Here is a 144179-nt window from a genome sequence, read left to right on the forward strand (position 1 = left end):
CCTCATCCTCATCCTCATCTGAGGATGCTATGCGCTGAGCCACTGAAGGGATAATTACTAGTCCTAGCTCCTTTATGGCTACCCCGGATCAGGCGTATTCCTCAGATGTTCACTTTCAACTAAAGTTTGAGGTAGCCGAATCCTAAAGATGCTTAACTGGGTCTAAAGGTCTGGACTATCTCTCCCTAGAGACAGAGAAGGAGGACCAGGCAGGTAGGGCAGGAATCCCCAGAGTGCATCTTGCTCGCTAACCGGTTCACAGTTCTGGAAACTGGTGGGGGCGATGGTTCCTCTGGGGAGAGCAGCCAGAGTCAAGGCCACAGCACCACGGGTGGCTCAGCTGCACAGAGGGGAGGAAGAAGTGTGGAAGAACAATAGTGATAGGGGATTCATTGGTTAGGGGAACAGATAGGTGTTTCTGTGGACGCAGTCGTGATTCCAGGATGGTATGTTGCCTCCCTGGTGCTGAAGGGATAATTACTAGTCCTAGTCCCTTTAGGGTTTACCCCGGATCAGGCATATTCCTCAGACGCTCACTTTCAACTAAAGCTTGAGGTAGCCGAATCCTAAAGACGCTTAATTGGGTCTAAAGGTCCGGACTATCTCTTCCTAAAGGAAAGGATCAACGTGAAAATGTTACCGTCCTCCAGATAGCACTTTTAATAAGTTTAGCTCGACTGTAACGTTCCGGACATTATGAGGGTCCAGAAAAATCTCCCAGAATTCTGCAACTCCTCACCAAAGAGTGTACAGAGATTGAGTTTGTGAGTTTGATACAAAAGTATTATGTGAGACAATTCTAAAAGTATATAAATTTATTAAAGAACTGACATGCATTTTATAGTTGGTGAGTCAATCGCAATATTAACTGTTCCAAAAAGAGAAAGCTTTACAATCTTATTATCAGAGATCCTTACTCTCAAATCTTAACTTCACTACAGTTTTATAGTTCTAAAAGTTTATTCAGGATATCCACCAAAATCAAATACAGTACCTTTAATCCCCGAGGTTCAAAGAGTTGGATACTTACAGAGCTGCCTCTGAAGTCAAGAATCGCTTTGCCCCTTCAAAGCGAGTCTACTATCCCATTTGAGAGTTCAATATTTATACATTTTTCCAGTGGCAATTCCTTTAAGGTTTTCTGCTGATCTAAGCTAATTATCTCTAGTCATTTTTCTGCTGCCCCTGCAATTCCCACAGTCACCTCAGCTGGCAGCACTACAGAACCATGTCTCTCCTCTAGGTGTTCTAAGTTTATCATAAAAAGTGGTGTAACAGCAGGTTTGTTTTACTTGATGTCGTTTATACAAAGGCAGATGTTTGTGCTTCTTTACGAAGTGTAAATTAGAACACCTTGTACAGGGTGAACTATTGTCTTGTTCCCAAAGGTTCAGACTGTCAGGAGCCTTTAAACTTCTGTTTCAATAAGGTTATTGATTCAGTGTCAACAACTATCTTATCTCAATAGCCAGAATGCTATCACAGCTTTTTCATAGTTAGGTTTCTAGATTTCCAGACCCAGTTTGTCATGTTTCATAGAATGGTGTATTTTTCTGAATAGGTTATATGGCTTATTCCTTCACAACTTGTCCCTCAGGTAGCTGCAAGCCACAATGCTGTGCGAGTTGTGAAGTGCACGGTAGACCACAACGATTCTGGAGAAGCTGGCTGCTGAGAACTGCAGGCTCCACCTGATCTATCAAGGCATCTGAATCGCATGTTCAGCAAGCCAATGGTTTGCTCGGTAATGGGTCTGGTTGAAATGTGGCTGGAATTGTAGCGCTACTCAGCTTCGTTGGATGGCCACCTGAGCGGCATCATTAGCCACGTCTTCAGGGGATATCCCTTGTCTCCAAGTAGCCATCCACAAAGTTGGCCTGGCGGACTGAAGAGCGGAGGCACACTAGATTGCCGCAGGATGAAGGAGTCATGGCAACTGCCAGGGTACTTGGCGCAAACATGCAAAATGTCCTTCTTGTGGTTACACACCAGCTGCACGTTGAGGGAGTGGAAGCCCTTGCGATTGAAAAAAGAGCTGGATTGTGATGGGGTGCCTTAAGGGCCACATGTGTGCAGTCTACGACGCCCTGCACCCTTGGTAAGCCTGCCATATTTGCAAATCCAACTGCACACATGGTTATACTTGCTTGATCCTTGGAGAAGTTGATGTAATTGTGCGCCTTTGCAAAGTGGGCATCGTTTACCTGCGTGATGCAAATGTGTGCGGCTGACTGGTAGATGCCTCTGCTGTCTGCAGTTGATCCCTGGAATGAGCCTGAAGCAAAAAAATTGCGTGCGGTGTTGACTTTTACAGCCACTGGTAAGGGGTGTCCACCCGCTCCTCTAGGTTCCAGGTCTTGGTGCAGCATTGCGCAGATGTCAGTGACTACCTCTCGCGAAAGTCTCAGTCTCCTTTGGCACTGCTGGTCAGTCATGTTGAGGTGGCTCATCCTCTGTCTGTAAGCCCTGTTTTGGGGGTATCTCCTGCAGCGATCTGCTTCCCTGCGCTGGCGCCTTCTGGCCTGTGCAGCTTCAGGTGGGTGAGCAGCAGGTTGGTGCTCCTGTTGTTACTGCTACTGTTGGTGCTGCTGTTGTTCCAGGTTCTGCTGCTGCCACGGCTGGTCTTCGTCCGAATCTGAGGTCCAAGAGGAAAGGAAATAAATGATATCCATGCTGCTGGTATGTACCTGAGTTGAGGAAGCACTCAGTCAAGGTGGCGAGAGGGTTTTCCCAGGAGGTCACAGTGGAGATGGATCTCAGCTTCACCACTTCCAGCATCAGTAAACCTGCAAAAGGTTCTCCAAGACCTGAAAAAAGAAAGTTCTGCCACCTGCAAATGATCCTTGTTGGAAACTCCGTTTTTATGGTGGAGCTGCAGCTGTTAGGAAGGAAACCACTTGTGAACCCGACAGGATTACCTGGCGTGTTGCAGGAGAGACATGCAGCATGCTGGAAATGAGGCAAACTTTGAAAGGCCTCTCAAAATGGGATTAGAGAGGTCATTAAGTAGCAGTTAATTGCCTTAAGGGCTTATCCCGCCGCTTGGAGGCGGGACCGAAACGGAACCTGCAAGTCCGCATTTGGGAAAGTTGCGCAGAGGCAGGTTGAAGGCGGGATCGGAACCCGCCGCCATTTTTTGCAACTTTCCCACCTCACCCGCCTTCAAACCCACCTCCTCGGGGGCTGGCAAGATCCAGCCTTTGGTTAGAGAGAGCCATGTTTCTGTTTGTGATTGCTATCTAGCTACCCTTGTTGGAAGTGTGCACATGTGGTTGTTGAGTGAGGACAGAATCATGGCCAGCCTTCATGTCCCCTGCTATTAAACAGCCTACTGATACTGTCAAGGCTCAAACATGAATAACACCTACCTGTACAAAGTATAAATCGGCGCCTATGAAACCGTCCCCCAACGACCTCAGCAGACTGGGGCTCACACCTGGCAACACCTTGGGGAGGGGAAAAAATGAAGGAAAAAGAGAGAAATTCACACATACATATAAATTACCAATTATATTTTTATCATTGCTGTAAAATTGTCACATTTCTGGTAAAAGTATTTATATTACTAAATAATTCACTTCCTCTATTGCATGATTCAATATTTTATTTTGTTTTGAGTGAACATTCTTGATGAAAAATTGAGTTGCGCCCCCTTTGGGGTGCTAACTTCGCCGGGGCACTAAAAGTAGCAACCCCGCAACCGAAATTGAGGCACTGCGAGGGAATATCGCGCTGCGGTATTGCAGGCCTTCCACCCCTTCTTAAAGAGGAGGGGCCTTGTGCAGCTGGGCCCCCAGGGATCGAGAGTGCCAGCAGAAGAGCCCAGCACTCAAGAAAAGTGCAGGGCTCACAGAGCGCAGCCGGCACCCCGCGGATCCGGAGGCCGTGGAAGGCAGCAGAGGCAGGTGCTGGCAGATGGCCAGCAACAAAAATGGTCGCCCAGCACCTCACCTTTAAATAGCGCTGCCCTGGCTGCAGGTAGGCCTCCCTGACCCCGTCGGACATAGCGTCCGACGGTAAGTCAGGGGGCGCTACCAAAGATCGCAGCTGTGGCGCGAGCGTGTCGCTGCGCAGGGTGATGACATCATTGCTGGCAGCGCTGCACCGTGGGGCACTAGTGGTTAGCGCCGCCGTTAATCTCCAGTTGAATTTTGCGGGAGGCGTTGGCGGCACCGCGCCTGGGCGCTAGTTGCTTTGCGCCCCGGGATGTGCAAAGCAACTGAATTTTTCCCCCTCTGACTATATCCGACGAGGTCAGGGGGGTGCCTACCTGCGACCGGGGAGGCGCTGTTTAAAGGCAATGTGCGGGGTGGCCATTTTTTTGCTGGCCGCCTGCCAGCACCTGCCTGCGCTTCCATCCCCGTGTAAGATTTCGCAATAATTTTGAAATTTCCTACAGTTCTGAAGATTAATTTTGATTAAAGAATACCTGGGTAATACCTTTAAAAATCCAGGGGGATCAAAATAGCCATCAGACCGCATGGCAGAAGACAAAGGGCTTGAAAGAGCAGCCTGGGTCTGTGGAAAAGGTTCCAATCTTCCAATCAAAGGGGAGTTCCCACCTCCCTGCAGAGACAATCGATGTGTTTACAGAAACTGCTACACAAAGGAGTAACCACTTGAGACTGCAGTTTCAGTTGACCACAGGACAATGGCTTTGTTTACACTAGCCTCCAAAGCTGTTGACTCAGCAATCACAGAAAGACATGTTTTTTCAAACCAAGACAACGCCATTCAAACCCATCATTGATGAATGGAAATACATTCAAAGCCAATCACAGACAATTGAAGAGACATTTAAACTGAGAAAAGGAACAGTTCAAAATGAATGGGTGATTCATCCAAACTCATTACTGGACAATGGGGCAGTTGGATCCCTTTTGTTTAAGCCCAGAAACATCCGGATCTGGGTGGGCTCCAAAAGGGGGTATAAAAGATAGCTTCCCAGAAGCTCTCTCTCTGGCCTCACCTCCGTGTCCTTCCACAGCGTGGGAGCTTGCCTGAAGAGGTGAAACACCAGCAGTTTACTTTTAAAACACTGGGGTGTTTTTTTACTTCGGGGCAGTGAAGATCTAAGTTCACAGGGCACAGAGCAGGCATTTCCAGTGGTGAGCATATATTTTTCTGGCCTTCCACAAGGCAACTTAGGATAGGTATAGGGATGGGAGTAAAGTGGGAATTTTGTTAAGAACTGTGAATTTAGTCGATCTTCCCTCTTTGTGTCCGTTTCTCCTCCCCTATTTAAGTAAGACGGTGTTGCACTGAGCAGAGGAAGTGCTTCAGTTGGACACTGAGTTCTGTATTTAAAACTGTATTAAAAGGGGTGTTGCATCAAGCTGAAGTGCTGTGGTGAACACTGTGTAGCTGTTTTAAAGTACAGTATTTAAAACTATTAAAAGGGAGTGTTGCACCAAGCAGAGAAGTGCTGTGATGAACGCTGTGTTTCGATATTAAAGTATTGTATTTAACGGAGTGTTGCGCTAAGCAGAGAAGTACTTCAGTGAACACTGTACAGCTGTATTAAAGTGCGGTTTTTAAGTAAAAGCCACTAGGCTAAGGTGCTGTAGTGAGCAAAGAGTTTTTAAGTAAGAAGTGCTGGATTTAAAATAAAGGAATGTTGCACTGAGCAGGGAGTGCTCTAGTGGACACTGAGTGTGCTGCATTAATCTATATATATAAAATTGCTCTTCTGTCTGTCCTTCCGTCTGTCTGTCTGTCTGTCTGTCTGTCCGCTATACACTCAAAAGTTATAGAGCGTACCTACATGTGCGTTACATCAAAAGAAAGCTTACGATTCCGGAACGGTCATAAGCGTATTTACTTTTTGGTGAGTCAAAAATTGTGCCAACGGTATCCAAAAAACATTCAGAATTCCACTCATTATCTGCTCATTAGTATTGAGTGATGTGAAGGTTGACCAATCGTACAGTCGATCGACACATCGGTTGAACAATCGCTGCGTCATGGGGGCGGGTTCATTGCGTGTGCGGGCGGGCCATGCTGCAGTTGAGTGACATGACGATTGACCAATCCTACAGTTCAGTGACCTGATGGTTGACCAATCGGTGTGTGTGTGGGCGGGCCTAATCATTTTGAACTGAGCTGAGTGTCAGCCATCTTGATTCCTAACTATTCATTTCTTTTTCCCATCGGGGTTTTATCTTTTAAAAAAAAATACAAACATTTCGGCCATTTCCTCCACACTTGCATTCGAAATCAACTTTTAAATTAAAAAAAAAACCCAGGGAGCGCTTTCCGACAAAGACGTCGCGGTTTTCATTCGGAGGCAGATGGGGGGAGAACGCTGAATGGATTTTTCCCCGCTTTAATTACCGACTTTTAAAAATTTTACTTCAATTTTTTCCTAAAAATATAAATAAACTCTCTGTTCATAGCTCCTTATTTCTCTCGGGGTTTTATCTTTTTAAAAAAAAAACATTTCGGCTCCTTCGCCTCATGTCGCCTAGCAACAGTAACCAGGGAAGCTTCAGTCCAACGTGACAAGGAACAACTACAACTACAACTACCAGCATGCTGTGTGCGTGCTGCACATGCACATTCAGGGTGTAACTGGGCGTGCTCCGACTCACTTGCTCCCTCCCTCCAGTCCCAGGTGGCGTCTCAAGCCTGAGACACAGAGCGCGGTAGCGCAGGCCCAGCCGCAATTGGCAGTCTTCAAGCCGGCTCGGGGGGAGCGGGCCTCGGGAGGGCGGGGCTTGGGGGGGGCCCGGTGCTCGGGAGGGCGGGAGGGCAAGGGGCAGGGCTCGGGAGGGCGGGAAGGGGGGGAAGGGTTACCCCGGCAACCGGGCCCGGCCATCTCTCGCAGCCTCAAGCCGGCTCATGCCCGTTCCCGGGGCTTGGCTCCATTTGCGGCCGCGGGCCACTTGCCCTCTCTCTCTCCTTTCCTCTGTCTCTCTCTCCTCCCCCCTCCCCCCTCCCATTCCCGCACTCCCCCCTCCCTCTCCCCCTCCTCTCCCCCTCCCCTCTCTCCTCTACCCCCTCCCCTCTCCCCTCTCCCCCTCTCTCTCCACCCCTCTCTCTCTCCGCTCTCTCTCCCCCCGCCTCACCCTCTCTCTCTCCCCTCCCTCCCCCTCTCTCTCTCCCCCTCTCTCCCCCTCTCTCTCTCCCCCCTCCCTCCCCCTCTCTCTCCCCCCTCCCTCCCCCTCTCTCTCTCCCCCCTCCCTCCCCCATCGCTCTCCCCCTCCCTTCCCCTCTCTCTCTCCCCCCTCCCTCCCCCTCTCTGCCTCCCCCTCTCTCTCTGCCCCTTCTCTCTCTGCCCCCTCCCTCCCCCTCTTTCTCTGCCCCCTCCCTCCCCCTCTTTCTCTCCCCCTCCCTCCCCCTCTCTCTCTCCCCCTCCCTCCCCTCTGTCTCTCCCCCCTCCCTCCCCTCTCTCTCTCCCCCCTCCCTCCCCCTCTCTCTCTTCCCCCTCCCTCCCCCTCTCTCCCCCCTCCCTCCCCCCCTCTCTCTCCCCCCTCCCGCCCCCTCTCTCTCTCCCTCCTCCCACTCCCTCTCTCTCTCCCCCTCCCTCCCCCCTCTCTCTCCCCCTCCGTCCCTCCCCTCTCTCTCTCCCCCCTCCCTCCCCCTCTCTCTCTCCCCTCCCTCCCCCTTTCTCTCCCCTCCCTCCCCCCTCTCTCTCCCCCCTCCGTCCCTCTCTCTCTCTCCCCCATCTCTCTCCCTCCTCTCTCTCTCCCCACTCTCTCTCTCCCCCCCTCTCTCTCTCCCCCCTCTCTCTCTCTCCCCCCAGTCTCTCTCTCTCTCTCTCTTCCCCCCAGTCGCTCTCTCTCTTCCCCCCAGTCGCTCTCTCTCTCTCTCTTCCAACAACAACATGCCCTCAAAAAACCCTCGGCACTGCCGGGCACTTCAGCTAGTTATTAATCTATATATATAATAAAGCGGTCGATCTGTATGTCATTCCGTCTGTCTGTCTGTCTGTCTGTCTGTATTGTATAAACTCTAAAGTTATAGAGCGTACCTACATCTGTGTTACATCGAAAGAAAGCTTACAATTCCAGAACCATCATAAGCGTATTTACGTTTCGGCCAGACAAAAATTGCGCCCACAGTATCCAAAAAGCTTTCAATATTCCGCTCATTATCCGCTCATTAGCATCGAGTGACGTCGAGGTCGACCAATCGTACGGTCAAGCGACCTGACGTTCGGCCAATCGCTGCGTGGTGGGAGCGGGTTCCTGGCACGTGCCGGCGGGCCCTCCTACAGTCGAATGATGGGACGATTGACCAATCCTACGCTTCGGTGACCTGACGGTCCACCAATCGGTGCGTGTGTGGGCGGGCCTTATCGTTCTGAACCGAGGTGAGTCACTGCCATCTTGATTCCAAACTTTTCATTTCTTTTTCCCGCTTTCTGCGTGTTTCTTTTCAAATCTACATTTCCAGCAAAAAAAAAGTTGCTTTTAAAAGACAAATTGTTTTAAAAAAAATTTAATTAATTTGTAAATCTTTTGTCTAACCTTTATAATTTTCCTACCTTTCACCGTTTTTCCAGGCCTCAAAGCCTGGGCATCTGTTGACCAGCCATGCACGAGCTAGGCGCCTCCCGTCGCGATCGACAAAAGGCCAGCGAACGCCGCCATCTTTGTGAAGGCTGGAGGGGGCGGGCCTGAGCCGAGCGTCGCCACCGCCGCCATCTTAGTAAAGGCGGGCGGGGCGGGAGTCAGCGTTTGCGTCATCTTCCGCCTGAAGCGCGACTTGAGTCCGGCCGGGCCTCACGTGGTAGGTTGCGCGGCGACGTCTCTCTGGTCTTGAAGCCGGCTCGGGTGGGGGGTGGGGCTCGGGAAGGCGGAGCTCGGGAGAGCGGGAGGGCGGGGCTCCGGAGAGCGGGAGGGCGGGGCTCAGGAGGGCGGGGCTCCGGAGAGCGGGAGGGCGGGGCTCTGAAGAGTGGGTGGGCGGGGCTCGGGAGGCCAGTGCTCGGGAGGGCGGGGTTCGGGCTGAGCCATGTCAGTGCGTGGGGCGGCACGGAGCTCCGCGGAGCCATCAGGTCTGCTAGCTCCCCCCCTCCCTTTCTCCCCCCACACCACCCCTCCCTTCCCCTCTCCCCTTCCTCCCCCCTCCCCTCCCCCCTCTCCCCCCTTCCCCTCCTCCCTTTCCCCCCTCCCCTCCCCCCTCTCCCCCCACACCCCCCTCCCTCCACACACCCCCCTCCCGTCCCCCCCATTCCCCCTCCCCTCCCCCCCATTCCCCCCTCCCCCTCCCCTCCCCCCTCCCCTCCCCCTCCCCCTATTCCCCCCCTCCCCCTCCCCCCCTCCCCCTCCCCCATTCCCCCTCCCCTCCCCCTTCCCCCCTCCCCCTCCCCTCCCCCCGCCCCCTTCCCCCCTCCCCTCCCCTCCTTCCCCCTCCCCTCCCCCCTCCCCTCCCCCTTCCCCCTCCCCCTCCCCCACCCCTCCCCCACCCTCCCCCCACCCTCCCCCCATCCTCCCCCCCACCCTCCCCCCGTCACTCTCTCTCTTCCCCCAGTCGTTCTCTCTCTTCCCCCCAGTCGCTCGCTCTCTCTCTCTCTTGCCCCCAGTCGCTCTCTCTCTCTCTCTCCCCCCCAGTCGCTCGCTCCCTCTCTCCCCCCAAGTCGCTCGCTCTCTCACTCTTCCCCCCAGTCGCTCGCTCTCTCTCTCTCTCTTCCCCCCAGTCGCTCTCTCTCTCTTCCAACAACAACATTCCCTCAAAAATCCCCTCGGCACCGCCGGGCACTTCAGCTAGTATATATATATAGGATTGTGGTGTCTGTCTGTCCGGGCATCACTCAAAAGTTATAGCGCGTACCTACACATATGTTATATCAAAAGTAAGCTTATGATTAGAGGAGTGTCATAGGCATATTTACTTTTTGGTCAGGCAAAAATTGTTCGGACAGTATACAAAAAACTTTCAAAAAACAGACAAAATCCGCTCATTAGCGGTTGACCAACCATTCCGCTCATTAGCGTTGAGTGACATGATGGTTGACCAATCCTACGGGGGGAGTGTGCTGCGTCACGGGGGGCATTTCATGGTGTGTGTGGGCAGGGCCTAATCCTTCAAACTGCCGTTAGTGCGGGAACGGGAAAAGCAAGCTGCGGCCATTGTTAGTTTGGGCGTGTTGCTAACTCTGCCTCTGTCCGACCATGGGCCCCAGTCACACCCTCACCCTCATCCTCCTCCTTCTCTCCGCTTTCTCCCCTCTCTCCTGTCACCCCGGCCTCTCCGCTCTGCAGGATGTCACTGCTGAGCTCTTCGGGCCTCCGTCCCGGGGCACCATGGCCGCTTTTGGAGTAGCCTGGGTAGGACTGATTTACAGGTGAGGAGGGTGTTTGTTGTTTACGTTGGACGGCGGCCGGAGCTGGAGCTCAGCTCAAGTGACTCGGGCCGGGTCTCAGGCGCTACGCCACCCATGGGGGCTCCGGGGCGGCGGGCCGCAGCACGAGCTCAGCTGGGGTGACTCAGGCCGGGCCTCTTCCTCTCTTCTCTATCTCCTTCCCTCACTCTCTCTCCTTCCCTCTCTGTCTCTCTCTCCTTCCCTCTCTGTCTCTGTCTCTCTCTCCTTCCCTCTCTCTCTCTCTCTCTCCTTCCCTCTCTGTCTCTCTCCTTCCCTCTCGCTCTCTGTCTCTCTCTCCTTCCCTCTCTCTCTCTCTCTCACAGAATCACAGAACCACAGAAACCCCACAGTGCAGATAGAGGCCATTTCGGCCCATCGAGCCTGCACCGACACATATCCCACCCGATCCCCGTAACCCCTACACCAACACATATCCCACCCTATCCCCATAACCCCACGTATTTAATCCCCCTAACACTAAGGGTCAATTTATCATAGCCAATCAACCTAACCCGCACATCTTTGGACTGTGGGAGGAAACCGGAGCACCCGGAGGAAACCCGGAGGAAACGCACGCAAACTCTCCTTGCCTGCCTCTCTCTCTCTCTCCTTCCCCGCAATGTCAATCAACAAGGCACAGGGGCAGACTTTGCACCGGCACCGCCGGGCACTCCAGCTAGTTTAATATAAAGGAGTGTTGCACTGAGCAGGGAGCGCTTTAGAGGACACTGAGGGTATTGTGTTAAGCAAAAGTGTTGTACCAGGCATAAGAGCTATATCGATTATTTTAAGTTGTTTCTTTCTTTTGCTTTCTATAAATACTGCTCTGTTTTGCACCCAAACCATGAGTCATGTTGTTTTCTGTCCACATCGCTACCGAATAAGTCCGGCGGTCAGAACTCAGGAATAGGGGAGCGCTTCAAAACCGCAAGGAGGTCCCTGGAGCAGCTCAGAGGCTTCTGAATGGCCAGAGACAAATAACCCCAACCCCGTTATTTATTCCTACACCCGGCCTCCTGAACCGCCCCGCCCCCCCGTGGAATGACGGCTGCGCTCCAAGAGCCCGGCACTTCTCTTGAGTGCTGGGCTCTTTTGCCGGCACTCCCGATCCCCGGGGGCCCATCTTGGCCCTGGGTTGCGCTGCACAAGGCCCCTCCCCTTTAAGAAGGTGTGGAAAGCCTGCAATACCGTGGCACGTAACGCCACGATATTCCCTCGCAGCGCCCCAAGTGGGATGCGGGGTGCTTCCACTCAATTTCCATCGCGGGCGCGTTAATTTTTCCGGGACACTAAAAGTTAGGGTGCTACTCAACTTTTAGCTCTTAGTATTTCCTATTAGTTTCTGGTGATTGTCTGCAGATTATCACTCAATAAATTGATACTGATTACGTTACAATAAAAGAATCCTTCAGTGAGCTAATCAGTGTATCTACATTGCCCATCGATGTCCATGACATCTGTACTGCCAAAAAGAACAGAGCAAGAATGAAAAGACAACCACCCTGTAAATAATCATATTTTATGATTTGTGTTTTGCTCTTGTGGATTAGAATGTCATAGAACCATAGATGTTAATAACACAAAACAGGCCATTGTCGAGAGCGGTGAGAGCGGAGGTTCAGTGAGTATTTAAACTCACTTTTGCAGGCTTTTTTTCACAGGCCATTGTCGGGAGCAGTGAGAGCGGAGGTTCAGTGAATATTTAAACTCACTTTCGCGAGCTTTTTTTCACAGGCCATTGTCGGGACCGGTGAGAGCGGAAGTTCAGTGAGTATTTAAACTCACTTTTGCGGGCTCTTTTTCACAGGCCATTGTCAGGAGCAGTGAGAGCGGAGGTTCAGTGAATATTTAAACTCACTTTCGCGAGCTTTTTTTCACAGGCCATTGTCGGGACCGGTGAGAGCGGAAGTTCAGTGAGTATTTAAACTCAGTTTTGTGGGCTCTTTTTCACAGGCCATTGTCAGGAGCAGTGAGAGCGGAGGTTCAGTGAATATTTAAACTCACTTTTGTGGGCTTTTTTTCACAGTCCATTGTCGGGACCGGTGAGAGCGGAAGTTCAGTGAGTATTTAAACTCACTTTTGCGGGCTCTTTTTCACAGGCCATTGTCAGGAGCAGTGAGAGCGGAGGTTCAGTGAATATTTAAACACACTTTTGCGGGCTCTTTATCACAGGCCATTGTCAGGAGCAGTGAGAGCGGAGGTTCAGTGAGTATTTAAACTCACTTTCACGGGCTTTTTTTCACAGGCCAGTGTCGGGAGTGGTGAGAGCGGAGGTTCAGTGAGTATTTAAACTGACATTCACGGGCTTTTTCTCACAGGCCGTCGTCGGGAGCGGGGAGAGCGGAGGTTCAGTGAGTATTTAAACTCACTTTCATGGGCTTTTTTTCACAGGCCATTGTCGGGAGCAGTGAGAGCGGAGGTTCAGTGAGTATTTAAACTCAGTTTTGCGGGATTTTTTACAGAGGCCATTGTCGGGAGCGGTGAGAGCGGAGGTTCAGTGAGTATTTAAACTCACTTCCGCGGGCTTTTTACAGAGGTCATTGCCGGGAGCGGTGAGAGCAGAGTTTCAGTGAGTATTTAAACTCACTTTCATGGGCTTTTTTTCACAGGCTTACCAATCTCGCAGACCGGCGGTGGCATTCCAGAGCCACATCAAGATTCAAAATGTGACGCGGGCAGGAGGAAGCAGCTGATTGGGTGAGTAACTATACTACTCTATAGTTTGACAGTTAAGGTTCATAGTTCATAAAGTTTAGAAGGTTTTAATTTTGCGGTTATAGTTTCTAGGGTCTCTGTTGTGTGGCGGGGAGTGCTAGGAAACAAGGGCCCTTGAGTATATCATTTAATTGTAGTATAATTGGTGGTATTGATTTAATTTAAATTAATTAAAGGTAAGTCATGGCAGCAAAGCTCGGCCCTGTGGCATGCTCCTCCTGCACTATGTGGGAAATCAGGGACATTTCATGTGTCCCTGATGACCATGTGTGCGGGAAGTGTATCCAGCTGCAGCTACTTGCAGACCGCATTGCGGCACTGGAGCTGCGAATGGATACATACTGGAGCATTCATGATGTTAAGGATGTCGTGGATATCACATTTAATCAGTTGGTCACACCGCAGGTAAAGGCTGCACAGGCAGGAAGGGAACGGGTGACCGCCAGGCAGAGTAGTAGGCACAGGCAGGTAGTGCAGGACTCCTGTGGCCATCCCCCTCTCAAACAGATATACCGCTTTGGATATTGTTGGGGAGGATGGCTTATCGGGGGATGGCAGCAGCAACCAACTTCCTGGCACCATGGGTGGTTCTGCTGCACAGGACGGGAGGAAAAAGAACGGGAGAGCTATAGTGATAGGGGATTCTATTGTAAGGGGAATAGATAGGCGTTTCTGCGGCTGCAAATGAGACTCCAGGATGGTATGTTGCCTCCCTGGTGCAAGGGTCAAGGATGTCTTGGAGCAGCTGCAGGGCATTCTGCAGGGGGAGGGTGAACAGCCAGTTGTCGTGGTGCATATAGATAACAATGATATAGGTAAAAAATGGGATGAGATCCTAAAAGCTATATATAGGGAGTTAGGAGGCAAATTAAAAAATAGGACCTCAAAGGTAGTAATCTCAGGATTGCTACCAGTGCCACATGCTAGTCAGAGTATGAATAGAAGGATATTTCAGATGAATACGTGGTTAGAAGAATGGTGCAAGGGGGAGGGATTCAAATTCCTGGGACAATGGAACCGGTTCTGGGAGAGGTGGGACCAGTACAAACTGGATGGTTTGCACCTGGGCAGGATGGGGACCAATGTCCTAGGGGGAGTCTTTGCTAGTGCTGTTGGGGAGGGTTTAAACTAAAATGGCAGGGGGTTGGGAACCTGTGCAGGGAGACAAAGGAAAGGGAAGCAAGGATAGAAGCAAAAGACAGGAAGGAGAAAAGCAAAAGTGGAAGTCAGAGAAATCAAGGGTGTAAATCAAACATGGCCGCAGTTAACAATAATTCTAAAAGGTCTAAGAGTGTTAAAAAAAAAGCCTGTAGGCTTTGTGTCTTAATGCGAAGAGCATTCGTAATAAGGTGGATGAATTAGCTGCACAAATGGATGTAAACGGATATGATATAATTGGGATTACGGAGACATGGCTCCAGGGTGACCAAGGCTGGGAATTCAACATCCAGGTGTATTCAATATTCAGGAAGGACAGGCAAAAATGAAAAGGCGGTGGGGTAGCATTGCTGGTTAAAGAGGAGATTAACACAATTGTAAGGAATGATATTAGCTCTGATGATGTGGAAACTGTATGGGTAGAGCTGAGAAATACCAAGGGGCAGAAAATGTTAGTGAGAGTTGTATACAGACCCCCAAACAGTAATGCTGAGGTTGGGGATGGCATTAAAAGGGAAATTAGAGAAGCGTGCAATAAGGGCACTGCAGTTATCATGGGTGACTTTAATCTACATATACATTGGTCTAACCAAATTAGTAACAATACTGTGGAAGAGGAATTACTAGAGTGTATACGGGATGGTTTCCTGGACCAATATGTCGAGGAACCAACTGGCGATCAGGCCATCTTAGACTGGGTATTATGTAATGAGAAAGGATTAATTAGCAATCTTGTTGTGCGAGGCCCCTTGGGGAGGAACGATCATAATATGATAGAATTCTTCATTAAGATGGAGAGTGAAGTAGTTGATTCAGAGACTTGGGTCCTGAATTTAAATAAAGGAAACTACGATGGCATGAGGCGCGAGTTGACATTGGGGAATGTTACTTAAAGGGATGATGGTGAATAGGCAAAGGCAAACTTTTAAAGATTGCATGGATGAACTACAGAATTTGTTCATCCCTGTTTGGCATAAGAATAAAACAAAAAAGGTGACTCAACATTGGCTAACAAGGGAAATTAGGGATAGCATAAGATCCAAGGAGAGGACATATCAATTGGCCAGAAAAAGCAGCAAACCTGAGGATTGGGAGCAGTTTAGGATTCAGCAAAGGAGGATAAAGGGATTAATTAAGAGGGGGAAAATAGTGTATGAGAGTAAGCTTTCAGGGTTCATAAAAACTGACTGTAAAAGCTTCTATAGATATGTGAAGAGAAAAAGATTGGTAAAGTCAAGCATAGGTTCCTAGCAGTCAGAATCAGGGGAATTTATAATGGGGAACAAAGACATGGCAGGCCAATTAAATACATACTTTGGTTCTGTCTTCACAAAGGAGGACACAGATAAACGCCCAAAGATGTCGGGGAACTTAGGGTCTAATGAGAGGGAGAAACTGAATTAAATCAGTATTTGTAGGGAAATGGTGTTCGGGAAATTGATGGGATTGAAGGCCGATAAATCCCCCGGGCCTGATAATCTACATCCTAGGGTACTTAAGGAAGTGGCCCTAGAAATAGTAGATGCATTGCTTGTCATCTTCCAAAATTCTATAGACTCTGGAACAGTTCCCATGGATTGGAGGGTAGCTAATGTAGCCCCACTATTTAAAAAAGGTGGTAGAGAAAAAACAGGGAATTATAGACCGGTAAGCCTGACATCGGTAGCAGGGAAAATGCTAGAGTCCATTATAAAAGATGTAATAGCAGAGCACTTGGAAAACAGTGACAGGATCGGACAAAGTCAACATGGATTTACAAAAGCTAAATCATGCTTGACTAATCTACTGAAATTTTTTGAGGATGTAACTGGTAGAATAGATAAGGTAGAACCAGTGGATGTGGTGTATTTGGACTTTCAGAAGGCTTTCGATAAGGTCCCGCATAAGAGACTAGCGTGCAAAGTAAAAGCACATGGGATTGGGGGTAAGGTACTGATTAGAATAGAAAACTGGCTGGCAGACAGGAAGCAAAGAGTTGGAATAAACGGGTCTTTTTCCGAATGGAAGGCAGTGACTAGCAGGGTACCGCAGGGATCGGTGCTAGGACACCAGCTATTCACAATACATATTAACTAGCTGGGGGGGCCCGGCATTGCCAGGGCAGTTTACAGGGTGGCACGGTGCACGGCCGCCCGCTGCCGCTCCCCCGCTCTGTGTCTCGGGCCGAGCGGTTGTGAGGACCGGCCCGAGTGACCCCAACTCACCTCCCGCTCTGGCGGGCCGATGCAGCTGCCCCACTCGCTGTTGAGGAAAAGCAGGGGAAAAAATGGTGGCGACGTTTTGGGAGGCTGCAGGATTAGGTCCCGCCTGTGATGCACTGATTGGTCAACCATCACATCACTGAACAGTAGGATTGGTCAACCATCACGTCACTCAACGCTAATGAGCGGTAGGATTGGTCAACCGCTAATGAGCGGATTTTTGAACATTTTTTGTATACTGTCCGAACAAATTTTGTCTGACCAACGTATGACACTCCCCTAATCATAACCTTTCTTTTGATATAACATATGTGTAGGTACGCTCTATAACTTTTGAGTGTATAGCGGACAGACAGACATACAGACAGACATACAGACATACAGACAGACATACAGACAGACATACAGACGGACGGATCCTTTTATACATATAGATGATCTAGACGAGGGAACTAGATTTAATATCTCCAAGTTTGCAGACGACACAAAGATGGGTGGGCGTGTGTGCTGTGAGGAGGATTCAGAGAAACTCCAGTATGATTTGGACAGGTTTGGCAATTGGGCAGATGCATGGCAGATGCAGTATAATGTGGATAAATGCGAGGTTATCCACTTTGGTGTCAAAAACAGGAAGGCAGATTATTATCTGAATGGCAATAGATTGGGAAAAGGGGAAGTGCCACGAGACCTGGGTGTCCTTGTGCACCAGTCGCTGAAGGTAAGCATGCAGGTGCAGCAGGCGATTAAGAAGGCAAATGGTATGCTGGCCTTCATAGCGAGAGGATTCGAGTACAGGAACAAGGATGTCTTGCTGCAGTTGTATAGGGCCTTGGTGAGACCACACCTTGACTATTGTGTGCAGTTTTGGTCACCTTATCTGAGGAATGATGTTCTTGCCATGGAGACAGTGCAGCGAAGATTCACCAGACTGATACCTGGGATGGCAGCAATGACGTATGAAGAGAGATTGGGTCGATTAGGCTAATATTCGCTAGAATTTAGAAGAATGAGAGGGGATCTGATTGAAACTTAGAAAATTCTAACAGGACTAGACAGACTAGATGCAGGAAGGCTGTTCCTGATGGCGGGGGAGTCCAGAACCAGGGGTCACAGTCTAAGGATAAGGGTAAGCCATTTAGGACTGAAATGAGGAGGAATTTCTTCACCCAGAGACTGGTGAACCTATGGGATTCTCTACCACAGAAGACAGTTGAGGCGAATTCATTAAATATATTCAAGATGGAGTTGGATATATTTCTTAAGGCTAAAGGGATCAAGGGATATGGGGAGATAGCAGGGACAGGGTGCTGAATTTGGATGATCAGCCATGATCGCATTGAATGGCGGAGCAGGCTCGAGGGGCCGAATGGCCTACTCCTGCTCCTAGCTTCTATGTTTCTATGTAAAAAGAGGCCAATCAGCCTATCGTGTCTGTGCCAGCTCTTTGCTGGAGCAATGTAAAACTAACCCCATTGCCCTGCTTTCTACTCATAGCCCTGTATCTTCCGCTGCTTCAAATATTTTTGGCATTTTCCCTGAAAAGATACAGTGGTCTCTGCCTCAACCGCTCCCAGTGGCAAACTTTCCATGATCCCAACAATCATCTGTAAATAAATTTCTGCTCACCTCTCTCCACATTCTCTCTTGACAATTTTAAATTCATGGCATCTCGTCACTGACTCCTAGCCAGAAGAAGCATCTTTCTTTGTTCACTCCATCAAATTAATGTCCTTTCTATAACGCGATACATAAAACTGCACACAGCCTAACCAATATTTTCTAAATTTATCATTACTTATTTAACTTTCTACTCTTTGCCTCCCATTATAAAACTTAATATGTCGTTGGTCCTTTTTATGGTTTCATCTACCAGTACTGGCACTTTCAGGGAATTACGTATTTGAACTCCGAGGTCTCTGTTCAGCCATAGCTTTCAGTGTCTTTCCATTGAGTATATAACTAAAAATGAGGTGCCAACCTGGGGAAGCTGTAACACAGGACTACATGCATGCTAAACAGTGGAAGCAGCATACTATAGACAGGGCTAAGCGATCCCACAATCAAAGGATCAGATCAAAGCTCTGCAGTCCTGCCATATCCAGTCGTGAATGATGGTGGATCATTAAACAACTAATGGGAGGAGGAGGCTCCATGAATATCCCCATCCTCAATGATGGTGGAGCCCAGCACGTGAGTGCAAAAGACAAGGCTGAAGCATTTGCAACCATCTTCAGCCAGAAGTGCCAAGTGGATGATCCATATCAGCCTCCTCCTGAAGACCCCACCGTCGCAGAAGCCAGTCTTCAGCCAATTCTATTCACTCCACGTGTTATCAAGAAAGGGCTGAGTGCACTGGATACAGCAAAAGCTGTGGGCCCCGACAACATCCCGGTTGTCGTGCTGAAGACTTGTGCTCCAGAACTAGCCGCGCCTCTAGCCAAGCTGTTCGAGTACAGCTACAACACTGGCATCTATCTGACAATGTGGAAAACTGTCCAGGTATGTCCTCTCCACAAAAAGCTGGACAAACCCAATCCGGCCAATTGCTGCCCCATCAGTCTACTCTCAATCATCAGCAAAGTGATGGAAGGTGTCGTCGACAGTGCTATCAAGCGGCACTTACTCACTAATAACCTGCTCACTGATGTCCAGTTTGGATTTGCCAGGACCACTCGGCTCCAGATCTCATTACAGCCTTGGTCCAAACATGGAGAAAGGAGCTCAATTTCAGAGGTGAGGTGAGAGTGACTGCCCTTGACATCATGGCAGCATTTGACCGAGTGAATCCTAGTAAAACTGAAGTCAATGGGAATTGGGGTGGAAAACTCTCCACTGGCTGGAGTCATACCTAGCACAAAGGAAGATGGTTGTGGTGGTTGGAGGTCAATCATCACAGCCCCAGGACATCGCTGCAGGAGTTCCTCAGGGCAGTGTCCGAGGCCCAACCATCTTCAGATCTTCATCAATGACCTTCCCTCCAACATAAGGTCAGAAATGGGGATGTTCGCTGATGACTGCACATAGAGTCATAGAGACATAGGCCTAGAAATTGGGTATAGCCCCGCTTGAGGCGTTAGAACTGGCGATGCGCTAAGTTTATAGCCAGACGAGAGCTATCCGCGCCTGGCGCGATATTGGGTTGCATCGCCCCCAAAGGGGATTGAGGCGCTAAATCAGCCGTTGCACGGTGCTCTTAAGGCGCAAAAGGTCAGGCGCTACTCAATTTCGACGCGGACGGGCGCAGCGCAGATTAACTCAATTACGGCAAAGCACGAGACCTGCAGGCGCCGGCTGGCTCTTAAAGGGGTGGGTCAGTCAGACTGAGCTTCAACACCCAACGCCCTGTAGGCCTCAGATTCGGCGCTCGCCCTTGTCTGGCGGTACAAAGTTGTTCATTATGGAGAAGGTTAGGCAGAGAGCAGAGCACGTCAGCACTGAGGCTCTGGACCAATTGGTGGCTGCAGTTGAACACCGTCAACAGGTCCTGTATCCGGATAATGGCAAGAGGCCAAATCAGAAGGCTTATCGACGATCTTGGAGGGAGGTTGCTGTGAGGGTCAACTCCAGCAGCATGGCGACCAGGACCCCTGTTCAGTGCAGGAAGAAATTCAACGACCTCACACGGATCGTTAGGGTGAGTGATGGTTTACCAAACTTGTGCTTCCCTCCATCTGCAGCTGACTTCGGGCACCCTGCTGCAATGATGCGCCACTGGCCATCTGTCGGTTTGCACCCATGGCCCTTTCTGGGCAGACACATGGACAGATGTCTCAAGGCCTCATGTAAGGGCTCTTGCACAATAGGGGGCATGCGATGATGTCTCAAGGCCTCATGGAACAGAACCTCCCCTTCTTTCCCCTGCAGTCCAAGATGGCGCAGATTAGAAAAGAACAGCGTCGAACCGGTGGCGGACCTGCACAAGTGGTCACTCTCACGGATCTGGAGGAGAGAGTGCACCAGATACTTGGAGGACGTCTGTCTGGTCCAGTGACCACTTGCTTCTGCCGACCCCATTACCGACAGCGAGGGTAAGACTCTCACCTTTTCCACCTGTTGCCTTCCACTTGGTCCCCCCGCCAGCATGCATCCTCAGTGTGCAGCCATGTCAGAGCCATGCCGCAATCTGGCATGCCTTTCAGCAAACCTGTCCTTTTGCTAAAGCCACTCTTCCACCTCCCACTTTCAGATGAAGCAGCACCAACTCGGGCTCAACGCGCTGAAGCTGCCAGTGCCAGTGCCACCGGAGGCGAGGACCAGGAGGAATCCGGACCAGCCGTTGCAGAATCCGGGGAGCTGAGACATCTGCAGACTGAGGATAGTAGTCCCCTGGAGGGGAGGGGGGTGGCTCTGAGGATGAACCAGTTGCCGGACCAAGCGGCATGGAGCAACGCAGGGGGGATAGGCAAGTTCGGCCACCGTCTCCCCGCAGGGCAAGGCAGGTCGTCATGACTGCTGCACAGAGTGCAGATGAGGTCCGTCGCCTGGCAGAGATGAGCAAACAGGCCCGGGTCAGACACACGGAGCTGATGGCTGCAGTGGAGAAGATGCTTGAGTCAATAGATTCATTGGCTAGGAGTATGTTGGACTTCGGGGCAACAATGGAGAGGACTCTGCAGGGCTTTGGCGCAACAATGGAGAGGTCTCTCCAGGTGTTCAGGGAAACAATGGACAGGTCTATCCAGGGCTTTGGGGCCACAATGGACAGGACTATCCAGGGCTTCGGCCCAACAATGGAGAGGACTGTCCACGGCTTTGAGTCGGCAATGGAAAGGACTGTTCAGGGCTTCGGACAATCCCTGGAAAGGTCTGTGCAGGGCTTGTCCGAGGCAGTGGAGCGGTCGGCTCCTGCCTTGTCCGAAGCCATGGGAAGAACTGTCCAGGCCTTCTCCGAAGCACTGGCACCTGGCACACAGGTCCTCACTGTTGCCACGCATTCACTTGCTGGGCTCCTCCACAGCCAGATTGACGCAACGCGATGCCTCACTGCAGCCACCCTCTCTGCATCAGATAGGATCACCCCGGGCCCTTCCACTCCCGTACAAGGCCAGGAATCCGTGGAGCCTGTGATTGTGGCGGATGAGCCGAGCCGCTCCCCTCAGATAGCCAGTGTGTCGTCCGACCATGGTGCAGGTGTCCTCTCTCGTCAGGAGACCATTGCACATGCCAGCGCTGGGACGCCTGCATTGCAGCTGCCACCACCTGCAGCCCACACTGCTTCCAGCCATGCTCAAAGCAAGCATCCTGCGTCCGCACCCTCCAAGCCCAGAGGTCGGCCAGGCCGTACCTCAGGGGCTTCTGCGCTTCCAGACAGTCGGCAAGCGTCCCCCAGCCTTGAGGCCGCCACTGGGGTGCAATTACGTAGGAGCAGCAGGGAGGGAAGGGGCCGGGCGCGAACGAGAAGTCGTTCTCCCTCAAGGGGCCAGTTGTGGAGGGAGGTGCTGAGACGTTTGTTTGTCGAAATTCAAGGACACCCTCACCTGCTGTTATAGGTGCAGATTTTTGTTGAGTTTTGCTGCTTTGCCGAACAGGTCACATTTATTTTGGAAGTTATCGTTTCTGCTCACTTTACGTTGTTTAGCTGCAATGAAAGACTTTTGTGTCAATAAACAGAAGTTTAAATGTTGCTTGGTGCATGTGACTACTTTCAGTGATGTTGGCATGCAGAGGCCCTCAAACATCCAATGTGCGCATGAGGTAAGACTCTCATCATTCCGCCACAGGGGTGTCGAGACGAGTCCAGAGGAGCCTCTGACGAATGGACCTTCCACTTTCAGCAGCCCTTCCATCTTCCTCCTCCTCCTCCGCCTGCTCTTCCTCCTCCTCCTCCTCCTCCTCCTCATACTCCTCCTCCTCCGCCTGCTTGTGCAGGGTCCGAGGGAAGGTAATGAATGGATGCGTTCGCCTATAAAGGGCATCTGTCACTTGCCAGATGCAACAGCGGACTGCAGCCTGAGCGACAGTCGCATTGTCCCCAATGGCTGACTGAAAGGATCCGTTGGCATAAAAATGGAGGCCTTCAGTCAGTGTAGCCATCATGGACAGAGAGGTTCTGCAGCGTTCACACGGCTGCAGATCCTGACCAAGCAGGTGGCACAGATCAGTAACAATGTCCCTCCAGATTCGGAGCCTTCGCCAGCACTGCTCCTCCAACATGTCAAGGCTTGTCACCTGCTGCCCAAAGACCCTCGCAGCCTCCCGTCGGATTGGCCAACCTCCATTGCCCCTCCTCCTTCTGGCCAATCCCAGCACTCTCTCCCGTCGTCTCTCTACCCCTTCACAGTGTTGGGCGATGAGGCCATCGCCCTCCAAACAAGCTCCCATTCCGATGCCAGTTGGTCAAAAGGCTTTTAGGTGTAGTGCTGCAAGTGCTTCGGACAGGGTTGAAGGTCCCAAGTAAAGCTCAAATCCCAGAACTCCACTCCACATTAGCTCGTCAACTCTCTCTAGCAGCGATCGCAATGAGCAGGCCAAGTGGCAGAAGATTCTGCACCAGAGCTGTCCCCTTTAAATAGCGCTGCCCTACTCCGAGAAGGGCCTGTTAGCCCTCCCTCGAACTGTCACTAATAGCGCTGGGCGCTAAGGCTCCGGGCGCCACCCAATATGCGCTCAGGCGCTCCTAAAAGGTGTTGCACACTGAAATGACGTCATGAGCTGTTTGCGCTCACGGGCGTGCGCAAACACTTAGCGCAGGCGCTAAATGTATAGTCAATTTCTGAGTCGGCGCTATCCTCATAGCGTTCGCCCCAACATAGGGCTTCGCCCCAATTCTAGCTCTCTTTAGGCGCTCAGCGCCGGCGCTACCAACCCAATTTCTAGGCCATAAAGTTATACAGCACAGAAAGAGGCCCTTCGGCCCATCGTGCCCATGCCGGCCATCAAGCCCTGTCTATACTAATTCCATTTTCCAGCACTTGGTCCATTGCCTTGTATGTTATTGCGTTTCAAGTGCTCATCTAAATGCTTCTTGAATGTTGTGAAGGTTCCTGCCTCTACCACCCTTTCAGGCAGTGAGTTCCAGATTACAACCACCCTCTGGGTGAAAAAGTTTTTCCTTAAATCCCCTCTAAACCTCCTGCCCCTTACTTTGAAACTATGCCCCCTGGCTATTGACCCCTCTACTAAGGGGAAAAGTTCCTCTCTATCTACCCTATCTATGCCCCTCATAATTTTGAACACCTCAATCAGGTCCCCCCTCAGCCTTCTCTGCTCTAAGGAAAACAACCTCAGCCTATCCAGTCTCTCTTCATAGCTGAAGCGCTCCAGCCCAGGTAACATCCTGGTGAATCTCCTCTGCACCCTCTCCAATGCAATCACATCCCTCCTATACTGTGGCGATCAGAACTGCACACAGTATTCCAGCTGTGGCCTAACTAGCATTTTGTACAGCTCCATCATAACCTCCCTGCTCTTATATTCTATGCCTCGGCTAATGAAGGCAAGTATCCCATATGCCTTCTTAACCACCTTATCTACCTGTCCTGCTGCCATCAGGGATCTATGTACATGCACACCAAGGTCCTATGATCCTTTGTCCTTCCTAGGATCCTATCATTCATTGTGTATTCCCTTGCCTTGTTAGTCCTCCCAAAATGTATCATCTCACACTTTTCAGGGTTAAATTCCATTTGCCACTGTTCTGCCCATCTAACCATCCCGTCTATATCGTCCTATAGCCTGAGACTTCCCTCCTCGCTATTTACCACTCCACCAATTTTCGTGTCATCTGCGAACTTACTGATCATACCTCCTACATTCATATCTAAATCATTAATGTACACTACAAACAGCAAAGGACCCAGCACCGATCCCTGCATTACACCACTGGACACAGGCTTCCAGTCACAAAAATAACCTTCGACCATCACCCTCTACCTCCTGCCACTAAGCCAATTTTGGATCCAATGTGCCAAATTGCCCTGGGTCCCATGGGCTCTTACCTTCTTGACCAGTGTTCAGTGCCATTCACAACTCCTCAGATAATGAAGCAGTCCACACCCGCATGCAACAAGACGTGGACGACGTTCATGATTGGGCTGATAAGTGGCAGGTCAGAGGCTAGGTATTCTGCGGTGAGTGTTTCACCTCCTGATCCCCCAGAGCCTTCCACCATCTACAAGGCACAAATAAGGAGTGTGATGGAATACTATCCACTTGCCTGGATGAGTGCAGCTCCAACAACACTCAAGAAGCTCGACACCATCCAGGACAAAGCAACCCGCATGATTGGCACCCACCACCTTAAACATTCACTCCCTCCACCACCGGTGCACCGTGGCTGCAGTGTGTACCATCTACAAGATGCACTGCAGCAACTCGCCAAGGCTTCTTCAGCAGCACCTCCCAAACCCGCGACCTCTTCCACTTAGAAGGACAAGGGCAGCAGGCGCATGGGGACACCACCACCTCCAAGTTCCCCTCCAAGTCACACACTATCCTGACTTGGAAATATATTGCTGATCCTTCTTTGTCGCTGGGTCAAAATCCTGGAACTCCCTCCCTTACAGCACCATGGCAGTACCTTCACCACATGGACTGCAGTGGTTCAAGACGGTGGCTCACCACCATCTTCTCAAGGGCAATTAAGGATGGGCAATAAATGCTGGCCTTGCCAGCGACACCCACATCCCATAAACAAATAAAAAAAAATATTCCCTTTCTTTGTCTTTTTTCCCAAAATATATAATCTCACACTTACCCACATTAAATTGTATCTGCCACCAATGTTCCCTCTAATTTATTTGGACCATGCAGCCCTTTTAATGGGCTGCGGGCCCATTCAAAATGTTTCATTTCAAAGTTTTTCCGTTTAAAGCCGGTGAGCTGGCCACGCGGGAGTTCCAGAGTGCTGTGCCGCCACGCAGCCGCACAGCTTAAAGGGGACATTGTCTGCCACTTCCACAATTCTGTCTCTCTTCCTGAGTCTTTTACAGTTCTCCTCACTGTTTGACAAACCCCTACTTTTGTGTTTTCGCCAACTTTTGAGATTCTGTTCTCTATACCTTAGTCCAAATCATCTAGATATACCAAGGCCAAAAATGCACCCTGAGGTATATCTCTTCCAGCCTTCCTCTGATTCAAGTAACATGTATTTACTCTTTGTTTCCTGCCCAACAACCAACTTTCTATCCATGCCACTACATTTCTTCGTATAACCTACACCTGAATTTTTCTAACAAGCCTTATGAGACACCTTATCGAACACATTTTAAAAATTCATATGCAGCAACAACAACAACTTGCATTTAAATAGTGCATTTAACACAGTAAAACGTCACAAGCTGCTTCACAGAAGCGTTATAAAACAAAATTTGACGCCAAGCCACATAAGGAGATATTAGGACAGATGAGAGGTGTGTTTTAAGGAATGTCTTAAAGGAGGAGAGAGGAGTAGAAAGGCAGCGAGGTTTGTGGAGAGAATTCCAGAGCTTAGAGGCTTGGTAGCTGAAGGCACGACCGCCAATGGTGGAGCGATTAAAATCGGGGATGTGCAAGAGGCCAGAACTGGAGGAGTGCAGAGACCTTGGAGGGTTGTAGAGCTTGATGAGATTACAGAGATATGGAGGGGTGAGGCGGTGGAGGGAATTGAAAACAAGGATGAGAATTTTAAAATCGAGGCATTGCCAGACCAGGAGCCAATGTAGGTCACCGAACTCAGGGGTGATGGGTGAATGGGACTTGGTGCGAGTTAGAATACGGGAAGCAGAGTTTTGTATGAGTTCAAGTTTATGGAGAGTAGAAGATGTGAGGCTGACCAGGAGAGCATTTATATAGTCAAATCCAGCGGTAACAAGGGCACAGGTGAGGGTTTCAGCAGCAAATGAGCTGAGGCAGGGCCGGAGTTGGGTGACGTTATGGAGTTGTAAGCAGACAGTTTTGGTGATGGAGCGGATATGTGGTCGGAAGCTCATCTTGGGGTCAAATACACCACCAAGGTTGATAATGGTCTGGTTCAGTCTCAGACGGTTGCCCGGGCGAGGGATGGAGTCAGTGGCTAGGGAACAATGTTTGTTGTGGGAACCGAAAACAATGGCTTCGGTCTTCCCAATATTTAGTTGGCGGAAATTTCTGCTCATCCAGTACTGGATGTTGGACAAGCAGTCTGACAAATCAGAGATAGTGGAGAGATAGTGGTGAAGTGGAGCTGCATGCCATCAGTGATGTGTGGAACCTGAAGTTGTATTTTCGGATGATGTTGCCGAGCTCAGCATGTAGCTGAGAAATAGGAGGGGGCCAAGGATAGGTCCTTGGGGGACTCCAGAGGTAACGATGCGGGAGCGGAAAGCGAACCACAATTACAGGTGATTCTCTGGCTAAGACTGGATAGATGAGAATGGAACCAGGTGAGAGGAGTCCCACCCAGCTAGATGATGGAGGAGAGGCATTGGAGGTGGATGATGTGGTTAACTGTGACAAACCGTGTCGTCAGGTTGAGAAGGATGAGGATGGTCACAGCCACATAGGATGTCTTTTGTGAATTTGATAAGGGCCCTTTCAGTACTGTGGCAGGGGCAGAAACCTGATTGGAGGGATTCAAAGATGGAGTTGCGGGAAAGATGGGCATAGATTTGGGAGGTGTCAACAAGTTCAAGGGCTTTGGAAAGGAAACAGAGGTTGGAGATGGGTCGGCAGTTTGCAAGGACAGAGGGGTCAATCGTGGTTTTTTTGAGGAGTTGGGTGAAGACAGCAGATTGGAAGAGGAGGGGGACAGTACCTGAGGAGAGAGAACTGTTAACAATATCAGCTAATGTGGAGGTCAGAAAGGGAAGTTGTGTGGTCAGCAATTTGATGGGAATATGCTCAAGGGAGCAGGCAGTGGGCCTCATGGACAAGATGAGCTTAGAGAGGGCTTGCGGTTGATAGGAGAGAAATTAGAAAAATGCGACTTCAAGGCTAGGGCGGGGGAAATCTTAGGGGAAGTTTGACTTGGTGGGATAGGTGAAGGGAGGGAAGTGGCAGAGGCCGTTGAACGGGTGGCCTCAATCTTAGTGACAAAGAAGTCTATGAGCTCCTCGCATTTGTTGCTGAAGGAGAGGGTGGAGGAGGCAAGGGAGAGGGGTTTAAGAAGACAGTTAGTAGTGGAGAAGAGAAAATATAGACATTTATTGCATTCCCTTTAACTATCCAAACATATCAAAAAACTCAAATTTTAAAATATAACTTGCATTTTGTAGTGTATGTACCTTTAAGGGGAGAACTACTTTTTACAGCTCCTGTATACTGTAGTACCGGCAGTGAACACACCTGTATATAAACCCTGAGTAGGGATCTGTACGTTTAGTTTTAGAGTAACCCTCATCCAGTAAATACCTGTTGATTGTTCCCTGCAGTCTCGTGTCTAGTTATTGAAGGACACACAACATCAAAATACACGGATCTAACATTGACGATGAGGCAGATTCGAACCTACCTGCAATTCTGCATTACCTCCCAGGGATTTGCTCCTGGAGAACAGTGGAAGAAAGTTGAGGCCAGAAGCACAGGCATCGACCACGAGCAACCGCCCAGTCATCCAGCGGAGATTTGAGCATCGCAGGGGAGGCTGTTGAGAGCTGGGCTTGGTTCTCCAGTCACGGTGGTCCAGCGAAATGGGCTGGCAACAGGTACGGTGCGGACCCTTCCCGGACAGCGGCGGCTAGAGCCGACCAGCGGCACAGAAAAGGCCGAGCAGCGTCGACGGGAGAAGAGAGTAGGTAGAGCGCACAGGGTGCAGCCGGTGTTCAGGACTGAGCGGCATCAACGGGAGAAGAGAGAGGGTAGAGCGCACAGGGCGCAGCCGGTGTTCAGGACCGAACGGCGTCGATGGGAGAAGAGAGAGAGGCGTGAAGGAAAACGCGCAGAGCGCAGCCGGTGTTCAAGGGACGAGCAGCGTCAGCGGGGAAGAAAGGGAAATGCGCAGAGCGCAGCCGGTGTTTAAGGGCCGAGCAGCCGCAGCAGAGAAGAAGGGAGGGCATGGGAAACACCATTTTGAGCCGCAGCGGAGAAGAAGGGAGAGCGCGGGAAAACGCCATTTTGAGCCGCAAGAAGAAGGGAAAGCGCGGGAAAACGCCATTTTGAGCCAGTCTAACCACACCCAGGGATGCCGAAGAGTGGCAGTATCACAGCTTTCGACAATGAAGTCGAAGATTGGACGACATATGTCGAACGCACAGAAGTGTACTGCAAGGCGAATGAAGTGCCAGATGAGAGGAAAGCGCTGGTATTGTTGAATTCCATGGGTGCAAAAGCGTATGGCTTACTGCGAAACCTAGTAACCCCAGAGAAGCCAGTGGAAAAGGATTTTGGAAACATAGTGTCAATCCTACAGAACCACTTAAACCCCACACCGCTGCTGATAGCAGAAAGATTTAAGTTTCACAAAAGGAACCAGCATAAAGATGAAAGTAATGCTGAGTATTTAACGGAACTGCTCAAGCTATCGAAACACTGCCAGTTTGGAACGGGACCAGCAGATACTTTAAGGGACAAGTTTGTGAGTGGGCTTCAAAGCGAAGGAACCCAGAAACGGCTTCTATCAGAAAAGGATCTTACGCTGGACAAGGCTTTCAGCATGGCCGTATCACATGAAGCAGCCGCACGGGGCGCTGCAGAGATACAACGGAGACCGCAAGAATATGGCACAAATGAAATGTCATACGGAAGAGTGAAGTGCTATCGCTGCGGCAGAACAACACACGACTATAATGATTTCTGGTTTAAGGACAAAGTGTGCAGACAGTGTGGAAAAGTAGGACACATAGCAAGAGTCTGCAGGTCGGGAAAGAAAACCAGCAGCAAGAAATCTCCACAGGAGAAGTACAAGAAGGTACATAAGGTGACGGAGAGTAGTTCAGACGAACAGAAAAGTGCTACAGACTCCGGAAGCAAGGAGCTGGGTTGTCTGAAACTACATAAGGTGATCCAAATGGAGGATCACCAAACTATCTGGGTCACGCTCAAGATAGCTGGAGTCCAAGTGAAAATGGAATTGGACACAGGATCAGCCCTAACAGTCATAAACCGAAGGGACTACAAGCAGCTATTCTCACATATACCCTTGAGAGATACAGAGATTGCCTTGAAGACGTACACGGGGCAAAAAGTCTACCCCAAAGGAAAAATAAGGGTGAACGTTGTATATAACGGTAAGGAAACACCAAAAATGGACCTATATGTATTGCCAGATGGAGGCCCACTACTACTAGGACGTGAATGGATCCGGAAGATACAGCTAGATTGGCATTCCATACGAGCACTGACTGTAGATGCCAAAAAGGATGACGACGCCACACCTGGACAACTGTCAAAAATGCTAACTGATGCACAAGAAGTGTTCCAGGAGGGACTTGGAACACTAAAAGGCATAACAGCGACGATCAAAATAGAGGAAAATGCAAGCCCAAAGTTTTTTAAGGCCAGACCGGTGCCTTATGCGATCCGCCCAGCCATCGAAGCAGAGCTGGAAGGTTTGGAACGTTCAGGAGTACTGTCCAAAGTGGACTGGAGTGAGTGGGCCACACCCATCGTTCCTGTAATGAAGAGGTCGTTAAGTAATACGCCTGGGGAACCAAAGAAAGTTCGCATCTGTGGGGAGTTTAAGGTGACAGTGAACCCAGTCCTTCACACGGTACAATATCCGCTTCCGCGGATTGAAGATATTTTCACCTCGCTATCTGGAGGGAAACGCTTCACTAAGATTGATCTGGCCCAGGCCGACCTGCAAATGGAGGTAGAAGAAGCCTCGAAACAGTACCTCACGATCAACACTCATAAAGGTCTCTACCAATACAACCGGCTGGAGTTCGGGGTAGCATCAGCTCCGGCTATTTGGCAAAGGGCAATGGATCAAGTCCTGCAAGGGATTCCAGGGACCCAGTGTTATTTGGACGACATCCTGGTCACGGGCGAAAATGACATTGCTCACCTTGCCAACCTGGAGCAGGTGCTCACTAGATTGAAGGAATATGGGCTCCGAGCAAATCGCCACAAATGCGAGTTTTTCCAGAAGCAGATCTCGTATTGTGGCCACGTTATTGATGAAGAGGGGTTACATAAGTCCCATGGAAAGATTGAAGCAGTAGTCAAGGCTCCAGCAACGGAAAATGTGTCACAACTGAGGTCGTTCCTCGGGCTGGTGAACTATTACCATAAGTTCTTGCCGAAGTTGTCTACAGTACTACACCCACTGAACACCCTACTGCAAACGAGGGTACCATGGAAGTGGAATGACGAATGTAAACGAGCTTTCCAGAAGTGCAAAGAATTGATCACATCAAAAGAGGTGCTGGCTCATTTCAACCCAGCACTACCAATTCGGTTGGCGTGTGATGCATCACCCTGTGGCATTGGAGCGGTGCTGTCGCACAAGTTCTTGGACGGCTCGGAGAGGCCGGTAGCCTTTGCGTCTCGGTCACTAACCTCAGCCGAGCATAACTATGCCCAGATTGACAGGGAGGCCCTCAACCTAGTGTGGGGAGTGAAAAAGTTCAACCACTATCTGCACGGGCAGAAGATCACCTTGCTGACTGACCACCAACCACTTGTCTCCATCTTTAATCCAAAGAAGGGCGTGCCGGTGATGACTGCGCAACGGCTACAAAGATGGTCCCTTTTTCTAGGGGCGAACCAATATGAAATCAAGCATAAGGGCACGAAACAGCATGGAAATGCTGATGGGCTATCATGCCTGCCACTGCCTACTGTGGAGGAAGCACCAGCAGTGGACCCTGTCGAAATATTTTATTTGACTATAATTCAACGCTTGCCAGTAACTAACGCTGATATAGAGAAGGAGACCCGAAATGACCCGACACTGTCTCGGGTATATGACTTGATGGTGAAGGGATGGCCAACACATGGCGACTCACTGTTGCCAGCATGCTCATCCAGAAGAGAACAGCTGTCAGTATGCCAGGGGACCTTGATGTGTGGATCCCGAGTGGTAATTCCACCCAAGTTAAGGGAGAGAGTGCTAAATGAGCTTCACGAAGGCCATCTGGGAGGGGTGAAAATGAAAAGCCTTGCTAGGGCTTATGTGTGGTGGCCGGGGATCGATCAGCACATTGAGGACCTGACAAAGAGCTGTTCAGGATGCCAGAAGGTCCAAAATGCACCACCACAGGCCCCTCTACACCCATGGGAGTGGCCCTCATCTCCATGGCAAAGGGTGCATATTGATTTTGCTGGTCCATTCATGGAACTCAATGTTTCTAATAGCCGTGGATGCGCACTCGAAATGGCCTGAGGTGATCAAAATGTCGTCCACCACCACGGAGAAAACTATTGCAGTCCTATGGACCATATTTGCCAGGAATGGCTTGCCAGAGCAGATTTGCTCTGATAACGGACCACAGTTTGTGTCCAAAGAGTTTCAAAGATTCATGAAAAGGAATGGGGTAAGGCATTACACATCCGCCCCGTATCATCCAGCCACAAATGGATTGGCTGAGAGGTTCGTACAAACCTTTAAGAAAGCAGTAAGGGCCATGTGCGATGACGACATTCCACTGCAGCATAAGGTGGACAATTTCCTGTTAGCCTACAGAAATGCGACATATGCAGTCACCAACCAGACCCCGGCCATGATGTTCTTTAACCGAAGGTTGAGATCTCGTCTGGATTTTCTCAGACCAAATGTACGAAGAGATGTTGAGAATCAGCAATTCCAGCACATCAATGAGAAGCCGACAAGGAGCTTCAATGTAGGGCAACCAGTCTTGGACCGCGACTACCGAACAGAGAAATGGCAACCAGGAACGATATGCACACGGCAGGGGCCATTAATGTACACAGTGGATGTTGGGGAGAACAATGTGAGACGCCATGTCAACCAGATCCTAGAGTCACAGGAACGAGTCAACCCCATGTCTCGCGCACCTGGTGATGAACCCGACATACAGGTAGCATCTACCCCAGAAACAGTAGCATCGGAAGCTGATGAACCAACTGATGACAGGGGGCCTCCGCACCAAGAACAAGACACTCAGGAAAGGCTCTATCCAGAAAGGATCAGGAAGCTGCCCCAAAGACTGAATTTATAAATGGACTATTTGCAGTTAATGTGCATGTTAAAAGTGTTAATTGTTAAATGAATGTTATGGTACTGTTAATCTAAAAGGGGAGGAATTGTAATGTATGTGCCTTTAAGGGGAGTACTACTTTTTACAGCTCCTGTATACTGTAGTACCGGCAGTGACCACACCTGTATATAAACCCTGAATAGGGATCTGTACGTTTTGTTTTAGAGTAACCCTCATCCAGTAAATACCTGTTGATTGTTCCCTGCAGTCTCGTGTCTAATTATTGAAGGACACACAACATCAAAATACACGGGTCTAACACATTTAACAAATGCTGGATGGCTGCCCTTGATTAATCCATGCATTCCTATAGGCACACTAATTTTTTCTCAAAAAAGGACTCTAAAGCCGTAATTTCCCCTACCTCGGCAGAATTGGTGTGGCCGGGGTCGGTGGTGGGTCCCGAGCTCGCTGCTGGCTCCAGCCTGATCTGTAGAATGATTTTACCTTGATTGGCTTGTTAAGCCCACCCAGTGCATTTGCCAGCCAATTGAAGGAAGCCAGTCTGATGACGTCACTTGGTGACACACCATCAGCCAGTTTCCTTAAAGGGACCATGTGCAATTTGATTTTGACAGTTCTGCTGTCAGTGTTCTACAGCATTGAAGTGCTGCAAACACTGACAATGACTGCACTGAAGTGCATGGCTGCACCCAGTCTCTCCCATAACTCCCTCCATATGCTTATGGAGGGAATCACAGCAGGGAGGTTCTCTTCCCCTCCAATGGGCGGAAAAGACCTCCCCAGGAGATCAGCGCAGCCTGGTTGCACATTGCACAGGAGGACACAAGCAGGAATGTTGTCAGGAGGCCCAGGCTGCAGTGTTGCAAATCTTTCAATGATCTCAGTAGATCACGAAACATTACTGCAAAGCCACAATCAACCACATCCTGCAGTGCCACCCATTACATCCCCCTCACTCTGCTTTCCCTACCCTACTCCTGCACATCTTTACTCACACCAACTTACCTTGCACCTCCACCTATAAAACAACACACAAGTGTGTTTTAGCCAATGTTCATGTGAAGTTTCTGTTAATGTGTTGTCAAACATTGAAATTTTTATTATCAACACTTTGCCTTCTTGGACAGATTTGTGTGCATCTTTGAAAGTAGCTTAGTGAGTTGCAGTGAATGGTGAGACATAACGGTATCCCCTGCAATGGTGATGAGTGTGAAAGGAATGACTTTGACATTGTAGGAATGCCTTATGGTATTGGTGTGGGGTGGTACCAACCTGGTGCATCATGTGGCATCCAGGGTGTACAGCATCAAATGAAGTAAATGTGGCCATGATGAGGCCATACCTGGCCTCCTGGGCAACAATGTGGTCAGGTGCTGATGCCCTGTGTCCTGTGCAGCATCAGTTCATTGCAGAAAAGATTGGTGTTGTTGTTCGTGCTTCTGGTGTGCCAAGTGCTGCTGGTGTTGGTGCTGATCATGGTGGGATCCTGAGGACCAAGGTGAAATTGCTTCAAGCGCACCGATGCTGATGTAATAGATGACAGGTGAAGTTGAGATGACAGAAGCGATCTGTCAACAATGAGAGAGGTTGTTCCAATGAGGTGACACTGGCTACAGAATTGACTCCAAACACTTGCAACCTGCATAAACCTCAATCTGTCTTCCAAATGCAGTGAGCAACAGCTTCTGAGCTTGGAAAGTGAACAGCTGTGAGATGGAAGCTTTTATAGCACATTTGATCTGTCAAGTAAAGAGGTAATTTCTTACCTGACATGCTCCGTGAGCAGTGTGGATCCATGGGGGACCTGGTAAAATTTAAAGATGAGCTCAAAATACCTTTTAAGTGGCTCTTAACAAGGTCATAATGACCTAAATTACCACCCCCCGCCACTGCGTGTCAGGTCTGTTCAGCTTTGATAGACCCGACATCAGGGAAAGTCGCATGGCGGAGGGTTGGCGGTGGGTTCCCGACCCGCTGTCAAAAAAAAAATTCCCACCTGACTCACTGAAAAATTCCCCCTAAGAGTTTGCCCGCAATTAGAATAACTGATCTATAGTTACCTGGTTTATCATTCACTTGCTTCTTAAACCAATTTGCTACACTGGCTACTCTAAAGTCCCACAACACAATTTGGGAGAAAAATTTGGTTAGTTTGTGCCTCCCATTAGCGCCTCCAGGGCGCTAATGGGGCACTAACGACTTATTGCCCAAACACGGGGATTTTAGCGCCACCTGCGAAATTGACCTGGCGGATTGCAGTGGTGCTAAACACTACGGCCATGATCTCCTGCGCGCGGAGATCGCTATGTCATCGAATGTGCATCGCCCCGGGAGCTCTGCGGACCGGAAATTAATTCTCGACCCCTGCCTCAGCGCCTGGCGCTAGGAATGACAGGTAGAGGAGGATGGTTTTCAGTCGGCTGTGAGCTGGGGGAATGCTATTTAAAGGCATGCGCTTCCTGCTTTTCCCTGTCGGCAAAATATTCTGCATACGCAGGTTGAGAGAGGGAGAGAGGTGTCTGGAGACAGTTAACGCTGTCCTACAAGGAGTTTTGTTCCTCAGCAACACTTTTCAGGTTCACATTTCTGTCAGCTTTATTACTACCACATTTAGAAGATTAAATGGGGGCTGTACTAGCACGGTGCCTCACCCTCCAGCTTCACCGTCGGAGGCAGCGGAGGCAGAGAGCGAGAGGGTGGAAAACATGGCTAGAGGGAGGAGGGCCAACAGGGCTCTGCACAGGAGACCTTACCCTCCCAGGGTGTTCTGGGAGCAATTCTCATATATCCATCTGTCCGAGAGCAGTGTTTTAGAAGGCTCCGCTTCAGCAAGGAGGTGGTCACAGAGCTCTGCCACTTCCTGCAGCCAGAGCTCCAGCCTCAGCTCAGGACCAGGGCATCTCTGTCGGTGGCAGTGAAGGTGACAGTGGCTCTCAATTTCTACGCCAGCAGCTCCTTCCAGGCTTCAACAGGAGATATTGCGAACATCTCCCAGTTCGCCGTCCATTATTGCATCTGTGAGGTCACAAATGCTCTCTACAAAAGGAGAAGGGAGTACATCTCATTCCCCATGACCCGAGACAAACAGCGTGAACACGCATGTGGCTTCGCTAGGATAGTGGGCTTCCCCATGGTCCAGGGCTCCATTGAATGCACACACGTGGCATTGCGGGCACCTCATAAAAATGCAGAGGTTATCGGCAACCACAAAGGCTTCCACTCACTGAACGTCCAGTTGGTGTGTGACCACAGACAGCGCATCCTTGCCGTCAATGCCCGCTATCCTGGCAGCAGCCACGATGCATTCATCCTGCGACAGACTGGTGTCCCAGCACTGTTCCAACCACTGCATCAAGCTCGTGGCTGGCTCTTCGGTGACAAGGGTTATCCACTCTGCACCTGGCTGATGACACCACTCCGTAACCCCAACACTCATGCTCAGCACGCATACAATGGCAGCCATAGCACCACTAGGAACCTCACTGAACATACGATCGGTGTGTTGAAGCAACGGTTCCAGTGTCTTGACCACTCTGGAGGAGCCCTGCAGTACTCCCCCGATCGAGTATCGGTTTTCATTAGTACGATAGCAAAATACTGCAGATGTTGGAAATCCGAAATAACAACAGAAAATGCTGTTGTGTGCTGCATGCTTTAAAACCTCGCAATTCTGAGGACCCAGCCATTGTCACCAGAGATTGGTGCACCACCTCAGGAGGAGGAAGAGGGCGAGGAGGAGGCTGAGGAGGAGGAGGAGGAGGATGAGCAGCAACAATGTGGGAGGGAGGGGCCGCATAAGACACCACTTCTGATGAATGACAAAGATGGCTTTTGGGATCAACAACCACATCATTACAGCCATCCCACAGCCCCTATGACCAGGCAAAGCTCCAATGAGTAACATGAGGAAATTTGTGACGTTTCAATAAAAAAAAAAAAATTCTGACCAACTGTGTCTTATTAATAACAAACAAACACAACAATTCATTAACAAACAAAACTGATTCTTACCACATCGAAATAAGTCTTAGCAGAATGAACAATATATTTACATACACATCCACCTTTGGTGCAAACATTCCCCCCATATGTTAGAAACATTTTAGTTATTTGCCCTTCAAGAATGATCTCCCTCCCCTTCGCACTTCCCCACCTCCCAACCCTACTGCTCCTCCGTAATGTGGCCCCAGTGGCTGCAGCAAGGCTGGCGGAAGGCTGCTGAATCTCGGAGCGAGAGGCTGCAGATGGACTTGAAGGATGCCCTCAACCAGCTCTGGGCCTGGAGGGCCCGGCTGCAGACTGCACCAACTCTGCATGGGCGGCAGCAGTCTGGGCTGGCTGGGCTACAGGCTGTGGCAAGTGCAATGGGGAAGTGGCAGTGGTGGGAGCAAGAATGCTGCCATCCTGAGAAAGCACAGCACCTTCCTGCTAGACCGACACACTGCCATTCCCCCGGGGCAGACCCTCAGCGTCCGGAGCAATTTGCTCGAGCACAGATTGCTGACCTGCTGTGGCACTGTGAGATCCCTGGTGGACAGTGGGTGACCCAGCGACGATGGCAGCAGTCAGCGCTTGCATGGCATCAATCTGAGACTGCATGAGAGTGATCTGAGACTGGATGGCACCAACCAATGACTTGATTCCAGCACCAAGCTGTTGCATTGCCTCGGCCTGTGCTGCAATATTTGCTGCCACCTCACCCATTACACGTGGCATGGGGTCTGGGTCCCCACAGTCTCTCTGCAAGTCAACCATCCTCTGCACCGAGGCAAGGGTGAGCTCGAGGGTTTGCACACAGATGACAGCTGTGCTGGTGGTGGACTCCTCCATGCTCCTAGCCAATGCATCCATGCTCTCGGGCACTCTTGCCATTGCACCCATGAGCTCACTATGCATGCTCATCACCTGAGTATTCATGGCCACGATATTGAGGTCCTAATCGAGTCCTGTGCAGCAGAACTCATGCAGGCACTCACCCTCCGGGGGGATGGCCCCAAGCTTATCTTCTCCCATGGCATTGCTGCAGCCCGCTGGGTCCCGGAGCTTCACCCACATCGGAGCCAAATCCTCTGCTTCCCTCCAGTGACCACATGGCTCCAGTATCTGATGTGTCGCCCTTGGGAGATGCAGGCAGTGAGGCGCAGGCTTCGTGTTCCCCCTCCTCTCCCATGTCGCTGCCACTGGGAGGCTGAGGGACAGGCTGGTCAGATGGTGGCTCACTATCTGAAAACAGGAAGGTACTAGAGTGGCTTTAGCGTGAGGGCAGGGGGGCAGGAAGGGAGCAAGGACTGGAGACAGTATAGTTAGATGGAAAGTGGGAAAGGCTGGTGTTGTGAGGGGGAAGAGGTATGAGAGAGGAGAGAGAGATGATCAACATACTGTTGCTGTCCCCAAGGGGGTTGACCTCTCCAATGGCCACAGCGCCCATGACATGACTGGGGATGAGTCTGTGAACTCGCTCCTCCAGCTGTGTGAGGGGGTGCAGCTCCAGCTGTCCTCCTCCCATGTGTTGTTGCTCCCTCCAGTTATGTGAAAGCTTGGCCTGCAAGAAAAAGGACAGCGTGTGAGTGAGTGTGCAGCCATGTGTTTGGAAGATGTGCCTACCATAGTTGAATAGCTGTTAATGGGCATAGTTGTTGGGTGAGTGTTGGGGATTTGGCACTTTACACCATCTGTGGACAGAGTGAGGTTGAGATGGTGGGATGTAGTGGTTTTTCATGCATCTACTCACCCTGATCACCCGAGTGAAGTCATTGAACTTCTTGTGGCACTGCATGTGAGTCCTTTGGACCAGGCTCCTGGATGAAACGTACTGGGCAACCTCCTTCCACAGCCTTGTGAACTCCCAGGGCAATGGCCTCCTGGCTGTGTCTGGGAACAGCACTGCCCGTCGGCGTACCGCAGCGACAACCAGAACCACCAATGCCTGGCGAGCTCTCTCCCTGGGCCTCTGAGCAGCCATGATAATCATTGTTGAAGATTTGCACCTCCTTGCAGGCCCAGGTCAGAAGCAGCAATGATCAGGGTGTGGCTGTGCAGCATGATGGACCCGCCCCTTTAAGAACTGGAAGGCACCAGTTTGTCTGAGGACTAGGCAATTGACAGCGCCTGAGCTTGAGTAGCGCTCTGAGGTAGCGGCCCGTTTCACAACGTTAGCGCCCTAAGAGAAGTATGTAGCACTTGATTTAGCGCTCCAATCACCTCCAGGGGTGCTGGAGATGAATTTCCCCGTCGCTAAATTTTGCAGCCAGCCAATATTAGCGCCCCAAAATGGGCGATATCGAATCTTTCCCCCTTTGTATTTAAAAATTGAAAAATTGGGCCCAGAGCCTCCACTATCACCTCTCTGACTTCTTTGCACAAGCTAGGGCACCTGCCATCAAGTCCTGGTGGTTTGTCCTCCTTGAGTTCTGCTAATTTATTTTAAAACAATTCCTTTATTGAATCCTTTACTGAAAACTATGCCAAGTAATTACATCTTCTCATATATATTTTTCTGTTTAGTGTGAGCATGTTATCAATTTGGGAAAAATCAGATTTTCATCAATTCCACATGAGCTGTTAGTGTAAGGTTTCTCGCTCAAGGGCATATTTTACTCTTTTAATGATCAAAAGGTTGTAGAATTTGACAACCACAAATCAAAATGGTGGCTGCATACCATTTTGCTTCTGAAGTTTCTGTTCAATCAAAATCTATCAACTTTAACAAAAGAAAATTGGCCAATTTCTTTCCGCCTTATTAATCCGACTCCTGCTGTGGATCTCACCTAATGTCACTGGTTTCCCTGATGCAACCTGACACTCATTGACAGTTCACTCACTTACATGTCTGTCAGCCTTAATGTGCACTGGATGCACATTTACGGAGGATGAAATTACAAATGTTCATTTTTTTCAAAAGAAATATGAATGAAATAGCTCACATACTCAAAAAAATGAAATTGTGGTTAACCTGCAATAAATGTTCATTGTCTCCATATTAAAAGTGACAGATTTCTTCCTGTAAGCAGCTCACACACTCATAGAAGACAAAACCAGTGGGTCAAGTTGGCTGGGGTGCCAGAAGGAATCATGTTGGGTGGGTTCAGGTTGCGGCTACCACAGAAGTCATGTTAGAGCTGCCTGCTCATAGTTCAGTTGCAGCTGCATCTATCCTAAATTTGCTCCTGTCTGTGCTCTACTTCATCTTTGACAGCTTGTGCTATCTTCATCAAATGAACTCACAGGTATGACTATAAGTAATGAACTCAATTTTCAGATTTATTCCCATCCTGCCGAACATTATCTTGAATGCCTTTAAACAACGGCTTAACAGTCTTTAGAAGCATTTTGTTTGTGTGGGCTAACTTTCATGAACCAATTTAAACATAGAAGCAAGGCTCTGAGTAGTAGTAAGAACAAAGGAATACTCTTTATCTGTTTTGTACTGGACTTGCTCATCCTTACACTCATTTAAAAAAAAAAATTCACCCACAAAGAAAACATAACTTTTATACTTGTGTTCTATATTGAAAAATATCAAATTAATTCCTGCTAAGGCTTACCTAAGCTGCTTAATAATGTTTAGCTATTAGAACAAGTTGCAAACAGAAATCCTTTTGAAATTTATTAACATAGAAAAAGCTAATGGGGGTTAAATTGGTTAGCCCCCAAAACCAGATCGTGATATTAACCCGCGCCTGTTCAGTGTAATGCAGGCAGCACGCCAACTTTGGTCTGCCTGCTCACTGTCATGATTGCTGCATGCAGCCAGCTCTCCCTGCGCTATTCATTGGCTGCACACATCAGCAGGGGGGGCAATATCGTGAGTGCCTAGCAGTACTTAAAGCTAGCCTACACTACTTAAAGGGGAGGTGCATTGTGGCTGGACTAGGTGCTGGGAGTCATTCGACAAGTGAATCTGACCTGAGAAGGAGTGAAGAATGGCTGACCATGGGAGAGAGCGGGTACCAAGATTTTCAGGCACTGCAGTGGAGGTCTTGGTGGAAGAGGTGGAATGGAGGGAAGCTGTCCTGTATCCTCAGTGGGGCAGGAGGCTATTCCAGCCACTTGCTCAGAAAGCAGTGGCAGGAAATAGTCACGGAGGTCAATGCCAGGAGTATAGCTCCAAGAACATGGATGCAGTCCAGGAAGAAGTTTAATAATCTTACACAAGTGGTCAAGATCAATGAATACATCTTCAAATGCCATATCCTACCAACTGCACCACTAGCCTCAGCCACTGCTCAATTCACCACACCCCATCACTCACCTACCAACAATCTCTATCAATCAAGACTCATACCTCACAGTCATAACTTCACCTCACCTTAAAAAATTTGCATTGTTGCAAGCCTCAAGCCATCACAGCTTGCTCACACTGGCAGCTATTCAACCATGACAGCCACATCACCCAAACAGATTGCACGACACTCACTGATACACTTCCCTCTCTCTTGCAGGAGAAGGTGGCGCACAACTGGAGGCAACAAGAACTAACTGGAGGGGGAGAGGTGCACCTGCATGTTCTAACCCTCATGGAGGAGACAATGCTTGCCATTATGGGAGGGGCCATTGCTGAGGCCATGGTCACTGGCGGGGCTGAAGCCAGTGAAGATGAGAGTATCTACATACCTAACCCTCCTTCTCTCATCCTACTTCTCCCTTATCCCACAGCCTCTTCTGACTTTCAAGCTGCTGATGGTGTAAGCATGCACTTTTTCCTTTCTACTCTCCCCTCACCACAACAGTACACTTGTCCCTTTTTCCTTTCAGATACCCAGGAACTGCAACCTGCTCAGACAGTGGAGGAAGAGCAAGAAGACAGCGAAGCTGAAGACACCCTGTCACTCGACTTCACAGTCGCAGCCACCACCTCAGAAACTGATACTACGTGTAATTTAGACGATAGCATAGAGGTGGGATCTTCATGTGGTGAGACATCAGGCACAAGTGCATGACAGCATTCCAGCGATCTGTTCTCCAAAAGAGTACTAGGACTGGTGAGGCAATGCCCCGGGAGAGTGGCAGTGGCTCTAGGGAGTAGGAACCTGCTGTCTTCCCTCGGATGACAGCATTCATGCTCTGACTCCTGCCACTCCACCAGTGCCTTTGCTGTTGCCTGTCAGCCAGCCGCCCAGATTGCTGCAGCCCAAGCTGAGATGGTGGGGTCTGTGGCTAGGCCCTCTTGGCCCAGAGCTGCTTGAGGTTGTCCCCCAAGGCCATTTGCAGTCACCTCCACTGAAACTCAGCAGCCTTGCACCAACCATGCTGTAGCCACTGGGGAAGCACCTTGTAGGAGCGCTTGGACAAGCAAAGGCACAAGGAAGAGGCACTAAGGGAATGCACAAGGGTGATTATTTTATTTTTGTATGGCATGATTTAATTTATAAATTTGGATTGGAATGTGTATTTTATTTTTGCATTGTGGGAAAGAGATGGTCAGTGACAGAGGGAAGGTAAGGAGTGGGACTGTTGGTGAATAAGGAATTGGGATTTAGGTTACTAGTATCGCTCATTAATTATTTGTTCACACAGAGCCTGGGCAGAAACGGGCTTCCTAGTTTGAAACCTCCTTCCTCTGCCTTCTCCTCTTCCACCTCCTGCTCTTCCACCTCCTCCTCCTCCTCTGCCCCCTCCTCCTAGTGCTCCTGCTCTTCAACTTCTCACCTGATAGGTGGTGGCAAGGGCTGCTCCTTCATAATGGCAAGGTTGTGCAGCATGCAGCATACCACGACAAATCTTAAGACCCACTTGGCCAAGTACTGCAGGGCTCCTCCAGGGCGGTCCAGGCAGCGGAATCGTTGCTTCAGGATGCCAATGGTGTGCTCAATCAGATTTCTTGTGGCAGCATGGCTCTCATTGTATGTGTGATGTGCACATGTGCGTGGGTTGCAGACTGGAATCATGAGCCATGTCATCAGTGGATAACCCTTGTTGCCCAGTAGCCACCCTTTGGTTTGTCATGGTGGTTGAAGTACAGCTGACACAGAGGACTGCGCCGAATGAATGCATCATGACGCTGCCAGGATAATGGGCATTGACCTGCATGGTGTGCTGCCTGTGGTCACACACCAGCTACATGTTGTGGGAGTGGAATCCCTTTTGGTTCCGGTACATGGCAGAGTTCACATGAGTTGCATGCAAAGCAATGTGCATGCAGTCAATGGCTGCACCATGGGGAAACCTGCAATCCCTGTAAACCCTTGTGCTCACTCCACCTGCTTCTTTCTGGCAAGAGGGAGTGAGATTATGCTGTATCTCTTTGCATAGAGAGCCTTAGTGACCTCCCTTATGCAGCAGTGCACTATAAACTAAAAGATATTGCTTATATCTCCAGCAGCAGCTTGGAAGGAGCCAGATGCATAGAAGTTGAGAGCCACATTCACTTTGACAGCCACAGGCTGCTCCCTCATTATGGTCCTTGCTCTGCTCTGAGGTTGGAGTTCTGGCTGCAGCAGGTGGCGGATTTCAATGATGACCTCTTTAGTGAAGGTGTGGAGATGCCGGTGTTGGACTTGGGTGGACAAATGTAAGAAGTCACACAACACCAGATTATAATCCAACAGTTTTATTTGAAATCACAAGCTTTTGGAGCACTGCTCCTTCGTCAGGTGAAGTGGAGAGATGCATAAAGACACAGCTTATATAGTCAGAGAATAATGCCAGATGATTACAGGTAATCTTTCTAACTGCCATTTATCACACCTCGGCAGAGAGATAATCACAGCAATCAAAGGTGTGAATGGTGTCCAAACAGGTCAGTCAGGAAAACATTACATCAAAGAACAATGAGGTGGGGTCACAAGGGGTCAAATGTTGCAGATGCTGGGGTCTGTATGAAAAACAAAAAACATTTTTTTTGCTGGAAATCACAGCAGGTCCGGCCGCATCTGTGTAGAGAGAACCAGCCAACGACAACTCGAGTCTGGATGACCCTAAGTCAGGTGGGGTTACATGAAGCATGACATGAACCCAAGATCCTGCTTGAGACCGTCCTCATGAGTGCGGAACTTGGCTATCAGTTTCTGCTCTACGATTTTGCATTGTCGTGTGTCTCGAAGGGTGCCTTGGAGAATGCTTATCCGAAGATCGGAGGCTGAATGTCCTTGACTGCTGAAGTGTTCCCCGACTGGAAGGGAACACTCCTGCCTGGTGATTGTTGTGCGGTGTCCGTTCATCTGTTGTCGCAGTGTCTGCATGGTCTCGCCGATGTACCATGCTCCGGGGCATCCTTTCCTGCAACGTATGAGGTAAACAACGTTGGCCGAGTCACTTGAGTATGTACCATGTACCTGGTGGGTGGTGTCCTCACGTGTGATGATGGTGTCTGTGTTGATGATCTGGCATATCTTGCAGAGGTTGCCGTGGCAGGGTTGTGTGGTGTCGTGGTCGCTGTTCTCCTGAAAGCTGGGTAATTTGCTGCGAACGATGGTCTGTTTGAGGTTAGGCGGCTGTTTGAAGGCAAGTATTGGAGGCGTGGGGATGGCCTTAGCGAAGTGTTCGTCATCATCGATGACATGTTGAAGGCTGCGAAGAACATGGCATAGTTTCTCCACTCTGGGGAAGTACTGGACGACGAAGGGTACTCTGTTGGTTGTGTTCCGTGTTTGTCTTCTGAGGAGGTCTATGCGATTTTTTGCTGTGGCCCGTCGGAACTGTCGATCGACGAGTCGAGCGTCATATCCTGTTCTTACGAGGGCGTCTTTCAGCGTCTGTAGGTGTCCATTGCGTTCCTCCTCATCTGAGCAGATCCTGTGTATTCGCAGGGCTTGTCCATAGGGGATGGCTTCTTTAACGTGGTTAGGGTGGAAGCTGGGGAAGTGGAGCATCCTGAGGTTGTCCGTGGGCTTGCGGTAGAGTGAAGTGCTGAGGTGTCCGTCTTTGATGGAGATTCGTGTGTCCAAGAATGAAACCGATTCTGAGGAGTAGTCCATGGTGAGTTTGATGGTGGGATGGAACTTGTTGATGTTATCGTGTAGTCTTTTCAGTGATTCTTCGCCGTGGGTCCATAGGAAGAAAATGTCGTCGATGTATCTGGTGTATAGCGTTGGTTGGAGGTCCTGTGCAGCGAAGAAGTCTTGCTCGAACTTGTGCATGAAGATGTTGGCGTATTGGGGTGCAAATTTGGTCCCCATGGCTGTTCCGTGCGTTTGGGTAAAGAACTGGTTGTCGAAGGTGAAGACATTGTGGTCAAGGATGAAGCGGATGAGTTGTAGGATGGCGTCTGGAGATTGGCTGTTGTTGGTGTTGAGTACTGAGGCTGTCGCAGCGATGCCGTCATCGTGGGGGATACTGGTGTAGAGTGCCGAGACGTCCATCGTGGTGAGGAGTGTTCCTGGTTCAACTGGTCCGTGGGTGCTGAGTTTCTGTAAGAAGTCTGTAGTGTCGTGACAGAAGCTGGGGGTTCCCTGTACGATGGGTTTCAGGATGCCCTCGACGTATCCAGAGAGGTTCTCACACAGGGTTCCGTTGCCTGATACGATAGGACATCCGGGTGTGTTGGCTTTGTGTATCTTTGGGAGGCAGTTGAAGTCTCCCACGCGGGGAGTACGTGGGATGAGAGCGCGTAGGATGCTTTGAAGGTCTGGATTGAAGGTCTTGATCAGTCTGTTGAGTTGGCGGGTGTGTTCTTTGGTCGGATCTGCGGGTAACTGTCTGTAGTGTTCCTGGTTGTCCAGTTGTCGGTATGCTTCTTTGCAATAGTTCGTTCTGTTCTGTATGATGATGGCTCCTCCTTTGTCTACTGGTTTGATGACGATGTTGCGGTTGGTCTTGAGAGCGTGGATGGCGTTGCGTTGTGCTCGGGTGACATTCTGGACTGTCTTGTGAGTGCGGCAGATGAATCTGGCGTTGATGCATCTCCTGACAGCTTGAACATACATGTCAAGCTTAGGGCAGCGACCCTCCGGGGAGGTCCAATTTGACTTTCTTCTTCAGTTGCTGCACTGCAGATCCCTCTGTCTGCTGTTCCGGATCATTGGTTGTCTCATTGGGTTCGCTGCTGACATCTTGGGATTTGTGGAAGAATTCCCAGAGCCTCATTCTCCTGATGAATTCCTCTGTGTCTGCCGCGAGACTGATGGGGTCCATTTTGGTGGTGGGGCAGAAATTGAGCCCTCGGCGGAGAACTTCAATTTTGTCTGGTTGAAGGGTGTGGTCGGACAAGTTGACGATGGACTTCCCTGTAGTTTCAACCGTGGTACCAGGGGAGGCTTGGTTTCTGCTGGTGGTGATGCCGAGTTTCTCAAGCTTCCTGTTCTTGGTGTGCATGTAGGCAGTGTAGTTCCGTTGCCTCATCTGTTTGGCGGTGTCTTGTAGCTGGTCTGCTGTGTCCTGAGCACAGGCTGAGAACATGGGCTCTATCTCGGTTTCGAGGTTGCGGCGTCTGCTGTAGAGCTGGTGTATGAGATGGTTGAGGAGTGTGCGAGAGGTACGACGGCAGAGTCTCTCAGCGTAGTCTGTGTTGTAGGTCGACTTGAGTGGGTTCGTGATCTGTAGTCCTTTCGGGATCTTGTCTGCTTTCTTGCATCTCTGTAGAAACTTGATTTCCAGCAAAAAAAATGTTTTTTGTTTTTCATACAGACCCCAGCATCTACAACATTTGACCCCTTGTGACCCCACCTCATTGTTCTTTGATGTAATGTTTTCCTGACTGACCTGTTTGCACACCATTCACACCTTTGATTGCTGTGATTATCTCTCTGCCGAGGTGTGATAAATGGCAGTTAATAAGATTACCTGTAATCATCTGGCATTGTTCTCTGACTATATAAGCTGTGTCTTTATGCATCTCTCCACTTCACCTGACGAAGGAGCAGCGCTCCGAAAGCTTGTGATTTCAAATAAAACTGTTGGACTATAACCTGGTGGTGTGTGACTTCTTTAGTGAAGCACAGACATCTCAATTATTGGTTGTCACTGAAGCTCATGTAGAAGGCCCTCTGCAGATATGGGCCTAGAAATTCAGTATCGCCACGTTTGGGGCGTTATAGTGGAGCGGACGCGAAATTTAGCGCCTGGCGCAAATTATCGCCACCTTCAGCGAAACTGACCTGCTTCGCCCCAAGAGTTGCTTGGAGCACTAAAGCAGGCGCTGCACAACTGTCCTAAGGCGCTAAGCTGGAGAAGCGAGGCGCTACCACCGAGGGCGGGTGCAACGTAGCTGCGGACAGTTAGCGATTGCAGGCAGACACGCTGGCGCCAGTCAGCTCTTAAAGGGGGAGGGTCGATTTGGATTGCAGCCACGCCCTGCACATTGGAGCCCTGATTCTCGGCCTGGACAGACCTGCTGCCACATTGGAGACCATGGAGAGGGCCAGGGAGCAAGCGCAGTGGTTCAGTGAGGGGGGCTCTGCAGGGTCTGGTTGGCGCAGTGGAGCGCAGGCGATCTATCCTGTTTCCGGACAGTGGCAGGATGCCGCTGCCCACCGACTACCGCAAAGCTTGGAGGGAGGTGGCTCACAGAGTGAACTCCAGCAGCATGGTACCAAGGACCCCTGTGCAATGCAGGAAGAAGTTCAACGACCTCACTCGGGTTGTCAGGGTGAGTACCCTTTTCAATATCCTCTTCATCATTGCATGTGCACCTCACTTTATGGCCAAAGGGTCCTGAAAGCCCCAATGGCCAGCCCTCATCCAACACCTATGGGGCTTTCATGAAACTCACATGCACATTTACCACTTTACACACTGTAAGGGCTATTCAACCATGGGAGGCAGTGCAGCCAAGATCAGGGCTTCACACTGTAAGGGCTATTCGACCATGGGAGGCAGTGCAGCCAAGATCAGAGCTTCACACTGTAAGGGCTATTCGACCATGGGAGGCAGTGCAGCTAAGATCAGGGCTTCACACTGTAAGGGCCATTCCACCATGGGAGGCAGTGCAGCTAAGATCAGGGCTTCACACTGTAAGGGCTATTCGACCATGGGAGGCAGTGCAGCTAAGATCAGAGCTTCACACTGTAAGGGCCATTCCACCATGGGAGGCAGTGCAGCTAAGATCAGGGCTTCACACTGTAAGGGCTATTCGACCATGGGAGGCAGTGCAGACAAGATTAGTGCTTCACACTGTAAGGGCTATTCGACCATGGGAAGCAGTGCAGCCAAGATCAGGGATTCACACTGTAAGGACTATTCCACCATGGGAGGCAGTGCAGCCAAGATCAGGGCTTCACACTGTAAGGGCTATTCCACCATGGGAGGCAGTGCAGCCAAGATCAGGGCTTCACACTGTACTCAGAGCCCGTCCTTTCTCTTGCTGGGCAAGCTGGCCCACAATAGGAGGCAGCAGCAATGGACCGGGGGAGGCCGGCCTCACCTTAAAGATCTCAGCGATCTGGAGCAGCGAGTCCATTGCATTATGGCAGGCCGGCTGATTGGCCCCGTCGCCACTGGAGATGCCGACCCCGTTCTGGACAGCAATGGTAAGGTCATCACCTTTTCACCTCTCTCCTTCCACTTGTGCCTCACACCAGCATCCTTTGCCACTATCGAACCAATACAGTGCATTGCAGCACTCATGCCTCCCTCACTGCCGCCCTGTCCTCACGCTGAACCAACTCTTGCACCTCCCTGCTTTCAGATGGTGAATCGCCAGGTGAGGAGGCGGGCCCTCAAGCTGCCACTGTGAGTGATTCTGAAGGCGAGGAGGAAGAGGAAGCTAGACCATCAGTGCCACCCTCAGCTGAGGCAGCCCATGGCCATAATGGGGACACGTCTTCCCTGGAGTGGAACAGGGGGGAAGGGTCTGAGGAGGGTGATGCTCCGGGGCCCAGCGGGCTGCAGCAATGCAGGGGGGTTAGGGAAGCTCGGCAGCCTTGTCCCCGGAGGGAGAGTCTGGCCTCCAGTCCTGCTACAGTGAGCACAGAAGAGGTGCGGCTCCTCACTCAAATGGGTGCCCAGGCGGAGCAGAGGCACACTGAGCTCATGGCTGCAGTGGCAAGGATGCCCGACTCCATTGAGTCACTGGCAAGCAGTGTCCAGGACTTCGATGTAGCACTGGCAAGGAGTCTGCAGGACTTCGGTGCAGCACAGGTGGCTTCCACGCAAGTGCTTAGTGGTGCCATGCAGTCAATGGTTGGTCTGATGCAGACACAGATTGAGGCCACACGAGCACTGACTGCTGCCACCCTCGCTGCATCGGGCACGAATCGCCGGGGCCCTCGCCGCACCACAGAAGGCCAGCAGTCTGTGCTTCAGCAGATTGCTCCGTATGCTGCAGTGCTGCCCCGTGGGAGTGCCAGTGTGTTGTCCGACCAGGGAGTGCCTGTCCTCTGTCAGGATGGCAGCATTCCTGCTGCCAACACTGTCACTCCTCCACTGCAGCTGCCACCACCTGTAGGACAGACTGCTGCTGCCCATGCAGAGTTGGAGCAGTCAGCAGCCGGGCCCTCCAGGCCCAGAGCTGGTCCAGGCCATCCCCCAAGGGCATCTGCCGACTCAGTTTCTGACACTCAGCAGCCTTCCCCCAGCCTTGCTGCAGCCACTGGGGTCCCATTGCGGAGGAGCTGCAGGATGGGAAGGGGCCAATCTCGCAAGCGAAGCAGATCACCCTTGAAGGCCAAAAAGTAGGAGGTGTGGCAAAATGCTGTAAATGTTTTTCGTGAAGGCCGAGGATCGTGGTAATTTTTTGTTAACTCTTTTGTTCATTGTCTCCAGGTTGTGAGAGCCAGTTATGTGTCTGCTTTTTTGGGGGTTTCTCTGTATTACTTTGTCATGCGGGAAGGGCACACAGTTTATTAAATAAATAATTGTCTTTATTCAGATTGTGCATGATTGCTCTTTGAACTATTTGTTGCCTTGACCGGCTCAAGGTTTGTGGAACCATTCCATTCATGTTCTTTCAATGGCACAAGCCATTCCCTCAGAGGGGGCCTAGAACCGACTTGCAATAAGCCGCTGACGGACGGCCCTTGCACTTTGTGCCTCCCTCCCATCTTGGTGCTCCTCCTTCTCCTCCTCCTCCTCCTCTGCTGGTGCTGCAATGTCTGCTGGCAGTGGCTGAGTCCTGAGGATAGCCAGGTTATGCAGCATGCAGCACACTACAACGAAATGGGAGACTCGCTCAGGTGAGTACTGAAGGGCTCCCCCGGAATGGTCCAGACAGCGGTACCATTGCTTTAGCACGCCGATTGTGTGCTCAATGATGTTCCTGGTCGCTTGATGGCTGTCATTGTATCGTTCTTCAGCAGGGGTGCTGGGCGCACGGAGCGGGGTCATCAGCCAGGTGCACAGAGGATAGCCCTTGTCCCCGAGAAGCCAGCCTCCTGGGTGAGCCGGGGCTTCGAAAAGGTCTGCCACAGAAGTCTGGCGCAGGATGAAGGCGTCGTGGTTGCTGCCTGGAAAGCGGGCATTGACAGCTAGTATCAGCTATCTGTGGTCACACACCAACTGCACGTTCAATGAATGGAACCCCTTCCGGTTGCGGTAATCCTCGGCATTCTCTTGAGGCATTCGAAAAGCCACATGCGTGCAGTCAATGGCGCCCTGGACCATGGGGAAGGCTGCTATTCTTGCAAATCCCATTGCGCGCTCTTGCTGCTTGTCCAGGGTCATGGAGAAGGAAATGTACTGACGTCAACTTTTGAAGAGGGCATTCATGACTTGGCGGATGCAGCAATGCACCGCAAACTGGGAGACATTGGCAATGTCCCCAGCAGCAGATTGGAAGGAGCCGGTGGCACAGAAGTTGAGAGCCACTGTCACCTTCACTGCCACCGACGGAGACGTCCTGCTCCTCAGCTGAGGATGCAGATCTGTCTGAAGCAGGTGGCAGAGCTCAGTGACCACCTCCCTGCTGAATCGAAGCCTCAGAATACACTGCTCCTCAGACATGTTGAGGTAGGAGAACTGCTGGCGGAATACCCTGGGAGGGTAAGGTCTCCTGTGCCGACTCCTGTTGGCCCTCCTCCGTCTGGCCATGATTGGCACTCTCTCTCGGCGTCTCTGAGCCCTCTCAATGCAATGGAGAAACCCAACGTTTCCACCCATTGCAGCCCCCATAATATGTGGCCACTCAAGGCTATGGCACTGAAAAATCAATCCAACTGCAAAGTTCTGGGCTGAAGCCAGAAATACCTGTGCGAGTGCTGACTCAATGCAGAAAGCTCTCTCTCTTTGTCTCTCTGCAAATCTCTCTCTCTCTCTCACAGAAGGAGTGGTCCAAAATGGCTACCACTAAGAAGCCAGGAAGAGCCCCCTTTAAATAGCGCCCCCCCAGCCACACAGTGACTGGGAACCATTCCAGTCAACCAGTCGCTGGGAGCGCCAGGCGGAAAGATGGGGGGCACTACTGAAGCTCCGGTTCGGGGCGCCCCAAGGGCGTTGCACCATGAAATGATGTCAGGATCTGCGCGCGCAGCTGAGTGGGCATTGCGGTTTTGCGCCGCCGCTAAATGTCCGCTCAATTTCGCAAGAGGTGCAGGTCTCGCCACGCCCGGGCGCCAGCCACTTCGCGCCCCACTTATCGCCCTCTTAAGGCGCTAACGGCTGGAACCCAGAAGAGGTTACTCTCAGAGAATGAGCTGACACTAGATAAGGCTTTCAGCGTAGCAGTATCATACGAAGCAGCAGCAAGGGGAGCTGCGGAAATACAGCAAAAGCCACAGGAATACGGCACCCATGAAATGACACGGGGATTTGAAAAATGTTATCGCTGTGGCAGAACAACCCATGACCAGAAGGACTGCTGGTCCAAGGACAAACTATGCAGGCAATGTGGAAAGATGGGACACATTGCACGAGTTTGCAGGTCTGGGAAGAAGACTAACGGCAACAAAAAGGCTACTAAGGAACAGTACAGGAAAGTACAAAAGATGACGGACAGTAGTTCCGAAGACCAGAAGAGCGATAGTGAATCCAGGAACAAGAGACTAAGCTGTCTCAAACTTCACAACGTAATCGCAAAAGAGGATCATCGAACCATTTGGGTCACCCTCACGATAGCAGGGTCCCAAGTCAAAATGGAATTGGATACAGGATCAGCCCTGACCGTCATGAATCGACGAGACCACGAGCGGCTATTCTCACACATACCCTTGAAAGAGACATCCATTGTCTTGAAGACGTATACGGGGCAAAAAGCATACCCTAGAGGGAAAATAAGGGTGCCTGTCGAATACAACAGCAAGGAAATACAGAAATTGTATCTGTACATACTGCAAGATGGTGGACCACCGTTATTGGGACGTGAATGGATCTGAAAGTTAAGTTTAGACTGGCACTTCATTCAGGCACTGACTGTGGCTGGTAAAAAGGATGACGACGTCACACCTGGACGATTGTCAAAAATCTTAGCTAACGCTAAAGAGGTATTTCAACAAGAACTGGGAACTCTTAAAGGCATAACCGCCTCGATAAAAATAGAAGAGAATGCAATTCCCAAGTTTTTCAAAGCAAGACCGGTACCGTATGCAATTCGCCCAGCCGTCAAGGCAGAGCTGGAGAATCTGGAGAATGCAGGCTTGTTATCTAAGGTAGACTGGAGCGAGTGGGCGACACCCATCGTTCCTGTCATGACAAAAACGTTAAACAATAAGTCTGAGGAGCCAAGGAAGGTTCGCATCTGTGGGGACTTCAAGGTGACGGTGAACCCAGTCCTTCACACAGTACAGTATCTCCTCCCGAGGATAGAAGATATTTTCGCCTCACTATCTGGAGGGAAGCGTTTTACAAAAATTGACCTAGTACAAGCATATTTGCAGATGGAGGTTGAAGAATCCTCTAGGAAGTATCTCACGATAAACACTCACAAAGGTCTTTACCAGTATAATCGACTGGTATTCGGAGTAGCATCAGCTCCGGCGATATGGCAAAGAGCGATGGAACAAGCCCTGCAAGGGATTCCGGGGACTCAGTGTTACTTGGACGACATGCTAGTGACAGGTGAAAATGACAGTGAACACCTTGCCAACCTAGAGCAGGTGCTCACTAGACTAAGAGAACATGGGCTACGAGCCAATCGCCCCAAGTGCGAGTTTTTTAAGAAACAGATATCGTATTGTGGCCACGTGATTGATGAAGAGGGGTTACATAAGTCCCCTGACAAAATTGAAGCGGTAGTTAAGGCTCCAGCGCCTGAAAATGTGTCGCAACTGAGGTCATTCCTCGGTTTGGTGAATTACTACCATAAGTTTTTGCTGAATTTGTCCACAATTCTGCACCCACTGAATGCCCTACTACAAACTGGAGTAGCATGGAAATGGAGCGATGAATGTAAGCGGGCCTTTCAGAAGAGTAAAGACCTAATCACTTCAAGAGAAGTATTGGCTCACTACAACCCATCACTACCGATAAGACTGGCATGTGATGCATCTCCCTACGGCATTTGAGCGGTACTGTCACATAAATTCCTTGATGGTTCAGAGAGGCCGATAGCTTTTGCGTCACGCTTGTTAACTTCAGCCGAGCGTAACTACGCCCAGATTGACAGAGAGGCCCTCAGCCTGGTGTGGGGGGTGAAGAAGTTCAATCACTACCTGCACAGTCAGAAATTTACTCTACTAACGGATCATCAACCTCTTGTCTCCATTTTCAACCCTCAGAAGGAGGTCCCAATAATGACAACACAACGGCTACAGAGGTGGTCCCTTTTCCTAAGGGCACACCAATATGACATCGAGTACAAAGGAACTAAACAGCATGGGAATGCTGATGAATTGTCGCGCCTACCATTGCCGACGGTGGAAGAAGCACCTGCAGTGGATCCTGCTGAGATATTCCACTCGACCATAGTCGAATGTCTACCTGCGACGAATGCAAACATAGAAAAGGAAACACGAAATGACCCGACACTCTCCAGGGTCTATGATTTAATGGTGAAGGGATGGCCAGCACATGGCGAACCACCGTTGCCAGCATTCTCACCAAGAAGAGAACAGCTGTCAGTGTGCAGAGGAACCTTGATGTGTGTATCCAGAGCAGTAATTCCACCCAAATTGAAGGATAGAGTGCTCAATGAGCTTCATGAGGGTCATCTGGGAGGGGTAAAAATGAAGAACTTAGCCAGAGCGTTTGTGTGGAGGCCGGGAATCGACAGAGAAATCGAAGAGATGACCAAGAGCTGTACAGGATGCCAGAAGGTCCAAAGCGCCCCACCACAATTCCTCTACATGCATGGGAGTGGCCCTCATCTCCATGGCAAAGGGTACACATTGATTTTGCTGGTCCATTTATGGACTCAATGTTTTTAATTGCAGTGGATGCACATTGAAAGTGGCCAGAGGTAATAAAAATGTCCTCAACCACCACAGAAAAAACTATCACAGTCTTACGAACCATATTCGCCAGAAATGGGCTGCCTGAACAGATTTGCTCTGACAATGGACCACAGTTTGTGTCTGAAGAGTTCCGGAGGTTCTTAAAGAACAATGGTGTTAAGCATTACACATCCGCCCCATATCATCCAGCCACCAATGGATTGGCTGAGAGATTCGTTCAAACATTCAAGAAGGCTATCAAGGCAATGTGTAATGAAAACATACCCCTACAACACAAGGTGGATAACTTCTTGCTTGCCTACCGGAATGCGACACATGCGATTACCAACCAAACTCCAGCCATGATGTTCTTCAATCGAAGACTACGATGCCGCTTGGATTTGGTTAAGCCAAACATCAGAAGAGGTGTGGAGAACAGACAGTTTCAGAATATGAATGAAAGGCCGACCAGGAGTTTTAAGATAGGTCAACCAGTTTTGGCCCGGGACTACCGCACAGAGAAATGGCAGCCAGGAACGATCTGCACACGGCAAGGACCTCTAATGTATACCGTGGATGTTGGAGAGAGCATTGTAAGACGCCATGCTGACCAGATTCTAGAGTCACTGGAAAACATCAAATCCACACCACAATCCGATACACCTGGTGATGAAGCCAAAGTACCAATTGCATCTACCTCAGAATCGGTGATATTGGAAGCAGACGAACCAAACAACGACGTTGATCCCGAATCAACTTTGCCAGAAGAACCTGATACCCCAAAGAGGCGTTATCCAGACAGAATCAGGAAGCCTCCTCAAAGACTGAACTTATAATTGCTTAACTTCAGCTAATGTATATAGCAACTGTAATTGTAAATATGTTATTTGATTATTAATCGAATGTTATGTACTGTTTAGCTAAAAGGGGAGGAATTGTAGTGTATGTACTTTGCAAAAGGAACTATATTCTGCAGCCCCTGTATACTGCAGTGCCAGTAGTGACCACCCCTGTATATAAGCCTGTGCAGTAACTTTGCATATTAGTTCCAGTTTTGTCTCCACTCAGTAAACACCTGTTGTAACCAACTCCTGCAGTTCGTGTCTCAATTACACACGGACATAATACTAACAACTGAATTTCTCCCCCATGGTCTCTTGCTGAGCACCCTTTTGCCCCTCCTCCTCCTCCCTCTTCTAGCAGCTTGTCCGGCTCTGCATGGCTTCTCTTCATTCTCCCAGTCATGCTCAATGCCAAGAGGAAGGCCTAATAGTGCTCCCATATCTGGGAGCAATTGGTGTGTGCAGAAGAATCTAAGTCAGCAAAAAAAGTACTTCAGCTCATGACAGACCACTCCCTGTAGACAATTGAAACTTTAACCAACTATAGAAAGCAACCAAAACCTTGTAGAATTGCAGCAACAGTCAGAAGAAATAAACTAGCAACTAACCTGTAAGTAGTCAATGATACCTTTAAATAACACTTGTTTAACTTCGTGTTCAGCTCTACAAAGTTAAGAGAGGGCGTAGGCTGGAGCGTGAAGGTCCAAAATGGCAGCGCTGGTGTCAAATCCGTGCTGCACACTGATTGACATCATGATATGCCTGCTCTGCATGCTGCAGGTGAACGTTAGGTTGGCGCACACTAACCCTTTTACAAATATGGCATCTGGTGCACTTCCCATTGGAAGTGTGCACGCGCGCCACAGATGCCATTTTGGACACTTCAGGGCCCTCGTAGCGCCCAAAATACACTTGCTACTGAACTCAATTTTGCCCCCAGTAGGTATATATATAAGAATCAGCATTGCAAGTATTTCTTAGAAATAGCAAAGTGTTACGTCCGTGTATAATAAGACACAGACTGCGGAGAACGGTACAACAGGTGTTTACTCAATGTGGCTCAAACTGCAACTGAACTGTACAGATTACTACTCAGTGTTATATACAGGTGTGGTCACTGCCGGTACTGCAGTATACATGAGCTGTAAAAAATAGTTCCCTCCTTAAAGGCATATACATTACAATTCCTCCCCTTTTAGATTAACAGTACCATAACACTCAGTTAACAATTAAATATCAAATTAATTACAATTAACACTTTTAACATGCAACATTAGCTGAAAATAGTCTAGTTATATATTCAGTCTTTGGGGAGGCTTCCTGATCCTTTCTGGACAGCGCCTTTCCCGAGTGTCTTGCTCTTGGTGCGGAGGCGATTCTGGCCCCCTGTCGTCAGTTGGTTCATCAGCTTACGATGCTACTGTTTCTGAGGTAGATGCGACCTGTACGTCGGGTTCATCACCAGGTACATATGGGCGAGGCATGGGGTTGACTTGTTCCTGTGACTCTAGGATCTGGTCAGCTTAGCATCTCACGATGCTCTCCCCAACATCCACTGTGTACATTAGTGGGCCCTGCCGTGTGCATATCGTTCCTGGCTGCCATTTTTCTGTTCGTTAGTCGCGGGCCAAGACTGGTTGCCCTACATTGAAGCTCCTTGTTGGCTTCTCATGGATGTGCTGGAATTGCTTACTCTCAACATCTCTTCGTACGTTTGATCTGAGCAAATCCAGGCGAGATCTTAACCTTCGGTTAAAGAACATCATGGCTGGGGCATGGTTGGTGACTGCATGTGTCGCATTCCGGTAGGCGAACAGGAAATTGTCCACCTTGTGCTGCAGTGGAATGTTGTCATTGTACATAGCCTTTATTGCCTTCTTAAAGGTTTGTACGAACCTCTCAGCCAATCCATTTGTGGCTGGATGATACGGGGCGGATGTGTAATGCCTTACCCCATTCTTTTTCAAGAACCTCTGGAACTCTTCGGACACAAACTGTGGTCCGTTGTCGGAGCAAATCTGTTCTGGCAAGCCATCCCTGGCAAAAATGGTCCGTAGGACTGCAATAGCTTTCTCCGTGGTGGTGGAGGACATTTTGGTGACCTCAGGCCATTTCGAGTGCGCATCCACGGCTATTAAAAACATTGAGTCCATGAATGGACCAGCAAAATCAATATGCACCTGTTGCCATGGAGATGAGGGCCACTCCCATGGGTGTAAAGGGGCCTGTGGTGGTGCATTTTGGATTTTCTGGCATCCTGAGCAGCTCTTGGTCAGGTCCTTGATTTGTTTATCGATTCCCGGCCACCACACATAAGCCCTGGCTAGGCTTTTCATTTTTACCCCTCCCAGATGACCCTCATGAAGCTCATTGAGCACTCTATCCCTTAACTTGGGTGGAATTACCACTCGGGATCCACACATCAAGGTCCCCCGGCACACTGACAGCTGTTCTCTCCTTGTCGAGAATGCTGGCAACAGTGAGTTGCCATGTGCTGGCCATCCCTTCACCGTCAAATCATATACCTGAGACAGTGTCGGGTCATTTCGGGTTTCCTTTTCAATACAAGCATTAGTTACCGCTAGGTATTCAACTATAGTCGAATGGAATATTTCGACAGGATCCACTGCTGGTGCTTCCTCCGCAGTAGGCAGTGGCAGGCGTGATAGCCCATCAGCATTTCCATGCTGTTTCATGCCCTTATATTCAATCTCATAGTGGTGCGCCCCTAGAAAAAGTGACCATCTTTGTAGTCGTTGCGCAGTCATCACCGGAACGCCCTTCTTCGGATTAAAAATGGAGACAAGAGGTTGGTGATCAGTCAGCAAGGTGAATTTCTGACCGTGCAGGTAGTGATTGAACTTTTTCACTCCCCACACTAGGCTGAGGGCCTCCCTGTCAATCTGGGCGTAGTTACGCTCGGCTGAGGTTAGTGATCGTGACGCAAAGGCTATTGGCCTCACTGAGCCGTTCGAGAATTTGTGCGACAGCACCGCTCCAATGCCGTAGGGTGACGCATCACATGCCAACCGAATTGGTAATGCTGGGTTGTAATGGGCCAATACCTCTTTCGATGTGATTAGTGTTTTGCTCTTCTGGAAAGCTCGTCTACATTCGTCACTCCACTTCCATGGCACCCCAGTTTGTAGTAGGGTGTTTAGTGGGTGTAGTATTGTAGACAAATTTGGCAAGAACTTATGGTAGTAGTTTACCAGCCCGAGGAACGACCTCAGTTGTGACACATTTTCCGGTGCTGGAGCCTTGACTACTGCCTCAATCTTCTCTGGGGACTTATGTAACCCCTCTTTATTGATAACGTGGCCACAATACGAGATCTGTTTTCTTAAAAACTCGCATTTGGGGTGGTTAGCTCGGAGCCCATATTCCTGCAATCTAGTGAGCACCTGCTCCAGGTTGGCAAGGTGATCACTGTCATTTTCGCCCGTGACCAGGATGTCGTCCAAATAACACTGGGTCCCTGGGATCCCTTGCAGGACTTGTTCCATTGCCCTCTGCCAAATAGCCGGAGCTGATGTTACCCCGAATACCAGCCAGTTGTATTGGTAGAGACCTTTATGGGTGTTGATTGTGAGGTATTTGTTTGATGCTTCTTCTACCTCCATTTGCAGATACGCCTGGGCCAGATCAATCTTAGTGAAGCGTTTCCCTACAGATAGCGAGGCAAAAATATCTTCAATCCGCGGAAGTGGATATTGTACGGTGTGAAGGACCGGGTTCACTGTTACCTTAAAGTCCCCACAGATGCGAACCTTCCTTGGTTCCCCAGGCATGCTGCTCAACGACCTTTTCATCACAGGGACGATGGGTGTAGCCCACTCACTCCAGTCTACCTTGGACAGTACACCTGAACGTTCTAGACTCTCCAGCTCTGCTTCGACGGCTGGGCGGATCGCATAAGGTACCGGTCTGGCCTTAAAACATTTTGGGCTTGCGTTTTCTTCAATTTTAATCATCGCTGTCATGCCTTTTAGTGTTCCGAGTCCTTGCTGGAACACTTCTTGGGCGTCAGTTAGGATCTTTGACAGTCGCCAAGGTGTGACGTTGTCATCCTTTTTGTCAGCCACAGTCAGTGCCTGTATGGAATGCCAATCCAGTTGTATTTTCCGGATCCATTCACGCCCCAGTAATGGTGCTCCTCCATCTGGCAATACATACAGGTCTAGTTTTGGTGTTTCCTTACCGTTATATATAACGGTCACCCTTATTTTTCCTTTGAGGTAGACTTTTTGCCCCGTGTACGTCTTCAAAATAATGTTTGTGTCTCTCAAGGGTATTTGTGGGAATAGCCGCTCATAGTCCCGTCGGTTTATGACTGTTAGGGCTGATCCTGTGTCCAATTCCATCTTTACCTGGACTCCTGCTAACTTGAGAGTGACCCAAATGGTTCGGTGATCCTCCGTTGTGATCACATTATGTAGTTTCAGACAACTCAGTTCCCTGTTTTCGGAGTCGCTATCACTCTTTTGTTCATCTGAACTATTCTCCGTCATCTTATGTACCTTCTTGTACTTTCCTTTGGTAGGTTTCTTATTGCTGGTTTTCTTTCCCGACCTGCAGACTCGTGCTATGTGTCCTACTTTTCCACACTGTCTGCACACTTTGTCTTTGAACCAGCAATCATTCTGGTCGTGTGTTGTTCTGCCGCAGTGATAGCACTTCTCTGTTCCATATGACATTTTGTTTGTGCCATATTCTTGCGGTCTCTGTTGTATCTCTGCAGCGCCCCGTGCTGCTGCTTCATATGATACCGCAATGCTGAAAGCCTTTTCCAGCGTAAGGCCCTCTTCAGATAAAAGCCGTTTCTGGGTTCCTTCACTTTGAAGCCCACACACAAACTTGTCCCTTAAGGTATCTGCCAGTCCCACTCCAAACTGGCAGTGTTTCGATAGTTTGCGCAGTTCTGTTAAATAATCAGCATTGCTTTCATCCTTATGCTGGTTCCGTTTGTGAAACTTGAATCTTTCTGCTATCAGCAGTGGTGTGGGGTTTAAATGTTCCTTTAGTATCATTACTATGTCTTCAAAACTCTTTTCCATTGGCTTCGTTGGGGTTACTAGATTTCGTAATAAACCATACGTCTTTGCACCCATTAAATTTAACAATACCGACGCTTTCTTGTCATCTGACACCTCATTTGCCTTGCAGTACACCTCTATTCGTTCGACATATGTAGTCCAATCTTCGACTTCATTGTCAAATGCAGTGATACTGCCACTCTTCGGCATTTTGGGTGTGGTTTAAAATGGCGTCTCCCAATGGCTTAAAATGGCGTCTCCCGCGCTTTCCTTCCTCTCCTGCTGCTGCCGGTTCTCGTGGCAATGGCGGCGCCCTGTAGGTTTTGCGCGCTTCTCCTGCGCTGCTGCCTACGCCGCTCTCGGCGGTCCTCATGGCAATGGCGATGCCTCGCGGGTTTCTGCGCGTCTCTCTCTCCCTCTCTCCGACGCTGCTCGGCCCCTGAACACCGGCTGCGCCCTGTGCGCTCTGCCCTCTCTCTCTCTCCCCCATCGACGTTGCTCGGCCCTTTGCTGTGCCGCTTGGTCGGGATCTAGCCTGCCGCTGTCCGGGAAGGGTCTGCGCACTACCTGTTGCCAGCCCGTTTTGCTGGACCACCTCGACTGGAAAGCCAAGCCTGGCTCTCGACAGCCTCCCCCGCAATTCTCGAGTCTCTGCTGGATGACTGGGCGGTTGCCCGTGGTCGACGCCCGAGTCTCTGGCCTTGACCTCCAATCCACTGATCTTCAGGAACAAATCCCCGGGAGGTGATGCAGAGTTGCAGGTAGGTTTGAACCTGCCTCGTCGCCAATATTACGTCCGTGTATAATAAGACACAGACTGCGGAGAACGGTACAACAGGTGTTTACTCAACGTGGCTCAAACTGCAACTGAACTGTACAGATTACTACCCAGTGTTATATGCAGGTGTGGTCACTGACGGTACTGCAGTATACATGAGCTGTAAAAAATAGTTCCCTCCTTAAAGGTATATACATTACACAAAGGATGTTGGATCACCAGTCATTCCTGCTAACTAAAGGGTGAGAATTTATTTTGATTACATATACTCTCAGTTGCTACTAAATTCCTTTTCCCCAGTTTGGAGTATTTACTAGGGTTGTCATGATTACCGGAATGTGAATACTAAAGGCAGGATTTCTCACTTTGGCAGAATCTGTGTTGGGTGGGACTTCAGGCTGCCCATTTACCTCAGTATTGACCCTGGCCACTTTTTATGGGGTCAGCCTAATTATAATTCATTTGGCAGGTTCTCAACAAGAGTTCTGCCGGCACTCAGGATCCTGCCTCAGTGGAGAGGAAGCTGACTGCTGCAGACCTTGGGCACCTACAGCAGCACCGTGATGCCAGCAGCCTGTAGGGCAGCTCCACAGTCCTTATTTGAAAAGATTGACAGGCTGCCCCTACAATAGTGCCAGGAAATGCTTGCTGATTCAAATTATTCACCTGCTTAATAAAAAGCAATTTCCAAGGTAACATGAAAATAATGAGAGGTACAACTATTATGAGTTGTGGTTATAGCCAACTTGTTCTTAAATTGGATAACAATTGCAATAATTAGTATGCCATCATTCTAGTTAGTGCAGTATTGCAGTTTTACATTTTCCAATTAAACCACATATTACTTATTACTGCCAAGCCATATTCATTTTGGTTAGGAAATTACAGAAAAACAGGATTACAATCCTGTTTAATCTATCTGTTTTGCAATGTATAATTATGCAGAAATTATATGGGGAAACTGATGCAAATACCTTAAGCATTCACACCAAAGAACATCCTTTAGCAAATTGCTTCCCTTCACTGTTAGAACAGACTTGTTAAAGAATCAGCATAGCTTTTCCTGTCTCTGTAACCAGTAGATGGTGTCTTTCCCTTGACATTCTATTAACAGCTATACAACTGCCACTGTATAGCATTTCACACTATTTATGTCTGATTTACCATCTGAAGACAAATTCTGCCACACAGAATGGCATGGAAATTCCTGAAAACTTGCACTGAAACAACGGTGTTATGCTGATTTTCAGCGCTAAAGGTTGAGGAAATTTGTGCCTAAGTGACTTATGCCAGTTTTCAGAACAACTTCCGCTGAAAACCTTTGGCGCTATTTAGCAAAGCTCCATTCCCCATTCAAAAGACCAGAGCACATAAGTTTCTGCACTGAGTGAACTGAAGAACAGGGAGAGCTAGCAGGCAAATCTGCACTCAAGCCTGTACACTTCGAATCAAAGCAGGGCTTTATAATAGATATGAAGTGTTGAAGAAATCCCAAATTCTAATTCTGCACAACTGCAATTAATATTAATTACTTCTATCACCCGAGTGAATGGGACAGCAACTTCAGGTGATAAAAGGCGTTGAATGATCCAATATGACATGCAGTATGCACACGCTCAAGTCGCTCCAGGTATGTCAGGCACACCATGTTGGTTAAAGCACCCTGTAAAAAAAATTACTGACCTGACTGTGGAGCCAGAAGGAGCAGGAGTGCTATTCAGGTTTGGATAGCCAGGAAGCTGTCACATCAGGTTGGTTAGGGTTGCATTGGGCAGGATAGTGGAGCCAAATTGGGCAGGGTAAATATTTTTGTTGGGCTGGGTGGGCAGAAAGTATGGGTTAGGCATAGAGGCAGAGGAGGCTAAGACTTTGATGTGAAGCCACATTCAGAGAAGAGAGTGCTTTGGGCCAGCAATAGCAAAGTGACTGCATGGTAGAAAAATAGAAAATAATGCTAAATTAATTTTGAAAATAGACAACTAAAAATAAAAATAATAATAATAAATGGCTCTGTCATGTGTTAGTCTGGCCATTTGATAGATTTGGAGTGTCATGTGATTTGCATGGACTAATCAACAATGCTCGAGGCTCATTACATTATTATAATATTGCAGTATTCGGACATAAACCTTTTTAGCATGTAGGTGGACACTTAACACAATTATGCCTACTAATAGAGAAACCTATTACAAACTCTAAATCCCATGAAAATGAACACAGGAACATTACATAAAATAATATTGAAAATAATGGAAAATTATATATCAATTAATATGATTTACTGCTATCTAATTATTTTGCTGAGTTCACTTCAGAGAAAATATTTTCCAAGACCTTTCTTGGCCTCAAGCCAATGTAAGATCCCTGATTTAAATGGAATTTTACCAGAGTTAATATTTTCATACAATTTCCCATAAGAGTATCTCCACTGAGTGTCATGTCATGATCTGAACAATGGGTAAGGTTCTGTTTAGTGCCATGAATCTTATTAACATCAATGTAAAACATGATGAGCAATTCCAGTGATAAGAGAAACTGTCCCCCATGGTAAGGACCCATTAGGATGCTATTTGTATCAGTATTAATAGTTCTGTGTGGCAGAGTTTGGGAGGTGCAGGGGAGCTTTCTCTTCAACTCCTGGGTGGTAATCTGATGGGGAGAAATCAATGGAATGAAAATTCAGGTGGCTTCTATAAGAGCAGCTGATCTGGATTACAAAGAAACCAATGTATATGGTACTACTGGTAGGAGACCAGGAAAAAGCAATGTACATGCATGACTGACATTGTCTCCATATGAATTATGGTTATGCAATCTGAAGAGTTGGAACTTTGTCATCTTATATAAAAATTTAATCATGAAAGCTTGTAAAAAAAAATTAATCAAGAATCAGAAACAAAGGGGTAGAAGGATGAAAGGAGAAAAGAGAAGAATTTTTTACCATACGTCCCTCATTACTGCATTTCTACCATGCCGCAGCTTCCAGCTAACAACCGTCAACTCCAGCCTCAGCAGAAGTCTTCAGTACTTTCCATTTCTCTGTTGATGTATAAAAATTTAGTGAGGCAGAATCTATAACACATTTGTAAGGGAATTGGGTAAGTATTTGAAAAGGAAGAATATAAAAAGAGTTGTGGAAAAGGGAGTGGGGTAGATACTGGCAAAGGCACAGGCACAAGCTGATGGACTGACTGACTTCTTTCTGTGCTGTAATTTCTATGATTTTTTTCCCTGCCAAAATATAGAGCCGATGGTCTCAAAAGTGAAGCTAAGCAATTATCTTGATCAGAGACTGTGTTCAGCGCCATTCACAACTCCTCAGATAATGAAGCAGTCCATGCCCGCACGCAACAAGACCTGGACGATGTTCAGACTTGGGCTGATAAGTGGCATTTGCACCACACAAGTGCCAGGCAATGACTATCTCCAACAAGAGAAAGTCTAACCACCACCCCTTGACATTCAATGGCATTATCATTGCCGAATCCCCCACAATCAATATCCTGGGGGGGGGGGGGTCACCATTGACCAGAAACTTAACTGGATCAGCCACATAAATACTGCGGCAACAAGAGCAGGTCAGAGGCTAGGTATTCTGTGGCGAGTGTCTCACCTCCTGACTCCCCAAATCCTTTCCACTATCTACAAGGCACAAGTCAGGAGTGTGGTGGAGTACTCTCCACTTGTCCGGATGAGTGCAGCTCCAACAACACTCAAGAAGCTCGACACCATCCAGGACAAAGCAGCCCATTTGATTGGCACCCCATCCTCCACCTTAAACATTCACTCCCTCCACCACCGGTGTACCGTGGCTGCAGTTGGTACCATCCACAAGATGCACTGCAGCAACTCGCCAAGGCTTCTTCGGCAGCAACTCCCAAACCCGTAACCTCTTCCACCTAGAAGGACAAGGACAGCAGATGCTTGGGAACACAACCACCTCCAAGTGTCCCTCCAAGTCACACACCATCCTGACTTGGAAATATATCGCCAATCCTTCATCGTCGCTGCGTCAAAATCCTGGAACTCCCTACCTAACAGCACTGTGGGAGTACCTTCACCACACAGACTGCAGTGGTTCAAGAAGGTGGCTCACCACCACCTTCTCAAGGGCAATTAGGGATGGGCAATAATGCTGGCCTTGCCAGTGACACCCACATCCCATAAATGAATTTTTTTTAAAAGACTGTTTTTGATCTTTGAGATGACTTCCTCTCTTGGGAACCTGTCCAGCTCCTTTTTGAAGGACTGCATATACAGGTAGACTACCCTTTATCCGGACTTCCGAAAACCGAAACCCTCTAAAAACCGAAGGTTTTTTCGTTCAGCGTAAGTCATGCGTACGAACGAAAAAACCTTCGGTTTTTAGAGGGTTCCGGTTTCGGAAGTTCGGATAAAGGGTAAGTCATGCGCACGACCCCCCGCGGACCCCGCTGGCCCCGACAACCGCCGACCCCGCCAGCCCCGACAACCGCCGACCCCCCCGCGGACCCCGCCGGCCCCGACAACCGCCGACCCCGCCAGCCCTGACAACCGCCGACCCCCCCGCGGACCCCGCCGGCCCCGACAACCGCCGACCCCGCCAGCCCCGACAACCGCCGACCCCCCCGCGGACACCGCCGGCCCCGACAACCGCCGACCCCGCCAGCCCCGACAACCGCCGACCCCCCCGCGGACCCCGCCGGCCCCGACAACCGCCGATCCCCCCCGCCGACCCCCCCGCGGACCCCGCCGGCCCCGACAACCGCCGACCCCGCCAGCCCCGACAACCGCCGACCCCCCCGCGGACCCCGCCGGCCCCAACAACCGCCGACCCCCCCCGCGGACCCCGCCAGCCCCGACAACCGCCGACCCCCCCCGCGGACCCCGCCGGCCCCGACCCCTGCCCACCCCAACTGACTTACGCTGAGCGTCAGCGTAAGTCGTGCGCACGACCCCCCGCCGACCCCCCCGCGGACCCCCGCCGACCCACCTTCCGAAATCCGAAATTCTCCTTTATCCGAAACTCGGCTGGTCCCGAGGTTTTCGGATAAAGGATAGTCTATCTGTATATACAACAGCACAACATGGCTTCTGGTTAGAACTGTACTGCATATGGCTTTATTATTATATACATCAGTAGTCCACCAGGTTGCTCTATTACAATTCTCCCTCCTTATTGAAGAAGTTAATCATAGCAAATAATCATTGTACATGACTTGCATGGTATACACAACTCTTGGTAAACATTTCTCAAATGGGACCCATTTTATGTTTCCAAATTCTACTATTGAATTCTGTATTACAAACAAAAGACATGATCTTATTTTCCATATTTACAGATTAAACTTAACCACTGTTTTTCTGTTTCGAAGAGGGTATCTTCTTTCTTGAACAGAACTTTCAGATCTTGTTGTAGGACTTTGACTCATTCTAGGCTGAGCCTGTGGAGATTTTTTTTCCAAGGGCTGACTTTGATCTACATTTGGACTCTCTACACTTTCAGACTGTTTGTCTGCCTGACTCGGGCTTAGACTTAAATTTTGACTTTTTCTTGGCTTTGTTTCTGGTGTGTCTGATGTAGGATTTGCTATTGGCAGTCTACTTGTAACAAGACTATCTGACTCATCAGAATAAATTGAATCTTCCCAGCTTTCAACTCCTTCCACATCTGTAGGTAAGATATGATCAATGTGAACAAACCTAATCTTTCCATGATCAAACATCTTGACCAAATATGTGTGAGGGTCACATATCTTCACTACTCTTCCTGATAACCACTTTAACCATTTATGGTGATGGTTCTTTACTCTAACCTTCTGATTCAACTTCACACCTCTCTCTCTAACTCTACCTTTTCCATGACTTTCTTTCTGCTTTGATTGTTTCTCTTCTACGGATTGTGCCAAGTTTGGCTTTAACAACGAGAACCTGGTTCATGGCTATCGTTTGAGAAACAACTCTGCTGGTCTTCTACCAGTAGTGGTATGAGAAGTATTATGATAGGTAACCAGAAAATTTGCTAGTTTGTGGTCCAACAACAACTGACATTTCTTTGTATTTGGATCCAACATGTGCTTGATGAGGGCTGTTTGACAATTTGTACTGTGCGCTCTGCTGCACCATTTGAAGCAGGGTGGTCTAGTGGAACTTTGGTATGTTTCACACCGTTTCTGCTCATGAACTGTGTGAACTTTTCTGAACAAAATTGCAGCCCATTATCAGACACAATTTCTTCTGGGAGGCCGAATGAAGAAAACAATTTTCGCAAATTGACTAGTGTTTTGCTTGTTATTATCCGCATCAGAAACACCTCTACCCACAATTTCTGTCCTTCTACATGTAACCTTTGTCACACTCTGGGATGCCTTTTCCATGGCTGTAATGGTATGGGTCGTGGTTTCTTGCTCACCGATTGACATGTTGTACACTGACTGACTATGTACTTTATCGCTTTATCTAAACCTGACCACCATAAGTAACTGCGTGCAAAACTCTTGGTCAAGCACATTCCCAGGTGCTGGTCCTGAAGATCTCCTAACACTTTAGACCTGAACCCATTTGGGATAACCACTCTTGCTCCCCACATGATACAATCTTTATCCACTGACAATTCATTCCTACAAATGAAGTATGGATGGATATCTTCCTCTGATACCTGGTTTGGCCATCCATTTGCTATATAATCATATACCTTTGACATAATTCGGTCACGTTTAATTGGCCTACCAATCTCTTCAGCTGTGACTGGCAGCTCAGCAATGTATGAGAAATGGAACGCTTCTTCCCTATTGGGTACATACGCTGACAAAATCAAAGCCCATCTCTGCATTCGGGCTGCAGCTAAGGTTGGAACTGGGGACTTTGGATGGAGGATTGCTGTCAGGGGCTTATGGTCAGTAACTATGGTAAACTTAAGACCAAACAAGTATTTGTGAAACTTCTTGACCACAAAAAATCGATGACAAAGCTTCCCTTTCGATCTGTGCATAATTCCGCTCACTGGCACTGAGAGTTGTAGTGTATGTACCTTTAAGAGAGAACTACTTTTACAGCTCCTGCATACTGTAGTACCGGCAGTGACCACACCTGTATATAAGCCTTGAGCATGCTTCTGTACTGTCAGTCTTTAGACTACCCTCCTCCAGTAAACACCTGTTGATTGTTAAGTTACAGCCTCTGTGTAGTTATTGGAAAACATCATACTTTAAGAATCACGGATTCAACAGTGGCGACGAGGTCGATTTGAATCTACCTGCAACTCTGCATTTCCTTTCAACGATTCGCTCCGGGAGGGCGGTGGAAGAAAGTCGAGGCCAGAAGCACGGGCGTCGACCACGAGCAACCGCCCAGTCATTCGGCAGAGAGTGAACATCGCAGGGGAGGCTGTTGAGAGCCGGGCTTGGTTCCCCAGCCACGACGATCCAGCAACAGACTGGCAACAGGTACAGCGCAGACCCTTCCCGGACAGCGGCGGCTGGAGACGACCGACGGCATAGGAAAAGCCGAGCAGCATCGACGGGGTAAGAGAGAGGGTGAAGCGCAAAGGGTGCAGCCGGGGGTTGAAAACCGAGCGGCGTCGAGGAAAAACAAAAGAGAGAGAGAGAGGGTAAAGCAGCAGCCGGGTTCAGGACCGAGCGGCGGCAACGGGAGAGGCGCACAGGAGAACGCGCAGAGCACAGCCAGGGCTCAAGGGCTGAACAGCGTCCGCGGGGAGAAGAAGGGAGAGCGCAGGAGACGCCATTGAGCCACGGAGAAGAAGGGAGAGCGTGGGAGACGCCATTTTAGAAGCCACAGCGGAGAAGAAGGGCGAGCGCGGGAAGAACGGAAAGCGCGGGAGACGCCATTTTGTGCCAGCGGAGAAGAAGGGAGAGCGCAGGAGACACCATTTTAGACAGTTAAATCACACCCAGGGGTGCTGAAGAGTGGCAGTATCACTGCGTTCGACAATGAAGTCGAAGATTGGGTGACATATGTGGAACCCATTGATGTGTACTGCAGGGCGAATGAAGTGCCAGATGCTAGGAAAGCACTGGTTTTGTTAAATTCCATGGGTGCAAAAACTTATGGCTTACTGCGAAACCTAATAACCCCAGAGAAGCCAGTGGATAAGAATTTCGAAAGCATAGTGGAAATCTACAGGACCACTTAAACCCCACACCGCTGCTGATAGCAGAAAGATTTAAATTCCACAAAAGGAAAAAGCATAAAGACGAAAGTAATGCTGAGTACTTAATGGAACTGCGCAAGCTATCGAAACACTGCCAGTTTGGAGTGGGACTAGCAGATATGTTAAGGGACAAGTTTGTGTGTGGGCTTCAAAGTGAAGGAACCCAGAAACGGCTTCTATCAGAAAAGGATCTTACGCTGGACAAGGCTTTCAGCATGGCAGTATCACACAAAGCAGCTGCAAGGGGCGCTGTAGAGATACAATGGAAACCGCAAGAATATGGCACCAATGAAATGTCATATGGAGCAGGGAAGTGTTATCGCTGCGGCAGAACAACACACGACCAGAAGGATTGTTGGTTCAAGGACCAAGTGTGCAGACAGTGTGGAAAAGCAGGACACATAGCAAGAGTCTGCAGGTCAGGGAAGAAAACCAGCAACAAGAAATCTCCACAGGAGAAGTACAAAAAGGTACATAAGGTGATGGACAGTAGTTCAGACGAACAGAAAAGTGATACAGACTCCGGAAGCTAGGAGCTGGGTTGTCTGAAACTACATAAGGTAATCAAAATGGAGGATCACCAGACTATCTGGGTCATACTCAAGATAGACGGAGTCCAAGTGAAAATGGAATTGGACACAGGATCAGCCCTAACAGTCATAAACCAAAGGGACTGCAAGCGGCTATTTTCACATATACCCTTGAAAGCTACAGAGATTGTCTTGAAGATGTACACGGGGCAAAAAGTCTACCCCAAAGGAAAAATAAGGGTGAAAGTGATATACAAAGGCCAGGAAATACCTAAAATGGACCTATATGTATTGCCAGATGGAGGACCACCACTACTAGGACGTGAATGGATCCGGAAGATACAATTAGATTGGCATTCCATGCAGGCACTGAAGGTTGAGTCCAAAAAGGATGACGACATCACACCTGGACGACTGTCAAAAATGCTAACTGATGCACAAGAAGTGTTCCAGGAGGGACTCGGAGCACTAAAAGGCATAACAGCAACGATTAAAATAGAGGAAAATGCAAGCCCAAAGTTTTTTAAGGCTAGACCGGTGCCTTATGCAATCCGACCAGCTGTCGAAGCAGAGCTGGAAGGGTTGGAATGTTCAGGAGTACTGTCCAAAGTAGACTGGAGCGAGTGGGCTACACCCATCATTCCTGTAATGAAGAGGTTGTTGAGTAATACGCCTGGGGAACCAAAGAAGGTCCACATCTGTGGGGATTTTAAGGTGACAGTGAACCCAGTCCTTCACACGGTACAATATCCGCTTCCACGGATTGAGGATATTTTCGCCTCGCTATCTGGAGGTGGGGTCAAAGTAGAAGCGTTCACATCGCGGCCCTGTTTCAACCAATTCTACCACCACCACGCACAGCAAGTAGTGTATACATCGATTTCGTACCGCTAATTTGATCAAGTACCAACATCATGCCTGAAGACGGAAGTAGTCGTCGATGTCAGAAACACGGGTCTTTTCAAGACCGGCATTGACTGTTATATCTGCTAATGTTGAAGGGTTCTCTATAGCTAAACAAAACATCCTCGCTACATTATGCAATGAGTTGGAGTGTGATGTCCTCTGCCTGCAGGAGGCACATAGAAGAAGTGAGAACAACCGCCCAAAAATACCAGGAATGGTCCTGGCTATTGAAAGACCTCATCGACAATATGGCAGTGCTGTATTTGTTAGAGCTGGTTCAGTTGTAGAAGCCACTTCTAAAACAGAGGAGGACAACATTGAAATTCTAACCGTAGAGCTGAGCAAAGTAGTAGTGGCCTCAGTGTACAAGCCACCTGGCACAGATTTAAGCTTCTGTAACCCTGTACCCAACCTGCACAATAAACCACAGATCATCATTGGAGACTTTAATAGCCACAGTACCCAATGGGGGTACAAGGAGACTAACAACGATGGAGAAGCAGTCGAAGAATGGATGGACGCTAACCAGCTTAGTCTCATCCACGATCCTAAATTGCCAGCCTCCTTCCACAGTGCCCGCTGGAAGTGTAGATATAATCCAGTTCTTGCCATTGCCAGCAACGACATCACTGGCCTCTGCAAGAAGCTTGTCACAGACCCAATACCACAGACACAACACCGTCCTATTGGTATCCAGGTAAATGCAGCAGTGTTACCAACCGTCATACCATTCAAAAGGCGCTTCAACTTCAAGAAGGCCGATTGGAACGGTTTCACACGAGCACTTGACCGCAAGGTTAAACGCATTAAACCACTACCTGAGCACTACAACCTCTTTGCAAAAGCTATCCAAAAAACAGCTAGAAGGAAGATCCCCCGAGGTTGCAGAGTACACTACATCCCTGGTCTCACCAAGGAGAATGCTGAACTCTACTGGGAGTATGTCTCAATGTTTGAATCTGACCCCTTCTCAGAGGAAACAATATCTACCGGTGAGAGGGTGATGTTAAGTATCTCTCAAGAACGTCAAAACACCTGGAACACCTTGATAGAGACAACAGATCTTACAAAAAACAGCAAGAAGGCATGGTCTCTCATACGCAAACTTGGAGGTGATCCCAAGAAAGCTGCCCAACATCCAAATGTGTCTGCTAACCAAGTTGCACACCAGTTGCTCCTAAATGGAAAAATCAACAAGAAACAACCAAGAGCACAACTAGATAGGAAGAAGTACAGTGATGATCCTGGCTTCACTAGACCATTCACCATGGAAGAGCTGGAAACTGGTACACCTAATCTAAAACACGGGAAAGCAATTGGTCTTGACAACATAGCAACGGAGCAGATAAAGCATTTTGGACAGCAAGCAAAGAAGTGGCTCCTACAATTGTCCAACCATTGTCTGGCAACACACAAGTCACCTAATATCTGGCAGAAGGCACATGTAATAGCACTATTAAAGCCTGGAAAAGATCCCTCAGATCCTAAGAGTTTTCGGCCAATTTCACTGCTTTGCCACACCTATAAGCTGTTTGAACGCCTGATACTCAATAGGATAGCACCAACTGTAGATGAGAAGATCATTCCAGAGCAAGCAGGTTTCTGCCCCGGCAAATCAACAACAAGCCAACTGCTCAACCTCACACAATACATCGAAGATGGTTTTGAGCAATGGATGGTAACAGGTGCTGTTTTTGTAGACCTGTCAGCAGCATACGATACAGTGAACCATAGATGTCTCCTCTGCAAGATTCTAGAGATGACAAAAGACATTCACTTAACAGAGCTGTTAGAAAGCATGCTTCAGAATCGCCGGTTCTATGTTGAACTAGGTGGGAAGCGCAGCAGGTGGCGTATTCAGAAGAATGGTCTTCCTCAGGGAAGCGTGCTTGCACCGCTGCTGTACAACATCTACACGAATGACCAACCTATAGACGATGTCACACGCCGTTTTATATATGCTGATGACTTATGTGTCACTGCCCAAAGCACTGATTTTAACACTGTGGAGAAAACGCTTTCTGAGGCCTTGGAGGGACTAAAATCCTACTATGAAGAAAACCACCTTCGCGCAAACGCATCAAAGACGCAAGTTTGTGCATTCCACCTCAGAAACCGTGAAGCCAAACGCCAGCTGAAAGTAACCTGGTGTGGAGCAACACTGACACATTGCGAGCACCCTATCTACTTAGGAGTCACCCTTGACCGATGCCTCACCTTCAAGAACCACATCGAGAAGACAAAGGCAAAAGTGAGCGCACGAAACAACGTCCTGAATAAACTCACTAACACAAGATGGGGAGCAAGCCCGAAAACATTGCGAACCAGTGCACTTGTTCTTTGTTATTCCACTGCCGAATACACCTGCCCTGCATGGGAAAGGTCTACTCATGCCAAGAAGATGGATGCCATTCTGAATGCAAGCTGCCGATTTATCACAGGTTGCTTAAAACCAACAAACACCAACAGCCTATATATCCTGGCGTGTATCGCTCCCCCTGATATAAGAAGAATGGTAGCCAGCAAGAAAGAGCGACTCCGTCAAACATCAGATGAGAGGCACCCTCTGCATTGTCATACACCTACACCCAGCCGCCTAAAGTCAAGGAAGAGCTTAATGAACAGTGTTGTTCCATTACAATCAACCTCATTTGAAGCCCGCATCGCCTTGTGGAAAGACCGGCTCGCCAGTCTTGAACAACCCCACAGCGATGGAAATTTTACCTGATGAAAGCCTTCCCCCAGGAGCTGATTGCAACTGGGCAATCTGGAAGTGCCTTAACAGACTTAGAACCGGTGTAGGTTGCTCAAAGCTGTCACTAAGCAAATGGGGATATTCAACCAGCCCGACAACTTGTGAATGTGGAACTGAGGCACAGACTATGCAACATCTCCTGGAATGCCCATCGTTAGAGGAACACTGCACTGTTGCAGATCTTGCCGAATCCAACAACAAGGAGCAAAAATGTGTCCAGTTCTGGCTGGGCTATGTATAGACTGTCCATGGACACGATAAGAAGAAGATCTGGAGGTAAACGCTTCACCAAAATTGATCTGGCCCAGGTGTACTTGCAAATGGAGGTAGAAGAAGCCTCGAAACAATACCTCACGATCAACACTCATAAAGGTCTCTACCAATACAACCGGCTGGTGTTCGGGGTAGCATCGGCTCCGGCTATTTGGCAAAGGGCAATGGATCAAGTCCTGCAAGGGATTCCAGGGACCCAGTGTTATTTGGACGACATCCTGGTCACGAGCGAAAATGACAGTGATCACCTCGCGAACCTGGAGAAGGTGCTCACTAGATTAAAGGAATATGGGCTACAAGCTAATCGCTACAAGTGCGAGTTTTTCCAGAAGCAGATCTCGTATTGTGGCCATGTTATTGATGAAGAGGGGTTACATAAGTCCCCTGAAAAGATTGAGGCAGTAGTCAAGGCTCCAGCACTGGAAAAAGTGTCACAACTGAGGTCGTTCCTCGGGCTGGTAAACTACTACCATAAGTTCTTACCAAATTTGTCTACAGTATTACACCCACTGAACACCCTACTGCAAACGGGGGTACCATGGAAGTGGAATGATGAATGTAAACGAGCTTTCCAGAAGTGCAAAGAATTGATCACATCAAAAGAGGTGTTGGCCCATTTAAACCCAGCACTACCAATTCGGTTGGCATGTGATGCATCACCCTATGGTATTGGAGCGGTGCTGTCGCACAAATTCCCAGACGGGTTGGAGAGGCCAGTAGCCTTTGCGTCTCGGTCACTAACCTCAGCCGAGTGCAACTACGCCCAGATCGACAGGGAGGCCCTCAGCCTAGTATGGGGAGCAAAAAAATTCAACCACTATCTGCATGGGCAGAAGTTCACCTTGCTGACTGACCACCAACCACTTGCCTCCATCTTTAATCCAAAGAAGGGCGTTCCGGTGATGACTGCACAACGGTTACAAAGATGGTCCCTTTTTCTAGGGGTGAACCAATATGAAATAGAATATAAAGGCACGAAACAGCATGGAAACACTGATGGGCTATCACGCCTGCCACTGCCTACTGTGGAGGAAGCACCAGCAGTGGACCCTGTCGAGATATTTTATTCATCGATAATTGAACGATTGCCAGTAACTAACGCGGATATAGGGAAGGGGACCCGCAATGATCCGACACTGTCTCGGGTATATGATTTGACGGTGAGGGGATGGCCAACACATGGCGACTCACTGTTGCCAGCATTCTCATCCAGAAGAGAACAGCTGTCAGTATGCCAGGGGACAGTGCTGTGTGGATCCCGAGTGGTAATTCCACCCAAGTTAAGGGAGAGAGTGCTCAATGAGCTTCATGAAGGTCACCTGGGAGGGGTGAAAATGAAAAGCCTTGCTAGGGCTTATGTGTGATGGCCGGGGATCGATCAACAAATCGAGGACCTAACCAAGAGCTGCTCAGGATGCCAGAAGGTCCAAAATGCACCACCACATGCCCCTCTACACCCATGGGAGTGGCCCTCCTCTCCATGGCAATGGGTGCATATTGATTTTGCTGGCCCATTCATGGACTCAATGTTCTTAATAGCAGTGGATGCGCACTCGAAATGGCCTGAGGTGATAAAAATGTCCTCAACCACTACAGAGAAAACGATTGCAGTCCTACGGACCATATTTACCAGGAACGGCTTGCCAGAGCAGATTTGCTCTGATAATGGACCACAGTTTGTGTCCGAAGAGTTTCGGAAATTTATGAGAAGGAATGGGGTAAGGCATTACACATCCGCCCCGTATCATCCAGCCACAAATGGATTGGCTGAGAGGTTCATACAAACCTTTAAAAAGGCGATAAAGGCCATGTGCAATGATGAAATTCCACTACAGCATAAGGTGGACAATTTCCTGTTAGCCTACAGAAAAGCGACACATGCAGTTACCAACCAGACCCCGGCCATGATGTTCTTAACCGAAGGTTGAGATCTCGTCTGGATTTGCTCAGACCAAATGTGCGAAGAAATGTTGAGGATAAACAATTCCAGCACATCAATGAGAAGCCGACAAGGAGCTTCAATGCAGGACAACCAGTCTTGGCCCGTGACTACCGAACAGAGAAATGGCAACCCGGAACGATATGCACACGGCAGGGGCCATTAATGTACACAGTGGATGTCGGGGAGAACATTGTGAGATGCCACGTCGACCAGATCTTAGCGTCACAGGAATGAGTCAACCCCATGTCTCGCGTCCCTGGGGATGAACCCAACATACCGGTAGCATCTACCTCAGAAACAGTAGCAGTGGAAACTGATGAAATAACCGACGAAAAGGGGCCAGAATCGCCTCCGCACCAAGAACAAGAACCTCAGGAAAGGCGCTATCCAGAAAGGATCAGGAAGCCACCCCAAAGATTGAATCTATAAATGGACTATTTCAGTTTAATGTGCATGTTAAAGTGTTAATTGTTATTTGAATATTATGGGTACTGCTAATCTAAAAGGGGAGAAATTGTAGTGTATGTACCTTTAAGAGAGAACTACTTTTACAGCTCCTGTATACTGTAGTACCAGCAGTGACCACACCTGTATATAAGCCTTGAGCATGCCTCTGTACTGTCAGTCTTTAGACTACCCTCCTCCAGTAAACACCTGTTGATTGTTAAGTTACAGCCTCTGTGTAGTTATTGGAAAACATCATACTTTAAGAATCACGGATTCAACAAGAGTGCATGAAGCAAAAGCAATTGCTCTCTCCTCCCCACTATCTTGTACATGAGAGATCACTGCCCCAACACTTTACAGAGAGGCATCACATGCTAGCTTGATCTCCTTAGATACATCATAGTGAACTAACATGGGTACTCTCTACTAACTGGCTTTTACACTCTTTGAATGCTGTATCACATTCTTTTGACCACTTTCAAGGCACCTGTTTTCTCAACAGCTCATTCAGTGGATGTAACAATGTAGACAAGTTTGGGAGGAACTTTCCGTAATAATTCAAAAGGCCTAAAAATGATCGCAAGTCAGAGACATTCTTGGGAGTGGGTGCATTTCTGATTGCATCCAGCTTTCCCTTGGTTGGACGTAAACCATCTTTGTCTACTCTGTGCCCCAAGTACTCCACTGAGTTTTGAAACAACTCACACTTGTGAGCTGTCACTCGTACTCCGTGCTTTTCTAGCCATTTGAGCACTTCATTCAACACCTCATCATGCATTTGCCTGTTTGGTGCTGAAATGAGTATGTCATTCAAATAACACTATCCCTTCAATCCTTTGCAAAATTTGGTTCATCGCCCCCTGGAATATGTCGGGGGCAGAAGACACTCCAAATGGTAGCCTATTGAACTGATATAGGCCTAGCTGAGTATTGATATCAAGCATGACTTGAACTCTTCATCTAACTCAAGTTGTAGGTAGGCATTTGTTAGATCTAACTTTGAAAAGATCTGGCCATCTGTCAGCATTGTGAACAAATCTTCCACATTTGGTAATGTATTGGGTAGATTATACTCTAGAACCTGGTTTACGGTTACCTTATAATCACCACACAACCTTAGCTTACCATCTGACTTAGATACAACAACAATGGGTGTAGCCCAATTACTCAGATCTACCTTAGATATAATGTTCTCAGTTTCTAGTCTTTTGAGTTCTTGCTCAACTTTCTCCTTGAGTGCGTATGGTATGGGACGTGGCTTACAGTAAACTGGCCTTGCGTCCTTCTGCACTCTGACACTCATCTTGAAGTCTTGGATCGGACTGCTTTTTTTGCTGAACACCTTCGGATACTGCTTGATGACATCATCTTTCAATGCAAATTTCACTTCCACACAAAAAATCTCATTCCAATCCAGCTTCAGTGATCCCAACCAATTTCTGCCTATCAAGGCAGGCTTGTCTCCTGCCACTACTATGAGAGGCAAGCTCTGACACTGATTCTTATACTTTACTGTTATGGTGACACTTCCTACTGCAGGGATTTGCTCTCCTGAGTAGCCTCACAGCTCTACCTTCGATTTCTCTAGTCGATAATCACGCAACAGTGTCAATTTCCATGGGTATCCTGGTTCCTGCGACATCTACTTGGATGACTATACCTCGCGAATCGCTGTTAGATACCTTCGTGCTCCTGATGATGTGAACCTCCAGAAACTCCTCGTCCTGCTGCTGCTCTTCAACGGTATGTAGTGTCTAGTGATTTCTACTTCCAGCATTGCCAGTCGGTTTACTCTTCTGTCAGCACGTCTTCACAAGATGCCCTGTTTTCTTGCAGTAGAAACACTCTGCCTTCACATATGGACAGCTTTGAGCGATGTGTTGCCCCAGGCACTGATAGCAATACTTCAATGTACTGTTACCTTGGCCTGTTGCTGAGGCCTTGGGGCCCAACTGCCTTTTACTTTTAGCCTACAGCTGATTTACCTCAGTTGCCTGACGACTGGAAATGGCACGGAATACTCGGGAGTATCGGTCGGCCATATCCATCGACATAGCTGTCTGACAGCTAAGTCAAAAGTCAAGTTAGGGGTTGTCAACAATTTACTTCTGATATGTTCATTTTTCAACCCACAAATGAAGCGGTCACGCAAAGCTCGGTCCTGAAAGTTTCCGAAATTACAGTGAATGTCCATAATGGCCCTGATTTATACTATAGGGTACTGAACTCTTGTATGAGGTGTTCTCCCACCCATCCAAAAACAGGTATAGCTCTCTCTTGAAGGAATACAGCAAATCATCCTTCACAAGCTGGAAACCTGATCCACATGTCTACTTTTCTCTGGGAAAAGAAGAGCCGCCTAACATCCAACGTAGTTCTGCCCTTACATAACTTATAAGCGTGACCCCTGGCCCTCCCTAACCTATTCAGTTGAAATAATTGGTCCACAAAAACACAATCTAGTTCCATCATTAGTTTATAAACCTTGATCAAATCACCCCTGAGTCTACACTTCTCAGAGCCAGCACAATGAGACTTTCTGGGGCGCTAAGGTATTTTAAATTGGGACTCAATCTTATGGCCCTCATCTGCACCCTTACCAAAGCCTTAATATTTCCTACCATGTGAGGGGACCAAAACTGGGCATAGTATTCTAATTGAGGCCTAACTAAGGTTTTGTATAGGGCAAAATGGTATGCTTTGATTTGTAGTGAATTATCTTGTGAATACAACCTAGAACCTTGTTTGAATTAATAGCTTCACGGCATTGATCACAAACCTTTAGAGAGTTATGCACTATAACACCCAGATCTTTTTCTTTCATCACTAGCTTCAGTTCTGCTCCCTTTAGGTGTATGAATATTTAGCATTCAACCTTCCCACGTGCATAACATTACACACCCAACACATTGAGACCTGCTTGCAGTAGTTGAGCATTCCCCCACTGTCCTAATAATCGCACATAGGTTGATATTGTCTACAAACTTGCAGATTATTCCCCCAACATCTATGTTTAGGTCATTAACAAAGATAGTAAAGAGCAAAGGTCCTAACAGGACACCACTGATAAGTGGTCTCCAAGCAGAACCGAATGCATTGACAACACTTTCTGCCTATGGATATTCAGCCATATCTCAATCCACTGAAGCAGATCACCACTGATTCCATAAGGTTCTATCTTGTAGAGAAACCTCATGTGAGGTAACTTATCAAAGGCTTTCTGAAAGACAAGGTAGACAATATCTACCGGGTTACCCTCATCCACTAACCTGGTAACAAACCTAGAAAATTTAATCAAATTTGCAAGACACAACCTTCTTTTCTGGAAGCTGTGTTGGGTATTCCTAATAAGGACTTCTATATCTAAGTGGTCATATAGGGCATCTCTAATGGTACCTTTGAGCATCTTACCTGTTACTGAAGTCAAGCTAATGGGCCTATAGTTACCCAGCTCTGCCTTATCACTCTTTTTCAAAAGAGTGGTGCTATATTAGCCTCCTTCCAGTCTGAGGAACATTCCCCTACCTTACCAAGGTATTAAAGATATGGGCAAGGGGTTTGCATAGCACCTGTCCCATTTCTTTAAGGACCCTTGGGTGGATATCATCTGAGTTGGCAGCCCAATCTATTTTATGTTTCCTTATTCTATCTAAGATGATATCCTTATCTATTTTACTATTAACAATTTTACCGTTAACAACCCCACTTAATGCTGTCAGTTGAACATCATCTTCAAGAGTACTGATGCAAAGTATTTGTTTAGTATCCCTGCCATACACTGAGAGCCCTTTATAATCTATCTTTGAGCATCTTTCTTTGGCCCAAGACAGTCTTTGATAGTCCTCTGACTCTTAACATAGCTGAAAAAGCTTTTTGCATTACTACCATGTTGTATTTGTCTTTGTACGTGACCAGTCAGCCACCTTGGCTTATTCTTGCCACACACGCATTCTGTTTTCCCTAACTAGCATGCCCTATTTGCCCCTGCAAGCCAATGTGACCGGATTCTTTTTTCCAGCAAATAACGTGCAATTTTTTTTTTAAAGTGTAATGTTCTCTATCTAAAATGTTTTCTTTTATCAGATATTAATATTGGATCTACTGTAATTTTCCACTGTTTTTTTCTTTCACTTCTGTTAACATTTCTTCTCAGCTGTTCCAAGGTTATGTCATATTTATAATTTAAACTCTGATGTTACTTTCCCTTTATAGTAATCACAGTTGTGGAATGGGTATCAGTGCTGTGATAGATAGACAGAGTCAATTTATATATCAAAAAAAAACCTTGAATGTGCATGTTTCCTGCCATTACGTTGATTTCATTACACCTAATGGGCTTATTCTTTCAAGTTACAGCAGGAAGTTGAATATTTTATATGGATGTTTCTCATTTATTATTGATTTTTATAACAACAATAATTTATGCTTATACAGCACCATTAAAAGAAAAAAAAATCCCATGGTACTGTAGGATTCGCAAAATAGGACTTTATATTAATAAGGGTCAAATGGCAGAAGAGGCTGTGATTTTAAAGACTGTTTTAAAAGAAGCCCAGGAAAAGGGGCATACAAAATGGCCATCATACCATGTGACCAGCTTATTGGGACACTTTAAAATGGTTCCTGCGCAACCTCAGACAGCTTTGTGGATTCAGCCCACAGCAAGTTCTGGAAGCCGTTTCTGAGAGAACGAAACCAGACCCACATGTATGCACATGGATTAGATGCAGATCCAGTCAAGATCGGCCTGGAGACAGAGGCCATCAAAATGTTGACCCAGACAAAAGGGGACAGTTTCATATTCATGAGAACAGCACCCAGGACTAGATAACGAGATCAGCAGGACATTAAAAACAATGAAGGTCATTCCAGACCAGAGATGGGCCTTTACCGGCCATCGAAAACATTTTAAAATATAATAACTACCCCGCTGTGCTCCCAGCCCACCAAAAGTAAAACTAAGACTAACCTGATTTTGGGCGGGAGACTGAAGTTTCTGGAAGAAAGGTATATCTGGAAGACTTTTCGGGAGTTGGGGCAAGTGAGAGCTCAGGCGGAAGACACACTCAGAAGAAGAAGCAGGCACTCACAGGAGGAAGAAGAAAGCCAACATCAAGAAGGCCATCTCGAAGCCGGCACCCCGCCCCGGGGAAACACATCGGGAGATCATCGACCATCCCCGGGCCGTTGCCGGAACGAGAGGCCATCGACCCAACTTGGGAGAAGAAACAAAAAAATAAAAACCCCAAGAGAAGAAACCTTCCAGCCACCCCGGTTGGAAGGAGAAGAGATAAAAACAAACTGAAGAAGCGATGGGAGCCAGCCCAAGGCTCCTCTGACCAGGGTCGAGCCGACGATCCTCGACCCCGCCGACATCCAGACCCGCCGGTGCCCAGCCGCCCCCGACCCCCACCTCAGGAGAGAGGTGTGGCGCAGCTCGCAGGGGCTCCACGATCCATGCGGAGATGAAACGCCTGAAAGGACCAAACACAAACTCGATTTCAAAACCTTACCTTCCTAGTGGGATTGGTGAGCATGTTTCTGGCCTTTCACAATCAGATCTAGATAGGTTTAATAAGGGGGTGGATTTAAGGGTACAATTAACATGAGTTATTGTCCCTCGATGTTCCATGTGTTTCCTTATTTCATGATGATCTTTGTAGAGTATAAGATGCCTGTATTTGCCTTAGTTAGTACTGTGTCATTATGATTTGTTTTGTGTTTTTCCCTCCCATGTACTCTCTTATCTACTTGCATTTGATTTGATATTTTTCCTTATGCAATAAAATTTCATTTTGTTTCATCAAACTTGGTCTATGAGAGTTTTCTCTACATTGTAGTTCCTGCCCCAAAGTCCAGAGTATAGAATCTAAGGGGCGAGTGGGTCAAACCACTCAAGGTTTTACTGTGCAAGGGAGAGAGGCCTCTAGAGAGAGAAACCTCAAGGACATCTCTCGGGAAAACCCCTTACAGAAAATGGCGACCACGGCAGGACTCTGGCAGCAGGATTGCAATGTAGTAGATCCAAGTTTGAATGGTCGAAATGCAATGGATAAGAGGATAGCGGATTATGTCTTTGGCAAGGTAAATCTCACTAAACAGTGGAATTCCGATCTCTTGCTGGATGGGCGTCCGGTGGACACAGCCATCAGGTGGACAGAGAGCAAAGAGCATAAGAAGTCAGTGGAAAAGGCAGTGTGGCGGATGTGTTACAAGAAGAAGGTCCAGATCTTGGACTGGGTCGTTGCAGCACAGGCAGCCAAGATCACAGGCCAGGCAGCAGAGATAGAGGAAAAGGCCATGGGTGAGGAAAAACTCACCACAGCGTTTCACGCGCTGAATCAGGAATGCCAAGTGGTAGCTAGTCAACATCAGGCTAGGATAGAGTACCTGGAGTGCCAGGTTACTGAGGCAAAGATTAATGAAACGAGGATACGGGTGAAAAGCGCCTGCCTCGCATAACAGCTAAGAGCGCAGGAGGAGAGAGTAGTAGAGGTTAAGGCAGCTTACAAGCTAGCCCTCGAGCACGGGTTTGAGAGCACAGACCATGGCCCCTGCCAAAAGACCATAGAGGACCTAAGAACTGCCCTGGTTAAGGCAAAAGGCATGGTGTGTCTCGTCAGCCCGAAATCTAGTCACATGGACTTTTTAAAGGAATCAAAACAGCCGATTCCAGCTGAGGTAATTGCGGTACGAGCCACCGAGCCCTCAGCACTGCCGAGCTATAGTGAGACTTGGCCGGAAAAGGAGGTGGTAGTGAAAGAGGAGGTAGCCGAGGTGGAGTGTGTGGAAGAACCACTGGTCGCAAAGCCGGGACCGGCACCAATGTGTCCCGCTCGGCACCAGAGGTTCGGTCCCAATGCTGCTGATGGCAGTATCAGACCCCACCAGAACCAGCTCGTGGTGCCCTATGCTGGCCCGCAATTAAGGTCCAAGGTGAGCCACCTTGCATGACTCATAGTAAAGGGAGATCCCTCGATTCATTTCAGGGAGATAGAGGAAACAGCAGCCATTAATGACTGTGATGAACAGGAACAGGTGAAACTGTTGCTTTTCTCCCTGGATTCCACAATCCTTCAGTGCCTCTCAGATGAGAGTAAGAGGGGATGGAAAGGGTATACGGATCTCAGGGAGGAAGTTTTAGAAGTAATGGGAGTGGACAACGGTAGTCCGTTCGACCATGTCGAAGGGACCGTACAGCTATCTGGAGAACCCCCACGGGTTTTCACAGAAAGGCTGTGGTCAGTGTATCGACGCAGCTGTCTGGGCATGCCTGAACGGGCTGCAATGAGTGATGAACACGGGTTCATTGGCTCCGTTGCTTGGTTACCAACAGCTTGCCAGAGATACGGGCCCTAGCCAGATCTTGGTTTGATCCCCAAGGTCCCGGCGTCACGGAGGAGACGGCGCTCCATCAGCTAAATGTTGTGTACAAGAATTGTAGAGGTCAGGAAACACCTCCCTAGAAGGGAAAGGTGCATGAGGCAAAACCCGCAGCCCCAAGCAAGAAGGAGTGGCGTCAGGAAGGGAATCGCCCTGTCCAAGCCAAGCTCAATTGCTACGGGTGTGGGAAGGATGGACATTGGCGCAAGGACTGTAGAAATCCATGGAAGGATAATAAAGGGAAATTTTCCGCAGCCCAAGCCCAAACCCAGACCACTTCCCCAGCACCAGCCCAAACCCAAGCCGTATCTCCTGCCCCAGCACAAGGAGCTGGTGCAGTAATGGATCCCGCTGCGATTGAATCAATCATAGAGACAATGCGGTCTCTGATGATTTCACAGGGGAAAATAGCTGTCACCACCGGTCTTGTCGCTCCCGAAACCCCGACCGCTGTGCCCAAATGACTAGAGCCAGCGCAGCCTGTCGACCTGTGTCCCCCAGAAAGACACACACAGGAAGAGACCTCCTGTAAAATGGAGGAATACCTGCGGTGCCAGGTTGGGGAGGCTAAGTTAGTTGAGCAGGCTTTAAGGGAGGAGAACGCTGTATTGATTTCTTTGTGGGTTCAATGATGAGACATTTATGAAAGAGAATGAGTTTTTATCTAAAGTCTGTTCAAGTCTTTTATACAGCTTTTACTGGAGACACGATGCTGTGATGCATCTAGAACGAAACTGAAACTAAACTAAACTGCCTTGCTTGTCTCGGTCACATGACCTCTGCTGGTCAGGCATAAGTAATCAATCAGGCAACTATGCTGGTAAGACATGATAATCAAACAGGCAAATAACATCACTATTTGCTGATATCATTACATCTCCTTTTCTTAAAACAAAAGTATTTTACTTTTAACTAACAACATGTTTTCTTTGTATTAATCTGCATTTTAACTGTAACACTTAATGAACTTACATTATCATTATCATGATCAAGGTTTTTTAACCTTGCTTTGTGTGTTCACATGAAATATGTCAATACACCAGAACTTGAAGAAAGAATAAAATAACATTACTTCCTTCTATAACAATAGTCCTTAAATTTGCTCAATGAGTCTCTCAGGAGGCTTCATGCGTCTTGAGGATTTTCTGATTGATTGTCCTTGAATCTGAGTTGTTGCCTCAGATGATGTGTTCTCAGCTGTGTGATCAGGTTGTTCAACAGTATCAGTCTCTTGACCTGCTGTGGCTGGTCCCATGAGAAGATCTTGACAATTTTTTCTCAGAACAGCACCCTCATCTGTCTGAATGGTGTATGATCTTGGTTGAACTTCACTCAGGACAGTTCCCTTCTGAGTCCATGTGTTTGTTTTGTCTTTGAACCTTACTTGGTCATCAGTGTGGAGTTCAGGTAGGTTTTGTGTTCCTCTGTCATAGTAGTACTTTTGCTTTTCTTTCTGTTGCTCTTTGAACTTCCTCACTTTCTCCCCCTCTTTTGTTTTCAGGAGGTTCTCCGGGATGGGTAGGTTTGACCATAGCCGACGTCCCATAAGGAGTTGGGCTGGTGACATACCACACTCGAGCGGCGATGTGCGGTATACAAGCATGCTCTGGTAGAAGTCAGTTCCACTGTCTTTTGCCTTGTACATCAGTCTTTTCACTGTGTTTGCGGGCTCTCCTGGGTCAACAGCTCCGGACAACGTGTCTGCTGTATACATCAGCTTACCCGGTGTGTACGCAACCTTCAGTTCATCATAGACTGTCTCTCCTTCGCTTTCCACAAGGAGGACTCTCTTTACCAGGTTCAGTCTCTCACAGGCTTTTAAACCTAGTATGGCTTGCACATCCTTTGGCACCACGATTAATGCTAGCGTGTGCTCTCTGTCCTTGTGTGTTACTTTGACAATGCATCTTCCTTTCACTGGTATATCAGTACCTGAGTATCCTGTCATTTTCACTTTGATTCCATGTATCTTTGGTCTGGGTCTAATTTTCTTAAAATCAGTCTCTGATATCACATTAACTTGTGCTCCAGTATCCAATTTAAATGGAATGTGTATGTCATTCACTTTTAGTGTCAACATCCAGTCTCTTTCTTCTTTTTTGTTTTCAGGCACAACATCTACATTGAATTCCTCTATCTCGCTTTCATCTACTGTATGGACCTTGCTTTGTTGCGCTTGGTTCTTACAGCAACGGGCATAATGGTTGTTTTTGTTGCATGTATTGCATGTTTTACCATATGCTGGACACTTTCTTGGTGGATGCTGTGTACCGCATCGACTACATGTCTTTCGATTGTCCCTTTCATTTTCGTTCGCTGGCCACGCCTCTTTTTTCACATTGGCGCTCTCTTTGTTAAACGGTTTGTATCCGTTCTTTCTCACTGCATCCACGTTGCAGCTACTGTCACTGAACAGCTCCTTTGCCTGCAACTTCACAGTCTCTGTAGCCCTACACAGTGCAATGGCTTTTCCCAGGTCTAGATCTTGCTCTCTTAGCAGTCTTTCCCTTAGACCATTCTCTGGAATACCACACACCAGTCTGTCTTTTATCAGCGAGTCTGTCAGTCCCCCAAATTCACACGATTTGCTTCGGTTTCTCAGTTCAGTCACATACTGATCAATAGTCTCGCCCATTTTCTGTACACATGTGAAAAATTTGTGCCTCTCAAACGTCACGTTGCGTTTAGGTATGCAGTAGGCCTCAAACTGTTCCATTATTTTATCTAGCTTCATTTTGTCTCCATCAACAGCAAATATGAAATTATTATACACCTCCAGCGCTGCATCACCCACGACATGTAAAAACAGTGACGATTTCTTTTTATTATTTTTATCGTCAGCTCCGATTGCTGATAAATACAATTCCACACGTTGTTTGAATCTCCTCCAATTTTCCGCCACATTACCTGTCAACTGAAGCGTCGCCAGTGGGTGTAAACCTTCCATTCTTTCACTTCGTTAGCTATTCTTCAATGGTAAGCAACAATGTTCTCTTTTGACTTGCTAATTTGTGGAGAGCTGATTTAACTTCAGAGTTTTTCTCTTCATCTCTTTCAGCCACTTCTGACACCATGTATTGATTTCTTTGTGGGTTCAATGATGAGACATTAATGAAAGAGAATGAGTTTTAATCTAAAGTCTGTTCAACTCTTTATACAGCATTCAGGAGACACCATTATGCTAGTGATGCATCTAGAATGAAACTGAAACTAAATTAGACTGCCTTGCTTGTCTCGGTCACATGACCTCTGCTGGTCAGGCATAAGTAATCAATCAGGCAACTATGCTGGTAAGACATGATAATCAAACAGGCAAATAACATCACTATTTGCTGATATCATTACAAACGCTAGGTTAACAGCGAGGGCTGGCAGTTTAGAGGGTCAGCTAAGGGCTTGTAAATGGTTTCACATCAATCAGTGCAAACTGTTTAAGCCAGCTGCAAGAGTACCAGCAACCGAAGCCAGGTCTGAGGGTAAAGATCCTCAGCCTGAGGCGCGCGATGAGTCACAGACCACACAAGCTGGTGTTGTAGCCTGCTTGGAAGGAGAAGCTGTCCCGCCTACCTGGGGGGACTTTAAGTTTAAGGTGTGTAAATATTAAAAGGTGATTAGAGTTTAAGTAGTTTTAAATCTGCCCAGTATGTTTTGGATCGAGGTCGAAAGACCCAATCATGCCGTCACCTAAGCCAGAATCTCTCGGGAGCCTGGCTATATTGTTTGATTTATTACAGAAACCAGTAAAGATGAGAGGGATCCTCATTGTGTTCGTGACAATCGGATAAAACTGGGCCTATCGGGGCCGCACTAAGGACTCTACCATCTATGGGTTCTCTGGCAACAGAGGCCCCATCGCGACTGACGGAACCGGCTCACGGGACGCTGAAGAGACTGCTGCCTACTTCCATGAAGGAAGATGGCCAGGCTGGCTGGGGTTGAACTCTACTGAATACTTCAGCTAGACGGGGTTTGCATACAGAGAAATGTCTCTGATGTGCCCCAGGGTGCGGATCATTGCACCCAGGGTCAGCGTCACCGTGGGCAAGAAGATTTGCCTTGTTTGCTACGGACGTGTGCCTTTGGACCGTTGGTGGTGGCTGCGCAAGTTAAGCAGCACCATGAAGAATTCCACTATGGAATGGGAGAGATTGGGTAATAGCACCCATCGGACAATTACGGGAACTCACGGGGGGTTGAGTGTCTGTTGGGATAAATGGTGGGAACCAGATGAGGGGATCTACATCTGTATGTGGGGTTCAGAACGCGCTTGCCCCACAGGCGTCTCCATCTTTTTCCAAAGACAGTGGCAGGATGCTGGACAAGGAATGAGGTAGGAAGTCAGCACACGGGCGTGCAGAGTCCCATACTCTCAGATCCCAGTAAACGCTACCGAGCTCATCACCCGACCCCGCAAGCCCCTGCCCACAGTTCCGGTAGCTAAAGCCCTCAAGGAAGGTTGCCCCACCACGACAAAGGGACCCGGGAACGGATTGGTATTGGTACCCACAGGTCAGGTACTGTACCAAGGGGTCCACTATGCGGTGGCTTCGGTGATTTTAAACCTCACCAAGGTAAGATTGCCAGCGTGGTGCCCCAGGTAAACGGAGCAATTATACCAGGTCCTGTTAACAAACATGTATAAACAGTTTTACGAATTCGACTTTGCCGATGTCGACAGCTGAATTGTACACCACACCACATGAGGTCTTGGACAGAGTAGGGAGACAAAGAAGGGGTGCAGTAAATGATATTCTCACAGCTTTTAATACAGGAACTTCCATCATCAACACACTGGATGATGTGGAGCTGCAAACCCAGATCAAAGGTTTGAAAACACAGTTAAGAAAGATACTGAATGATGAGAATAAGGTAGTGGGTTCTGAGTTACATGAGGACCAGGCCATGACACTACACTTAAAAGAGATAATAGCTGAGCTGGAGAAACACGCCAGAATGGTAAATGCTCTCATCAGGGAGAATCGGAATGCGTCCGATCAGGCTGTGCAGAACGAAGCTTGTGTGCTATACGGGGCATGGTTACTGGGCGAGGGCCGCAGTAATCTGGAGGATTTAAAGCAAGGTTTAGTCCCGTCCTGGATCAGCAACAAGCACCTCGCAGCCCTCCACACTTTTGAGAATGCATTGAGTCCGTGCCAGCTCAGACTAGCTTCAGAGGCCTACCCAGTCCCAGTGGACTGTGGACGGTCTAATCACACCATTATGGGTATAGTGGTAAGAATGCCGGTGATGGGAAAGACAGCTAAACCCGCCCCGGTATACAGGGTGGAGAACATTGGAGTCATTCAGGGGGGGTGCGCACATTCACTACACAGGGGTCCCACCTTACGTTATTCGATGGGAGCATGCAATGACGGGTACCGACCTCTCGGGGTGCCGGAGCCGGGGAGCACACATCATCCTGTGTCCCCAGCACTTGAATGCCCATTCAAAACCACAGTGCGGGTTCAGAACTGCTGGCGCGAAGCCTATAAATTACACCATGGAGGCAATGGCACAAGGCCATGTGCCCCCGCAGGTGGCATATATAGGAGGTGGGACATACTGTGTCACCACTGCAGCGCCCCACTACCAGCATGGACAGCACGGTTCGTGTCCAGTTAGTGACAGCAGCTTCTGTTTCAAGCCCAGGGCAGAAGTTCAAGTGGCCCAAGAGCGAATTGTCCCCATTCCTGAACCTTCCACTGTTCACATCACTGTGAAAGAGAATTTCACCGATCTGCAGTGATTTGTTGCACATTTTGGATATATCATTCCACCTCTCCCTGAACACCTCACCAAGATATTAAAAGCCGTGGTTGTTTCACAGAAAAACTTCTACACACTGGAGCAGAAGACTTTAGATATAGGGGCAGACATATTGGACATAGTGACCCCACCGTGGTGGGACCTGTTCACTAATATAGAAGTCCCTTCCTGGATTAGGATAGCCTCCCACATTCTTGTAGTGTGCCAGGTTGTCATTGTAGTTTATTTGCTGTTTGTACACTGTAAAAGGGTCAAACATTTGCAAAAGTATGACAATAGAGGGGAATGGAGGGAACATTTTGTGCGGCTAGAAGAAGAGACACCTGTTTAGATTCTGCTGCTTTGTATAAAGTTAAAGTTTTCCCTCCCTCCTCTGTATTATTTTGATATGTGTTCATGTGCATTTTTAATTTTTCGTGTGTGTACTTTATTTTATTATTGAAGTTTTTTTAGATGTGATGTTATTATTAGAAGGTAATGTGTATGCACTAGGTGATGTAGGGGTATAAGGCCCCCCTCCATGCCTGGAAGTAAGTTGTTAGATTTTTAACTCCAAGGTATTGCCATCTATAGATGCTTAATGTACACTAGATTTTTCTGAAATGGGAAATGCATGTGTCGTGGGGTCATAGATAGGTAAATACTGGGGATGGTTAGATTGTGGAAAGTCAGAAAATTTTGCTCACCCAGAATTATGATACTTCAAGCAAGTTACAGTATCATCAGGGGGGATTGTAGGATTCGCAAAATTGGACTTTATATTAATAAGGGTCAAATGGCAGAAGAGGCCGTGATTTTAAAGACTGTTTTAAAAGAAGCCCAGGAAAAGGGGCATACAAAATGGCCACCATACCATGTGGCCAGCTTATTGGGACACTTTAAAATGGTTCCTGTGCAACCTCAGACAGCTTTGTGGATTCAGCCCACAGCAAGTTCTGGAAGCCATTTTTGAGAGAACGAAACCAGACCCACATGTATGCATATGGATTAGATGCAGATCCAGTCAAGATCGGCCTGGAGACAGAGGCCATCAAAATGTTGACCCAGACAAAAGGGGACAGTTTCATATTCATGAGAACAGCACCCAGGACTAGATAACGAGATCAGCAGGACATTAAAAACAATGAAGGTCATTCCAGACCAGAGATGGGCCTTTACCGGCCATCGAAAACATTTTAAAATATAATAACTACCCCGCTGTGCTCCCAGCCCACCAAAAGTAAAACAAAGACTAACCTGATTTTGGGCGGGAGGCTGAAGTTTCTGGAAGAAAGGTATATCTGGAAGACTTTTCGGCAGTTGGGGCAAGCGAGAGCTGAGACGGAAGACACACTCAGAAGAAGAAGCAGGCACTCACATGAGGAAGAAGAAAGCCAACATCAAGAAGGCCGTCTCGAAGCCGGCGTCCCACCCCGGGGAAACATATCGGGAGATCATCGACCATCCCCGGGCCGTTGCCGGAACGAGAGGCCATCGACCAAACTTGGGAGAAGAAACAAAAAATTAAAAACCCCAAGAGAAGAAATCTTCCAGCCACCCCGGTTGGAAGGAGAAGAGATAAAAACAAACTGAAGAAGCGATGGGAGCCAGCCCAAGGCTCCTCTGACCAGGGTCGAGCTGATGATCCTCGACCCCGCCGACATCCAGGCCCGCCGGTGTCCAGCCGCCCCCGACCCCCACCTCAGGAGAGAAGTGTGGCGCAGCTCGCAGGGGCTCCACGATCCACGTGGAGACAAAATGCCTGAAAGGGCCAAACATAGATTCGATTTCAAAACCTTGCACTTCCTAGTGGGATTGGTGAGCATGTTTCTGGCCTTTCACAATCAGATATGTTTAATAAGGGGGTGGATTTAAGGGTACAATTAACATGAGTTGTTGTCCCTCGATGTTCCGTGCGTTTCCTTATTTCATGATGATCTTTGTAGAGTATAAGATGCCTGTATTTGCCTTAGTTAGTACTGTGTCGTTATGATTTGTTTTGTGTTTTTCCCTCCCATGTACTCCCTTATCTGCTTGCATTTGATTTGATATTTTTCCTTATGCAATAAAATTTCATTTTGTTTCATCAAACTTGGTCTATGAGAGTTTTCTCTACATTGTAGTTCCTGCCCCAAAGTCCAGAGTATAGAATCTAAGGGGCGAGTGGGTCGAACCACTCAAGGTTTTACTGTGCAAGAGAGAGAGGCCTCTAGAGAGAAACCTCAGGGACATCTCTCAGGAAAACCCCTTACAGTACTTCACAGAGACATGAGGGGAAATTACAGCAAGCTAAATGAAGAGCGATTAAGCAGGGTGACCAATAGCTTGGTGACAAAGGTGGGTTTTAAGAATGGCCTTAAAAAAGGAGAGGGATGTGCAGAGGTGGAAGGCTTAGTGGGAGATTTTCAGAGAGTGGGAGCTAGGCGACTGATGCACAACCACCAATGGTGAGGTGGAAGGGAGTGGTGGGGTGGTGGGATAGGATTTAAAAATCATCCAAGCTGTGTGATTGAAGATTTTAGAAGCCCATGTGGTTTGCTCAAGAGACAGTAAAACAACTTGGTTGCTTATTATATACATAGGGGGCGATTTTCCCAGCCCCGAGGAGGCGGGTTTGGAGGTGGGACAATTGGCAAAATCGCAAAATGTGAGGGCAGGTTCGGAACCCACCTCCAACCCGCCTCCGCGCAATTATGCCGGAAGCGGATTTCATGGGTGCGATTCGGTCCCGCCTCCATCACTCGGGAGAGGTAGTTAAGACCCTTAAATAGTCGTTAAGGGCCTCTATAATCTTATTTTGACAGGCCTTTGTTATTTTGCCACATTTTGTGCATTTTGCACGACCCTCCTAAACCATGGCAGCTGATCCTGGTGGGTTGACAAGTGGGTGGCCACCTCACATTTGCAGCTCCACCATTAAAACGGAGCTTTCATCAGGGAGCAGTTGCAGGTGGCAGAACTTTTGTTCCACAGGTCTTTCAGCACTTTTAGCAGGCCTACCGAAGTCAGAGGTGCTGCAGCTTCTATTTTTCAACTGTGGGACCTCCTTGGATCACCCTCTCCCCGCTTGGACTGAGCGCTTCCTCAATGGAGGTAGCTGCCAGCAGCATGGGAACCATTTATTTCCTTTCATCATGGACCTCAGATTCGGATGAGGAGCAACCACGGCAGCAGCCCAACCAAGCAGCTCAGCAGCAGCAGGAGCACCAACCTCCTGCTCAACCACCTGATGCTGCACAGGGCAGAAGGCGCCAGCGCAAGGAAGAATGTCACCGCAGGAAATACCCCCCTCTCAGGGTTTACAGAGGATGAGCTACCTCAACATGACTGAGCAGCAGTGCCAAAGGAGGCTGAGACTTTCGCAAGAGGTTGTCAGAGACATCTGTGCACTGCTGCACCAACACCTGGAGCCCAAAGGAACGGGTGGACACCCCTTACCAGTGGCTGTCAAAGTCACCACTGCACTCAACTTTTTTGCCTCAGGCTCCTTCCAGGGTTCATCAGCAGACATCAGCGGCATCTCCCAGTCGGCCGCCCACAGTTGCATCACGCAGGTTACCGATGCCCTTTTCGCAAAGGTGCACAATTACATCGAGTTCTCAAGGGATCAAGCAAGTGTAACCGTGCGTTCGGTTGGCTTTGCAAATATGGCAGGCTTGCTAATGGTGCAGGGCATCATAGACTGCACGCATGTGGCCCTTAGGGAACCCCATCACAACCCAGCTATCTTTGTCAACCACAAAGGCTTCCATTCCCTCAACGTACAGCTGATGTGTAACCACAAGGAAATTTTGCATGTTTGCGCCAAGTTCTGTGGTAGTTGCCATGACGCATTCATCCTGCGGAATGCTAGTGTTCCTCCACTCTTCAATCCGCCAAACCAACTTAACGGATGGCTCCTTGGTGACAAGGGCTACCCCCTGAAGAAGTGACTAATGATGCTGATTAGGAGGCCAGCTAACGAGGCTGAGGAGCCCTACAACGCCAGCCACATTTCGACCAGGTCCATCATTGAGCAAACCATTGGCTTGCTGAAGATACGATTCTGATGCCTTGGCAGATCAGGTGGAGCCCTGCAGTACTCAGCAGCCAGGGTCTCCAGAATGGTCATGGTCTGCTGTGCACCACACAACATGGCACAGTGTAGTGGCTTGCAGCTTCCTGATGAGCAAGTGCAGTTCATAGCCTCCTCAGACGAGGAGGAGGAGGAGGAGGGCCGAGCGGCCGCATATCTACCAGCAGCAGCAGCAGCACACGAGCACATGGCTGCTCGTGATGCAAAGGATGCACTCATCCTGGCCAGATTTGCATAGGTTGCCCATCTTAACACATGATAGACAATGGACATGACACTGTGGCTTCCTTTCACTCTGACCACCAACCTGACCACGCAAGTGTCACGGAGCCCATAATGTGGAGCTACCTAAGCCGAAATAATAGATGCCATCACGCCAACAGTTTGCCATCACCTAATTTTAATACATTCACACAGGGATGGCATTTCATCAATAAACAGAAACAATCACCAATCTGCACACAGATCTGGAGGTTATATCCCTTGCCAGCTGGACCCACACATCCTTGGTTTCTTTGGGAGGCCTCTTCCTCACAGATGAGGGGAAGAGCACCTCCCTGCTGGCTCTCGCCTGCTCAACCAGCATACCCAGCTCCTCATCCGAGAACCTCGGGGAGGCCCTTGCCTTGGAGCTGGCATTCTTCAAGGAGATAAAAGTTTGGAGGTGGTGCATCATCGACCAAAAACCAGTGGAATGAGCCAAGGCAGCAAGCAGCCCTTAAATGAAGCTGGATAAGTGACGTTAGCAGAGGCGAATTTCAGTCCCAAAAGACTAATTGGCCCAGGGGAACCCACACCGCTGAAATTAACTGGCCAATTCGGGGAAAATCACAAATTTTTCCCACCTGACAGTGGAGGCGGGTTTGGAACCCACCCAAACCGAAACCCGCCTCCAACCTGCCTCCAATGGAAAAATCGCCCCAATGGTTTTCAAAGATCTGCAACTCCACAGCTTGGATGAATCTCAGAATTACTGAATTGAGAATGGTTTATTTTGCGAATGTGCATTTTTCTCATTTTTAAGAAAATCATTACGTGGGGAGTTTCAATGAGGTAACCTTTGAAACACAGCACATTCTCTGGCTTCCTTGTGTTATGTGGCTTACTCAGTGACAAATTTTCATCTAAACAATCTAATTAGTCGTGAGTGTTGCTGTCTGGTCTAGTGAGTGATGGAGTGAATGACAGAGTGGGAGGAGTTTGCGTAATGGTGCCTGACATGACAAATCCTAGTGGGATATCTCCAGTGCCTTCCAGTGATTTTTTTCTTATGGATTCTGTGGAAATAAGAAGAATCGATAAAAACTCTATGGGGTAGAGTTTCGCTTTGGCTGCAATCGGCGATCCTGGTGCAAATTGCACCCAAAATTGGGTCCGTTTTGTGAAAAAAATGTTTGCACGAGTTTCCGCTCAAACTCGTTTGCATATCACCAACTGCAAAATCTGCAATGAACCAGTGCAATCAGTGCATTTTCAGCATTTTCTGTTTTTATTTCAGATTTCCAGCATCCACAGTATTTTGCTTTTGTAAAAACGATAAAGGGTAGGGTCAGAACTTTTTACAGACGTTTTAAACAAATTCCTTCTTCATGCAGGAGCTCTTAACTCAAGGAACCATCAAGTAATAAATGGAAGAGCACAGGTCATACAGATGTTCACACATCAGGAGGAAGGGGCAATGGAGATACTGGAATAAACCCCTTTCAAGTAGTAGAGGAGAGATTTTAGGCACAGTGCATTCATTGCTGAATGTCTTAGAATTTAAAGAAACTTCATGAGTACCATATCTGTAGCAATTATTGTGTGGAGACCCCAAGAGAAGCAGAAAAGGAAATGAGTGCAATAACCTTATATGTCTAGGCCTGCAGTTTCTGCTCAATTGTGCTGGTTTTTTCCGCGCATATTCTCGATATCGGTGTAACCGGAGCAAAAGATCACGGAATTTTAAGCGCAAATTGCATTCAGCGCAAATTGAGTTTCCGCGATCTTTTGCACTAGTTTTAAAAACATTGGCCCCGATTTTCTGCCAGCCGTCGGGTGGCTTTTCAGGTGGGCGGGGGCCGGAAATCGCCGAAATAGGGGGTCGCGACCCCCCCCCCCGCCTGATTCCCTGCCCCGTCCGACTTTCAGACCGCCGTTTCGCCGCAAGCCGATTCAGTCCCGCCCAGCGCTGGCAGGACTGGCCGTCGGGACTCTAATCAGCAATTATTGGCATGTTTAATGTCATTTTAGGGTGCCCTTGTGATTTTCAGGGGTTCCCCATGCTAAACATGCCTGCGGGGAACCCCACTGATGAAACCTGGCGTGAAGCTTGCTGGCTTGCTTGCTCTCAGCTGCAGGTCATTCAGGAAAGCTGTGATTTAAAGGGACAGAATTTGTATGTTGAAGGACCTTGTTGTTGCAGGCTTGGGGCTACTTCTTCAAGGCTTAGGCACAGCTGTGGAAGGTTGGAGCCTCACACACTTCTCCAATGTGATCTCCTGGGAAGCCCCTCTTGCCATCCTCACTCAGCGCTTCCTCAGCGGAGGCATCTACCAGGAGCATGGGACGCCTTTTCTTCCTTCCCTTCTTGCCATTAGAGGATCTCCAGCAGCAGAGGCAGCAGCAGCAGAACCAGGAACAGCATGATGAGCACCAGGAGCACCAGGCTGTTGTTCACTCACCTGAAGCTGCACAGACCAGAAGGGGCCAGCGCTTGGAAGTGGCTTGGTGCGCTTTAGGGGGCCATGGGGACCCGTATCTGCACTGGCAGTCCTACTCGGAAGGACTTCCACGAAGGTCTGGTTTCTCTGTTCAATAAATGGCCAACGCTCCTCAAGAGATGTCATTCTCTTATGAGAACTCACCATGTTTTCCGTACCCTGGCGAGTTATCTCCTCCATGGAAGTTGCCAACCTTTCCATTGTGATGCGTTCCTGCACCAATGACTCCACAAAGGCTCTGCTCATGGTCACTATGGACTTTTCCATTCACTCCGCACTTGCAGCGACCCTGGAGACAAAACCTGCCAGAGACTCCTGCATCTGTGCATGGAGGTCCATCACCTCTTCTCTTGTGGATGGACCCAGAGGCAGAGGTTCGACATGCAGCGCAGCTGAGCTGAGCTGAGCTAGCAGAGTCCTGCGTCCTCCGACGAGGACTCTCCACTGCTGTCCCTGTCTCCGGAATTTGTTGAGGCTCACTTGTGAGCTGTGAAACACCAGGTGACAACACTACTCTATGTCCCAAAGGTCCCCCCGAAGTGTGAGTGTCTGCGCTGGTGCTCGGTGCGCTTACTTCTGCTGACGCTGTGCCCTCAGAGGTTGGAGCTTCCTCTGAGGAGTTTGGCTGCACAGCCTCTTCCTCCTCCACAGTGGGGATGGGGGCTCTGGATGGTCTTGTGGGGGAGTAGAGGAAGGAGTTAGAGATGTGATGCCAAGGTTACATGCACATTCGATTTGACATCTGCTGACACCTGCATCCATGCAGCCTTGGTCTCAGTGGGAGGCCTCTTCCTGCCTGACCTAGGGAAGAGGACCTCCCTGTGGGCCCGAACCCCATCCAATAATGCCTGCAGTGAAGCTTCGTCAAATTTGGAGGCAGCTTGGGGTCTGGCACTGGCCACAGCTGCTGCAGGCTCCTCTGCCATCCTGTATGGTTCGTTTGGAAGCCAACAGAGGAAGCATTGCTTGCTGTGGACCTTGAAAGCACCACGAATGATGACATCATACTGTGGGGCTTCCTGACTGGAACTGGACAATTAGCAAGGCTGCCCATACGCTGGAAATTAATTGGCCACTTGAGGGAAAATTGCGTGCAGCTGGCTGACCCATTTTTTTGTGTGTGTCAGAACCCCACATTCAGGGAATCCGACCATTTCCCACACAATCCACAAAATCGGGCCCATTGTGCTAGAAGCAGGCCCCACCCACATGACAGGCCACAGTCCCAGGATGAATTATTCACCATTGGGAGTTTCCACTAATTGCCTTCGAGGAGGCTCCAAATATTAAGCTAGAACTTTTTGGTGCAAGGACACTAATAGGTACATTTTGACCTGAAATGTTAACTCCGTTTCTCTGCTGCCTGACCTGCTGAGTATTTCCAGCTCTTTCTCCTTTATCTATTTTGTTGTTTATCAACTTTCGAAAGGGCATATTAACAGCTATAAAAGGATATAAAGAGCGGAGGAATTGGCTGAGAGAAGTGGATATAAGGAGCGGGGGAATCGGCCGAGAGGAGCAGATATAAAGAGCGGGAGAATTGGCTGAGAGGAGCAGATATAAAGAGCTAGATTTTCGGGGAGCCATCAGGCGGGGTTTCAAGCGTGTAGGGGGGGAAAATCCCAACTTTGGGGGTCCCGACACCACCCCACCCAAAACCCCACCCCACGTAAGTTTCAGGGGCGGCAGGTACCTGCCCCGCATTGGGACCCACCGAAACCAGGCGGGAAGGGATTAGTGGCAATTAACTGCCTGTTAACAGGCAGTTTTTAGCCTAATCCCCATTTTGAGGTGTTTCGTGTGGGTTTCCCGATGGCTCCAAACCACGCCAGGTTAGAGCAGCGGGCCGTCGGGTTGAATGAGTTGGAGGGGTCGCGATGTCGGCGCTCAGGTGAGTGATGGGTGCATGAGTGTAAAGGTAAGTGTGTTTGGTGTGTCTAAAGTGTGTAAAGAACTTTTACTTACCTTTACTTACCTTAACAGCCTTTCTTCCTGTAGCCGTCGGGAGCGCAGCACTCAGCCGGAACTGAAAGCTGAACGGCTGCGATCTGTCAAAAGTGACAGCCTTCAGCTTTTAGTGCTGCTGAGATTTCTAAATGGGTCTGCGCAGAAGGACTCATCTTAGAAATCAGACTGTCAGTGTTTGACAGCTTCAAACAGCTGTAAAACACTGATATTTCATCTGTCAGAAATATTGACAGATGAAATTTCAGTCTGTGATGTCACCTGTTGCCGGGTGGCCCTTAATTGGCCTGTTGAGCCCGCTGGGTGGGCTCAACAAGCTCAATCAAGGGAAAATTGCGATTGGCCGGACGTCGAAGTAGGCGGGTCAGAAACCCGAAAGGGGAAGTCCTGCCCTCTTCCCGACAGATTCGACAAAATCGACCACAAAGAGTGGGAAAATCTGCTGAGAGGAGCAGATATAAAAAGCGGGAGAATCGGCTGAGAGGAGTGGATATAAAGAGCAGGAGAATCTGCTGAGTGGAGTGGATATAAAGAGCGGGAGAATCGGCTGAGAGGAGTGGATATAAAGAGCGGGAGAATCAGCTGTGTGGAGCGGATATAAAGAGCGGGAGAATCAGCTGAAAGGAGCGGATATAAAGAGTAGGAGAATCGGCTGAGTGGAGTGGATATAAAGAGCGGGAGAATCGGCTGTGTGGAGTGGATATAAAGAGCAGGAGAATCGGCTGAGAGGAGTGGATATAAAGAGCGGGAGAATCGGCTGAGAGGAGTGGATATAAAGAGCGGGAGAGTCAGCTGAGAGGAGTGGATATAAAGAGCGGGAGAATCGGCTGAGAGGAGTGGATATAAAGAGCGGGAGAATCAGCTGAGAGGAGTGGATATAAAGAGCGGGAGAGTCAGCTGAGAGGAGTGGATATAAAGAGCGGGAGAATCGGCTGAGAGGAGTGGATATAAAGAGCGGGAGAATCAGCTGTGTGGAGCGGATATAAAGAGCGGGAGAATCAGCTGAAAGGAGCGGATATAAAGAGTAGGAGAATCGGCTGAGTGGAGTGGATATAAAGAGCGGGAGAATCGGCTGTGTGGAGTGGATATAAAGAGCAGGAGAATCGGCTGAGAGGAGTGGATATAAAGAGCGGGAGAATCAGCTGAGTGGAGTGGATATAAAGAGCGGGAGAGTCAGCTGAGAGGAGTGGATATAAAGAGCGGGAGAATCGGCTGAGAGGAGTGGATATAAAGAGCGGGAGAGTCAGCTGAGAGGAGTGGATATAAAGAGCGGGAGAATCGGCTGTGTGGAGTGGATATAAAGAGCGGGAGAATCGGCTGTGTGGAGTGGATATAAAGAGCAGGAGAATCGGCTGAGTGGAGTGGATATAAAGAGCGGGAGAATCGGCTGTGTGGAGTGGATATAAAGAGCGGGAGAATCGGCTGAGAGGAGTGGATATAAAGAGCGGGAGAGTCAGCTGAGAGGAGTGGATATAAAGAGCGGGAGAATCGGCTGAGAGGAGTGGATATAAAGAGCGGGAGAATCGGCTGAGAGGAGTGGATATAAAGAGCGGGAGAATCGGCTGAGAGGAGTGGATATAAAGAGCGGGAGAATCGGCTGAGTGGAGTGGATATAAAGAGCGGGAGAGTCAGCTGAGAGGAGTGGATATAAAGAGCGGGAGAGTCAGCTGAGAGGAGTGGATATAAAGAGCGGGAGAATCGGCTGAGAGGAGTGGATATAAAGAGCGGGAGAATCGGCTGAGAGGAGTGGATATAAAGAGCGGGAGAATCGGCTGAGAGGAGTGGATATAAAGAGCGGGAGAGTCAGCTGAGAGGAGTGGATATAAAGAGCGGGAGAATCGGCTGAGAGGAGTGGATATAAAGAGCGGGAGAATCGGCTGAGAGGAGTGGATATAAAGAGCGGGAGAATCGGCTGAGAGGAGTGGATATAAAGAGCGGGAGAGTCAGCTGAGAGGAGTGGATATAAAGAGCGGGAGAGTCAGCTGAGAGGAGTGGATATAAAGAGCGGGAGAGTCAGCTGAGAGGAGTGGATATAAAGAGCGGGAGAATCGGCTGAGAGGAGTGGATATAAAGAGCGGGAGAATCGGCTGAGAGGAGTGGATATAAAGAGCGGGAGAGTCAGCTGAGAGGAGTGGATATAAAGAGCGGGAGAATCAGCTGAGAGGAGTGGATATAAAGAGCGGGAGAATCGGCTGAGAGGAGTGGATATAAAGAGCGGGAGAATCGGCTGAGAGGAGTGGATATAAAGAGCGGGAGAGTCAGCTGAGAGGAGTGGATATAAAGAGCGGGAGAATCGGCTGTGTGGAGTGGATATAAAGAGCGGGAGAGTCAGCTGAGAGGAGTGGATATAAAGAGCGGGAGAATCGGCTGAGAGGAGTGGATATAAAGAGCGGGAGAATCAGCTGTGTGGAGCGGATATAAAGAGCGGGAGAATCAGCTGAAAGGAGCGGATATAAAGAGTAGGAGAATCGGCTGAGTGGAGTGGATATAAAGAGCGGGAGAATCGGCTGAGTGGAGTGGATATAAAGAGCGGGAGAATCGGCTGTGTGGAGTGGATATAAAGAGCGGGAGAATCGGCTGTGTGGAGTGGATATAAAGAGCGGGAGAGTCAGCTGAGAGGAGTGGATATAAAGAGCGGGAGAATCGGCTGAGAGGAGTGGATATAAAGAGCGGGAGAATCGGCTGAGAGGAGTGGATATAAAGAGCGGGAGAATCGGCTGAGAGGAGTGGATATAAAGAGCGGGAGAGTCAGCTGAGAGGAGTGGATATAAAGAGCGGGAGAATCGGCTGAGAGGAGTGGATATAAAGAGCGGGAGAATCGGCTGAGAGGAGTGGATATAAAGAGCGGGAGAATCGGCTGAGAGGAGTGGATATAAAGAGCGGGAGAATCGGCTGAGAGGAGTGGATATAAAGAGCGGGAGAATCGGCTGAGAGGAGTGGATATAAAGAGCGGGAGAGTCAGCTGAGAGGAGTGGATATAAAGAGCGGGAGAATCGGCTGAGAGGAGTGGATATAAAGAGCGGGAGAATCAGCTGTGTGGAGTGGATATAAAGAGCGGGAGAATCGGCTGAGAGGAGTGGATATAAAGAGCGGGAGAGTCAGCTGAGAGGAGTGGATATAAAGAGCGGGAGAATCGGCTGAGAGGAGTGGATATAAAGAGCGGGAGAATCGGCTGAGAGGAGTGGATATAAAGAGCGGGAGAATCGGCTGAGAGGAGTGGATATAAAGAGCGGGAGAGTCAGCTGAGAGGAGTGGATATAAAGAGCGGGAGAGTCAGCTGAGAGGAGTGGATATAAAGAGCGGGAGAGTCAGCTGAGAGGAGTGGATATAAAGAGCGGGAGAATCGGCTGAGAGGAGTGGATATAAAGAGCGGGAGAATCGGCTGAGAGGAGTGGATATAAAGAGCGGGAGAATCGGCTGAGAGGAGTGGATATAAAGAGCGGGAGAATCGGCTGAGAGGAGTGGATATAAAGAGCGGGAGAATCAGCTGAGAGGAGTGGATATAAAGAGCGGGAGAATCGGCTGAGAGGAGTGGATATAAAGAGCGGGAGAATCAGCTGAGAGGAGTGGATATAAAGAGCGGGAGAATCGGCTGTGTGGAGTGGATATAAAGAGCGGGAGAATCGGCTGTGTGGAGTGGATATAAAGAGCGGGAGAATCAGCTGAGAGGAGTGGATATAAAGAGCGGGAGAATCGGCTGTGTGGAGTGGATATAAAGAGCGGGAGAGTCAGCTGAGAGGAGTGGATATAAAGAGCGGGAGAATCGGCTGAGAGGAGTGGATATAAAGAGCGGGAGAATCGGCTGAGAGGAGTGGATATAAAGAGCGGGAGAGTCAGCTGAGAGGAGTGGATATAAAGAGCGGGAGAATCAGCTGAGAGGAGTGGATATAAAGAGCGGGAGAATCGGCTGAGAGGAGTGGATATAAAGAGCGGGAGAATCGGCTGTGTGGAGTGGATATAAAGAGCAGGAGAATCGGCTGAGAGGAGTGGATATAAAGAGCGGGAGAATCGGCTGAGAGGAGTGGATATAAAGAGCGGGAGAGTCAGCTGAGAGGAGTGGATATAAAGAGCGGGAGAATCGGCTGAGAGGAGTGGATATAAAGAGCGGGAGAATCGGCTGAAAGGAGCGGATATAAAGAGCGGGAGAATCGGCTGAGAGGAGTGGATATAAAGAGCGGGAGAATCGGCTGAAAGGAGCGGATATAAAGAGCGGGAGAATCGGCTGAGAGGAGTGGATATAAAGAGCGGGAGAGTCAGCTGAGAGGAGTGGATATAAAGAGCGGGAGAATCGGCTGAGAGGAGTGGATATAAAGAGCGGGAGAATCGGCTGAGAGGAGTGGATATAAAGAGCGGGAGAATCGGCTGTGTGGAGTGGATATAAAGAGCGGGAGAATCGGCTGAGAGGAGTGGATATAAAGAGCGGGAGAATCGGCTGAAAGGAGCGGATATAAAGAGCGGGAGAATCGGCTGTGTGGAGTGGATATAAAGAGCGGGAGAGTCAGCTGAGAGGAGTGGATATAAAGAGCGGGAGAATCGGCTGAGAGGAGTGGATATAAAGAGCGGGAGAATCGGCTGAGAGGAGTGGATATAAAGAGCGGGAAAATCGGCTGAAAGGAGCGGATATAAAGAGCGGGAGAATCGGCTGTGTGGAGTGGATATAAAGAGCGGGAGAATCGGCTGAGAGGAGTGGATATAAAGAGCGGGAGAATCGGCTGAGAGGAGTGGATATAAAGAGCGGGAGAATCGGCTGAAAGGAGCGGATATAAAGAGCGGGAGAATCGGCTGTGTGGAGTGGATATAAAGAGCGGGAGAATCGGCTGAGAGGAGTGGATATAAAGAGCGGGAGAATCAGCTGAGAGGAGTGGATATAAAGAGCGGGAGAATCGGCTGAGAGGAGTGGATATAAAGAGCGGGAGAATCGGCTGAGAGGAGTGGATATAAAGAGCGGGAGAATCAGCTGAGAGGAGTGGATATAAAGAGCGGGAGAATCGGCTGTGTGGAGTGGATATAAAGAGCGGGAGAATCAGCTGAGAGGAGTGGATATAAAGAGCGGGAGAATCGGCTGTGTGGAGTGGATATAAAGAGCGGGAGAGTCAGCTGAGAGGAGTGGATATAAAGAGCGGGAGAATCGGCTGAGAGGAGTGGATATAAAGAGCGGGAGAGTCAGCTGAGAGGAGTGGATATAAAGAGCGGGAGAATCAGCTGAGAGGAGTGGATATAAAGAGCGGGAGAATCGGCTGAGAGGAGTGGATATAAAGAGCGGGAGAATCGGCTGTGTGGAGTGGATATAAAGAGCAGGAGAATCGGCTGAGAGGAGTGGATATAAAGAGCGGGAGAATCGGCTGAGAGGAGTGGATATAAAGAGCGGGAGAGTCAGCTGAGAGGAGTGGATATAAAGAGCGGGAGAATCGGCTGAGAGGAGTGGATATAAAGAGCGGGAGAGTCAGCTGAGAGGAGTGGATATAAAGAGCGGGAGAATCGGCTGAGAGGAGTGGATATAAAGAGCGGGAGAATCGGCTGAGAGGAGTGGATATAAAGAGCGGGAGAATCGGCTGAGAGGAGTGGATATAAAGAGCGGGAGAATCGGCTGAGAGGAGTGGATATAAAGAGCAGGAGAATCGGCTGAGAGGAGTGGATATAAAGAGCGGGAGAATCGGCTGAGAGGAGTGGATATAAAGAGCGGGAGAATCGGCTGAAAGGAGCGGATATAAAGAGCGGGAGAGTCAGCTGAGAGGAGTGGATATAAAGAGCGGGAGAATCGGCTGAGAGGAGTGGATATAAAGAGCGGGAGAATCGGCTGAAAGGAGCGGATATAAAGAGCGGGAGAATCGGCTGTGTGGAGTGGATATAAAGAGCGGGAGAATCGGCTGAGAGGAGTGGATATAAAGAGCGGGAGAATCGGCTGAGAGGAGTGGATATAGAGCCGGAGAATCGGCTGAGAGGAGCAAATATAAAGGGCGGGAGACAGAGGACCTATGCGGTGATTAAAAAAAAACAAGGAGTGAAGTCACAGGACAGCAGGTAGGTGATTAGTGGGTGAGTAGTACAGTTTTTTAAAACTAAGAGCTGGGGAACTGTAACTATTACGTTATTAAATATTAACTTAACTAGATAAACTAAATAATTAATATAACTATAAATAATCAGTTGATTAAAATCCTTAACTAATTAAATAAGCAAATAAATAAAGTCTAGAGATGGCAGGGCAGGCTATGTATCGGGACTGTAGTATGTGGGAGTTTGTGGACAGCGAGACCATCCGGGATTCCCACATCTGCAGGAAATGTCTCTGCCTTCAGTCACTCCGGCTCAGAGTCACTGAGCTGGAGTGCGAGTTAGAGACACTCGAAACATAAGGGACGGGGAGGAATTTCCAGATAGTTTTATCCAGAATACAGTCACACCCCAGAGGAAAGCACAGGTTCAGGAAAGGGAGGGTGTGACTGTTAGGGAGCCGGGTAGCAGGGCTTAGGAGAGTTTGAGAAGGAGGTCCCGCAGACACTGGTCTTCTTCAACAGATGTACAATGTACTCACTACGTGTGAGGACAAGGAGAAAGACTGCAGGGAGGACAACCACAATGCAGACCAAGGCTCAGAAGGCTGTCCAAGGGGGGGGAAGAGCAGAATAGAAATGTGGTAGTGATAAGGGATTCTATAATTAGGTGGATAGATAGCATCCTCTGCAGCCAAGAACGAGAATCCCGAAAGGTGTGTTGCCTACCTGGTGCCAGGGTAAAGGATATCTCGTGGTGGCTGGAGAGGAATTTGGAAAGGGAGGGGGTAAATCCAGTTTTCATGATCCATGTTGGAACAAACGACTTAGCTAAGAACAGGGAGGAGGTACTGTGGAGGGAGTATCAGGAGTGAGGAGCTAAGTTAAAAAGCAGGAGCTCGAGGGTAATAATCTGTGGATTATTGCCCGAGCCATGTGCAAATTGGCATAGAAACAGTCAGTTCAGGAGAATAACATGTGGCTAAAGGGCTGGTGTGGGAAGGAGTGGTTCCTTTTCATTGGACACTGGCACCAGTACTGGGGCAGAAAGGAGCTGTACCGATGGGGCGGGCTCCACCTGAACCAGGATGGGACCCATGTCCTAGCAGAAAGGGTAAATAGGGAGGTGGCAAAAGCTTTAAACTCGTAAGACGGGGGTCAGGATCTACAAGAAATGAAACCAGCCTAAATATAAACAAAACAGGAAAGGAGAGCAGAGGAAAGAGTAAAGTAAGGGAGGACATTGATGGCCAGGGAATAAATAGAGTTATCGAACAGGAGTTTAAAAAGATGGTTAAAAATAAAGTGAGAAGAACTGCTATTAAAATGAATGAATCTGTCTGTACAGCAATGCACACAGTGTCCGTAGTAAAACAGTGGAGTTGGAGGCAATCATGCGTTGCGAGGGACCAGACATATTAGGGATTACTGAGACATGGCTACAGAAAAATCAGGACTGGGAGTTAAACATTGCAGACTATAACATATTTAGAAAAGATAGAGCGGGGGAAAGGGGAGGTGGAGTAGCTGTACTTATTAGGGAATAACATAATGCAGTAGAAAAAAGTGACGCAGTTATCAGCAAGACAGAAATAGAATCCATGAGGATAGGGATAAAAGATAATAAAGGATTAATCACACTAATAGGGGCAGTCTACAGACCAGGCTCTATAGGCCACCTAATAGTGGAAGGGAGGTGGAGGAAGAAATATGCAAACCAATTAGGGAAATTAGTAAAAAACATAAAATAATAATCATGGGGGATTTCAACTACCCAGATATTAATTGGACAGAAGAGATAGGTAAAGGGGATAAGGGAATGGAGTTCCTTCAATGTGTACAGGACTCCTTTCTAACCCAGTATGTAAAAAGCCCAACAACAGAGGATTTGCTACTGGATCTAGTAATGGGGAATGAACCAGAGCAGATAAGAGAAGAAAAAGTAGGCAAACACCTAGGCAATAGTGACCATAATACAATACGCTTCAAGATAATAATTGAGAAGGATATGGGTATGACAAAAACCAAGGTATTAGCCCAGAAATTCGGGTCTCCACGGGTGAGTACGCATGGGGTACTCACTCATAGGCCCAATGGAAGTGCCGGTTTCGTGCATGCACTGCGCATGCGCGGGAAACTGGATCTTCCGTTCCCTTAAAGGAAAGGGTTCAGAGGTCAAACGCGTATACTGGAGAGGCAGCGTGTGCGTATGGAACTTACGTTTTTTTTGCAGGTTTCTCTGGGAGGGTAAGTCTCCAGGAGTTACACTTTTAAAAAGCAGGCGCAACGCCTGCTTTTAGCAAGGTAAGTGGTGAATTAATTAAAATTAAAACATTTTTCCACAGGTTTATTATTTTTAAATACTTTAAAGAAAGATAAGTTTATTTTTAGCCCCGTTAGAAAATGTAATTAATTTTTTCAAAAATTTAAATTATTGTTTAAAATAGTTATTTCATGTAATTTATAGTTATTTTAAAAATGTGATTTAAAAAAAATGATTTGAAGTTTTAGTGATGTTTTGGGGCTTATAGTATTTATAGGTTTGACAGCTCTTCCTGTCAAACTTATGAATGAAGCATTCCCTGCTACCATTGGCTCTCCATGGCTCACGTGATCCCAGGGGACGCATCAAACAAATTGCGCCCCTGGGATACACAAGCACTGCGCGCCGGCAGTTGGAGGAAGCCCAGGATCGGAATCCCACATGGGCCCACAGCTCAATGGCCGGCGCGGTAGGTAAGTGAAGGTCGGGGGCTTGCACCCGCGGGAAGCCCCCGACCCGAATTTCTGGGCCAATAGATTGGAGAAAAGCTGATTTTATGGGGCTGAGAATAGCACTTGGGAAAATAAAATGGGCAACAGTATTGGCAAACACTGATGTAGAACAGCAATGGGAAACATTTAAAACGATTTTCAACAGAGTCCAGGAAAAATATATTCCGCTAACAAACAAGAACAAGCTAAACACTAATGAGACACCATGGATGAATAAAGCCATAAGGGAAAAATTGAGGGTAAGGAAAGAGGCATACATTATGTACATGGGAGAGCAAGATAAGGGAGAATATGAAGGGATTAGGAGAAAAGGGATAACAAAATAATTAGGAAGGCAAAGAGGAACTATGAAATTAAATTATCAAGGAACATAAAACAAAATAGTAAAATATTTTACAGGCACATAAATAAAAAAAGGAAGGTTGGGATGGGAATAGGCCACTAAGGGATGGAGAGTATAATACCACAGGCAGCAATGGAGAGATGGCAGAGATATTAAATAATTACTTTGCTTCAGTATTTATTGGGAGACAGAACAGGTGGAGATGACATTGGATGATGAGATTAATAATGGTTAACTGCATTTAAAATAAAACGAGGAGATATACTAAATAAACTAATGAAACTCAAAGAGGATAAAAGCTCTGGTCCGGACGGATTACATCCGTGCATTTAAAAAAATCTAGGGATGAAATAGCAGAGGCATTACAGGAAACTTTTGATTTACCGGCACCTAAATGACCGGAAATCTCGGTTAACCGGCAAAATTCAGGAGTAGGTTTTACTTCATATTTATTTGCCTTCTTCCATCGGTGCTGTGCAAGGGTGTGGCTGCAGCTGTTGCTAAGCTACAGAGACGCTTGAAACTTGAGGCCATTGTTCTACAGTTGTTGCTAAGCAGCAGGGTTTGTTGCTTTATACGGAGCTGTCAGCTCTCCCTATCTTTTACTATAGCGTTCAGTTATCCGGAATTTTTGATGAACTGGCACCACGTCGGTCCCGACCGTGCCGGATAAAAAAAAGTTTCCTGTAGTATACATATTTAGTAATTCATTAGAAAAAGGTGTAGTGCCAGAGGACTGGTGGATAGCTAGCGTAAGACCTATATTTAAGAAGGGTGATAGAACATATCCAGGGAACTATAGGCCAGTCAACTTAACATCGGTGGTAGGAAAAATAATGGAATCCCCACTAAAGGAGAAAATAGAAGAACATCTAGAAATGAAAAACATAATAATAAATAGTCAGCATGGATTTCAAGAGGGTATGCAGGAAACTCTTTATTATCTGGCACCAACGGGACTGGCGTGGTGCCGGTTTATCAAAAAGTCCGGATTACAGAGAGGTATAGTTTAAAAGGTACGAGAGCTCCATACACAGCAACAAATCCAGGCTTCCCTGTTGCTTAGCAACATGTGCAGGAACTCCGGCCACAGACCAAGCGTCCCTGTTGCTTAGCAACAAGTGTATGAACCCCAGTTACACAGCCACAGATCCAGGAACTGCCACTAATATGAAGTAAAACTTACCTGAACCTACTCCTGAAATTTACCAGTTAACAGAGGTTTCCGGTTATTTAGGTGCTGGTTAAAAGAGAGTTTCCTGTATGTGCACAAATCGTTGAAAGTGGCAGGGCAGGTTGAGAAAGTGCTTAACAAAGCATACGGGACCGTGGGCTTCATAAATAGAGGCATAGGGCTCAATTTTGTCATTGGGGTGGGCTGGGGTCATGTCATCCGCTTTTCGTGTTAACAGATTCCAATTCGATGTGGGAGATAGATGCGATTTTCACCTAATTGGCCAACTGAGTTCCAGCGTGTGGAACCAATGGCCCAATTAGTATTTCTGTCTGAAACTCGCCGCCGATGATGTCATCATTGCTGCTGCATTTAAGGTCAGCAAGAAACATAGAAACATAGAAGATAGGAGCAGGAGTAGGCCATTTGGCCCCTCGAGCCAGCTCCGCCATTCAATGAGATCATGGCTGATCATCCAAATTCAGTACCCTGTCCCTGCTTTCTCCCCATATCCCTTGATCCCTTTAGCCTTAAGAAATATATCCAACTCCTTCTTGAATATATTTAATGAATTGGCCTCTACTGCCTTCTGTGGTAGAGAAATCCACAGCTTCACCACTCTCTGGGTGAAGAAATTCCTCCTCATCTCTGTCCTAAGTGGCTTACCCCTTATCCTTAGACTGTGACCCTTGGTTCTGGACTCCCCAACCATTGGGAACATCCTTCCTGCAGCTAGGCTGTCCAGTCCTGTCAGAATTTTATAAGTTTCAATGAGATCCCCTCTCATTCTTCTAAACTCCAGCGAGTATAAGCCTAATCGACCCAATCTCTCCTCATACATCATTCCTGCCATCCCAGGTATCAGCCTGGTGAATCTTCGCTGCACTCCCTCCATGGCAAGAACATCCTTCCTCAGATAAGGTGACCAAAACTACACACAATACTCAAGATGTGGTCTCACCAAGGCCCTGTACAACTGCAGCAAGACATCCTTGTTCCTGTACTCAAACCCTCTCGCTACGAAGGCCAACATACCATTTGCCTTCTTAACCGCCTGCTGCACCTGCATGCTTACCTTCAGTGACTGGTGCACAAGGACATCCAGGTATCGTTGCACTTCCCCTTCTCCCAATCTATTGCCATTCAGATAATAATCTGCCTTCATGTTTTTGACACCAAAGTGGATAACCTCGCATTTATCCACATTATATTGCATCTGCCATGCTTCTGCCCAAGCACCCAACCTGTTCAAATCATACTGGAGTTTCTCGGCATCCTCCACACAGCACACATGCCCACCCAGCTTTGTGTCATCTGCAAATATGGAGATATTACATCTAGTTCCCTCGTCCAGATCATTAATATATATTGCGAATAGCTGGGGTACAAGGACTGATCCCTGTGGTACCCCACTAGTCACTGCCTGCCACTCAGAAAAAGACCCATTTATTCCAACTCTTTGCTTCCTGTCTGCCAACCAGTTCTCTATCCAAGTCAATACCTTGCCCCCATCCCATTTGCCTTAACTTTACACGCTAATCTCTTATGCGGGACCTTATCGAAAGCCTTTTGAAAGTCCAAATACACCACATCCACTGGTTCTCCCTTATCTATTTTACCAGTTACATCCTCAAAAAATTCCAGTAGATTAGTCAAGCACGATTTACCTTTTGTAAATCCATGTTGACTTTGTCTGATCCTGTCACTGTTTTCCAAGTGCTCTGCTATTACATCTTTTATAATGGACTCTTGCATTTTCCCCACTACCAATGTCAGGCTTATCGGTCTGTAATTCCCCGTTTTCTCTCTACCACCTTTTTTGAGTAGTGGGGTAACATTAGCTACAATCCAATTCATGGGTACTGTTCCAGATTCCATCGAATGTTGGAAGATGATCAGCAATGCATCTACTATTTCTTGGGCCACTTCCTTACGTACCCTAGGATGTAGATTATCTGGCCCTGGGGATTTATCGGCCTTCAATCCCGTCAATTTCCCTAACACCATTTCCCTACAAATACTGATTTCTTTCAGTTCCTCCCTTTCATCAGATCCTATGTTCCCCGACATCTCTGGGAGGTTATTTGTGTCCTCCTTTGTGAAGACAGAACCAAAATATATATTTAATTGGTCTGCCATTTCTTTGTTCCCCATTATAAATTCCCCTGATTCTGACTGCAAGGGACCTACGCTTGACTTCACCAATCTTTTTGTCTTCACATATCTATAAAAGCTTTTACAGTCTGTTTTTATGTTCCCTGCAAGCTTACGCTCATACTCTATTTTCCCCTTCTTAATTAATCCCCCTGTCCTCCTTTGTTGAATCCTAAACTGCTCCCAATCCTCAGGTTTACTGCTTTTTCTGGCCAATTTATATGTCCTCTCTGTAGGATTCGCAAAATTGAACATTGTCCTATAAGGGTCTATTGGCAGAAAAGGCCTTAATTTTAAAGACTGTTTTAAAATAAGTCCAGAAAAAGGGGCACACAAAATGGCCACCAGACCCCGTGACCAGCTTTTTGGGACATTTTAAAATAGTTCCTGCAGTCCACAGACAGCTTTTGTGGATTCAGCCCACAGTAAGTTCTGGAATGCAATTTCGGAGAATGCAAAACCAGACAGAGCCCCATACATATGGATTGGATGCAGATCCAATCAGATCGGCCTGTAGATAAAGGTCATTAAAATGTTTACCCAGACAAAGGGAAACAGCTTCAAGTTCAAAGGGGGACATCAAGACCCATTAAAGACAATACAAGGTCATTCCAGACCAGAGATGGCAGTTACCGGCCATCCCGAAAGTACTTTAAACACAATGACTACCCCTCTGTGCTACAAGCCCACCAAAATTTAAATAAAGACTAACCTTGATATGGCGGGAGATAAGGGCCTCCATGAGAAGTATAACTGGAGACCTGGCGTAGTCATTAGGAGTGCGGAGAGAGAGCAGTGCGGAAGAGCAGGAAGAGCATTGTAAAGATCATTTTCGAGAGACCGTTCGGGGGTCCGAAGAAGGTGCAATTTGGTTAGGAGTTCGGGTTCGGTAGAGAGGCCGCTCAGACTCAGAAGAAGAAGATGATTCGGTAGACGATTGGGATCGGAGACATTTTGAAGACACAGAGTAGCCATTGGTGGTTCAGTTTGAGTCAGCGTCCAGACCCGGGCTAGCTATCGGGAGATCATCGACAAACCCTGGGCCATTGACGAGATGAGAAGACGACGACCCTCCAAGAGGAAACCTTATGAACATGGTCAAACAGATGGGCTCTCTCCACGCTGACATCCAGGCCTGCTAACATCCAGCCTGTCCATGTCCATTAGCTCGAGAGAGAAAAGAGTGTGTCGCAGCCCGCTGCGTTTCGCTGACCACGTGGAGACAGGATGCCTGAGAGGACCAAAACGCAGACTTCAATACCTCTATTTGCTAACTGGGACTGGTGAGCATGTTTCTGGCCCCTCATAATCTAACCTAGCTAGGTTTAGGGGGTGGGCATTTTAGGGGATAATTAACAATGAGTTGTTGTGCCTCGATGTTCCGTGTGTTTCCCTATTTCATGGTGAACCTTGTAAAGTATAATATGCCTGTGGATATATTGGTTAGTACTGTATTATGATTTGTTTTTCCCTCCCATGTACCTTATTGGCTTACATTCAATTTTTTCTTTATGCAATAAAATGTCACTTCGTTTCATTAAACTTGGTCTACAGAGTATTCTCTGCATTGTAGTTCCTGCCTCAAAGACCAGTGTATAGAACATAAGGGGTGAGTGGGTCGAACCACTTGGTAAATTACTGTGCAAAAGAGAGAGAGGTCTCACCAGGGAGAGAGACCTAGCAAAAACCCCTTACAGAAAATGACGACCGCGGCAGGACATTGGCAGCAGGATTGCAATGTATTAGACCCAGGTTTAAATGGATGAAATGTTATGGATGAGAGGATAGCGGATTATGTTTTTGGTAAGGTAAATCTCACTAAGCAGTGGATTTCCGATCTCTTACTGGATGGGCGTCCGGTAGATGCAGCCGTCAGGTGGACAGAGAGTAAAGAACATAAAAGGTCAGTAGAGAAGGCAGTGCGGCTGATGTGCTACAAAAGACAAGTCCAGATTTTGGACAGAGTCGTTGCAGCGCAGGCAGCCAAGATCAAAAGCCAGGCTTCAGAGATAGAGGAAAAGGCCATGGGTGGGGAAAAGCTGATCGCAGCACTTCATGCGCTGAATCAGGAACGCCAAACTGTAGCCAGCCAACATCAGGCTAAAGTAGAGTACCTGGAATGCCAGGTTACTGAGGCAAAGATTCATGAAGCGAGAGTACGGGAGAAAAGCGCCCGCCTCGCACAACAGCTAAGAGCGCAGGAGGAGAAAGTAGTGGAGGTTAAGGCAGCTTACAAGCTGGCCACTGAGCAGGGGTTTGAAAGCGCAGACCACGGCCCCTGCCAGAAGGCTGTAGAAGACCTAAGAATGGCCCTGGCTAAGGCAAAAGCCATGCTGTGCCTAGTAAGCCCAAAGGCAGGTCACATAGATTTCCTAAAGGAATCCAAAAAAACGATTCCACGTGAAGTAGTTGTGGCACCAGCCACTGAACCCTCAGCACCACCGAGCTTTAATGAGGTTTGGCCCGAAGGGGGGTTGGTAGAAGAGGAGGAAGCCGAGGTAGAACAGGAGGAAGAACAACCCCCGGTAGTGAAGCTGGAGCCGGCACCAATGTGTCCTGCTCGGCACCAGAGGTACGGTCCCGCCACCGCAAATGGCGATGACAGACCCCTCCAGAACCATCTCGTGCTGCCCCACGGTGCCCAACAAATCAGAGCAATAGTGAGCCACCTCCCAAAACTCTCCGAGAAGGGAGATCCCTCAGTCCATTTCAGGGAGATAGAGCAGACAGCCGCCGTCAATGACTGCAATGGTCCAGAACAGGCTAAGATGTTGCTATTCTCCCTGGATAGCACAGCCCTTCAGTGCCTCTCAGATGGGAGTAAGAGGGGGCAGAGAGGGTATGAGGAACTCTGGGACAAGATCCTGGAGGTTATGGGAGTGGATGACGGCAACCCGTTCCTCCGTGTGGAAGGGACTATGCAGCTAACTGGAGAGCCCCCACGGGTTTTCGCAGAAAGGCTGTGGCCAGTGTATCGGCGCAGCTGTCCGGGCATGCCTGAACGGGCCGCAATGAACGATGTCCAATGGGTTCATTGGCTCCGCTGCCTGGTTGCCAACAGCTTACCGCAGATACAGGCCCAAGCCAAATCTTGGTTTGACCCCCAAGGTCCCGGTACCACAGAGGAGACAGTGCTCCGACAGCCCACCATTGCGTATAAGAATTGCAGGGGTCAGGAGGCACCTCCCTCTAAGGGAAAAGTGCATGAGGCAAAACCCACAGCCCCAAGTAAAAAGGAGTGGCATCAGGAGGGGAATCGCTCTCCCCAGGCCAAGCTCAATTGCTACGGGTGTGGGAAGGATGGACATTGGCGCAGGGACTGTAAAAATCCGTGGAAGGATAATAAGGGAAAATCTCCCGCAGCCCTAGCCCAAGCCCAGACCGCCGCCCCAGCACGAGTCCAGGTCCAAGCCGCAGCCCCTGTCCCAGGAAAAGGAGCCGGTGCAGCTATAGATCCCGCTGCGATAGAATCAATTTTAGAGACAATGCGGTCTCTTATGATCTCACAGGGGAAGATAGCAGTCACCACCGGTCCCGTCGTTCCCGTGGCCCCGACCACTTCACCCCAATGACTAGAGCCAGCGCAGCCCATTTACCTGTGTTCGTTGCGATATGATTTATGGAGGCGACCCCTCGTGGTGATGGAGGTAGAGAAGGTAAAAGGGACCTATCTGTTGGATACGGGGGCATCGTGCACCGTGAACCACACAGCTAACCCTACCACCTCACCCCTGTCCACCGGGGTTCCATATATTCTGTCGGGCTTCACGGGCAAAGAACAGGCTGGCGCATTCTCCATCCCCCTCTCCATTCATTTAGGACCACTCCGCACCACGTGTATACTGATGAAGTGGGAGGTGGAGGGTGGAAAAGGGATCCTTGGGTCCGATTTCTTAGTAGAACACGGGATCCTTGTAGATCTTAGAAATCACTGTCTCTGGGGAGCGAGTACGGGTAAGAAAGGCGAAGTAGTCATCATCCCAGGGAAGGAAGGGAAAGGGACCCTATGTACCGTGAAGCCAAAAGAGGGCTACGACCTCGAGCTCATGGTCGCCAGCGTTCCACAAGATCTACAGGCATTCATGTCAGACCACCTGACCACGTTTGCCACTCACAAACACGATTGCGAGAGGGTCACCGGGTTTGACGTCAGAGTAGCTGGGGACCCCATGGCCCGACCCCAAAAACAGTACAACTTCCCCAGGGAAGCGGAGCCCGACATGGAGACAGCAGGGCATGCTGAGGCCGATAGCCACCCACGTAAACTCTCCTTTGTGGCCAATGAAGAAGCCGGACAATTCCTGGAGAGCCACGGTGGACTACAGAGTCCTCAATAGTAACATCCCAGCCTGCGCGCCGATGGTAGCAGCAGTTGCCAACCTGATAGGGAGTATTCCAGAATCCGCGACCACGTTCACGGTGCTGGATATTTCCAATGGGTTTTGGTCCATCCCTTTAAGGAGGGAGGATCAGTACAAGTTTGCCTTTACTTTTAAAGGGCAACAGTACACCTGGAACTGCTTGCCACAGGGTTTCCATAACAGCCCCAGCATTTTCCATCAATGTGTGGCAGGGAGCTTAAAAGAGTTCAGCCAGCCCAATCAGCTAGTGCAGTATGTGGACGACCTGCTCCTGTTCACAGATTCCAGAGAGGAGCATGGCCCACTATTGGCCGAGCTATTGGAGCTGTTAGGCAGAAAGGGTTTCAAGGTGAACCCAAAGAAGGCACGGATCGGCCAGCAGGAAGTAAAATTCTTGGGTCTGACCGTCCACGCTGGAGAGAGAGCCATAGACAAGGCCAGATGGGAATCGGTGCAAGACCCACCGGTCCCCACCACCATAGCCCAGAAGTGGGAAGTAGGAGACAAGGTCATGGTAGGAAACTCTGCCCGAGTGGGGAGTTTAGAACCACTGTATATGGGGACCTACAGTATTGTAGATAAAGCCAGCCCCATGGTATATGCAGTGAAGTTGCCCCGGCGCACAAAATGGTTTCACATAAACCAGTGCAAACTATTTAAGCCGGGTGCAAAAGAGCCAACAACCGAGGCCAGGTCTGAGGGTAAAAATCCTCAGCCTGAGGCGTGCAAAAAGTCAGACCACACAGGCTGGCGCCGCAACCTGCTTGAGGGGAGGAGCTATCCCGCTTACCTGGGAGGTTTCCCCATTGTTCTGGGACACGGACGGGGAAGAGCCCAAAGACCAAGGCCCTCCCCATGACCCGAGCACAGTTAGGGGGGGCCCAAACAGCTAGGCCCCGCCCCTGACACGATTCTGGAGGAGGTGGAGTAGGAGGACGGAGGTCCCGCCCTCGGCTCAAGCTTAGGGGAGGTAGAACTTGGGGGTGGAGATTCTCCACCTGTAGGGACAGGTAGGGAGGAGTCGTCTGCCACAGCCCCAAATCCCAAAGGGGCGGAGTCTGAAGAAAGGGAGCCGAAGCCGGCAGTCGTGGAGAAGCTACGGGCTGTGAGGGCTAAATTCCCAACCAAAGGTCCACTCGCAAAGGGAGCCTCGCCCAAAGTACCCCCTCGCAGGTCGTCTCGGACACCTCAGCCAATAAAGCTCTGGCCCGATTCCCCCTACTTCAGCAGACACCGATTTGGGAAATCCCTAGAAAGATGCAGTCCCCAATTGGCAGCAAAAGGCTGCGGGGGACTCAAGCTACAGGTCAGTGTGGCCCCGCCACAGGGAGCAGTGAGCTGCAGTCCGAACAGGGATTAGGCAGGCCGCCCGGGGACGGGCGGCGCTGTACATAAGTTTAGTTAAGTTTAAGTTTGGTTAAGTATAAGGTGTGTAAATTTTTAAGGTGATGGGTGTTATAAGAAATAGTTTTGGAATCTGCCCAGCATGTGTGTTTGTTTTGGATCGAGGTCGAAAGACCCAATCATGCCTTCACCTAGGCCAGAATCTCTCGGAAGCCTGGCTGTATCGTTTAATCTGTTGCAGGAACCAAAGGTACCATGGAGAGGATTCTCATCATGTTCGCGGTGATCAGGTGTAGCTTGGCCTATCGGGGCTACACCAAGGACTCCATCGTGGATGGATGCTCCGGGGACACAGCCCCCATCGTGACTGATGGGACAGGTGAGCGGGACGTTGACGAAACAGCCACCTACTTCCACGAAGGGAGGTGGCCAGGATGGCTGGGGTCGAACTCTACGGAATACTCCAGCCAGTCCGGGTTTGCATATGGAGAGACTTCTCCAATGTGTCCCAGAGTGAGGATCATCGCGCCCAGAGTCAGCGTAACCGTCGGGAGAAAGATTTGTTTAGTATGCAACGGACATGTTCCTTTGGACAGATGGTGGTGGCTTCGGAAGCTGAGTAAGACCATGAAAAACTCCACGGTCGAGTGGGAGCGACTGGGTAACAATACCCATCGGACTATTACGGGAACTCATGGGGGATTGAGTGTCTGTTGGGACAAATGGTGGGAACCAGATGAGGGGATTTACATCTTCATGTGGGGTTCAGAACACGTCTGCCCCACAGGTGTCTCCATCTTTTTCCAGAGACAGTGGCAGGATGAGGTCTTGGACAGGGTAGGGAGACAAAGAAGGGGTACAGTCAATGATATTTTTACCGCCTTTAACACAGGGACTTCCGTCATCAACAATCTGGATGACGTGGAGCTGCAGACCCAGATCAATGGTTTAAAAGTGCAGTTAACAAAGATACTGACGGACGAGAATAAGATAGTGGGTTCTGAGTTACATGAGGACCAGGCCATGACACTACACTTAAAAGAAATCATAGCTGAGCTGGATAAACACGCTAAAACGGTAAATGCTCTCATCAGAGAGGATCTGAATGCGTCAGATCAGGCTGCGCAGAACGAGGCGTGCGTGCTGTACGGGGCGTGGTTACTGGACGAGGGCTGCAGTAATCTGGAGGATTTAAAACAAGGTTTGGTCCCCTCCTGGATCAGCAATAAGCACCTCGCAGCCCTCCACACTTTTAAGAACGCATTAAGTCCGTGCCAGCTCAGACTAGCTTCAGAGGCCCACCCAGTCCCAGTGGACTGTGGGCGGTCTAATCACACCATTATGGGTATAGTGGTAAGAATGCCGGTTATGGGAAAGACAGCTAAACCCGCCCCGGTATACAGGGTGGAGAACATTGGAGTCATTCAAGGGGGTGCACACATTCGCTACACAGCGGTCCCACCTTACATCATTCGATGGGGGCATGCAATGACGGGTACCAACCTCTCGGGGTGCCGGAGCCGGGGAGCACACATTATCCTGTATCCCCAGCACTTGAATGCCTATTCGAAACCACAGTGCGGGTTTAGAACTGCTGGCGCGAAGCCTATAAATTGCACCATGGAGGCAATGGCACAAAGCCATATGCGCCCACAGGTGGCATATAAAGGAGGTGGGACATACTGTGTCACCACTGCAGCGCCCCACTACCAACATGGACAGCATAGCTGGTGTCCGGTCAGTGATAGCAGTTTCTGCTTCAAACCCAAGGCAGAAGTTCAAGAGGCCCAAGAGCGAATTGTCCCTATTCCTGAACCTTCCACTGTTCACCTCACTGTCAAGAAAAATTTCACCGATCTGCAACGATTCGTTGCACATTTTGGCTACATCATTCCCCCTCTCCCTGAACACCTCACCAAGATACTAAAAGCCGTTGCCGTTTCACAGAAACATTTTTACACGCTGGAGCAGAAGACATTAGAAATAGGGGCAGACATATTAGATATAGTGACCGCACAATGGTGGGACCTGTTCACTAATATAGAAGTCCCTTCATGGATTAGGATAGCCTCCCACATCCTCGTAGTATGTCAGATTTCTATTGTGATTTAATTACTCTTTGTACATTGTAAGAGGGACAAACGTTTCCAGAAGTATGAGAACAGAGGAGAATGGAGGGAGCATTATGTGCGGGTAGACGAGGAGACACCCGTTTAAATTTTGCTGCTATGTATAGAGTTAGAGTTTCCCTCCCTCCTCTATTTTTGATGGTATTCATATGTGATTTTGTGTGTATTTTCTTTCTTTATTATTTTTATTGAAGTTTATTATGTGTGTTGTTATTAATAAAAGATAACATGTATGAACCAGGTGGTGTACGGGTATTAGGCCTCCCTCCACGCCTGGGAATATGTGTGTCAGATTTTAACTCCAATGTATTGCCATCTATAGATGCTTAATGTACACTGTGGATTTTCTGAAATGGGAAATGCATGTGTCATGGGGTCATAAATAGGTAAGTACAAGGGATGGTTTGATTATGGAGAGTCAGAAAATTTTGCTCACCCAGAATTATGATACTTCAAGCAATTTATAGTATCACCAGGGGGGACTGTAGGATTCACTAAATTGAACATTGTCCTATAAGGGTCTATTGGCAGAAAAGGCTTTAATTTTAAAGACTGTTTTATAAGAAGCCCAGAAAAAGCGGCACACAAAATGGCCGCCAGACCCCGTGACCAGCTTTTTGGGACATTTTAAAATGGTTCCTGCAGTTCACAGACAGCTTTTGTGGATTCAGCCCACAGTAAGTTCTGGAATGCAATTTCGGAGAATGCGAAACCAGACAGAACCCCATACATATGCATTGGATGCAGATCCAATCAGATCGGCCTGTAGATAAAGGCCATCAAAATGTTTACCCAGACAAAGGGAAGCAGCTTCAAGTTCAAAGGGGGACATCGAGACCCATTGAAGACAATACAAGGTCATTCCAGGCCAGAGATAGCAGTTACCGGCCATCCCGAAAGTACTTTAAACACAATGACTATCCCTCTGTGCTACAAGCCCGCCAAAATTTAAACAAAGACTAACCTTGATATGGCAGGAGATAAGGGCCTCCATGAGAAGTATAACTGGAGAACTGGGGTAGCCATTAGAAGTGCAGAGAGAGAGCAGTGCGGAAGAGCAAGAAGAGCATTGTAGAGATCATTTTCGAGAGATCGTTCGGGGGTGCGAAGAAGGTGCAGTTCGGTTAAGAGTTCGGGTTCGGTAGAGAGGCCGCTCAGACTCGGAAGAAGAAGACGATTCGGTAGATGATTGGGATCGGAGACGTTTTGAAGACTCAGAGTAGCCATTGGTGGTTCAGGGTGAGTCAGCATCCAGACCCGGGGTAGCTATCGGGAGATCATCGACAAACCCCGGGCATTGACGAGACGAGAAGACGACGACCCTCCAAGAGGAAACCTTATGAACATGGTCAAACAGATGGGCTCTCTCCACACCAACGTCCAGGCCTGCTAACATCCAGCCTGTCCATGTCCATTACCTTGAGGGAGAAAAGAGTGTGTCGCAGCCCGCTGCGTTCCGCTGACCACGTGGAGACAGGATGCCTGAGAGGACCAAATCGCAGACTTCAAAACCTCTATTTTCTAACTGGGGCTGGTGAGCATGTTTCTGGCCCCTCATAATCTAATCTAGCTAGGTTTAGGGGGTGGGCATTTTAGGGGATAATTAACAATGAGTTGTTGTCCCTCGATGTTCCGTGTATTTCCCTATTTCATGGTGAACCTTGTAAAGTAAAATATGCCTGTGGATATATTGGTTAGTACTGTATAATGATTTGTTTTTCCCTCCATGTACTTTATTGGCTTACATTCAATTTTTCCTTTATGCAATAAAATTTCACTACGTTTCATTAAACTTGGTCTACAGAATATTCTCTGCATTGTAGTCCCTGCCTCAAAGTCCAGTTTACAGAACCGAAGGGGTGAGTGGGTCAAACCACTCGGTAAATTACTGTGCAAAAGAGAGAGAGGCCTCACCAGAGAGAGAGACCTAGCAAAACCCCTTACATCTCCTTGGATCTTATGCTATCCCTAATTTCCCTTGTTAGCCATGGCTGATTCACCTTTGTTGTTTTATTTTTATGCCAAACTGGGTTGAACAAATTCTGTAGTTCATCCATGCGATCTTTGAATGTTTGCCATTGCCTATCCACCATCAACCCTTTGAGTGACATTCCCCAATCAATCCTACCCAACTCACACCTCATACCATTGTAGTCTCCTTTATTTAAATTCAAGACCCTAGTCTGAGTCAACTACTTCACTCTCCATCTTAATGAAGAATTCTATCATTATGATCGCTCTGACCCAAGGGGCCTCGTACAACAAGATTGCTAATTAATCCTTTCTCATTACATAATACCCAGTCTAAGATGGCCTGATCTCTAGTTGGTTCCTCGACATATTGGTCCAGGAAACCATCCCGTAAACACTCCAGGAATTCCTCCTCCACAGTATTGTTACTAATTTGGTTAGTCCAATCTATATGTAGATTAAAGTCACCCATGATAACTGCTGTGCCCTTATTGCACGCTTCTCTAATTTATCTTTTAATGCCATCCCCAACCTCCGCCTTACTGTTTGGAGCCTTGCTTCTCCTGCAGACTGCCAAACTTTTGGCCTTTGCTATGAGAGGGACCTGGAGGCAAAATGAGCAGCGGGAGACGTAAGTCTGCTCCCAGATTTGATTATGTCACCCTGCAAGCTTTGGTGGAGGGAGCAAGAGCTAATAAGGAGGTGCTCTTCCCTTCTTCAGGGAGGAAGAAGCCTCCCCAGCAGACGAAGGCTGTGTGGATCTAGGTGGCCCAGGAGGTCAACTCATTGTCGCTGATCTGCAACACCTGGCTTCAGTGCAGGAAGAGGTTTCATGACCCTCTGCACACTGGAAAAGTGAGTATGACTTTCCCATCACCCTCAATCTGATCCCCATTGCCTCTCCTCAACAGCACTCAGCTTTAGCAACCTCTTCCTCCACATCCCACTTGACACCCTTACCCATTCCCTCTCTCTCTATGGTCACATTCACCTAACTATTCGACTATACAGCCCTCACACTCCCTATCACTGTGATGCTATGAAAACAACTTACAAAACACAGGGAGGGCCCTTGGTCTTGCCACCTCACTCCATCTTTGTCTCCTTCTAAGCTTCTATGCTATGGATTCTAAACACTCACTCCTTCATTCTCACTCAAACTCCATTTGTCTCCCTCATTGCAGGAAAAGAGAGCTCACAATAAGAGGGAAAGAGCGAGAACAGGAGGAGGGCCACCCTCAGTAGCCCACTTCACCCCTTGGGAGGAGGTGGTCCTGGAGCATGTGGGACTCGAGGATGATGCGCAAGTGGGGGATGGACAGATGGGTGCATCAGAGAAAGCTGGTAACAGAATAGTTTTTCATCTCTCTCATTGAAATTGCATGAGTTGCTGATAATGATTCTGAAGCTCTAACAGGTGGACTTATGATCATCTGCAATATGCAATGTGCATGTAAGCTTGGCCTCTCATCTCTGACTCTTTCATTTACTCCCCCACAGGACCATCACGAGCACCTGTCCCCTCTATCCAGGAGGAACAGCCTAAGCCTCCAGACTCCTCAGAGGAAGCTGCAATCTCTGAGGGTGCAGCGTCAGCAGAATTCAACGCACCCAGCACCAGCGCAGACACTCACACCTCGGTGGGACCATCAGGAGATAGAGTAATGTTGTCACCTGGTGTATCACAGCTCACAAGTGAGCATCAGCAGATTGTGGAGACGGGCAGCAGTGGAGAGTCCTTGTCGGAGGGCGCAGGACTCTCCCAGCTCGGCTCAGCTACATGTCGACCCTCTGCCTCTGGGTCATTCCAGAAGAACAGCAGTGTTGGAACTCCAGGAACAGGTGCAGGAGTCTCTGGCAGGTTTTGTCTCCAGGGTCACTGCGAGTGTGGAGCAAATGGAGGAGTCCATCGCGAACATGAGCAGAGCCTTTGTGGAGTCATTGGCGTATGAACGCAGCACCACGGAAAGGATGCCAACCTCCGTGGAAAGGATGGCTACAGTAGACAAGAGGATGGCTATGCCCATGGAGGAGCTAAGTCACCAGGGTGTAGAAAACATGGTGAGTGTTCAGAATAGACTGACATCTCTGGAGGAGCGATGGTCAGCTATTGAACAGAGAAACCAGACCTTCATGGAAGTACTTCTGAGTAGGACTGTCAGTGCAGAGACGGGTCCTCATGGCGCTCTGATATGCAGCAAGGTGCTGTGAAGCCACTTGCAAGCGCTGAGGTGGACCTGACCCATGAGAGGGATGTTGGTGGCAGAGAACAAGGAAGTGGGGGCTTCTCTCCAAGCGCTCACAGTTCCATGCCACTGCCAAGTCCTCGGTCAGAGCCCCACCAGAGTCCCCACCCAACTGAGATCGGCGTCTTAACCCCTGCACAGCCGCAGGAGCAGCAGACTGTTGCCGAGCCCTCACAGGTTCGCAACCCCAGAGGACGCCCGCCGAAGGTTTCGAGACACGAGAAGCAAGAAAGTGAGCAAGGAGCCTCCAGGCGTAAGAGAAAGATACTGCACAAATAGTCACAAGGGTAGTCACTTGGGTGAAATGTGATGTTTAATGTTGAAAAGCCATCAGTTGGTTATTGTAAATAAAAATTCTGATTGCAACTGTTGCAGTTGTGGCATGTGTCATTTTGCTAATGGGTCTTCCACATTGAGGGCTTAGGATTACTTGCAATTGTCAGTATGGTGGTCAGAGTGCTAGGAATCCACTGGTTCTCGGCCATTGTCGATGCTCTGGTAAGAAGCTGCGAGGCAAAAGTGCTTGATTGGCTAGGCTAAGCAAATCTGGCCAAGATGAGTGTGTTCCTTTCATCCTGGGCAGCAATGTTCTCGCGCACTGCTGCCACTGGTTGATGGGCCTCTGCAGGATGTTCATTTTCACTCTCCTCCTCCTCCTCCTCCTCCTCATCTGAGGAGGATATGTGAGGAGCCACTTGGTCCTCAGGCATCTACAAGCAACGATGCTGTGCCATGTTGTGAAGTGCACAGCAAACCACAATGATTCTGGAGACCCTGGCTGCTGAGTACTGCAGGGCTCCACCTGAGCTACCCAGGCATCTGAAGCACATCTTCAGCAAGCCGATGGTTTGCTCGATTGTGGATCTGGTGGAAATGTGTCTGTAGTTGTAGCTCTCCTCAGCTTCGTTGGATGGGCTCCTCAATGACGTCATTAGCCACGTCTTCAGGGGATAGCCCTTGTCTCCAAGTAGCCATCCATTAAGTTGGTCTGGCGGACTGAAGAGCGGAGGCGCACTGGACTGGCGCAGTATGAAGGAGTCATGGCAACTGCCAGGGTACTTGACACAAACATTCAAAAATTCCTTCTTGTGGTCACACACCAGCTGCACGTTGACAGAGTGGAAGCCCTTGCGGTTGATCAAAATACCTGGATTGCGATGGGGTGCCTTAAGGGCTACATGTGTGCAGTCAACGACACCCTGCACCCTTGGAAAGCCTGCCAGATTAGCTAATCCAACCGCACGCGCCATGAAACTTGCTTGATCCTTGGAGAAATGGATGTGATCGTGCGCGATGGAAAGAGAGCATCGGTTACCTGCGTGATGCAAGTGTGTGTGGCCGCCTGGGAGGTACCGCTGATGTCTGCTGCTGATCCCTTGAATAAGCCTGAGGCAAAAAAGTTGAGTGACTTTGACAGCCACTGGTAAGGGGTGTCCAGCTGCTCCTCTGGGCTCCAGGTCTTGCTGCACCATTGTGCAGATGTCACCCACTACCTCTCGCGAAACTCGGAGCCGCCTTTGGCACTGCTGCTCAGTCATGTTGAGATAGCTGATCCTCTGTCTGCAGACCCTGTTTGGGGGGTATCTCCTGCACCGACGAGCTTCCATGCGCTGGCGCCTTCTGGCCTGTGCAGCTTCAGGTGGGTGAGCAGCAGCTTGGCGCTCCTGTTGTTGCTACTGCTGTTGGTGCTGCTGTTGTTCATGGTTCTGCTGCTGCTGCAGCTGGTCTTCATCCTCATCTGATGTCCAGGAAGAAAGGAAATAAATAGTTCCCATGCTTCTGGTATATGCCTCAGTTGAGGAAGTGCTCAGTCAAGGTGGCGAGAGGAGTTTCCCAGGAGGTCACACTGGAGATGGGTGTCAGGCTCCAAACTTCCACAGCTATGGTTATGCCTGCTAAAACTTCCCCCAGACCTGAGACAACAAAGTCCTGCCACCTGCAAATGATGACTGATCAAATCTCCTATTTAATGGTGGAGCTGCAGCTGATAGTCAGCAATCCAATTGTGCTACCTCCAGGTTTCACCGTCGTGTTTCAGAGGAGGCGTGCATCATGTGGAAAACATGTTAAAATCAGAAAGGCCTCTCAAAATGGGATTCTAGAGACAATTCAGTGTTTGTTAAGGGCTTATCCCACCTCTTGGAGGTGGGATGGAGACGGGATCAGAAACCATGCATTTGGGAAAATTGCCTGGAGGCGGGGTCAGGCCCGCCCGCCACTTTTAGCAATTTTAACACCCCACACACCTCCATTCCCGCCTCCTCGGGCCTGGCAAAATTGAGCCCATAGAGTACAAAAGCAAGGAAGTCATGATGAACCTTTATAAAACACTGGTTCGGCCCAACTGGAGTATTGGGGGTGATTTTGCCAATGGGGTCGCGTTGGAGGCGGGACTGCTGCTTGTCGGGTTTTAGTCCCGCTTCCATTGATTTGTGGCCAATCCATGCTATTTTTCCCTTGATTGACCTTTTTAAGCCCGCCCAGCGGGCTTAGCAGGCCAATTAAGGGAAAGCCGATGACAGAGAATGTCAGCGTATGATGTTTCATCTGTCAAAAATTTTTGACAGATGAATTGTCATCGTTTGACAGCTTTGAGAAGCTGTCAAACACTGACATTCTCTGTTGTTTGATGAGTTCTTGTACTCAAGGCTCACCAAACATATTTCCTGAGCAAATGGCTGTTGCATTGGAAAATGCGGCAGCCATTCTGTCAACTCTGCCATGGAGATGCCGGAGCCTCTGGATCCCCAACAATTGAAGCCTGCAGGAAGAAACAAAGGTAAGGAAACTTTTTAAACACTTTTCAATCACCTCCCATACTTACCTCTCCACACTTGCACCCATCACTCACCTCCACAGCGCACTTTTGGACCCCTCCAACCCCCGCAGACCCACTGCTCGCTTTGCTGACCCTGGCAGGGTTTCCCAACGTCGGAAAGCCCGCACCTCTGTTAGAAAAATGGGGCTAATCCTCTTAACTGCCTGTTAACTACCCGCCCCCAGATTCTGCCATTTTCCCGGCAGTCCCGCCTCCAAACCCGCCTCCTCAGGGCTGGCAAAATCGCCCCCAAAGTGTCCAATTCTGGGCACCGCACTTTAGGAAGGATGTGAAGGCCTTAGAGAGGGTGAAAAAAGATTTATGAGAATGGTTCCAGGGGTGAGGGACTTCAGTTACATGGGTAGACTAGAGAAGCTGGGGTTTGTTGTATCTATGCTTTAATACGTTCAATCAAGCATGTAGATATGTCGAATTAAATCAGAGTCAGGCAGACAGGCTTCTAACTGTGATCTTTACTTTATTGGTAAAATGGCTGACTGCAGCTTTCCTGGGTAATTCCCATAATGCAATGTACATTACATTACCGTAGTAACTGGTGTTAAACTCGCACATTACATTACCGTATTGACTGGTGTCAAACTCGCAATCAATACACGACATCCCCCTTTTCCTTGGAAACAAACTTGCAGTTTACAAACAGTTGCTTACAATAACACTGCATAACTTATTTGATTTATAAACTTTTTACAAACTTGTGTCTTACCACACAACTAAATAATTCCCAGGTTTAAACATTTAACATCACCCATGCAGTTCTCGCACAGTTTATGTTGTGACATAATCAGACAGTCTTTGGGGTTTTCTTTTAACCCTTTGAGGTCTGGCTGTATTGGGTATGTCTGACATGTTGGTGTCAGTGGGTATTGCCTGTGTCACAGTGGTATGTGTGTCAGGGTCTACTATACTTTCCTCAGTCCCTTGTGTTTCCTCCTGCTCATGGAGTGTCTCCTTTGGTCCATTGGTTCTGCATTTCTTCACAAACGTAGTGTTTCTCGAGTAGCGTGCTCCTTCTGGAGATTCCACTATTACTTGACTCCCTGTTTTGTGCGGTGTGGCATTAAAAGGAGTGGTGAACTTGTCCACTTTGTCCTGCCGTACCAGCACCGTGTCGCCAACTTCCACCTCTGAGTATTGTGTTCTCCGCTGTTCATCTGCGTATAGTTTGGACTTGCCTTTTTGTTCTGCATCCCGGTCATGTACTTCCATGTCTGCGCGCGACTCTGTGATGTCTGGCAGCTTTCCTCTCATTTTCCGTTTAAAGAGCAGCTCTGCCGGGCTCTTTCCTGTCGTAGCATGGTCAATGCTCCTGTACACAGTCACATATTTTCTAAGTTCATGTTTCCAATCTAGTCCTTCTGACTGAGCAATTCTGATTCTCTTCATCAGCGATGCATTCTGGCGCTCGACTTCTCCGTTAGCCTGAGCCCATTTTGCTGTTGTTTTAAGGTGTTTGATCCGTTATTTTCACAGTATTCTTTGAATAATTCAGATCTGAATTGGGGACCATTATCAGATTTGCAGGTGATCAGCAAACCATGACGGCTGAAGATTGACTCTAAACTATCAATAACCTTCTCTGTTGTTGTGGAGGTCATGATGTCGTATTCATAGTAGCGACTATAATAATCAACTACCACAAGAATGGAGTGGTTGGATGGCAAGGGTCCCAGTAAGTCTATAGCTGCATCCTGCCAGGGGCCCTCCGGTAATGGTGTTGGTCTCAACGGTTCAGGTGGGTCGGGTTTGGCTACTATCTGACAGCCGTGGCACGTTTTACAGTGTTTTTCAGCTGCCTTGTCCATGCCAGGCCACCAAACCTTGGTTCTGAGATGTTGCTTTGTTCCAACTATTCCCAAGTGTCCTTCATGTGCTAACACCAGGGCTCGTGCATGTAACACTGTGGGTAGCACTATGCGTGTTCCCCGAAGAACTAGGTACCCACTACGCACAGCTCATTTGCAATTGCTGCATAAGCTTTACAGTTCTCAAAATGTCCATTTGTGATTGCCTTCCGCACCGCAATCAGCTCTGGGTCGGTAGCAGAGGCTTCCTCCATCTCTCTAGTAGTGAGTGCTTTTGGTGTCGCACTCACAGCTACAAATCTCACATATTCATCTGAGCCATGAGAATGTCTCTCCTGTTTTGCTGTCTCCCCCAGCAATTGTGACAGTGGGTCTGCAATGTTTTGCTTGCCTGCAATGTGTATCACCTTAAAATTGTACGGCTGTAATTTAAGTACCCATCTCTCTATACGGGCACAGGGTTTAGAGTGTGGGCCGTATATCACTTGTAATGGCTTATGGTCAGTTACCAAGTTAAATTTTCAGCCATACACATATGGATTCTACCTCTCACAAGCCCAAACGAGAGCTAAGGCCTCTCTCTGTTTGAGTGTATTTCCTCTCACAGTCTGTTAAACTACGACTTACATAGCATATTGGCACCTCTTGTCCCTGTTGGTCCTGAACTAGTACTGCGCCTAAACCTACAGGACTGGCATCTGCTATCACCTTGGTTGGTGCGTCCTTATCAAAATATGCTAAAGTGCCGGCTCTGGCCAACTCTTCCTTGAGTGCACTGAATGACTGTCTCTGTTGTGATCCAAATTTAAATGGTGTGTCTTTTCTCGTCAAGCGTCGCAGTGGCTCTGATAGCATTGCAAACTGCGGGATGAATCTGCTACTGTACCCAACGAGTCCCAAGAAACTATTCACCTCTGTAGCATTCTCTGGTTCCCGAGCTTCTGCCACCGCTCGCACTCTCTCTGCTGTTGGACCGATGCCCTTTTCAGACAACAGGATTCCCATGAAAATCAATCGGTCCATGTTGAATTGGCACTTCTCTGAGTTTAGTGTCAGTCCACTTTCCATTAGTCTGGTCATGACAGCGTGCAGGCGTCTGTCGTGCGTTTCCTGGTCGTGTGCATACACGATAATGTCATCTGAAATGTTTTCAACACCCTCTATTCCAGCTAAGGCATTAGCTATCTCGTGCTGATATTGCTCACGAGCTGAAGATACACCGAATATCAGCCTCTTGTACCTGTATACTCCGTTATGTACTGCGAACGTTGTGATTTCTCGTGACTCAAGGGTCAGTTCTAGCTGGTGATAACCCCATTTCAGGTCTAGCTTACTAAACACCGTCGAGCCGTTCATACCTTGGAGTATCTCATCAACGGTGGGGATTGGATATCGTCCCCTCACTATTGCCTGGTTTGCTCGTCTCATGTCTAGGCATAACATTACATCCTTATCCGCTTTTGGTACAATAACCACAGGATTTACCCATGGGGTGGAACCAGTTACAGGTTCGATAATGTCCATGTCCCGCAATTGTTTTATTTTGGCCTCTACTGCCCCCCTTAAGTTGAATGGTATACGCCTGAGTGGCTGGGCCACAGGCTTCACTTGTGGGTCGATATACAAACTGATCTGTTTTGTGTTCAGTCTTCCTATTCCCTGGAACACCTTTGGATACTGCTGCTCTAGTAGCTGTCTTACAACTACCACAGCTGAGACATCTGCGCCGATTTTTAAAACTCCCAGTTTCATGGCTGTCTCCCTTCCTAGCAACGGTTCTCCATGGCCTTTAACCACAATGAACTCTGCCTGCTCAGTTCTCTTACCTATTGTAATCCCACATGTGAATACACCTTTAACTGACAGTGGTCGGCTAGAAGCATAAGAGAATAACTTTCTCTCTGTCTTAGGGACATGTGACTGACACTTAGGCCCCGATTTTCTGGCAGCCGTTGGGCGGCATTTCATGCGGCCGGGTCAGAAAGTCGCGGAAAAAGCGGGTCAGGACCCCCCCTGCCTGATTCCCCACCCCGTCCGACTTTCGGACCGCCGTTTCTCCGTCACCCGCTTCAGTCCCGGCCGCCGCTGGCAGGACTGCTCATCGGAGCGCTAATCACCAATGATCACCTTGAAAAGGAAGATTTTCCGGGGCCGTTGTGACTTTGGGGCTTTCCCCACATGAAACACGCCTGCGGGGAACCCTGCCGATGAGTGCTGGCGTGAAAACAGTTGGCTTGCTTGCTTGCAGCAGCAGGTCGCTGAGGGCTGAAGAGATTTAAATAGGCAGCATTTGCAGGCTGCAGGACCTTGTTGATCAAGGCTTGGGGGAACTTTTTGAAGCCTTAGGAGCAGCTGTAGAAAGTTGTAGCCTCACACACTTCTCCAGTGTGAGCTCCTGGGAAGCCCCTTTCACCACTCTAACTCAGCACCTCCTCAACGGAGGCATCTGCCAGAAGCATGGGAGGCCTTTGGTTCCTTCCCTTCCTGGCATTAGAGGATCTCCAACAGCAGAGGTGGCAGCAGCAGAACCAGGAACAGCAGGATGAGCACCAGGAGCACCAGGCTGCTGTTCACTCACCTGAAGCTGCACACGCCAGAAGGGGCCAGCGCTTGGAAGTGGCTTGAGAGCACCTTGCTGCGCTTTAGGGGGCCAGTGGGACCCGTTTCTGCACTGGCAGTCCTACTCAGAAGGACTTCCATGAAGATCTGGTTTCTCTGTTCAACAGATGGCCAACGCTCCTCAAGAGATGTCATTCTCTTATGAGCACTCACCATGTATTCCGTACCCTGGTGAGTTATCTCCTGCATGGAGGTTGCCAACCTTTCCATGGTGATGCGTTCATGCGCCAATGACTCCACAAAGGCTCTGCTCATGGTCGCTATGGACTCCTCCATTCGCTCCACACTCGCAGCGACCCTGGAGACAAAACCTGCCAGAGACTCCTGCATCTGTGCATGGAGATCCATCACCTCTTCTCTTGCGGATGGACCCAGAGGCAGAGGGTCGACATGCAGCGCAGCTGAGCTGAGCTGGCAGAGTCCTGCGCCCTCCGACGAGGATGCTCCACTGCTGTCCCTGTCTCCAGAATCTGCTGAGGCTCACTTGTGAGCTGTGAAACACCAGGTGACAACAATACTCTATGTCCCGAAGGTCCCCCCAAGTTGTGAGTGTCTGCGCTAGTGCTGGGTGCGCTTACTGCTGACGCTGCGCCCTCAGAGGTTGGAGCTTCCTCTGAGGAGTCTGGCTGGACAGCCTCTTCACAGCCTCTTCCTCCTCCACAGTGAGGACGGGGACTCTGGATGGTACTGTGGGGGAGTAAAGGAAGGAGATAGAGATGTAATGCCAAGGTTCTTCTGGTGACTCCCAGTGAGTTGGCATCTGCTGACACCTGCATCCATGCAGCATTGGTCTCAGTGGGAGGCCTCTTCCTCCCTGACCTAGGGAAGAGTACCTCCATGTGGGCCCTAACCCAATCCAATAATGCCTGCAGTGAAGCCTCGTCGAATTTGGAGGCAGCTCGGGGTCTGGCACTGGCCACAGCTGCTACAGGCTCCGCTGCCATCCTGTATGGTTCGTTTGGAAGCCTTCAGAGGGTGCAGTGCTTGCTATGGACCTTGAAAGGACCACAAATGATGACATCATACTGTGGGGATTTCTGACTGGAATTGGACAATTAGCAAGGCTTCCCACATGCTGGAAATTAATTGGCCACTTGAGGGAAAATTGCGTGGAGCTGGCTGACACTTTTTTATGTGTGTCAGAAACCCCACATTCGGGGAAATCCGACCATTCCCCACACAAGCCGAAAATCCGGGCCTTAATGTGTTCTGACTTTAATCCTTCCCATGTATTCTCATCTATCACATTATTAGTTGCACCTGAATCAATTAACATTCTCAGGTTTACTCCCCCCACAAAAAAGGTAAGTCTCTCTGTCACGTTATTTCCAGTAACAGCAAATGCACAGTTATTTTGTTCCTCTACATTGTTCGCACTGTATTTCTTTGTACCCTTTGTGCGACATACTTTGGAGAAATGATCCTTTCCCTTGCACTTATGACACGTTTGTCCGCGTGCTGGGCATTTCGGATCTCTGCCCATGTGATCTGTGTGTCCACATCTGTAACATTTCCTTTCGTTCCTATCGCCATTTCCCTTTTGTTTCCCTGTCGAGCTTTTCGTATAATACCCTCTTTTCTGTGTAACGCGACGAACAGTATCTGTCTCCGCCTTCTCTGTACGTGACATGGCTGACATCTGCTCCTCGACGTTTTCACATTGTGATGCCAATTGTAACGTGCGGGCGAGCGTTAGACCATGCCCTTCCTCTAGCAATTCCCTCTGCACATAGGCTGACGTGCACCTACTCAGGATAGCATCTCTTATTTGATTATCTGCATCCCCCCCAAAAGAACAGTCTTTAGCAGCCTGCCGCAAGCGAGTAGCAAATTGTTGCACAGTCTCACCTGCCTTCTGGGACAACTTATGAAAAGTCTGTCTAGCAAATGCTGCGTTAACCTGGGGCACGAAGTAGTGATTCAAAGCACTAACCGTCGCCGTGTAGTCTGCTGGCTCTCCTGTGTCCGGTAGAGTCGAAAAGATATCCTGGACATCTGGTCCTGCTAGGTGTAGAAGCAGAGCTCTTCTCCTCTGCTTCATGGCAGCTGTAAAAGTACCGTCGATAATGAGTCCTTTGCCGTCGGCATAAAGCTCAAAAGACGTTAACCACCTCGTCCATCTTGGACCCAACGTGGCTGGCTTGGCGAAGCAAGCAAAATTTTGAATGCCGGTCTTCTCCATCCTAGCTAACAAAAACTTGGGCATCTACTTATCTAAAATGATTCCTGTTCATTATCCTCATCGCCAATGTTGTATCTATGCTTTAATACATTCAATCAAGCATGTAGATACATCGAATTAAATCAGAGTCAGGCAGACAGGCTTCTAACTGTGATCTTTACTTTATTGGTAAAATGGCTGACTGCAGCTTTCCCGGGTAATTCCCATAATGCAATGCACATTACATTACCGTATTAACTGGTGTTAAACTCGCACATTACATTACCGTATTGACTGGTGTCAAACTCGCAATCAATACACGACAGGGTTGTTCTCCTTAGAGCAGAGAAGTTTGAGAGGAGATTTGATAGAGGTGTTGAAGAGATCGCAAAGTCTCTGTTTGAAGAATGGACTCAGTCGAGAATATTTTGTGGATTTCATGGGATTTTTTCTGAGGGCATTTTCCCTGTGATGGGATCGCCCTGTGCAGATATGTGAAAAAAACTGGTTTGTTAAAATGCCAGAGAACGCATGGTAGTTGGTTGTGACAAAAGAACTGTCAGTCATCCGGAATACATGGGTTCACCCGACAGTCCTGGGAAAAGGAAGGGGGCCATTGACGAAGGGGCTGAGGAACTTGAGGCACCCGTTGAACTTGAACCTATTAGAAAGCCACTCTAATATGCAAAAGCACTTCTCACCTCTATCTCAGAAGAGAAGCAGAACAATGTACCCACTAATCTAGCCAGCCGAAGAGGAGCCAGTTTTTCCCAACACAAAGACTGAAAGATATGTCCCAGACTTAGGGCCATTAATCCAATCACGGAATACTCATAGGTTCGATGATGACCCATCACTGATTAAGCACCGGAGTGCTTAGAAACAAAATGATTTTAAAGATTGTCGGGAAAGACAAGGGTAGCCAGACTCCTATAAAGATAGATCCTTTGCCACCATTCTTTCTCTCTCTCGCTCCCGCTCCACCAAGATCGACCTAACAAGAAGTACCAGAGGAACTAGCTGCTGAGTGGAGCGATCGAGACCGACTGTGTGTGGTGGTAAACATGGTCTCGAGTGTCTCAAGCCGGTAACCCGATATCCCAGGCGAGCTGGGTGAGCTGTAAGGGCTCAGAGTTTTTCTCAGAAGTGAAGTTTTTGGGCTATTCCGGGGTGGAAGCTTCGTTTCGTGCAGCCAGGCGAAGGGGCTTATGTGACGGGTAATTTGTTGGTAGGGGTGGAGTCAGAGTCCACCATAGCAACAAGGGAATTACTGTTTGTTATAGTCCCCAGTTGTGTACTTGATGCGCCTCAATAACTTCAAGACTCAAAGTTAACTGAATAAAACAAGGCTTTTATTAGCAAAGAAAGATGCCTGTGTCTTCACCTAGCTTCACCTAGCGTTCTGCTGTTCTGCTGCAAGACAAGCCTGGGCTTGTCTTAAGTAGGGCCAGGTATGGGTGGAGCCGACACATCCAATGGGGAGAAAGGGGGCGGTGCACTATAAACAATACAAGGTAAAACACTGGAGCAGGCAATACAATATATGTAGTTAAATACAGAGTCTGATGAATGACATATTTCATCACAGTACTGTATATATGTTGTTTGTAACCTGGATCTTATTCTCCACAGAGACAGTGATTTCGTTTAGTAGTGCATGTTTTAGCCAGTGTATGGTAGACCAAATAAATATAAGTCTGATTTTTCACTGAAGCATTCCTGTCCGTGACTTATTCCATTTAAACTCTGAATAATAATTCCCGGGTATAGAACTTTCATAAGGCGGGGGTGATTCGAACCATCCATCTGGCAGTTGGGCTAGGATCAAAACCGCTTACAGTGTTCAAAATCATGAGGGCTCTAGACAGTAGGAAACGCGGCAGCCCATTAGCGCAAAGCAAGCTCCCACAAACAGCGCTGTGATAAACGAGCAGGTAATCTGTTTTTTAAGTCGTGTTGGTTGGTTGAGGGATAAATATTGGCCCTAGGACACTGGGGAGAACTCCCCCCATCCCTCACCCCACCCCCTCCCACTCTTCCTCCAGTAGTGGGATGTGTTGAACCAAAAGATCTGAGTTTATCATGTTGGGTGTGTCTCGTGGGGTTGCGGGCACACCCGAATGAAGTAATGCTCCGTCGCCAGGGTGGGGGAGGGGTTGGTGTGCGGGCCAGGAGAGAAGGCTGAGGGGGCAACTGATTGAGGTGTACAAAATTATGAGGGGCATAGATAGGGTAGATAGAAAGATACTTTTCCCCTTAGTAGAGGGGTCAATAACCAGGGGCCATAGTTTCAAGGTAAGGGGCAGTAGGTTTAGAGGGGGTTTGAGGAAAAACTTTTTCACCCAGAGGGTGGTTGGAATCTGGAACTCATTGCCTGAAAGGGTGGTAGAGGCAGGAAACCTCACAACATTCAAGAAGCATTTAGATGAACACTTGAAACACCATAGCATACAAGGCTGCGGACCAAGTGCTGGAACATGGGATTAGAATAGACAGAGCTTGATGACCAGTGTGGACACGATGGGCCGAAGGACCTCTTTCTGTGCTGTATAACTCTATGGGGGAGAAATTCAGTTGTTAGCGCCAGCCGTTAGCGCCTTAAGAGGGCGATAAGTGGGGCGCGAAGCGGCTAGCGCCCGGGCGTGGCAAGACCTGCGCCTCTCACGACATTGAGCGGACATTTAGCGGCGGTGCAAAACCGCAATGCCCGGTCAGCTGCGCGCGCAGATCCTGACGTCATTTCATGGCGCAACACCCTTGGGGCGCCCCGAACTGGAAATTCAGTGGCGCCCCCCTCCTTTCCGCCTGGCGCTCACAGCGACTGGTTGACTGGAACGGTTGCCAGTCGCTGTGGGGCTGGGGGGGGGGCGCTATTTAAAGGGGGCTCTTCCTGGCTTGTTAGTGGTAGCCGTTTTTGGACCACTCCTTCTGTGAGAGAGAGATTTGCAGAGAGACCAAGGGAGAGGGCTTTTTGCTTTGACTCAGCGCTCGCACAGGTACTTCTGGCTTCGGCCCAGAACTTTGCAGTTGGATTGATTTTTCAGTGCCATAGCCTTGGGCGGCCACATATTATGGGGGCTGCAATGGGTGGAAACGTTGAGTTTCTCCATTGCATTGAGAGGGCTCAGAGACGCCGAGAGTGCCAATAATGGCCAGACGGAGGAGGGCCAACAGGCATCGGCACAGGAGACCTTACCCTCCCAGGGTATTCCGCCAGCAGTTCTCCTACCTCAACATGTCTGAGGAGCAGTGTATTCGGAGGCTTCGATTCAGCAGGGAGGTGGTCACTGAGCTCTGCCACCTGCTTCAGCCAGATCTGCAGCCTCAGCTGAGGAGCAGGACGTCTATGTCGGTGGCAGTGAAGGTGACAGTGGCTCTAAACTTCTATGCCAACGGCTCCTTCCAATCCGCTACTGGGGACATTGCCAATGTCTCCCAGTTTGCGGTGCATTGCTGCATCCGCCAAGTCACGAATGCCCTCTTCAAAAGGAGACGTCAGTACATTGTTATCCCCATGACCCTGGACAAGCAGCAAGAGCGCGCAATGGGATTTGCAAAAATAACGGGCTTCCCCATGGCCCAGGGCGCCATTGACTGCACAAATGTGGCTTTGCGGGCGCCTCAAGAGAATGCCGATGATTACCACAACCGGAAGGGGTTCTGTAGTGTCCATGTATCAATAATACACGGACTGCAGGAGAACAATAATAACAGGTATTTACTGAACAGAGGGTAAGCTTAAACTGAAAGTACAGAAGCCTGCTATGGCTTTATATACAGGTGTGGTCACTGCCGGTACTACAGTATAAAATCAGTTCTCTCTTAAAGGTACATACACAACAATTCCTCCCCTTTTAGATAAACAGTACATAACATTCATTTAACAAATAAATAATAACTAATTACAATTACAATTTTCTCTGTACTATATACATCAACTGAAATAATCATTTATAAGTTCAGTCTTTGAGGAGGCTTCCTGATCCTGACTGGATAGCGCCTTTCTCGAGTATCCTGTTCTTGTGGCGGAGTCGATTCTGGCTCCTTGTCATTGGTTGGTTCGTCAGCTTCCAATACCACTGATTCTGAGGTAGACACAATCTGTACTTCGGGTTCATTACCAGGTGCACATGCTCGTGGTATGGGTTTGGCTTGTTCCTGTGACTCTAGAATCTGGTCAGCATGGCGTCTCACGATGCTCTCTCCAACGTCCACTGTGTACATTAGTGGTCCCTGCTGTGTGCATATCGTTCCTGGCTGCCATTTTTCTGTTCGGTAGTTGCGGGCCAAGACTGGTTGCCCTATCTTGAAGCTCCTGGTTGGCTTCTCATTGATGTGCTGGAAATGCTTATGCTCAACATCTCGTCTTATGTTTGGTTTGAGCAAATCCAGGCGACATCTTAGCCTTCGGTTGAAGAACATTATGGCTGGAGCTTGGTTGGTGACTGCATGTGTCACATTCCGGTAAGCAAACAAGAAATTATCCACCTTGTGTTGTAGTGGTATGTCGTCGTTATACATTGCCTTTATTGCCTTTTTAAAGGTCTGAACAAACCTCTCAGCCAATCCATTTGTGGCTGGATGATATGGGGCAGATGTGTAATGTTTCACCCCATTATTCCTCAGAAACCTCCGGAAATCCTCGGACACAAACTGTGGTCCATTGTCGGAGCAAATCTGTTCTGGCAAGCCATTCCTGGCGAAGATGGTCCGTAGGACTGCAATAGTTTTCTCCGTGGTGGTGGAGGACATTTTGATGACCTCTGGCCATTTCGAATGGGCATGCACGGCGATTAAAAACATTGAGTCCATAAATGGACCAGCAAAATCAATGTGTACCCGTTGCCATGGAGATGAGGGCCACTCCCATGGGTGCAGCGGGGCCTGTGGTGGAGCGTTTTGGACCTTCTGGCATCCTGTGCATCTCTTGGTCATATCCTCAATTTCTTTATCGATTCCCGGCCACCACACAAACGCCCTGGCTAGGCTCTTCATTTTAACCCCTCCCAGATGACCCTCATGAAGCTCATTGAGCACTCTATCTCTCAACTTGGGTGGAATTACCACTCGGGATCCACACATCAAGGTCCCCCGGCACACTGACAGCTGTTCTCTCCTTGGCGAGAATGCTGGCAACAGTGAGACGCCATGTGCTGGCCATCGCTTCACCGTCAAATCATAGACCCGAGAGAGTGTCGGGTCATTTCGGGTTTCCTTCTCTATACTTGAGTTTGTAACAGGTAGACATTCGACTATGGTCGAATGGAATATCTCAACAGGGTCCACTGCAGGTGCTTCCTCCACCGTAGGCAACGGTAGGCGCGACAGCCCATCAGCGTTTCCATGCTGTTTCGTACCCTTGTACTCTATGTCATACTGATGTGCCCCTAGAAAAAATGACGATCTTTGCAGCCGTTGCGCCGTCATCACCGGAACGCCCTTCTTTGGGTTAAAAATGGAGACCAGAGGCTGATGATTAGTCAGTAGGGTGAATTTCTGACTGTGCAGATAGTGATTGAACTTCTTCACCCTCCACACCAGGCTGAGGGCCTCCCTGTCAATCTGGGCGTAGTTACGCTCGGCTGATGTTAACAAGCGCGACGCAAAGGCTATTGGCCTCTCTGAACCGTCAAGGAGTTTGTGTGACAGCACTGCTCCAATGCCGTAGAGAGATGCATCACATGCCAACTGAATCGGTAGTGTTGGATTGTAGTGGGCCAATACTTCTTTTGAAGTGATTAGGCATTTACATTTCTGAAAGGCACGCTTACACTCATCACTCCATTTCCATGTAACTCCAGTTTGCAGCAGGGCATTCAGTGGGTGCAGAATTGTAGATAAATTCGGCAAGAACTTATGGTAGTAGTTCACCAACCCGAGGAACGACCTCAGTTGCGACATATTTTCCGGTGCTGGAGCCTTGACTACTGCCTCAATCTTGTCTGGGGACTTATGCAACCCTTCCTCATCAATCATGTGGCCACAATTCGAGATTTGTCTCCTGAAGAACTCGCATGTGGGGCAGTTGGCTCGTAGCCCATATTCTTGTAATCTAGTGAGCACCTGCTCCAGGTTGGCAAGGTGTTCACTGTCATTTTCGCCCATAACCAGGATGTCGTCCAAATAACACTGGGTCCCCGGAATCCCTTGCAGGACTTGTTCCATCGCCCTCTGCCAAATAGCCGGGGCTGATGCTACCCCGAATACCAGTCGGTTGTACTGGTAAAGACCTTTGTGAGTGTTTATCATGAGGTATTTCCTAGATGCTTCTTCCACCTCCATTTGTAGATACGCTTGGGCCAGATCAATCTTCGTAAAGCATTTCTCTCCAGATAGTGAGGCGAAAATATCTTCTATCCGTGGAAGTGGATATTGTACTGTGTGTAGGACTGGGTTCACAGTTACCTTGAAGTCCCCACAGATGCGAACCTTCTTCGGCTCCCCAGGCGTGCTGCTCAATGATTTCTTCATTACAGGAATGATGGGTGTGGCCCACTCGCTCCAGTCCACCTTGGACAGCACACCCGAATGTTCCAGACTCTCCAGCTCTGCTTCAACGGCTGGGCGGATCGCGTACGGTACCGGTCTGGCCTTAAAAAATTTTGGGTTTGCATTATCTTCAATTTTTATCATTGCCGTTACTCTTTTTAGAGTCCCAAGTCCTTGTTGGAACACCTCTTTCGCGTCAGTTAGAATTTTTGACAGTCGTCCAGGTGTGACGTCATCATCCTTTTTGTCAGTCACAGTTAGCGCCTGAATGGAATGCCAATGCAATTGTATTTTTCGGATCCATTCACGTCCCAATAATGGTGGTCCTCCATCTTGTAGTATGTATAGATACAGTTTCTGTGTTTCCTTGCCGTTGTATTTAACTGGCACCCTTATTTTTCCTCTGGGGTAGACTTTTTGCCCCGTGTATGTCTTCAATACAATGGACGTGTCCTTTAAGGGTATGTGTGAGAATAGCCGCTCATAGTCTCGTTGATTCATGACAGTTAGGGCTGATCCTGTGTCCAATTCCATCTTTACTTGGGACCCTGCTATCATGAGGGTGACCCAAATGGTTCGGTGATCCTCCTTTGCAATCATGTTGTGTAACTTTAGACAACTTAGTCTCCTGCTCCCGGAGTCATTATCACTCTCCTGATCTTCTAAACTACTGTCTGTCATTTTTTTTACTTTCTTGTACTTTTCCTTAGTAGTTCTTTTAGTGTTGGTTTTCTTTCCTGACCTGCAGACTCTTGCTATGTGTCCCATTTTCCCACATTGCCTGCATACTTTGTCCTTAAACCAGCAGTCCTTCTGATCATGGGTTGTTCTGCCTCAGCGATAGCACTTTTCTGCTCCATATGCCATTTCGTTAGCGCTGTATTCTTGTGGTTTCTGTTGTATTTCCGCAGCTCCCCATGCTGCTGCTTCGTAGGATACTACCACGCTGAAAGCCTGTTCTAGCGTCAGGTCCTTTTCCGAAAGTAGTCGTTTCTGGGTTCCTTCACTCTGGAGCGTGCAGACAAACTTATCCCTTAAGGTGTCTGCCAGTCCTGCTCCGAACTGGCAGTGCTTCGATAACTTGCGTAGTTCCGTAAGATAGTCAGTATTGCTCTCATCTTTGTGCTGGTTTCTTTTATGGAACTTGAATCTTTCTGCTATCAGCAGCGGTGTAGGGTTTAGGTGTTCCTGTAAGATATTAACAATCTCTTCAAAACTTTTCTCCATTGGTTTAGCTGGGGTAATTAAATTCCGCAATAGGCCGTACGTTCTCGCGCCCATCAAATTTAATAATACCGACGCCTTCTTTCCATCGGCCACCTCATTTGCCTCACAGTACACTTCAGTTCTTTCCACATACGTGGTCCAGTCTTCTACCTCGTTGTCGAAAGCAGTGATACTGCCACTCTTTGGCATCTTGGGTGGTTTAAAATGGCGCCTCCCGCGCTTTTTCTTCTTCCCCAATGGATTAAAATGGCGCCTCCCGCTCTTTTCCTTCTTCCCCAATGGAATAAAATGGCACCTCCCGCGCTTTTCCTTCTTCCCCTTGCTGCCACGCTGCTCCTGGCGTTCTACAGGGTAATGGCGGCGACCCGCGGCTTCGGCGCATCTTACTTTTCCTTCCCCTCGTTTATTTTCTCTACGCTGCCCGGTTCTTGAGCACCGACCGCGCCCTGTGTGCTCCACCCTCTCTCTCTCTCTTTTCCTCCCGACGACGCTGCATGGCCCCTTTGCAGAGCCGCTCGATCGAGCTCGAGCCCGCCACAGTCCGGAAGGGTCAGTGCACTACCTGCTACCAGCACGATTTGCTGGAACACCTTGACTGGGGAGCCAAGCCCAGCTCTCCACAACCTCCCCTGCAATTCTCCGAACTCCGATGGATCCCTGGGCGGTTGCCCGCGGTCGACGCCCGTTGCTCTGACTTCGACCTCCAAGAAGCTTCTTTTCAGGGAAAGATCCCCGTGAGGTGATGCAGTACTGCAGGTGAGTTTGAACCTGCTCTTCGCCAGTGTAGTGTCCGCGTATCAATAATACACGGACTGCAGGAGAACAATAATAACAGGTATTTACTGAACAGAGGGTAAGCTTAAACTGAAAGTACAGAAGCCTGCTTTGGCTTTATATACAGGTGTGGTCACTGCCGGTACTACAGTATAAAATCAGTTCTCTCTTAAAGGTACATACACAACAGGTTCCATTCATTGAACGTGCAGTTGGTGTGTGACCACAGACAGCTGATATTAGCTGTCAATGCCCACTTTCCAGGCAGCAGACTCAACGCCTTCATCCTGCGCCAGACTTCTGTGGCAGACCTTTTCGAAGCCCCAGCTCACCCAGTAGGCTGGCTTCTCGGGGACAAGGGCTATCCTCTGTGCACCTGGCTGATGACCCCGCTCTGTGAGCCCAGCACCCCTGCTGAAGAACGATACAATGACAGCCATCAAGCGACCGGGAACATCATTGAGCACACAATCGGCGTGCTAAAGCAATGGTTCCGCTGTCTGGACCATTCCGGGGGAGCCCTTCAGTACTCGCCTGAGCGAGTCTCCCATTTCGTTGTAGTGTGCTGCATGCTGCATAACCTGGCTATCCTCAGGACTCAGCCACTGCCAGCAGACATTGGAGCACCAGCAGAGGAGGAGGAGGAGGAGGAGCACCAAGACGGGAGGGAGGCACAAAATGCAAGGGCCGTCCGTCAGCGGCTTATTGCAAGTCGTTTCTAGGCCCCCTCTGAGGGAATGGCTTGTGCCATTGAAAGAACATGAATGGAACGGTTCCGCAAGCGCTGAGCCGGTCAGGGCAACAAATAGTTCAAAGAGCAAACATTCACAATCTGAATAAAGACAGTTCTTTATTTAACAAACTGTGTGCCCTTCCTGCATGACAAAGTAATACAGAGAAACCCCAAATAAAGCAGTCAGACACATAACTGGCTCTCACAACCTGGAGACAATGAGCAAAAGAGTTAACAAAAAATGACCACGATCCTCGGCCTTCACGAAAAAAATTTACAGCATTTTGCCACACCTCCTACTTTTTGCCCTTCGAGGGTGATTTGCTTCACTTGCGAGATTAGCCCCTTCCCACCCTGCAGCTCCTCCGCAATGGAACCCCAGTGGCTGCAGCAAGGCTGGGGGAAGGTTGCTGAGTGTCAGAAACTGAGTCGGCAGATGCCCTTGGGGGACGGCCTGGACCAGATCTGGGCCTGGAGGGCCCGGCTGCTGATTGCTCCAACTCTGCATGGGCGGCAGCAGTCTGTCCTACGGGTGGTGGCAGCTGCAGTGGAGGAGTGACAGTGTTGGCAGCAGGAATGCTGCCACCCTGACAGAGGACAGGCACTCCCTGGTCAGACGACACACTGGCAATCCCATGGGGCAGCACTGCAGCATGCAGAGCAATCTGCTGAAGCACAGACGGCTGGCCTTCTGCGGCGCGGCGAGGGCCCCGGCGATTCGTGCCCGATGCAGCGAGGGTGGCAGCAGTCAGTGCTCGTGTGGCCTCAATCTGTGTCTGCATCAGACCAGCCACTGACTGCATTGCATCTCTAAGCACTTGCGTGGAAGCCGCCTGTGTTGCCTGTGCTGCACCGAAGTCCTGCAGACTCCTTGCCAGTGCTGCACGGAAGTCCTGCAGACTACTTGCCTGTGCTGCACTGAAGTCCTGCAGACTCCTTGCCTGTGCTGCCCCGAAATCCTGGACACTCCTTGCCAGTGACTCAATGGATTCTGACATCCTTGCCACTGCAGCCATGAGCTCAGTGTGCCTCTGCTCCGCTTGGGCGCCCATTTCAGCGAGGAGCTGCACCTCTTCTGCGCTCACTGTAGCAGGACTGGAGGCCAGACTCTCCCTCCGGGGAGAAGGCCGCCGAGCTTCCCTAACCCCCCCGCGTTGCTGCAGCCTGCTGGGCCCCGGAGCATCACCCTCCTCAGACCCTTCCCCCTTGCTCCCCTCCAGGGAAGACGTGTCCCCATTATGGCCATGGGCTGCCTCGGCTGAGGGTGGCACTGATGATCCGGCTTCCTCTTCCTCATCGCCTTCAGAATCACTGACAGTGGCAGCTTGAGGGCCCGCCTCCTTATCTGGCGATTCGCCATCTGAAAGCAGGGAGGTACAAGAGTTGCTTTAGCGTGAGGACAGGGCAGCAGCGAGGGAGGCATGAGTGCTGCAATGCACTGTACTGGTTCGATAGTGGCAAAGGATGCTGGTGTGAGGCACAAGTGGAAGGAGAAAGGTCAAAAGGTGATGACCTTACCATTGCTGTCCAGAACGGGGTCGGCATCCCCAGTGGCGACGGGGTCAATCATTCGGCCTGCCATAATGCGCTGGACTCGCTGTTCCAGATTACTGAGGTCTTTAAGGTGAGGCCAGCCTCCCCCGGTCCGTTGCTGCTGCCTCCTATTATGGGCCAGCTTGCCCTGCAAGAGAAAGGACGGGCTCTGAGTACAGTGTGAAGCCCTGATCTTGGCTGCACTGCCTCCCATGGTGGAATAGCCCTTACAGTGTGAAGCTCTGATCTTGGCTGCACTGCCTCCCATGGTCGAATAGCCCTTACAGTGTGAAGCCCTGATCTTGGCTGCACTGCCTCCCATGGTGGAATAGCCCTTACAGTGTGAAGCCCTGATCTTGGCTGCACTGCCTCCCATGGTTGAATAGCCCTTACAGTGTGTAAAGTGGTGAATGTGCGTGAGAGTTTCATGAGAGGCCCATAGGTGTTGGATGAGGGCTGGGCATTGAGGCTTTCAGGACCCTTTGGCCATAAAGTGAGGTGCACATGCAGGGGTGAAGAGGAAACTGAAAAGAGTACTCACCCTGACGACCCGAGTGAGGTCGTTGAACTTCTTCCTGCATTGCACAGGGGTCCTATATACCATGCTGCTGGAGGTCACTCTGTGAGCCACCTCCCTCCAAGCTTTGTGGTAGTCGGTGGGCAGCGTCATCCTGCCACTGTCCGGAAACAGGATAGATCGCCTGCGCTCCACTGCGCCAACCAGAACCTGCAGGGCCCCCTCACTGAACCGCTGCGCTTGCTCCCTGGCCCTCTCCATGGTCTCCAATGTGGCAGCAGGTCTGTCCAGGCCGAGAATCAGGGCTCCAATGTGCAGGGCGTGGCTGCAATCCAAATCGACCCTCCCCCTTTAAGAGCTGGCCAGCGCCAGCATGTCTGCCTGCAATCGCTAACTGGCCACAGCTGCGCTGCACCTGCTCTCGGTGGTAGTGCCTCGCTTCTCCAGCTTAGCGACTTAGGACAGTCGTGCAATGCCTGCTTTAGCACTCCAAGTACCTCTTGGGGCAAAGCAGGTCAATTTCGCTGAAGGTGGCGATAAGTTGCGCCTGGCGTTAAATTTCACGTCCGCTCGACTATAACGCCCCAAACGTGGCAATACTGAATTTCTAGGCCCATATCTGCAGAGGGTCTTCTACATGAGCTTCAGTGACAACCAATAATTTAGATGTCTGTGCTTCACTAAAGAGGTCATCATTGAAATCTGCCACCTGCTGCAGCCAGAACTCAAACCTCAGAGCAGGGCTAGGACCATAATGAGGGAGCAGGCTGTGACTGTCAAAGTGAATGTGGCTCTCAACTTCTATGCATCTGGCTCCTTCCAAGATGCTGCTGGAGATATATAAGCAATATATTTTAGTTTATAGTGCACTGCTGCATAAGGGAGGTCACTAAGGCTCTCTATGCAAAGAGATACAGCATAATCTCACTCCCTCTTGCCAGAAAGAAGCAGGTGGAGTGAGCACAAGGGTTTACAGGGATTGCAGGCTTCCCCATGGTGCAGCATGCCATTGACTGCATGCACATTGCTTTGCGTGCAACTCATGTCAACTCTGCTATGTACCGGAACCAAAAGAAATTCCACTCCCACAACATGTAGCTGGTGTGTGACCACAGGCAGCACACCATGCAGGTCAATGCCCAGTATCCTGGCAGCAGTCATGATGCATTCATTCGGCGCAGTCCTCTGTGTCATCTGTACTTCAACCACCATGACAAACCAAAGGGTGGCTACTGGGTGACAAGGGTTATCTACTGATGACATGGCTCATGATTCCAGTCTGCAACCCACGCACATGTGCACATCACACATACAATGAGAGCCATGCTGCCACAAGAAATCTGATTGAGCACACCATTGGCATCCTGAAGCAACGATTCCGCTGTCTGGGCCGCTCTGGAGGAGCCCTGCAGTACTTGGCCAAGTGGGTCTTAAGATTTGTCGTGGTATGCTGCATGCTGCACAACCTTGCCATTATGAAGGAGCAGCCCTTGCCACCACCTATCAGGTGAGAAGTTGAAGAGCAGTAGCACTAGGAGGAGGGGGCAGAGGAGGAGGAGGAGGTGGAAGAGCAGGAGGTGGAAGAGGAGAAGGCAGAGGAAGGAGGTTTCAACCTAGGAAGCCCGTTTCTGCCCAGGCTCTGTGTGAACAAATAATTAATGAGCGATACTAGTAACCTAAATCCCAATTCCTTATTCACCAACAGTCCCACTCCTTACCTTCCCTCTGTCACTGACCATCTCTTTCCCACAATGCAAAAATAAAATACACATTCCAATCCAAATTTATAAATTAAATCATGCCATACAAAAATAAAATAATCACCCTTGTGCATTCCCTTAGTGCCTCTTCCTTGTGCCTTTGCTTGTCCAAGCGCTCCTACAAGGTGCTTC

The sequence above is a fragment of the Somniosus microcephalus genome, chromosome 6 (genome assembly GCF_052327205.1).
Source record: "Somniosus microcephalus isolate GS21.2 chromosome 6, FLI_Smic_1.0, whole genome shotgun sequence".
Classification (NCBI taxonomy): domain Eukaryota; kingdom Metazoa; phylum Chordata; class Chondrichthyes; order Squaliformes; family Somniosidae; genus Somniosus; species Somniosus microcephalus.